Below are 134869 nucleotides of genomic sequence, written 5' to 3' on the forward strand. Positions count from 1 at the left end.
CCTCAAGGCAGTTGCTTGTTGTTGAGACAAGATACAACAAAAGCAATTTTTTTTTGGGAGCTGCAAAGTCTGGCAAGCCTTTGAAATGGAAAAGTAGCAACAACGAGCGGGGGAGAAAGAAACAAAAGCGGAAATTCTCAACTTTTGTCAGATCGTCATCTTTTGATCGGAAAACCAAATGTTTTCAGTCACACAACAAAAAAACAAAACCGAATTAACCTTGCCTTTCCAATTTTTTTGTTGAGGACCAACATGAAAGCCTGAGAGAGATAAGTCAAAAATTGAGCAATTTTCTCAACCTGCACTTTCAATAAATGAGCAATGTTCTAAACCACACTAGGGGGCGCTACTGATTTTTTTTCTTTGTCTGGGGGGGTCGTGTTTTGAACCCCTTAAAATACTGTACGTATACTTGTTGGACAACGTCTGGCAGGATGTAACCAACATTAAAACCTAAAAGCCATGAGTGATTTTTTAATTGATTTATTTGCATTTCCCCCCAAACTAACCAGGTTCCTCTCTCCCTAAACCTTGAATAATAAACCTATTACACAATTTCCAGTGGCGAAATTGCAGTTCTTATCACACACGCGATGCACGTGATCATCCCAGAGAGAGAGAGAGAGAGAGAGAGAGAGAAAGAGAGAGAGAGAGAGAGAGAGAGAGAGAAAGAGAGAGAGAGAAAGAGAGAGAGAGAGAGAGAGAGAGAGAGAGAGAGAGAGAGAGAGAGAGACTGGTTGAGTCAGTCGCCCAACTCAGAGCGCAGCCACCATCCACGCAGGACAGCAGCGTGTTTCTTCCACCCGGGGATTTTATTCTTATTCTTGTCATATTACTGGGTTGGAATTTTTGCTACATCCGTTTCACTTGAGCAATTGTCGCCTCTATTTTTTGTGGGATTTCTCTCCCCCAGCCACCTCCTCCGTGGCCCTCCTTAGCCGCGAGCATCATCATCCTTCCTCGGATAACTTTTCCACCCTGAACCGAACCCCGGGACGGTCTCGATCCCCGTTCACCGGCGGTTGCTCTCTGGGCAAAAAAGAAAAACGAAAAAAGAAAAGAAAAAGAAAGGGGCTCTTTGATGGGGCGCGCGGCGTCGTTTGGAAAATGCTCCGCAGTCGGCGTGTGAGCGCCCCGCGGAAGCAGCCGGGATCGGAGTCGCAGTCGTCGGCGCGCGTCTCCCGGTGCTGCCGCCGCCGCCGCCGCCGCCGCAGCGGCAGCCAGTGAGCAGGCGGCGATGGTTCGTCCCGCGGCGGCCAAGCTCGGGCGGCCGTGTCGCTGGAGCGGCGCCACCGGAGGCTGGCTCCGGATCACGCTGTTCTCCTTCCTCGCCACTTTGCCCGTGGAGCAACTGCGCGCCTTCCCGTCTTCCCTCAGCGACTGCCAGACGCCCACCGGCTGGAACTGTTCGGGTGAGGATCGGTGCACGCGCGTGACCAGTTGGCGTAAGAAATAGAAGGATGAGGATGATGCATGTTTTGCGCCAGGCGTTGGTTGCCTTTTGGTGCTTGTGAAGGCGCGTGGACGTGGACGCGACGTTTTCGGGCAGTATGTCTCATTTGTTATGTGGTGGGTCAAATTGACCCGGACCATGAACCTGTGAGGTGACTTCTGAGATCTTTTGAGGTTTTTCTGGGCGGTTACAGCATGAGCATTGACCCGTGAGCATTCGTGGTGCTGATTACGTGGATATTTTTGTTGCACGAAACAAACAAATGTACTGGGTCACAATGACCCATAAGCATTTTTCGGTGTAAAATAATTAGCTTGTAGTGGGTCACATTGTGCATTTGTGGCGTAGCCTAGGAAACCAACTTTCAAGTATGGAACTAACAAAAACGATAGTGGGTTAAATTGACCCATGAATCTTTTTGCTGTGCAAAAGAAACAAAAACGAACTGGGTCGTATAACCATTTCTGCCGAATAAGAGAAATATTGACGGGTCACATTGACCCATGAACATTTTTGCAGTGCAAAAGAAACTGGGTCATATAGACCCATAAGCATTTCTGCTGCATAAATGAAATGTTCATGGGTCATATTGACCCATGTAAATTTTTACAGTGCAAAAGAAGCTAAATAACTGGGTCATATTGACCCCAAATAATTTCTATGTATACAAGAATTAACGAGCAGTGGGTCACATTGACCCATGAATATTTTTAGTGTAGCTATTACAGTCACAAATCGGCAGCAGACCATAGTAACCTAAGAGCATTTTTTTTTTCCTGTACAAAAGAAACAAATGAACAGCGGATCACACTGACCCATGAGCATCATTAGTGCACCGCCACTCCACTGTGCTTGGACAGGAATATTTTGCAGCTCACAGCCGCTCGTATATTTCCCCCGTTGGCCGCCCGAAGCCTTAAAATAGCCCCCAGGCCAATTACACGCCACGCCACTATTGATATTATAGCTCATAAGTGGCGCGCGTCAATATGACGCGATGACTTGCAGCCTGAATCGGAGCATTTGCTTCTTCCCCCGTTGACTGATTGTTATCCCAGTGCACGTGGGCTGCACATCCAAGTGCAAAAAGCTTGTAATTGGATCTGGAAAGTGAGGACGCTGTGAGATCGAATGGCTGATGTGTCCATTTGGGAAACAAACGGGCAGTTTGTCGTCATCATTTTTCTTGAAGAAACTTTCCTTGTGCTCATCACCACGCCGATTCTCGTTGTTTTTTTTTTTGCGTGTGTGGGCTGATTGTGATGAGCGTTAATGATTTGTCGGTTCTGATAATGGTGCACATCCGGCCCAAATGCACACTCGCCACCCTGCTCACTTCCTTTCACACTCTCGTGTGCATTCAGACAAAAGCTTTTATCCGACACGCCTTGCAGAGGCTTAAGTGCACACGCGGGGAACAAAGCGCGCGCACGCCGGCTCGCTCGCGTGGAATTAGAAGAATTCATTAAAAAAATAATAATCAGATGCTTCCCAGTAATACGAGTTTGAGCAATCCGCCCAAAACAAAAATGGACGACTTCCTGTTGATTGATGCAACTGGTGTCAAGGGCACATTTTTTCAAACTCGCGACCGAGTGAGAGACGTCGACGCCAAAAAATCTTGACAAACGAGCATCTTCTGTACTTGCTTCCGATTGAGGCTCACTTGGGCAAATTGCCTCACTGGACTTTGGCGTCTTGGAAATTGCCCACCCAAGATGGCCACTTCAAAGCAAGATGGCCGACTTCCTGTCAAAAGGGATTGAATCGCCGTTGGAATCATGAATTCTGAACATATTTGATGGTTGACGGCGCTCGTTGCGATAATTGATTCCACTTGGCAGCACAAACAAGCCGCCACAGAGTGTGTTGTAAACATTTCTGTTGGTTGGATAAGTCGGCCTCTTTCGTCTTTCGTTGCTCGGAGCGAGGGCAAAAGGGCAGAGGAGTGCTTTTTGGAGTGCTGGCATTCCGACTCCAATTATTCTGGATTCCGCTCTCCTTTTGGATCCAATTCGGGAGATGTTGTCTGACTCTTGCGAGCAAAATGCTCCAATATGTCCACAAGCTGCTCATTAACCGTGGACCAGTGCACGGCGCTGGTCATTTAGCGCGTGGATTCATTAGAGCCGTCTCACAAAACAGCTGCCTTCTGCTGCTACAATCAATGCTAATGAGTGTGGCGAGCACCGGCAAAAATAGGAAAAGTTGCGGCTTGTTTGAATGACAAATGTGTCATGTATCTCACTAATGTATTTACTTGTTGCTGCCTTAGAAGGAAGGCAATCTCCAAGTGCTTTAATTGACAGCAGAATAACTCTTGCAGCTCCTCTTAAGCATGTTTTGGATCTTCTGCATGGACTCCAGTGAGTCGAGTTGTGCTTCCGTATTGTCAAAGGTTGTGTGTCTCACCTTGGCTGAATTTAACGGCAATGAAGGCCGGGAAGCTTGACAGCTGTGTTCACCCCCACAACGGCGCAACCACTTATGTCGATCTGCGCCATTCTGCGAAAATATGAAAAATTCATGTCATTCGTGCTAAACTTGGACTGGCTACGAAACTAGAGCCCAATAAGTCGGAGGGATATTAAAAGATTATCTGTGATTTAGGCCGGATTGACACTAGCAAATGTTAATTTTTTTTTTCAAATGATACGCAGCTCATCTCAAAAGTAAAACAATTGTTAAACAACAACAACAAAAAATCAGATATAGGGGGAGAATATGCATAATAAGCACATAGATTTCACAATAAAAACAGCAGAATTGATAAAAGACAATATAGGCTAATCAAGTCATCCCGGCTAGTCAGTGACATCACAACTTACTTTATGAAACCAAAGAGACCGTTCTTATCCTAAATGTGCACCAAATACACCAAGTAACGTGTTCCACAATTAACACGTCATTGGCCTGTTGCTGCGTTATGAGGGGAATGATGAAAAAAAAAAAAAAAAGTGCAATGCAGCAGAGAGGTCAAAAAAGGATGATGCCTCGCCTCGGTGCTTGTTGGCCTTTCATGATTAATTTACGTCACTTAATAATTCATCAGCGCAATGCTGAAAAGGAGCTTGCCAAATTGCAGGTAGGTCGGAGAAAGATGCATTTGGCTGACAAGCGCTCTGCTCTCTTTTCGACAAGTAAGTGCTTCTCTTGCCGTCTTAATCGTTGCCATATAAACATCGGCGTTTGAATATTTGATGCTCGTCGGCTTGTTTTCTTGAATTATTCACTTTACGGTAACATCCTCCCATGGCGGAAGGAAGAGCGCGAGTGTCGATTTGCCAGCCTCGTGACGCGGCAACCGGTAGCTCATTGAAAGAAAAAAAAAGGACAACAATGATTTGGCTCGTGTTTAAGTGCTACTTAAAAATGGACACCTGCTATTGCACAAGCACACCAACTTCTCACCAACAATCATCTCATTTGTGTCGCCACTGGAGTTGCTTGTACCCGACAAATGAAAGCATAAAACTTTACAACTTTGCCAACTGGAAAGTCGTTTTTAAGCTGCATGCACAGTTTGCAAAAAGTAAGCAACAAACTCATTTGCAATGAGAGGACCTTTCAATAATTCATGATCACATTAAATATATAATAAATTGTGTACATGTTGAGGCCTCCAAAAAGGTGATTGGTTTGTTGTAAAAATCAAAACACATGTATTCTATTTGAGGGAGAATTTTGAGAAGTGCTCTTTTTGAAAGTTTCTGTTCCGGTCCATGTGAAGCTTGTTGGTGTTCCCGTCAGGTCATCGTTGATTTCACGCTCCACTAGTGGAGCTCATACGTACGTCTTTGTCTTGGCATTCGTCAGTGTCCGCCTGTGCTCTGCTGAAACACGAGCCACGCAAGCTGACTCCTCTTGGCTTGTTTTTCTGCCCGTTACAAATTGCTCTCACCTTTTCGCACGGGGGAAATGATGAACCCGACTCGATGGCAGCGTCCATGCAAAAAGTGTACGTCGAGAGCGTGTGTTTGTCAACATTTATTCCTGCATTTGAAAATGTGCCCCATTTGTTTTGAGAGTTGGAACGACACGCACGTGTAATGACACCAAAACAGCTCAACCAGCAGAACTATTTGGCTAAACCTTCCTGTTGCGTTGTGGGTCAAATTGACCCATTTCATGAATAATAACCCCCCCTCAAAAATAAGGTGTTCTTCTGTATCCAACATGTTCATCTTGGTTTAATCCGCTTATTGTATGTTTCGGACTATAAGGCACACTTAAGATCCTTTAATTTTCTCCAAAATCAACAGTGAGCGTTATAATTGGGAGCACCTTACATATAGAGCTCGATTGAAAGTGGAAGGACAGTTTGACTTATTTGCTGTACCGCTTTGTTTTTCTTAATGTGCAACAATGCGCCTTATAACTGGTGTGTCGTTTTTATGGAAATGTCCAAAAAATAGACCTGCTCGCTGAGATTGCGCCTTATAACCCGGTGTGTCGTCTTTATGGAAATTTCCCAAAAAATAGACCTGCTTGTTGAGATTACGCCTTGTAAACCGGTGTGTCGTTTTTAAGGAAACTTCCAAAAAATAGACCTGCTTGTTGAGATTACGCCTTGTAACCTGGTGTGTTGTTTTTATGGAAATGTCCAAAAAATAGACCTGCTCGCTGAGATTACGCCTTGTAACCCGGTGTGTCGTCTTTATGGAAATTTCCCAAAAAATAGACCTGCTTGTTGAGATTACGCCTTGTAAACCGGTGTGTCGTTTTTAAGGAAACTTCCAAAAAATAGACCTGCTTGTTGAGATTGCGCTTTATAACCCGGTGTGTCGTTTTTAAGGAAATTTCCAAAAAATAGACCTGCTCGCTGAGATTACGCCTTGTAACCCGGTGTGTCGTTTTTATGGAAATTTCTAAAAAAATAGACCCATTCGTTGAGATTGCGCTTTATAATCCAGTGTGCCGTATAGTCCAAAAATATGGTAACCAGAATATAAACTATCCCAATGTATAAAATGTTCAATGTACATATTTGTACAAACAAATTCTCAACATCTCTTTATATGATCCGCAATAATCATTGCTTAAAATGTACATTAATGAAATGATAACAATCGTTTTTGCTCCAGCTGTTGTTAAATGCGCTTTATAAATAAAGTTGTATTGTTATATTTCTTTTCCGTCACGTTGGGAGCGGACTGTTGGCCAAATAAGTCTCGTTCATTGCAGGACATGCATATTCAACAGGTTTTACCCTCATCATGAATGTCGGAGTGATGACTTTTGGCCAAGAGCGAGGCGCTTTTGATCTCTTCTTGCAACTACACAAGTTCACACCAAACAGAATCAATGTTTGCCCTAATTTGGAGTCCAAAAAGAAAGTGCGTATTCAGGAAGCTGTTCCCAAAAATGATACCCGCGAAAATTTAGTCATCATCATTTCCTATTTGCAAGAATTTTCCCACATGCCGGTGAAATCAACACGATTGCCCGAGCACATTTTGTGTTTCTTGACGTGTGCGGTGTGCGTGGCGGTGGAAGCTCCCCTCACTGCGTTGATGAATCACATTTGATTATGAAGTGGATGCGCTTGCCAGGCGATGTATAATCAGGTAAAGAGAAGGCCTGGGCGGCAGCAGGCGGCTGTGCTGTGCGCAACATCAAAAGCCTTTGACAGGTACAATAACTAAACGCTCGAGTGCAGCATTATGGAAGAAGACCAATGCTTGCTTATAGCAAAATACGGCTTCATAGATTTTGTGCAAATACAGATATAGGCCAGGGTTGTGCAATTTTTATTTACATGAGAAAATTCTCACAGCACACCTCCAGACAAAAATGCCTCCCCAAAAAAAGTCCATGTGATCTACTGTTCATAGTGGATGTTACGTTCAGGACCCAGCAGCTATTTATCTTGTAGATTGATCGCTGAACTTATTTAGAAACAAAATAAATAAATAAATATTAATACTCTATGGGTTGGCAGATTTGGAATTTTTTCGTAATTCATTATCCTACTGTGAGAATATGTGTGTCTTGTTTTGGTGGAGCTGACTGCGGCATTTAATACGATGGAGGACATTATTCTGTTGGTTTGATGGCAGCACCAAGGCGGGCATTCTTGGAAGCGCTCTTGAGTGGTTTGGATCCTTTTTGGCTGGCACTTTTTGGGTTATTAGCCTCAGCTGCTCTGAGTGCCACCACTGTCGTATGGTGTTCCACAGGGTTCAATGTTGGGGCCCCTCCTCTTTTCATTGTGTATGTTACCCCCTTCTAAGAAAGCATGGTATTTCCTTTCAGTTTTATGCGCCACTATCTCCAGTGAGTCTTAAAATACTGCTACGCCTCCTGGAGGTCGTAGGAGGGAACACACAACTCCCCCTCTTGTTTCAACCGTCTTTATTTTTATATGTCAAATATTTACTTCACGTGCAGCACTTTATATGTAGCTTTGTTGATTATTTGGATAAAATACACTTCTTCTTGGATAAAGAATAATCATGAATTGGCTACATGGGAGAAAGAAGACATTTCACTCAATTATAAAGGACAAATTGTTTTCATTTTTCAGATATTCAACAGTTTTTATTTCTTCAATTTAAACTAAGCGTTGCAGAAATGTGTTTTCTTGTCTGGAAATATTAATAGGTCAATTGTCAATTTCAGGGGGCCGCCACGTTTTGTGTGCTAAAACAGCACAGTTGGCAAAGCTGGTTTGCTAAAATTGGATCGGTAGGAACAGCAACTGCCAGGCTGTCAGCATCAAAGCGTGCAAACGGCTGTCGCGGTCCTGCGACTCCAGCCGTGTTATATTCTTTTAAATCATGACAGCATCATTAGTGAGTATTACCCAGGTATACGTCTTTACTTTTCAAATGATTATTTTTACAAAGTTGAATCAGTACGTCCACTTTCCGCAAGTACAGACTTCGGCCATCTCTGCTGAAAATTCAATTCTATTTATTTAGTTTTTTGGTATTACCGCCGACAGCTTGGCTGCGGAACACATGAGTTGCATTTCCAAGCATCCGCCGGCCGTTAAGAGTGGACGTGTCTCCTTTTTGGAGATTTCCGCCTTTGGTCCTCGATGAGCTGAGAGCTTTGTCTCATGCCAGACACTCCAAGCACCTCTTAAGTCTGCGCTCTTGACTCAGCGACTGTATATTTGCTCAGAGAGCTCGCACTTTATGGTCATTTACGGCCTTGGCAAATTGCGGCTTGATTTCACCATCGGTCTACCCTGCTGTGCGTTTATGACTGCTTGGTTCTCATGAGCAGGAGGTTTTTTTGTTTTTTTTTCAAGTGGTGTGAGCTGTGAGTATAGTCAAAGGAGGCACAGAGGACTCTTAATATCTATTGTCCAAAGAAATCTATAAAAAGAAAATGGCGGATCACCATATTACTTGCCCATGTGAAGGTTCCTGCGCGTTGGGAACCATCTCAAGCAGAAACAATTCGGAATCTTAGATTGCCCGGTTGTATATCGTCGTAAATATTTGTTTTAAAAAATACGATTTAAATTTCAAACTCAAAAATAAACTAATGTATCATGACAGCATAATGAATAATCTGTAAGATCAATTTTATTCATTTCAATGCCGCAACAATGAGGCGTTCGAAAGCGGTCATGCCATCCCGAAGGCCTGGTCAGCATAAAAAAATAAATCAATAAAAATAAATCCCCCATCGCCACTCTTCGGATAGTCCACTGACATTGTGCTTTAGAGCGCCTCGTTGTGGGCTGTGAGTGCACGAAACATACGGGGAAGAAAGCAGAAGACAAGATCCATTTACTTGGTGGCGTAGCGAGCTCGTTAACCGCATGCTCCAATAAAATGGACAACCGATGATGTAAACGAAGGCGCTAAAGTTTTTACGACATAGTGAGCAAAGCGCAACTCATGTCGGACGTTTTTTTAACGTGCAACGTTGCATGAGGAAAATACACCGGTTCAAACTGCAACTACACTCGTTTCCCACAATAATTTGCTTCCGTGATTGGGGTCACACTAAATTGCTCCTTTTTTTTCTTCTCTTTGAATGTTGTCCGCGTTTCCCAAGTGAATTATGTTGGAAGATTATGAAAATGCATTTCTCGTTTCATTGCTGTGCATTTTTGTAGATTTAGATGCACGCGGAACGCTAAATGATACACACTCGGATTTCTCCGCATCGTTTTTTTTTGTTCATTCGTCCAATTAAACAAAACAAAAGTTGTTTCTAAAATCGAGCCGTCTTGTCACCTAATTGAAACGCGCAGACAACATGCGCCGAGCGATTCCGACGATATCTCCCCAAAAGCACAACACAAACAAAGCCGGTTTCATCTTATTTCTGCAGGGACGACACGGCACCTCAAGAGGATCGCTGCGATCCCTTTAGGTTATCATCAAGCCAATAATCATCAAACAAACTCAGAGAATATAGATAATGGATTTGCTTTTTCAAGTCCAAAAGCAAAAATAATTACAACATGGCTTTTCCTCCGAAGTCTTTTCTGAGTGCATCGTATCTCTCGGAGCCATTATTTGGTGCTTCAACAATGGGGCTGTGTGTGGTGAGCGCGATGCGTTCAGGTAGTCCAATAGCCTCAAGCTCGCTCTGACGAGCGTTGCTCTTTGATTTGATTTGGAGATTTGCCGTGGACGCATGACTCGCATCATACCCAAAATTGAAATGGTTTCACTCGCACCTCGGCAGCCCGAGTCGGTTGCGAAGGCGAATCTGTCGTGCGTCATTGCAAAATGAGACGCCTAACACGTGTTTGTTCCTGCCAGGTTTCGATGACCGCGACACGGACCTGTTCTTGTGCGACACCAACACGTGCAAGTTTGATGCCGAGTGCCTAAGAATTGGGAACATGGTCACTTGCATTTGTGACTTCAAGGTAAGATCCCCAACTGGCCCGCTGCCATTTTCTTTTCCTCACCCTTGTTCGAATTTTTGACAATTTGTTTTTCAAGAAAACTGTGACCGCTGTCACGACAATAAATATTTCATAGATTCAAAAAAAAAAAAAGCAGTTTCAGTTTCCAATCGACGAGTTCCCCTTCATCGCTGGAGCTACCTTAAACTTGAGCCCTAAAGAAAATGATCCATGACTGACCCATTAGAGATAAAAAGTAAAAACAAAGCTCAGGTCTTGAATCTTGGATGCCATACAATCGAGTTGGGCGGTTTTGGTAAACGAGCACTGTGATCGGCTGGTAGCTAACCAATCACATGGACTGGACACAAACAGGAGGTGACAAGAGAGGTCAAACCGTGAAAGCGATTTTTCACTTTGCTCCTCTATGGACATAACGGCCGACATTGACTAGCGCCGCTGATGGCCTGGAGGGGTACTACATCTCACGCACGCGCAGGCGTCTCTGTTGGCTTTTGCGGCGTGTGCTTCCATCATTTTCCGACTTCAAGGCCGACGTCGCATTGGTGTTTGGAGGCCTTAAACATTCTGAGCCAATCATCATGCTCGTCACAACCCATCAGGGATTTATGAGCCTCAAATTTACATTATCAAAGGTCGTGTAACTCTTTTATATCTTTTATATACACGTGCTCCCCTTTTTATGATCTAACAAGGGCCATCTGTCTGCTTTAACAATCAAACATAGCCCGAGAGCACAAAATTGCCGCGTATGAATCGAAGTGGGTGGGATTCAAACAATCCTCCGGATTAAAGAATCGATCTTTCTCAGCGGCGCTACGTCACGACGGCCGGAAATCAGTTGGATCGAAAGCCAACGTCCCGATTGGAGATCATAAAGCGCGGCGACGCTATTTAATGAGGCCCATTTATGGCTTCTGGTGAACCCGCCGCGTCACCGCCGCCGACCGCCGTACTCCGCCACAGTCGTAAACAACCTTGACGCTGATGAGGCCCAAGACGGAAAGGAGCTCGTTAATAACATCAATCCTAGAAACTACGCTATTCTTCAGAATGGCTCGTACTTAACTTGATGATCAGACCCATCATAAAAAAAGAAGAAAAAAAAAAAGCAGCAAGCTCGGCTGCTGACTATTGCTTGTCAAAAGTTTTGAGTTTTGCAATGCTTGTTTTCAGATAAACGAAAAATTTTCATATAAACGAAAATCTGTCAAAGTGACACATTTTCTCATCTTGGTCACATCAGTGCGACGGGGCACGCCGGCATTCCATTGGTCACCTGCTTTTTATCTCACTAAGATCAACATAAGCGAGTGTTGAAGATAAATGACATTAGAGCGCCAATTCGTCTTGAGGAGCCGCTTTGCCGATAACGCTATCAGGTGGTCTCAGGCAATCAGCCCACCAAATGAGAACGTATACGTACACACCGCCGCTTCGTGTCTCTTGCCGTGGAAGACTCAAGCGGATGCTTTTATTCTTTGATTCCAATCATGTGGGAACTTTTTTTTTTTTTTTTTGCTCGCCTCTGTTGAAAATAATCAGCAAGGCTTTTTTTTTTCCTCAAGTCAATAGTTTATTCCGAACCGTCAGATAAGATATTCCATTTCAGCGACTGTAGAGATGAAACAGTACGGACATTTCATACTTGGATAATCGAGTGCGTTCTCGGTCCGACTGAGATATGAAGCATTTTGTCGAGAACAAATCTAAGATCACGTTTTGCGCATTCAAACTTTTGAATGGCGACAACTCAAGTAAAATGAATTTGGCGGCTGTTCCAAGTATACTACGTGACAATCATCTCGTCTCTTTTTGACCACACGAACGTGAAGGTGAACGGCGACGCGTTTCGGAGGCGGGACTTGCAACTGATACCCCAACGAATCCAATCCATTCGTATTCATCAATCATTTTTGAAACAACGCAAGTGCTGTCGGCTGACTTGACCGATCGGCAGCTCAGAGCGGCAAGAAGCCATTCCCTCTTACGGGCAAATTAAAGAGCGTTCGCTTCACCGAGGAAAGACGTTTTTTGGAAGGTGAAAAACGCACAAAGAGAGCAGCCAAATTCCACGTGGGAGGGCCGGAGCAGAGATTGAAAATTCAAGACCTTTTCGTCTTGGACGTCCATCTAGAGTACGAAGCATTCTTTGGAAAATGGAGCAGACTCCAACCAAAAGGAGCCGCTGACAGAGCCGTTAACGCTCTGAGCCACGATTAACCAAGATAAAAACATTAGAAGAAGTGTTTAATATTTTATCCGCGAGCGCTTTCATCCCTAATATCTCCTATTAGTTTGTTTCATATTCTGAATGGGCCCATTTCTTTCACATGAAGCGATTCGGAGCGAGAGACATCTGAGGAAAAAAGGCAGTTTGATGTGGCGCAATCAATGGAGGTCATTCATTGCAAAGATGAATTTGATTCACTTCACACTGACTTTCTCGCCTCCAGCCAAAAACACATTCCAAGAGCCGCCGGCCATCTTGTGGCCTTCAAACGTTCCCAACCTGACAAGGGGGAAATGTTTCCAAGTGGCAACATCAGGCAAACGTGAAGAGTTCAAACATCTCCATTTTGGATGAGTTTGGTCAAACTAGAGTTTTGGTTTTTTTCCTGTTTAAAGATAATTACAGATGAAGCGACCTAAAAGCTAGTTTGATGTCATTTTATCGCAAAGACAACCGCAAGAAGATTTTGTCAAACGTCTCAAATGACACTGAAATCGAGACTATTTAATTTTTGTCCTTAAACGCAAAGTGTACTAAAAGTAGCGTTTGTTGACTAACCCTGAAGTGAAATGAACCCGTCGTCGGAACCTTTCAAAGAGAGCGAACGTTCGCTGCATTGAAATGCGTAAAGTGCTTGTCAATTTCTACAGTCAAATGTGGAAAAAAAAACGTTTTACGTCGTCGTGGTTTGGTTCAGAAAACAAACAAAAAAAAAGTCTGACTCTTTACAGGAATAAATATGGATTTTGTTTGAATAAAAAAATGCTGTTGAAATATGATGTCAGTCAAGATTTTTAAGTACACTTTCACTTTTGGATCACAACGCCTTTTATTCTGAAAAAAAAACAATTGTTTTTCTTTTTAAAGGCCCATTTTTATGTTTTGAAAGTGATCTTATTGATGCATGGATGTCATATTTGGTGTGATGTCCTTGAAAAAGCACACTATTTAGAAAATAAAACATATTCATTTCATTTTTCTCAAGTTTGGCGGGCCGCATTAAAACATTTAACGGGGGCCGCATGTGGCACCCGGGCCATAGTTTGCCCACAGCCACTTTAGGCAAACACAAGAAAATACAAAAGCACATAGAGGCACGCTGGCCAAAGTACACGACAGAGGACTCACTGGAAGCAGCGATACGGGCCGTGGGACCAAGAAAATGTGGCTGCAGCGAGCTTAAATGGTGGTGTTGATGATCCTGATGAGCTGCAGGTGCGCAGGAGCAGGAGCCTGAAGCTGCCGGGGCGTGACCAGGAAGTGAGAGGGAGCCGCCCAAGAACTGTATGGAAACACAACAAGTCCAAAAACTCAACAACACCTCACGCCTCCCCCAATTTGAGAATTTGTGACATAACATTTCTTTTTGCAACAGTCTAAAAATAGTCGCAGGGAAATTGTGTCATTGCCGGTTGGATTGTGCCAATGTCAGATCGCAGCGCTGACTCCCAAAGGGGTCATCCGTTCTAAAAATTTGTGCGGCGCGCTCACGGACCAGAAGAGCGTTCAAATTAAAAGGCTGCACTGGTGGAGAAATGGAACGTTTTATTTGATTGCGTTCTTTAATCATGCGTCGTCTTCTATTGCAAAAATGGAGATAATCCTCGTCACACATCATCAATATCATTTGACGTGACAAATAATTTTTTTCTTCTCACCCCGCATGAACTGTAGATGTTGTGCGGAGCATGTTGTTAGCATGTGAGCCTCTCACATTTGGGAAAGTTTCGAATCCCTCCCACATTCCAAGAAATTGCACGATCGATTAATTGACGAGGCTAAATTGTCCGTACTGATCAGTCGGTGTGACTGACGGACGATCAGTCCAATGTGGACTCACCAAAAGTTCAAAGTTGGCCTCGGGTCACATAAATGAGGACAAGCTCACAAAATGGATGGACGGACAATAAATATTTAATTTTTGCTCAAAATCACTTCAAAGTTCACTTGAAGTTTGGCGCCTCTCACGGCTCGGTGCAGTTTGCGGCAAATCGTTGCACGATCATCTCCTGCTCGTCTCGACCGCCATCAAGAAAGCAACTTTGTCTTGTTTCTGTGCACACGCTTACTAAACTCAAAAGTTCCGTGCCAGCGATGAGGAGTGTTGAACATTATGATGAAGATCTTGTGGACTCTGACTTGACTTGGGACTACGGACCTTTGAGATTTTTACTCAGACCTTCGTGACTCCGATCTTTTGGTCTTTGACTTGACTCGGACTCTTCCCTTCGTGGCTCGACCTTAACTTGGACTTGACTCCAGCCTGCTTGAAGAGACTTTTTGTAAAGCGTGGCCACAGGCCGTTTTGGCTTCAACCGCTCAAGAGTCGCAGGAAGGGCTAAAAACAAAACATTGGGCTATTCTGAACTGAATTCTGATTGTTTGTGTCCGTCACAAAAGCTGCAAACAAAAAAAAACCAAGCGAAATCAAGTAAACGTCCGACGTTTGCTGCACAGAACAATGAACGCTCTTCCTCATGGATCTTTTGGACTGTTCTGGTCCATTTCCCCAAATTTGAATAGCAGACGTCCACGCGGCGCTTTGGCTGGTGGGCGGATTAGCGCATTTTAATTTATGTAAACCCTCTCGACTTTGCAGTCAGGCAAAGTTGAATCGGAGCTTCTTTAAACATGGCTCTCCGCGTCCTCCCTGCCATCCTAATACTCGTTCGGCATCTTAATCTGCACTCGTTCCGCCCGTCTGCCGTTGCCGCAGATATCTTTGATAGCGTTCGTCATGTTTCGGGGCTCGGGAGGTGGCCGGCGCCGCCGTTGATTTTCGGAATGCTTTGTAATGTTCGGGTTGTGATGTCAGGAGCTCCGTGCACTTCAAAGTGCTCGTGTTGGTTCATGTGCTGGTGATGGCCGGCACGTCCTTCATATCTCATCCAACAAAGGCTCAGAGGGAGAAATTAAAAAACAAACAAACAAACAAACAAAAAAAACTTTACTACGTAGAGTGCAGGAAAGCGCGCAATTAAAAAAAAAAAAAAAAAATCCACACAAAGCCGTCGTGTTTATAACACCTGATTTGAAATAAAAAAACAGCTCCTATTAAGCAGTTTCACACGGGCCCGTTTCTGATGCAGACCTCATTCCATATATTTGCATCCATTTATCACCTTTTTATCTAGACTGAGTGTTTGTGTAGCGGGGGGGATTTATGACCTGGGCCAAGGCCCGTAAAAATGTCTCATCATGGAACAACGAGGAGCATGGCAAACATTCACCTCAGACGACATTGTGACACCACAAGAGTTTTAAACAGCGCCGTCTGGCCGTCGCTTGAAGGTGGCAGATCTTTGCACAGCCGAGCTGCCAGATCATGGCCAGAGAAACGGCGTGCGTGTGTGGGTTGGACTATTCAAAACATTGAGATTCCACATGTTGCGACATTCCATGATTGGAAAATTTTGTCGCACCTGAAGTCATCCTTCCCCAATGAAACATTTTTTTTTAATCGCACTCTATTATCTTGCAAGTAATCACAACAGATGCTGACAACGTAACTTTTTTGTTTGCCACATTTTTTTTTTACCTTAATTTATTTAGTCTACAAATGTTGCTCCAGCGTTTGTGTTCCAATATCCAACAATTCTCACGACACGCCACCATCCACACCACGTTAGCATGTCTATGGCGTTTTGCATTGATTGTTAGCATTGTGCTACTTGCTTGTTTCAAATCGGCGTACGCGTGATTCTCGGTTTGACAGTAAACTATGTGGGAGAAGCAACGGACAGCTTGAAGCTTCTTTTTTGATGAATTGCTCACTCGCTGCCAAACTGCCGCCTGTTGTGAGCTGACTTGATTTGCGTCCACCGCCACCATGCAGCGCTTGCATCGGAAAATTCTGCTCACGAGTCCAAGCAGATTAATCGTCCGAAAGGCGTTTGGATCTCAAATAACTCACAAATCAGGTCCCTCTTATCTCAAGGCACCAACTGTAATGTAAATGAAGAACAAAGTTACATCAAACCTTTTTTTTTTTTTTTTTTGCTTTTAACATCCCGTGTGCATTTTTTTTAAGCTTTGGGGAGCTAATCAACGGTTGAATTAGCTTTAGTAAGAATAAGTTTCCACGTGCAATAAAAAGACAATTATCCATAATATGTCCCTTAATCTTCATCTTTGCAACAACAATATTCAAAATCAAGAATTAGGACGACAATCATTTTGAACGCGCCACAAGAAGCTCATCAACGATTGTTTTATTGGATTTAGTTGACTCCTCGGAACATGATTGAACGAAGCAAGTGAACGCATTTGAGAGGCGTTGAGTTGACTCATAAATCATCGTGTTGTGTTTGTCGAGGCGAGATGAGATGAGCGGTCAGCACAGCGAGTTGTTTCTCATCAGTGGAGCCCTTCTGGCAGATCGCTGTCTTCTCACGACTTCCTCCCGCTGTTGATTGTGCAATTAGCACGACTTGGGTCTTTGATTAAACCCTTTCTCTCGTGATTAATTAATTCTATAAATGACTCCGTGAAAATTCCACTTCGGTGCCAAACAAGCAAGTCAGAATTTAGAATGAGCAAACATCAGTTCGACTTGCAAATATCAGCCCAAGTTTCATGATGAGGGGAGCATTAAATGGCCGAAAGCTCATCACATTTCCAGATACGGCTGCCGAATCCTTTGTTTTGAGATGCAAGCGTTGGCCGGCGCCAGTGGACCGCACTCGACTCAACTTCGCTCAAGCAGCAGTTGTGGCAACTTTTCATTGTCACTTGCAGGAAAGGTTTACTGCTAGCAAAGTGTAATTGCACATCCACTCCAGTAGGTGGCAGTGGCGTTCTCATTGCCTATTGTGCGCAGTGAGGATTAACTCGACGGTGTAGACGAAAATGCGATATATAGTTGCGGAGGAGAGTGGGTGGGAATTGTTTTCTTCTTGCTAGGGGGGGGGGCGTAACAGAAAATAATGGAGAAGCACTGGGTTAATGGAAAACTCTAAATTGGCCGAGATGGGATTGTGAGCAGGAGTGTTTGTCTTTGTGTGCCGTGTGATTGGCTGGCAGCCAGTTGAGGGTGTAGCCCCGCCTACTGAACCAAAGTTGGCTGGGATAGGCTCCGGCATGCCCGTGATCCTCGTGAGGGGAACCGGCTCAGTAATGGATGGATGGATGGATGTCGATCATGCGTCAGCCATTTTTGTTTGCAGCAGACGTTCAGGGAGAATCCCGGGGTGTGTACGTATTCGTCGCAGCCCTACTAGGGAACGCGCCCCAATCAGAAGCAGGTGTCCTAGACAGATGGCCGAGGCTAATTCGTAAAGTATTTTCGCCTCGACCCTCTAATGTGGGCGGAGCGTGGCGTCAAATTGGGTTGGCCATGAAAACAGGTGTGCGAGGGCCCCGCTCATCACGGCTTGCCTCACGGCTTTGCGTCTAATTATTCTCCGGTGACGGATGGAGGCGCTGACAAAGACGGAGAAGGTGGAGAAAATTGCAACGAGCGTCTCTCCCGTAAGATACGGCAAGTGTGTCGGCCCCTCCGTGACTCTCGGCTCGCCTGTCAGACAGCATTACAGAAAAGCTCGTCTCCCGTGACTTGGCCGGGGAGATTCCTCGGGGAGCGGCGGCCCAGGTCCTAATCAAGAGAAGACTGCCAAAGCCATCAAACGGCAACGGCACATGCCAGACTGTCTCCCCCGTTACTCCCAACCTGTCTTTTCCTCCGCCTCACTCGAACAAACGGCTCGTCCTCGCCGCTCTCGGCTGCTGTGACTTTGCCTTTGCGTCCGTTGTGATCAGCGTTTGGAGTAAGAGTTTGTCACTTAGCCGGACAACACTTCCAATTGTTCTGTCGAGGGAATAAGGCTTGGCTAAAGCTCGACAACGGGATCCATTGAGGCGCACCGTTGGTCTTTTTTGGTTCTCGGTGAAACAGAGTCAGAAATAATTGGAAGGGAAAGAAGAGAGATGAATATTGTTGCTGACCATCCTATCAGAAAGATTTCCCTTTGTGGGCCATCGTTTGTCTCCCACTGGGAAGGAAGAAGGCCAAACTTCACAAATACCACTAACATATATTTTTTTTTTCAGTAACATTTTCCATTGTAAATTTCTTGCCAAAGCACTTAAAAAAAAAAAGCTTAAAAGAAAAAAGAAATTTCCGCCAAGGCAGTCTCATGTTGCCCGTCATCGCCGTAATATTCATAATCGTGTTGACGGGGAGGCAAAGCGAAAAAATATTTCTCTCCATGTTCAATTGATTTTGCGATGTTTAATGGCTCATTTGTCGGCCAGTACGTCCTTACATTTATCCATGTCCACATTAGGGTCACGAGTGAGCCGCAGCCAATCCCAGATGAAAAAAAAACAGGACAAACCCTGGAATGGTTGCCAGGCAATCACTGGGCAGATGGCGACAAATCGTATTTCAGACTCACATTCACACTTGGCGACGATTCTTCAAAAATGTTCTATTCAGGAGGACTAAAATCAAACCGGAGTTGGGGCAGACTACAGATAGATGACAACAACACGAGTGATGGACTAGAATCGGTCTTTGAGGACCATGATACCAGACAACATTAGAACCAGACTGGTACCACACTCGCAACAGATTTGGACTAGAATATAATCAGACGAGTTGCAGCACCAAACTGGAAATCAATTTGGAAGCACACGCGTACAAGCCGGTAAGCAAAATGGAACCAGGCGAGGACAGAATTAAAATCAGGGTAGGAGCAGAACCAGACGACGACCAGTCAAGTATTCCACGAGGAATTTACTAATCTATAATCATGCTCGGAACAGAACTAGACTAGAATGACAGAAGAACCAGTACAGATCCAGAAGGCAGCAAGACGATAGCCACAATGATACCCGAGTGGGATAGTTGGCTTTGTTCATGTCGCTTGACGTGGAACAAAATTAATTCTTCCCAATGAAGTATTGGAATGTGGGAGGATTTGAACAGCAACATTTAAGAATTTCGAAAGATCCATCGAGCTTCGTCCTCGATGACGGCAAAAACACGAGAAAGACGTTTGGTTAGAATTGATACAACTCATTTCGACAAGCCGTTAACCGCACCCCGCCTTTCGACTTTGAGATTCTATTCCCCAATTGCCTCCATCCTCCGTTTTTTTATAGCTGCCCGTCCAGCGCATTTCGTCTTATGGGAATCCTGCGGCGGTACCGTCTTGTAAGGGACTTCCCAAACTTTTTGGCCACAGGCGGGTTGGTGTACCCCCTCTGGTGCGCCTTCCAGAAAGAGATTTTCCCTGTGAACTTGACGACGGCCTGAACTTTCTCATGTGAAATGTCATCGTTATTCGCTTGGAAATGAAGACGCAGTGTGCAGTCGCAATGTCCTTGCCAGACAGTCCGTTTGAAAAATAAACGGTTTCACAAATCGGCAGAGGAAAGAGTTGAGAAGCTCGTTTAATGGACAGATGGTTTGCTTTAGAAATATATACTTAAGGCCAATTAGAAAAACAAAAAGGGAAGCCAAATAAACATTTATTTGTTTTCAGCGCAAGTCATTAGTCACGCGGCTCCTCGAGCAGTTGCCTCATAACTTCCTCAATCGTTTTTTTTACCAACGAAGTTTGTGTCCTTGAACTTTAATCAGTCTAAATGGGCATTATTTTCAGGTTAATGGAGTACCTCGGAGGCTTTTACAAGACTGAGACAGATGGATGTTCAGTCTTGTAAAAAAAAAAATAAATAAAAATAATTTAAAAAAAAACCCCACCTCTGGCCACAGCTGCGGCCACACTGGAGGTGTGCTGAAATGTGAGCGTTACAATCCTCGTGAATGGAGGATTTATTGCTTGCTTCATGCGTTATACTGCACATAGTTACCTAATACACGGGGGAGTGAGTTAAAATTAATGACGGGAGAAGGGTGGAGATCATCCCAACTCACATGGAATGTCATTTGAGATTTCTTTAAGGTTTCCTGGGCAGAAGAAAAAGTCTGTTTGGACAGAATTGGAGCGAGGGGGGGGGTGGGGTGGCGGCGCACATGGAATACAATTTGTTTTAGAATGGAATGATGTCCGGAGGACTCTGCAATTAATCGAAATTCAATCACGATTATTACACACACACATATATATACTTAACGTTGTTAAAATAGTACGCATTTTATTTTTTTTAATCGTATTTAAATCTTGAAATTTTTACCTTTTTTTCATAAATAAATTTGATTAGTCAAAATATTGTCTCCATTTTAAATTTTTTTTGTTTTTTGTTTGAATACTAGTGATTTCAATGACTAAAATAATCGTGATTAATATTTTTTTTCATAACCGAGCAGCCCTTTTCATTCAGTGTCATTTGAACATTTCCCACGTTCCGTCAAAGGAAAACGCGGTGTCAGATGTCTCGCTCATTCAATTGGACATTTGGACCTGCAGCCTCTTCTGGGAAAGACTCTCTGACGGAAGTTTTGTATTGATAGTTGAAACCTCACAAAGGGTTAAAAGTCAAGTCCAAAAACCTGACGAGTGGGAGGCCCGTCTCGGACACGAGGGCCCATCTCATGTTGCGCCGCAGGTGATCTTTGCCACCAGCGGCAGCCCCGAGACGTCTTGGTGTCAGAGTTGATAAAGCCGCCGCTTTGATAAGTGTGATGAGGCGGAAGTGAAGCTTGTGCCTTGGGGGTGGCAAGGGCATGCAAAAAAAAAAAAAACGGCGTCTTTCAGAGCGAGCGAGCACACCGAGGGGCTCATCAGAAGTAGAACGTGCTGGGGCGGTGCCGCCTTCAATCCGCCGAGGCTAGCCCCACTTTTATGGAGATATTTATTATTGATAGAGGTGGATGATAGCCATGGGAGGAATTGCATAATCTAGAGCCGCCTCTAATGGCTCCAGGAAATGGATCAGGCTGTCAGTCAGGCTGCTGTGTGGATAAGGAACATGTGTGTGTGTGTTTGGCTGAAGCTCGTGAAATGATAGCGTTCTGGCAGCAACAGATGGAGCAAGTCACTCACAGCGCTTGATTTGCCATCCGGCTCGTTATTTGCTGTAAAAATATGAACGTGATGGTGTTTGTGAAGAACGAGAAGGGCATTTTGGGCCGTGGGAGGGGGAAGAAAATTGCGGCGGCGCCGCCGTGCCAAGTGGAGGCTCGAGTGCAATTGCGCTTGGGGTCAAAAGGTCAAAAGAGACATTTGAGAGCTTTTATGCGCCAGATTGTCTTTCAGCACTCCTGAAAGTATTTGTTTAAAAGGTTGTTTCAAAATATTCACGCTTTTTTCATTCCCATTTGACTTTGGACGAGTTGCTGGTGTGCACGTTGGACCGGTCGTCATTGAAACCAGGCGTGTCCAAACTTGATCCATCATTTTAGTCTTCTTCTTTAAAAAATGTAATAAAGTAAAGTACAGCCGTCTGTCCTTTCTTTTTTTGTGGAATATTTCGACAGCCTACGACGCAATCAATTCCTGAGTTTGTTTGTCCGAGTTGAGTTTCTCACCGAACGGAAACGTGAAATGATATCGCTTGTTTGTCCGCTTCATTAAAAGGAAGTCGGTCGGACTCGGCCGCACCCTCTGGTGTGTTGGTTCCATCTGGACGATCCGTTTGGAGGAAGCATCCGAAGGCCGCTCGGGGTTGTTGTGGTGCGCTTCAGGATGAGCGCCTTGCAAAGAGTTTTTCTGCAACGTGGGGAAATACGGAAGTTGTTGCTGAAATTCTTTTCTATATGCCACACATGCTGATGCAGCGATAGCGCTGCGGCGAAGCATTTCAACACCCCCCCCCCCCCCACGTTTTATGTCAGGCTAAAGCCTGGGAAGCTCGAGCGGGAAAGTTCCCAAGAGTGTCCTTCAGCTGAGTAAAATCTCTTTTCAGCAGTTCTGAGCCACTGGCTCTCCATGTGTAGGAGGATGGCGAGCGCGAGCGCGAGCGCGAGCGGCAGCGCAAGCGAGAGCGCGAGCGGGCCCACATGCACAATGAGCCTCCTGTGAAATTGCAATTTCTTCCGTTGGTCCAATTTTCGTTTTGGTATTTTGCATCTTTTGCTTGCGTCAGTTTCAACTCGACTTTGTTCCGATGGGAACGTTGCTAAACGCCATCAGAAAAGGAAATGGCGATGAAATGTTTTCAACTTTTTTTTTGTTACTAGCTTAAACCAGAGCTTTGCAATTATTTTCTGTTCGACCCCCCCAGCTAAAAGAAAACAATCGTGCCCCCCACCCCGCCACAACTAGATATAAAAGCGTTTTCGTTGCAAATCAAACCGACACTGTGGAGCACAGGTGTCAAACTCAAGGCCCGGGGGCCAGATCTTTTCATTCTCTGTATTCTTCGCAGAAATCCCCAATTTTTAATTCATTTTTCGATGAGCTCCGATTTTAGCGTTTTCAAACCGATACATTTGACAAACAAAAAGCAAATTTATACAAAGCTCGTCTCTAAGTCCAAATGTCCAACCAATTGTTTTGCTGCTTTCCTACTTGGACATCTTTTTGGCACCATCGTGTTGCATCTTCAGGATTTTCGGAAAGATCACAAAAAAAAAAAGGTTACTGTACTTTTTTGGGAAACCAATCCTGTTTTGTTATCGTGGCTGAGGATGTCAAGCTCCATCCCATTTCGTGGCAGAACAAAACCCGCTAATCGACTTTGACTGAGGAGGTCTGCTGAAGTTGTCATTATTTTCGTAAAAACACAACAAAACTCTTTCGTTACGATGACATCGACTCTCTGCGTTTTGTTCCGCATCGTGTTTCCGCCGTTTGAAGCCGAAACGCTCGTCGCTACGGCCAAGTGTTCGGAAATGCGCCGCTCGTTGTCGGCGCCTTCTCGGCGAGTCTGAGGATGCTGTCGGTCGCCCCGCAGTCGCCGGGATTTATAATTCTGTATATGCACTAATGAGCTGCGAGTCTCCAGCAGCTTCTTGTTTGAGGCGCATACCCGCAGATTAGGAAAACATCGGAGTCATGTGAACGTCTTGCGGGCGCGAGGCTGTTTATTAGAAGAAGTCGACGCTGTTGTGATCTTCCTAATTTGCTTGATTATTGTGCGCTCGCAGCACAATGTTGTTGCTATGCTTTGCTTGGCAACATTTCTCGTCTGCATTGCTTATCAAAAGCGTTTTGAATTTGGTCCGTATTTGGCTGGCGACCAGTCCAGGGTTTAGGCTGCCGCTTGCGTAAAGTCAGCCGGGATAGACGCCAACTAATTGGCCGCACTCGGAAGGATGAGCGTGATAGAAAAAATAGAGATGGATTGAATTTGATTCAAGTGGCGCAAAAAAATTGACAAAATGCCCGCTAAGAAAAAAAAAAAAAAAAAATCACTTTTTGGGGTCCGGTTTTGATAAACATGTCCAACCAATTTTGCATCAACACATGAGAAAAGTTTTTTTTTTGTATTCGTTCTTATATTAGCTCAAATGCTAACATTGCAACAGTTGCTACACGAACAGCAAAACCGCGTCACCAGTACATCGATTGAAAGTTGATTTATTTTTACAATAAAACAAATAACAATAAAAAGTCCTTGAAATTCTGCTGAGTCGTCCAGCATGAGCGACCAATTGTTGTTTGCGGTGCGGCGGCGAGGCCGCGTCACTGATTTGTGTTTTGGCTTCCTGAGTCTGATATGTTGTCTTGTTTGCTTTTGCAGCTGCGGCGTGAAGCTGGAAGCCGCCACACACGGTCACGCTCCCATGCGTGCGCTCGCCGTCACCACGGGTCGCTCGTCTCTTTTGTCTTCCGCGCTGTGCTTTTCTCTTTTGTAATATTCCAAAATGTGGCGGTGAGATGAGAGAATCGTTCTCGTTTATGGGTGGCTCAAAATGCCAAAAAATAACATAAAAAAAAAAATGAATTCAAAGTGCGAGTATCCTGATGCAAATTTATGAATGGAAGTCACTCAGTAGAACCCCCTGGAAAAATGACATTTTGTTTCATTGCAGTTATTTAATTAATATTTTAATTGCCGCCGCTAATTTTTCATCTCTCAACAGATTTTGAACCACTTTCTCTTTGTCTGACCTGAACGCAATGCAGCCACTTGCAACATTTGACCCAGATTTGTTACACGCCAGTTTTTTTTATTTTGTGCGACGATAGTGATTTGCTCTGCGAGTGAATTCTCTGCTCATGCTTTGGTTGGACTCCCGAATGAAGAGAAACAACGGGTCTTGACGACTGTCTCGTCTCTAAATCATCATCGAGAAGGTAGAACCACAGCAGCCCCTGCAGGAGACTCGATGAAGAAATCAAATGACTTAATTCATGCAAAAAAAAAAAGAAAAAGGATGTGACATGTGCCTCAAGGAGGAGAAAGCAAAAGCAAAGAACGAAGCCTTGCCCGGGACGCTCGCAGCTGTGTTCATGCATCTTCTTCACCTGCCGTGTTCTTCGAGACATAGCCATGTGCTTGGCCTGCTTTTGTCACGGTGAAAGGGGGGATCGATGTGTGTGTGCGTGTGGGGGTGTGTGTGTGCGTGCGTGTGTGTGCTTTTTGCAGCCAGCAGGCACATAAGGCCGTGCCATATGGCCCTGGCCAATAACCCCCACTTCCCTGTCTGGAGAGAATTATGGAAGATCAAATTCTCCTGCCCTCAGTTGATTCCCCCCCTGCCTAATTCTAGCTCCCCCCCCCCCCCCCCCGTCACCTCGACGCACAAGATCGCCCAAAAAGGTGCCGTGTTCCTCGCCGCATGCAAAACGGCCTCCGTCAAAGTTTGGGAAGTTAAAAAGCAATCTGGGCTGATTAGCATTTTCGCCTCTGGAGTCAGTTGTGATCAGTATGCAGAGCAGGAGGAGTAGTAATAACCTTGTTATTGATTACAAATTTGCATCATGATGATCAAGATCAAAATCATCAAGTTTGTCAATGGGCAAGGCAGCTTTTGTTATTTTGCACATTTCAGCTAACTCAATGTGCTTCACAAAACGAGTAAGATTTCTTTTCATGGGGCCCAAAATCCGTGGCAGCGCCCGTAGATGCAACGATTAGTCAATTAATCGACAATTATCAAGTGAATAGATAATTGTGAATCAATGAGATGGCTTTCTTGATTCAAAAGCGTCCCAAAAGTCATACTTGCCAGATAGTCCGCAAAGAAAAGTGATTGCGTTGAATCAAAAGCAAAAAGTTTGAAAAACGATTTTCATTTTTTTTCTGCCGCGTTATGGGCCGAACCAGAAACTGAATCAGAATTCATTTTTGTTTGTTTATTTCAAATGATGTGACATGCGAATACACACAAGAGAAAGAAGCGCGCCGTGTTGGCCGTGAACTCAATTTGTCTCACGGTTATAAATGAGTGTTCAAAAATAACGAGGTTATGCTACAAGAATGTTTCGGTTAAAATCAGGTTATGTAAAGAGCAGCATCGGTGATGTGATTGTCCTACGGTCGCATCAGTCAAAAAGACGTGCCCTACAAATTTGGCGTCGCCGTTCGGCGGATAGATTTCATATTGATCGGAAGTAGTTGAGATTAAAACATAAAAAAACACGGGAGGGCGGGGCTGACATTTGTGATTGAGAATATTCGTCGCCTGTCGTCTCCGTTGGCGGCTGATCGGATCATCTCCTAAGCTCAAGTCAACTCCAAAGTGCTTGCGTGACAAGCAGCCCCGCTCGCCTTCTTGAAACCATTTGGGAGCAACGCGCACGTACGCACGCTTGCCATCAAAAAGCTCCCAATTTTACCATGAAGGCCAACGGCGAAAGAAATCGACGTTCCGTAGCCATCAAGAAAAATGCCGCAATCAAAGACGCCAGCCGGCGCTTCTGACACAGACTATTAGACGGACACCTTTGTTTCTATTTTCGTCTTGCGTGCCGCCGCCCGTATGCAAAACACCCACGAGGAGAACAAAGACGGCGACGGCAACAAAAGGACAGCCTAATGAAGACTGTGATAACAAGGTCATTGGTATTTACGAGGAATGGCAGAGAGCAGGGCAAGGGCACACTTTTGTCTACGGCGAGAGAGCGAATGCGAGATGGGCAGAAGGCGAGCCGAGAGCTGGCCGGAATTTGCATACACGGACAACAACGCGCGGCCGGGCTGTGCCAGCAGCGCGCAACTGAATCCAAAACAAACGCGCAACCCGAAAGGATTAGCCACCGCCGTACACATGGAAATTTTCACATCATGATCAGCACAAGATGGTGAAAAAAAGATAGTTGTCATTTTGAAGAAAGCTGAGCAAGGTCGGGCAGACCCTCCAATTTAATTCACAAGTATCCAACCGTCGCAAGCTGTCTGAACATTCGTACTTTTGGAACGCGATCGGAACACGTCCTGGGCCACCGCCGCGGACGTTTCACAAGAACGCAAGGACTTCAATCGCTTCACTAATCGAAGATAGATGAGCTTGGAGGCAAGAAGGACGGAAGAAAATCTCAAACGGAAAGAAATCTAACGTGTTGACGATCTTATAAAGTCGAAAGATTGTGAGCTCTGTGGGCCACATTCTACGTATCGTATTTTGCGGACCATAAGCTGCTACTTTTTTCCTCGATAGCTAATACAAGGGTGCGGCTTTTCTGTGGATTTTTCTCTCACCAGTAGGGGCGCTCTAGTGTTCAGAAAATACACTAAATAAATCTCGATATTTTTTTTCTCTCAGGTCTGTTCTGTTTTAATGAGCAAAGTAGTTGCCGTGTTAAAAGCGCTGTTGATGTGCATCCACAGGACAAAATCGTTCTGGGCATGCACATTTTTTTCAACATAGAAAACGGCAGCTTAGGGCCTGTTTTTTTTTTTTTTTAGGAGTTGCTGCAGTTTATATATAGGTGTGCTTTTTTTATTTTTTAGCTTTGGACGTCGGATGGCCACACGGCGAACCGGTTTACGAAATAGCTTCTCAATAAGAGGAAACAAAATAACTTGGAATGTGTTTCGACGAGAAAACAGCCTGACGACCTTTTCGGCGAACGTTGGCGACCTTGAACGGTTTCCGACCAAACCAGAATACAACATTGGCTCACCTCGGCTAAAAATCTCAAACGCTCGGCGCTCAGCGGGATCGGAACTTAAGTCTTGGCCCGTTCGAAAAAAAATAAAAGAAAAATATCGCTGCGCTTTTTTCCTCGGGCGTGTTGCGAGCCAAATACCAGCGCTGATCAAGGGATGAGCTGTCGGTGGTGCGGATTTCCATCTTCTTTTTTTTTTTTTTTCTGCAAACGAAAGCAGTCTTAAAAGACTCACGCGGGCTTGTGTTGGGCATCTTTCCCTGGCGTTGCATCACGCCTGGCATGAGCGCCAGTCTCCAGGTTAAGAGCGGCCCGAGCCAGATGGGCGAGCGAGCGAAGGCGGGCGAGGCCGCCGCTAAGCTCTTCCCAGCGTCTTTGTGGGCTTGCCACGTTTTTCCTTCTTTTCTCTCTCTGCTTCTGTGGCCCCATTTCGCGTCGTCTTCTTCATGGTGCTCGCGTTCTGTTTTTGGGCCTCTTGGTGCTTTTTTTTTTTTTTTTTATGCCGCCAAGTTCATTGAGCCAGATTCTCTTTCTCTGGCTTTCTCTCTGGCCTCCTGCAGCACACATTTGATATTCTCTTTTACTTTCATTAGCCTTCATTCTTCTGTCTCCCTTGCCTCCGACTTTGCTCCCCTCAGCCCAATTTCGCCGAGCGCTTTTTTTTCTTTTCGGTTGTACTCGTCTCCCCTTCCTGCATCCAGCGGCTTTGATCAGACGCAAGTGTGCCTCTTGGCTTTCCCTCCTTCCACTCCTCCCACTGCTTTTAGAGTGTTTTGTTGTGTGCACTTGGTCTCGTCTTTTCCTGCCACCGCGCCGCTTGAAAACAGTGGCGGCAATTGATCGTTCGGATGCTCCAGGGGTTCGGAATCGATGCTTATGTTTGCCTTTCCCCGTCGTGTCCCGGTCGCGTGCACGCAAGCGTGTTTATTTGCGGGATGGCTAATCAGCGATATTCAACAACCATTGAATGGGACGTTCAAAGTTGGATTAAAACAAAGAACCATATTAACGTTTTAAGTTGTCACATTAAGTGTCTCAGAGAATAAACGGCTCTGTCGTTGGCATTCTGTAAACTTGGGGGGGTCACAAGCAAGTTCCAAGTTACAACAAAAAAATCACGCAAGTCTTCACTGAATTCTAAGCAAGCTGAGCCAAGTTCGTCCTTGCAGGTCATGAGTCAATCTTGCTTGGTCACAACATTCGACAACATTATATTCGCATATTCAACACTTGACTCGGTCAACGTTAAATTCAAATTCTGAGACTTTCGAAAGCTCCCAAACGGAATAATCAAACCAAGAAAACATTTACAAGCCGAAAGGCCTCGACACACCAATCCGACATCCGACAGTCAGAAAGTCGGAATGTCGTCCGTATGGTGTGGCGTGCAATGTCGTAAAGTCGGAGTCGTTGTTGGGGCGTTTTGGGCCCATTCAACAGTCGGGTTAAATGAGCGCTCTGATTGGCCGTTAGCTAGCGAATCAGGGCACTGGACGCAAACAGGAAGTGACGATTGAAAGGAACCAAATTGTCGGGAAACTCGGTTCTGTTTTCTTTACGAATGATGTTCGGAAAAAAATTCGTAACAAGCGTCTTTTTAACTGTGGGAATCGTCCAGTAAGCCGTCATGTGACGTCACGGCCACAGAGTTTAATTTGCTGCGATATTCTTCAGTGCGTCACATCTAATCATGCCACGGCCCCTGACCGCGAGGTTGCATTTTTCTCATATAGCGCTGATAACCGTTGCAATCCTGGGAAACAGCCGGCCATATTTTTCTGCTGAATTATCACATTTGTTATTCATGCAGCGTTGCCGTGTCAGATCAATATCAAATCAAATTAATATCTCGCCTGTAAGAAATGTCCACCCACATAGAAAATGGAAAAACAAAACAGAGATGCAGAATAGTGCCATCAATCATATGAAAAATTTCAAGTTTCCACGGAGGCAACAGCCGAGTGGGGAAATGAAAAGAGCCGTTTTGGATACGGCGAGTCACTTAACCTGAAACTGCTCCAGTGGAGCAACGTTACCAAAATGCGATACTGATTTAACAGCACGGCACAGCCGGGCTCACAGCTTCGGTCCTGTCCTGTTTGCTACTCGTCGCGTCCCTAAACTGATGTAGACCTACGTGACTCACCAATCCCGCCTCTTCCTATTCAGAACTAGTTGTGTCCTTTCTTCACAAGATTTATCACGGACTGCCTCAATAATCCTGTCCTGTCCTCTTCCATTATGTCCGGTCCTGTACTTGCAGCTCTTTGGACCCCTTCTCACGGATCGAAAACAGTGTGGCAAAAGAAAGCAGAAATTGCTCATGTGAAACGACTCGTGTCCGAATCTTTGTTTGCTTAAAGGAATCCTTTAGCATTAGCGATAGCATCAACCGCTAACAGGGCGAAGGGAGCGCCCATTGATTTTGAAGTTGAGCCTCCCCCCGTGTTGTCGTTTCATCTCGCCAACGAGGATAACGTCACCCACTGGTGCTTTTAAAATGCGCTTAGCCCACCAGATTAGCCAGCTAATTATTACAGTTCTCAACAATTGCCAATTTTGTGCTGCTTTCGTTGCGCAACTCGTGCTCGTCTGGACAAGATTGGATACAAAACAAATCAAGCGATTTGGACAAAAGAACATGTTGCGTTTGGTTTGCTGTTGTTTCCAATTTCTAACATGAGAATAGTGAACAGATTTGAGATATTTTGTCTTTATTTAAAACTTGACTGCATGTCCCTTTTCCTTATACCAGGGGTCTTCAATCCTGTTCCTCGAGGGCCGGTGTCCTGCCAGCTGCAACACACCTGATTCAAATGCACAGGATCGTTATCAAGCTTCTGCAGATCATTTGAATCAGGCGTGTTCAGCAGGGCGAGATGGAAAACGGGCAGGACTACCGGCCTTCGGGGAACAGGATTGAGGACCCCTGCCTTATACTACTTCCGTTTTTTGTTGTTAAATGAAGATGACCTTAATATGACAGACTCTCTCATTTATTTATTTATTTTTTGCTCTCTCCAGTGCAACAACGACTATGCTCCAGTTTGCGGCTCCAACAATCAAAACTACCAGAATGAGTGTTATCTGCGAAGAGACGCCTGCAAGCAGCAGTCGGAAGTCCTCATTCAGTCGGAGGGCGCCTGTCCTGTCGGCAAGTACATTTACAGTTTTTTTGCGTTTTTAAAGCTTTCAGTCTCTCAGGCGGATTGTCTCGTACATCACGTCAACGTATCGCACGTCGTGACGAATTCTAAGCAAATTGAAGTCAGTCAGGTCTCCGTTCAAAATAGAAAAAGAAAATGAAATTGTGCTGACTGGGCAAACAAGAAGAAAGTAACAACATACAGACGACCGATGCGGAAATAATGAGGCCATGAGAACGACATATTGCGTTTTGAGTGCTCTCCAAAATCATGCAAATGAAAATTATCATTCCTCGTGTAGCGATGTCGTCGCTAAAAAAACACAAGCCGGACACAGCGAGAAAATCCCAAGCAGAATCTGTTTCCATTTATTGCAGCAGGGAAGTGCAAAGTGGAAATTAGCCCTCGAGCAGCAAACGCAAACGCGGCTTGTATGAAGCCTCAAGCGAGAACAGCTTACACGTCCATGCCAAGACTCAAGTTGGCGAAACATTCTTAATGCGTCGGTGTTGCCAACTTCAATTTAGGAGTGACACACTTGGTGACGATTCTCACTGGCCTGAAATCATGCTGCTCATAATTACACTTTGAAAAAAATGCAATTCATAGCTTGCCTATGCAGCAACCTGATTGTATTAAAAAAAAAAAAAAGATAGAATAACACAAAACGGTGTTCGTATTTTTTCATCGTCGTCACATCGTAACGATTCCAAGATCGATCGACGCGTCCAGTTAATTGGACACACTTGAAGCCCTCCCGAAGCTGAACTGAAAGTGTCCTGAGACCTTTTTAAAAGAGGACCCGAAAAGGAAAAGCACTGCAAAGCTCGCCTCCAAAATGTAAGCGGTGTGCTTTGCTTGGTAATCAATCAAATTGCTTCAAGAAAAATTCTTCCAAACTTGCATACCAAGTTCACTGAAATCTCAGTTTGGTACTTTTCTGGTTCTGGTAGCCCGGTCCTTGTCTGGCTCTGTTCCGGTACTAGTGTGTTTGTTGTCTGATCTTGCCGCCCTCCCAAAGTCGGCTGCGGTCGACTCCAGAGTACTTTCGACCCTGGTGAGAAAAATGGATAGATGAGGTGACGATGCAAACGGTTCGGCCTTGGGCCGAGGTGCGGACTTCCACATTGGTGGAAAGAGCACGGGTGATTGTTCTTGAAAACTGTGCAACTCATCATGGGCCAGTTTGAAAGCTTTGAAAGCAATCCAACGAGGATCCTCTTAAAAATATGCCAGCACCTTTTCTGTAAATGAGTCAATCGGCTGACGAGGTGACGCGAGCGGATTCTGAGGCGGACGTGAGTCAGTGCCGACGTAAAGTGTGCGGTTGCTGACACAGATAGCTCAGTCACAAGGAAGCAGGTTAACACGGCCTTTGAGGGGGGGTGGGGGGCGTTGTGGGGGGGGGGGGGGGGGGGTCCGCCTTTGAGCTCCTAATGCAGTGTTGAACAATCATCTTTTTATGGGTCAGTGACGGAACAAACAGCCTTTGACTGCCTCGCGTCTCGTGTTCGCCGTAGACGCGCGTGGCATTTAAATGAGGACACCGGCGGAGGAATGACACGGCTCAAAGAAGGTTTTTTTCAAGTCCAATCAGAGCAGTCGATACACGTGGGCGTGAAGATGACATGTATTACACGACGGACGAGTTCCGAATGCGTCGTATCACTCACCGGAAATCAAAGATCAACCTGCGAATCCGTGGGCCGACGTGAGCTTGTACCTTTTGGGATCCAAACATTTACAACCAGTCCAAATTCTTTTAACGGATGAAGTCTCACGCCGTGTGTGCGTGGTTACTCGTTTCACGGGTCATTCTAGTGAAGCTCAAAAGAGCCTCACTCTTCGACTGCTCGAGTTTCCTCTCTGCCGAAAACCACATCTTCCTTTTCTGTTTTTTTGTTTCATATAATTGACAAAGTACGATATCAAATTTCTATGAGCAGCCTCAAAAGGCTCGCTTTGAACGTCGTAGGACTTCCTTTGAATTTAAAATGGTATAGTCGTCATTTGGTATCGCCAAATGTGGCCCGCGGGCCAGAGTTTGCTTTATCCCAACGCATATTCATAGCATCACATTCAGCGTGAGTTGCCTTAAATGGGTCCAGACAAGTCCAGATTCACTCGCTAATTTTTATTTTCGACTCCAAAGTGATGCTTGCGATGCTTCCATCTACGAGGTTTTATTTTTTGGGATCGTCGCAGTTTGATTGCGTTTTACAAAGCTGAATTCACAGATAAGCTCGAGGACACCTTCCTCTCGATGGTTATATTTGTCGGTCACGAGAACAAAAATAAACCAATCCAGACTGCAATCCTGCCTTCATGTTTTTTGTGATTTAAATCTCATGGACAATGTTGCAAAAAAATTGTTCAAATCGTTTTAGTTGTCATAGAGACAGCCTCAAAACTAATCATTTGACGCCTTCTAAATGCTTAATAACAGCACAATTACTCAGCAGATTCCAATATGTCCGCATCCGACACTTCTGCCGTGGATCGCAATCGTCGGTCTGGGTCATTAGAAGATAATATCGCCGGCAAATTTGACTGCAGACGTTTCATTTCCTGTCGGCATCCATCACATGTGTCAATAGCGCACGATTCTCACCATTTCAAGACATTCCCAACGTGGTTGCTCGTCAACATCCACAAGGACACCTTAAAGTTTAATCTGACTGGATTGCCATTTGAAAAGTGGAATGTTGCCATCGCAATCTCCTTACGGATGCGAGTGTTAAACGCAGCTCGCTCATGTGGAAAAGTCTGGAAGGATGTCTTTTCCTCTCCTCAGTCCGTCGCTCGCTTCGGCCGGCTTTAAGCAAATGCGCAATATGTTAAACTCACTCCAACGACGGCACATTACGCCGGCTAACCGTGCGGCTTATCCACTTTCCCGCACCTGTGCTGCCTTCCGTACTTGCTCCGTTTCTTTGCCTCCGCCTCAATTCTCCGTGGCCTTTTTTGGCGTTGCCTTCATCGAAAATCCCATTAGTGGCAGCAGAGCAGAATGGAATGGATGGATGTCGGCTCCACAGAGCCAATACGTGTTTACAGGCTGTACTGGGAAAGGATCATGAAAGCCGCACGGATTGCTGAATCGACAACGAGCGAGGTTGTTAATGTACAGAATGTGTGATTTTTTTTTCTTTTTTGTTTGTGTCCAAGTCGCTTTGGGAGTCCCGAAGTGGCTGTTTCACTGATTGGCAGTTGGAACTGCAAACAGGCACAATTTGAAATCATAGCGCTCGACTGGAAAACCGCATAAAGTCATTGCGGAGGTTCCGTTGTAGAGTTGACGCTCAAACGACGTTTGTCCGTATTTTCCAAAGTACAAGTCGAACCAGCCCAAAAAATGCATAATGAGGTCGAAGAAAAAAGTATAAGTTGGATTTTTTTCGGGCTAATTTATTCGACAAAATACTAGATCGAAAACAGACATTTTAACTTGGAAGCCGAGTTATAACATGAATAAAGGAATAAAGAACAGGCTTAAGAGATGGAAGATATGGTGACATAATGACGGTTATTTGGCGACACGAAAAATAAACTGCGACAGAAAAAGTGTCCAGCGTTCATGTTCATGTTTTTGTTTTTGGGACACGGCGTTATATACATTTGTGCTGTTTTTTTTGTTGTTTCGTTTTCTTCATTGCAGTAAAGGCTTTTCGCTTTTGGCCAGTTCTCATTCCCTCCCAATTTTCTCTCTGCTGCTCGATTACGATTTTCAGCTGCAAATTTTCACTCTTTGATTCTCTTGAGAGGCATTTCTGTTTAATCGTTTGCAGTTTCAGAAATTGTCGGAAGGCGATATCGGTGCAGAAATCCACAGTGCCCTCTTATGGCCGTCTGTGAAGTTACAACCAGCCAACTTATGCCAAGACCAGCCGACCTATGAAAAAAAAGCGCAACTTATAGTCCGGAAAATACGTTAGGCAAATACTAACTCATTTGTTAATTTCCCCCACGAACGATTAGCCAACAAGAGCCTGATTAGCCAACGCGAGCTTGTGTGTACGGAATTGTAAACTTGACAACTTTGTGTTGAAACAATACAACGCAGGCAAGGCCTCGTGTGTCAGGGTTGAGGAAGGTGAGGACCCAAACGCAAGGAAGCAAGGCAGGGGTAACTTAAAGGGCATTTAATTAACAGAAAAGTAAGGCAAACAGGGAACTTGGAAAAACTAGACAACGACAGGAAACTAATGATCGGAACAGGCAACAGGAACAGGCAACAGGGACAAGCGACAGTGAAAATGACAATGAACCAACAAGAAGTGAAAGCAACCAGGGAACTAAATACACACAAATTGACGAGACAACGGGGAGCACCTGGACAAGACATGGAGGGTTGGAAGGACCGGATTGGTTAACACTAGGGCTTGGGTAAACGAGCACAGGTGGACACAATAGACAAGACGAGACAAGACACATGAACAAGGCCAAAACATGAAACCAAATACTAAACCAAAAATAACAAATACAAATCATGACATCGTGTTCCTTTCACAACTCGAAGGTGCCCGCAATGCATTGTAAATGGCGAACGTGCAACGCGGCCTCGTTTTGTACTCAACACAATATCGCTCATATGTATTCAGGTGCTCGTAAAAACCCACTTGAAGAATCATTTCCTTGCGATGCACATTCTGACAAACGCCGTACACGCGACGTAAACATGCATGGAAACGTCCATATTGTAATGCATATATGACATTATTTATTGATTTATTTTTATTGGGATAAATACATTCCACCATCTAACCATCAAATTGAATGCGAGGCTGCCGTGCACAACGGAAGCTGCCAGCCTTTTAATGAGCACCACACTTGCTCATTTGTTTCACAGAAGAATCCAAATTTCCTCGTCAAAACCCCAATGTGACATTTTTGTGAGATCATTTTGTTCTTGGAAAGGTTAGGTGGTATTGCTAATCAGCAGTTTTATTCATCGCAAGTGCATTTGCACGTCCGTTTGAAATGGAATGGTCGCGACATGACAAATATTGCCAATCGTGTTCTTTTTCGATTTGAAATGATGTGCCGACTTTCAGCTTTAAGTTGAAGGCTTTGACATCCAAATGGGTGAACAGTTCGAGATGTACAACAGTGTTGTGCCTCGCACTTTTTATGTTAGCGAAGAGGAACAGAACAATCGTCCGCTCAGCTTTTCTACGGCCAGCTGCGCATGTACGGCTGCCGATGAAACCGATTCCGTTGCATGTCTTGATCATGATGAGGATGACTCCACAAATCTCATGATCTGCTCAAATTCAGCCACGGGCTTCACAAGTCATTGGACGGCGCTTCAAAGTGCAGATGGACAATGACCCGAAGCAAGCAAAGACAGGCAAGGAAATGGAAAGTTACGCAACGGCCAAGTCCATTAGCAGACCCGAATGCGATTGTGCAAGCGTTCCACTTGCTCAAGATAAAAGTGAAGGAAAAACGCCCCAAGCTGCAACAAGCGGGAACTGAAGTCAGCTGCAGAAAAGGTCTGCCAGAAGATCAGCACGGATCAAATCGTTAGCGCGTTCCAAAACTTTAGGCTGGATGCAGCTTGAAAGGATTTGCAAAAAAAGTTTTTTTGTATTTGTCACATTCTTGTTGTTCCCTTTAAAAAGCGCGAGGCGCATCGACACATCAATTGTTGGCGTTTCTGGAGGCAAAAACAATGAGAATCATGATTGCGTTCCAAAACCTATGTGCCTGGCTCTCCGTTTGGGAGGACGAGGGCCTTCCGTGGGTTGTTGCCGATGTCTGGAAACGGTTCATTCTTCCCAAGGCTCAAATGGCTTCGTTGGTCAGCTGCGGTTGTTGTTTTCCTTCCTCAAGCCGTCGACATCCGTTGAGTCGGATTCTTCTTCGGAACGTCGCGCATTGTTGTGTGGGTGGTTTGCGCAACGTCTCCGACTGATTTTTTCCACATTTTGGTTGTTTTCCGGGCAGCTCGCACATCCGCCTCACGGTCGAGAGATTCTCCATTTGAATCTCAGCCCTCCCGCGTGGAGTTTGCGTGGCCTTCTCGGTTTTCTTGGGGTCGTCCTTTCTTTAAACAAATATGACTTTATTGTCATGTCACTCTTGTGCAATCACGTGGAAAATTATTTTTTTTCCACGTCTACAGCCAAGCTTTTGTCGTCCATGAGTGCAAATCTCGTCGCCGTTTGCACGAGGCTGACAAGCGAGCGGACCGTCCCCGGCCTTGCACTTTCCGCCGCGACTCGCATTACACTGGCTGTTGCTCATCCAGTACCTTTTCACAGTTCTACGACGGCGCAGTTCAGCGCTCAAAGTGTTTGAGGGGAGCTTAAGTGAGATTTAGTGGGAAGAAGCCACGCAGACGGAGGAGTTGACCGTCTCAAACGTTGACGGGACACAAGCGGGCGTGACCGCGGGGGAGGCCACAAAAGCTCCACAGTTGGAAGGAAGTCGTTATCAGGAAAGTGCTGAAGACACTCGTGACTTGACCGCATCTCTCTCACCATTCTCCTCTTCGCGCTCATGCTCGGCCAGTTTCTTTTCAAGTTTGGTGTCGGTTCGTCTGTCGCGCAGAGAGACCAATCCTCGACTTCATCCTCCGCTTTGACGAGCCTGACGTCGACTTTCTCAATCTGGACCGATGAGACCGCATGACGCTTTTGTTCATTGTTCCACACTTGGGACTTTATGCTCACAGGAAAATGGATTCCCATTATGTCATTAGTCTCACTGCTCGCTCATTTTTTTATTTTTTCCGGCCGGCGATTCGCAACTAATGATTTGCGGAAAAGTAGCGCGTCGATGATCAAGTCTCACTTGATTGGGCTAGAAAGAATTTAGTGACGGAATTTTAATTTGCCTGTTTTTAATTGCATTATTGTGTGCAAGATTAAAAAAAAAAAACACTAGCAGAGGTACTGAGGGAAGACTCAAAGACTTCAAAGCAAAATGTTATTGATTGTGCTACTTTTCGGAAAATATTTTCCTAACTTGCATCTTTGTGTTGACTTCCAGATGCCGGTTCCGGCTCAGGAGATGACGGTAAGATTGCTCATGCCTTCACTCTCCTTGCTGTTATCCCACACACACTCTTTTTTTTTTTACAAGCGTGTTACTCCGCGCTCACTGCCCACTGAAGCCGACTTGTACTTCTGGCCCCCAGCGGGATGGAAAAAAAAAAAAAGAAACGCTAAATCACATGCATTTCTTTTCTTTTTCTTTTTTTCGCTGTAAAATTTTGACCGTGACAGCTCTAATAACTGGTGAATAACTTCCCGCCCTCTCTCTCTCTCTCTCAAACTTGCACAGCAGACCCCATCGCTTGGGGTCCACAAAATAATTTGCAATCAATGATTATGACATATTTTTACATTTTTGTCTTTTATATTTTGTCGTCATATTTTGTGGGGTAATTGAGGCATTTTGGCAAATTGCGCTCAAACGGCTTTAGAACGACAAGTGTGTCCTTGGATAGAAATTTGTCTCCGTAGGAGTTGGCAAATGTTGGCACACCGTCTGCTGTACGGGTGGAATAAGCGTCGCTATGTTTCCCTCTTCCACGAGTTTGTATTTATTGATTTCACCTTTATGTATTTAAGTGAAGCAATCGGGAACCGATTCTCATTTGCAATGCTGAGCCGGCAGCCAACAGCCGAGTCAAACAAAGCAAAAATAAAAAGCAAACACGGAGACAAAGGCGCACGGCGCAACATCGTTCCGAAATACATTTCGGAGGTGCCGTGATCATGTACAGAATTCCTCAAAACGGTGGCAGAAAATTGATTTCTTTCGGAATGAAGAAAGTTGCGGTACGCTTGGGGAACAGAGAGCGACTGGAGAGTTTGGCCTTAAATGCAAACCATTTTTGAACTTTTTTAAACGTTTGCTAGATTGCCTACATTCAAAAAGTTCTGCACTTGGAATAGACCACAAAAAAAAAAAAAAAAAAACTCCAAAGATGTCATTGAGAAAATGAAGACACATTTGTCCTTGTTTGATGATTAAGCCTGATTAAGTCGTCGTCATTTTAGAAGGCTAACTAATCGTCTGAAAGCCTCGCTTATTACCAACGTGTCATTCAACTAAGCCCTCAATTTTCTGGCTAATGGACACAAAAAAGTCAATAACGGAGCCCATCTGTCGGCGTGTTTGCACATATGCATATATTTGCGCCAGTCCGTCTCTCGCTGCCCCTTCTGTGTGTTGACGATTCCTTCATTATGTCCAGCAGCGCCTCGTCGAGTACATACGAGGCCGAGATTGGAAAGGAGATTATTACCCCCCCCCGCCCCTAAAAAAAATGGAAGATGGTGGATGAAAAGAGTGGAAATGAAACTAGTGCTTGATCAAGCAGGGAAAGCGAGCAAAAGCGTTGACAAGAAAGAGCACGGGGCGGTGTGTCGTGGACAAAAGAAAATGGCCGTAGGAAAATGGCAAAACTAGATAACAGAAGTGAGGAAACAGCCAGCGAGAGATGAGCAAGAGAAACGGGAGACGGCGATAAGGCAGGAGCAGATAAAGCCAAGACAAGACAATGTGGCCTCTGAACACAAAACGGACATTTGTTATTCTGGACTGTGCTCGTTCCAGATGCGTCGTGCCGCCATGCACCACATTTGCTGTGCTGTCAATGACAACAATTCGCACATGCACTTCCTTGGGATGTTAAATTAATAAAAACCTGAAAAGTCGATTCAAAGAATTATATGTTTGAAGATTTAATGTTTGTAGAAAATTTGCACTCTTAAACTGTTATTCCCCATTCCATTTTTTTTTTGGGAGGGGGGGGGCAAAAATCAAGCCCTGGCATGCGTCACGCCTCACCTGGCATATCAGAACCTGAGCGCCCTTTTTTTCATTTTGACCTTCGTTGGGTTTTTTTTCCATTTAGTTTTAACTGGTTTTCACAGCAAGGTTGTTTTTTTTTAGTTTTAGGATTAGTTTTAATGTCAACTACAATTCTCAAACCAATGTTTTACCTTCCTTCTTACGTAAAAACAGAATCCCAAATTGAAGACTCGTGAAGCGAACCCTGAAAGCATAAATTGCAACGCAACAGATACATAAACCAAATATGTGGTACAAATTATATAAATAAATATAAAAATAATGACCAACAAAATCAGACTCGGAATAAATGGTGCTATTCTTTCATTTTTAGTATTAAAATATCAAACGCCTATTTTTTTTTCACCATATTTAATACACTCGATCATGTTGTGAGTGAGTGAATTTAAAAAAATATATATAACGTGAATAAATGATTCATGACATGTACGCTGAAGAAGAGTTCATTGAGTTTGCCTGGGAAATCGACCATGAGCGACTTTTAGCCACGACGGTGATGGGGGGGGGGGGTGCGGTCAGACGGCAAAGACGGAAGCAGATCAGAGCTGCTGTTGTTTAATGCGTCGGGGCGAGAAGGTGGAGAAGGTTAAGGAAAGCGCTCGTAAAAAATTTTTTAAAAAAAAGCGCACTGAAGAAAGCAACATGAAAGGATAAAATCAAACGCATGTTAACGACCAATGATAAATCTGTACACATAAAGCTCTGGTCAGCTGGGTAGCGGCCTTTTTTATTGGCTGGATGCTTTATGTGTGTGTGCGTCCAACGTGCAAGCGCCACACACACCCACACACACCCACGTGTACGCTGCTTTGTGTTTGCTTTGTTTTGTTGTCTTTTTTTTTAATCGGATATGGAGGAACATAAGTCAGCTGTGCAGGGAAGTGCCCTAAAGCCATGTGTCTGGTCACATGACCCCTCCGACGTTTGTCCAAATCCAATTGTGCTGTTGGGGGCTGCTGGCGCGACGACGGAACTCGCATGGGCAGAAAAGGACAAACTAAGACCAGGGCACTTTTGTTCGCGTCTATTTTAAGGAAGCTGTTAAAAGGTCACCGCACTTTGCATCGGACTTTGAAGTTCAGTGGCGTTTCAAAGACTACTTTTATCCAAATGAAGCCATTTTTCCCGGTCAAAACAGCATCCCGTTACTTCTCATGGCCATTTTCTGTCTGGACTTTTATTATTCAGTTAAGAACAGGACGAGAGCTCGCTCATTTCGCTTATTTACGACGTCACTCGTAAATTCTGCGGCATAATCGCTACGTCGACAACAAACATGATTACAATGTCGAAAGTCACATCGAGCGAGTGCAACGTCAGCACAGTGCGCTTGCCCGTTTTTTAGCTTTTGGCTTCTTTAAAGGTTGACGGATAAAAAGATAAACAGTGGCCTTAATTGAAATCCATTCGCATGATTGGGGTAATTCATCTAACGATCAGACCCTCCGACATTATGGATCTGCAAGCACTTCATTTATTTGAATTCATTAACTGCCGCACTTGTCAATCCAAGTGAAATTGATCGAGCTTTGTCGGGGTGCGCGGCGCTGCGGGGAAATGATCCCACTGTATGTTGGCTTCCTGAAAAGCGTTTGCCGACTCACGCGCAAGTTTTTGGACAATTTTTTTATTGTTTTACTTCAAATTCCCAACAGATTTGCAGAAGGTCCACAATGAGCCCAGATTGTGGTGAAAAAAAAAAAGAAATTGAAGTAGAGAAAAAAATTTCACTGGTGGCTGCAGCACTTCATGAGCAATGAAATGCGTGCCACTTCCAATTCTGTGCAACATAATGCAGCTCTGCTTACCCTTTGGCTTTAACATGATGGCAGGCGCATCGCCCGTTTTGGGCATGATCGTTCCTCTGCATTATAATGTTTCAAACACTAGTCTGGCCAAAGTTGTTGTGGGTGTGGTCAATATGTAAATTTGCCTCACATCAAAGCGAGAAGTTGTGCCCGCGCACTTCACACGTGACGAGCGGGCAGCCAACGACTTGGATAAAAGCTATTAAAACGTCACATTTCCCTTTTCACAATTCCAGATGTTGTACCGATAGCGTCGAAGAGTTCACGACGAGACGCCGAATCATTTATTTTCTCCGACTTTGAAGCCAGCGGACCAAGAATAGATTAGGAAAGAAATATGTGGCCGACCTCCAGTTTCTCTGATGATTGTTTCATCCCATGATGCCCAACGCACACACAAACACACTCCCCACGCGGCGGCATATTCCCGCTCCGATGGCTTCTAAAATGACGAGTTGCTGCCCCGGTCGCCCTGCTATCGCCATGGTAACCAAGTTAGAGGTTTATGGAAGTGAGTAATCTAATCTTCCCACTTTGTGGCCTCGCGATAAGGTTCGCCACTGCCAGCCCGCCCACGTGTCGGCGTGGATTCATGTGTGCGTCCTATTTGGTCATCGGATGCCACGCGTCTTCTTACACACACACACACACACACACACGCACGCGCGCGCAACCTATCTTGCCAATATGTTCCAGCCTAATAGGCAGGTGGAAGCCGAAGGGCAGATGGGCTCCGAGCCTCATTTAGAAGCCCGAGCCCGACTGAAGTCGACATTCTGTGGCGATACGGGAAAGTTGAAAGAAGAGCGCCACCGCACTGGTGGGAGCCGTCGGGCTTGTCACGGGAAAAAGATGCATTTCTCGACAGTATTTCCACTTGGGGTTCGTTTGCGCTGAAGAAAATGACCACATTGCAAGATCTCCTTTTCTTGTCAAGTCCGAGGAAAGTTTGGAAGGAAGTTTCCGCTGAAATCGTCGCTCGTTTTATGTTCTCGGAACGAGTGGGAGGACGGTCACGTCGCGGCTTTTTGTATCGTCGCGTTCCAGCTACAGCGGTGAATCGCATCAAGCGGAGCCGGGGACCCGACCAGGAAATAGCGCAAATGTTTTCCGAAGCCACACCCCTTCATCCGAGCGATACATTTTTAGATGAGGAGGAGACAGAAGTTATCGCAAGACGGGCAGCGGCGGCTTCTTGGCGGAGTTAACGTAGGAGCTGGCAGTCATCCATTTTTTTAAATTTTATTTTTGTATTTAGTAAATCCGAATATGAAAATAAAACAGCCAGGGGTAAACAACGACAAAAAAAACCGGAGGCAACTGAATTCAAATTTCTGAAATTGATGATTAAAGTGTGAGGCCGTGAAAGCAACCGAAGCTTCCCTGATGCGATCTTGCAGCCTGATCACATCTGGAATCCGCAGACGAGTCGTCAATTCGGGTTTGTAGCCTCGCGGCTCGTGCTAAACATTTGTGACAACTGCGGTGGCGCTGGCTCGATTCTCAATCAGGATACACACCCGATACACTCCTCTTGTTTGGATCTTTTTCTATGTGCTTCTTTTAAACACTGTGAGAGCCTCTGGAATGTTTCAGCACAGGTAGAAATGCCTTTGGAATGTCACGCAATCATTTAGTTCGGTGGCCCTCGAGAACAGAAGTCGGCCCACCGGCCGGATGGATCGGGTTGAACGCAAACTTTCAACCTGATCCCCCTCGCAGAACATAAGTTTGGCAGATAAGCCTTTATTTTGGGCCGGGGATAATGTTGTAATCTGGACCGAGAGGGACGGCGTGTGAGAGGGAGATACAAGCAAAGTCGCAAAATCCCTTCATCTCCACGCGCTCGCTCGCGCTTCTCCCTTCGCATCTCGGCGGGGACGATTCCAATCATGCCGCTCTGAAATTATTATTAACATTGCCGTGGCCTTGTTGGAGCGGGCGCTCAGCGGTAGTGGTGGGGGGGGTCGGGTGGGTGGTCTCCGAATGAAATGAATTCGGCTTCCTCAGACGCTAGCTGCCGCAAGAAGCAAATCTAAGTGCATCAGAGCTATCAGCGGAGGTGGATGAAGAGCGGGACGGCGAGGCTGATGAGAACGGCGGGGTCACCTTTGGGCCAGACCTCCATCTCGCCGCTTTTTTTTTTTTTTTGTCATCTTGAAAATAATGCAGCAGAAGCGAGGTGGCAACAATTGCTTTGGCCCGCAGAAAGGACGGCGGACGGCGTGAGAGATGGGAGGATATGACCTTTTGCCGTAATGGCGGGATTTGCCCGGGATTTCGAGCGAGACCACGGGAAATGCTCGGCCACTTCAGACTTTACGACGTGTGAATGTGTGTTCGGGGAGTCGGGACGCGGGAGTTCTGGAAACCTGAGAGGGAGTCGCTTATAATCTCAATGAAACAGCTAACTGAAAAAATCCAATAAGTCCAAAATTGGTCAGATTTTTATTTATTCACAAACCGACACTACCGGTCTGTTTTTTTGTTTTTTTTCTCGTTTGGATGAGAACGTTTCTGGTTAGAACAAAGTGACAAAACAATATCTATTTTCCAAACCAGAAACGTTCTCGTCCAAACAGGTTTCTGTTTGGGACGAGAACGATTCCAACGAGCACGTCCGTCTTTCCCAACGTGAGCACGGTTTCTGCGAACTGCAAGACGATTTTCAACCGGCTTCCAGTACCGTGAGACAAAAGCAGCATTTGAGGACTTGCACTCTTTCCTCAAAACAAGGAAAGAGGTCCTGGACCGTTTTCCGATTTTGCTTCACAAGAAAATGCCGATTCACTTTTTTTAATATTCATATTGGTATTTAGATTTTTTTAATGAACGTACATGTGCAAGTTTTCTTTAACCCTTTCGAGACTGCTCGAAAAACACGTAAAAGCAACGCGCCCGTTTTGTTTTCTCTCCACAAGCGCGAGGCTCTTCTCGCTCGGAATCAACTTGAAAACATGCCCGTGTTTTCCTCACTTTAAGTGCAGATGAGCGTTTCTCTTTGGAGACGTTTCTCTTAAGGGACGTTCAACAGCGTTGCGCTCAAACATCTGAAGGCTGTATATTTATATTTTTCAATACTCATCGGAGTGGCTTGAATTTTTAATGTCACCAGAAGATGTGCGCTTGCCAAAGGAGAGCGCGGCGCTCTCACTTACTTCTCTTCGGGATTTGGAGTCGAAAAGCGGTTGAACGAAACGTGTGATTATGTTGACACGCATGTTTTCACGTGACCAAACACGAAAGTCAAGCTAACAAGGAAGCAGCCGTGGCTAACGTTATCTTATCGGCAACGCTCACGTGAGCTTCGTATTGCTAGCGCTGCCATTTGGTTGATGCCACATCACAAGCAACTCCAGACTTTTTGAAGACTGTAAACTCTCCTCCTCCACTAAATAAACGGGAAAACAACATTTAGCTGTCGGGAAAAATCATCCGCCACAAAAAGCCAATTTCTCTCCTTCTGCAGCTTAAAAATTGCAATTGCAGCTCAAAGTGACAAGTGCGGCGCTGCTCAAAAGCGAAGCGTTGACATGTTGATGCCTCCAAATGTTTGAGGAGAGAAAATGGATGGCCAGGTTGAAATGTTTTGCCAATATCGAGTGACTGGCCAACAGTCTTTTGGGGAAATTTTTCTTCATCGCCGTCATTATTTCTCGCTGTTGTGTTTTGTGAGATGATGCTCGGAAGAATAGAGACGATGCAAAGGACGAGGTCGTGTTCCTGCAGTGAAAGCTTTCTCTGCCAAACAAACAATGAGGACGGCTGACTTTTTTTTTTTTTCAGTTTGAGCGCAGGCTTTAAAGAGCGCAAGTTTAGTGTGCTTTACTTTTGACTAACAGCGTCCATCAGCTGCTTCAACTATCACAAGCGCTGCAGGAAATGGCAAATCTTTTTTGGCTCCGTGCTTCATTTCTCGGTTGGAAAATTGCCATTGCTCATTTTTCTCGTCCGCAGCCTTGAGGAACAGAAAGATTTGTTCCAAGAACAGCCTTGTCTAATCAAGTGGCAGAATGCAGTCCGGGCTTTTTATTCGAGATGGAACTCGGGCACGTCCACAACGCAAACCGGCAAAGAAATTTCTTTTGCGTCCGACACGATGTTGACCTACGAGGTCGCACTTCTCAAAAATGTTCAAATCTGCAACGGCCGCTACCGTGAAGGAACTGAGGACTGTGTGTGTGTGTTTGCTTGAACTTCAATAGATGACATATACCTTGAGATAAAAAAAAAAAACAATTTGGGATTTTCTAGCTGTATTCAAAATGGTTCTTCACATTCAATCAAAACATAATTACTGTTTTTTATTTTGAATAACATACGAAATGACAACATGTTATTTTTCTTATTAACTCATTCTTTGCCAGCCAAAGCCAATTGAATATAGTTTTTGACGTGTATATCCGTCAATGGTAGCGAATGAGGCTGCAGTGGATTCATGTCATTTTCGTGCAACTTTGTTAAAAAAAAATTGGGACTAAAGCACGTGGCTGTTTTGCCTGCAGCAAAGTCAACAACGACTTTCAATGTTGTTAAGGACGCAAAATATGAACGTGACTCATGATCACAACAAACGCAGAGGGATCCGTTCGCGTGTATGAAGTGCATGGAGTTAAAAAAAAAACAAAAAAAAAAAAACGTGTTTATCTTCCCCCCTGCAGCTTTGGCCCTCGCACGCTGCTGGCAGGATTTGCCGGCAGCTCCCAGCTCTCGCCCCCCCCCCCCGTTTGAGCCGAAATCCCGCCGCCATTCATCCCGCATGGGGTGGTCCGAGGCGCCTCGGCAGCGCTCAGTGGCGTGTGATTGGCCCCTCGGGCTGGTGGCGAGATCAAGTGTGGCATGGAGAGGCTTAAGCCAGCAAGCGGCTGACACGGTCAACTTGGTGGTGGCGCGCGGCTGCGGGTGTCAGCTCGGATATTTTCCGAGAAGTCACGCGTGGTGGCGGAGCGAGCAGGTGACGGGGGCAACGTTTGCCAAATTGTGTTTGTCGAACAAGTCCAAAGTCGTCTTGGAGGTCGTTCAGGAGACACAAAATCATTTTTGAGATGCGGTGCTCTAACAATGTCATCTAAATGCTATTTACGGACATTTTCTTTGTTTCTGAACATTATTGTCGTGCCTGAGAAACAAATATGCCATGAGGGTTGAATTCATCATCAAAATTGACGATATTGATCATACCGTTTGCGACCTGAAGCAGCTTGGAGAACACGAGGTTTAATTGGCAAACACTTGCGGAGCTGGGCGGGGCTTAACATCCCAAAGATATTTAGAATCCAAAACAATTCAATGGTCATTTTCATATGACCCAAAGAAGATTAAAAAAATTGAAATGAAATGTTTAGTCATCACTGTTGTACCTTTTTGCCACGGATGAAGCTTCCAAAATTGTTGCTTGGGTCGCCACTCCAAGCCGTGCAGGAAACGGATAAATATAGAAGCGAGAATGTTTGTTACGCTGTTCACATTTCAGCAGATGCTTTGCATCGCGATGGGGATTTCTCAGGAAATAGACCAAGACGAGCGAGCGGGTGCCAGCTTAGAGGGAAAAATTAATTGAATTTCAAAATACACTGATGGAAGATAGAAAAAAAAAGCCTCCTATGGAGTTTTTCAACCGGGCATCTTGTTTCACCCTTCAGATGATTTTTATGTCACAACTACCATGATCGCATTTTCACCTTAACACACAAATGGCGCCAATGTCAATTTCCCGAAAAGTCAGCACGGCCATGACTCGGTCTCACTTTGAAGGTTTTCTTCACCACAACACAACATGTTCGCCTTTCCCGGCACTCTGGCTGACTGTAGATAGTTGGCTGAATTGAAGGGCGGCCGCTCAGCCATTCACGCGAAAAAAGAGAAACATAATGCGGAGACTAATCCTCGCAAAGCTGGGGAAAAGGTTTTTAAAGTCGTAATTCTTTGCTTTTAATCCATTCAGCGAGGCTTTGACCCAGCTTGACGACTCTTGTTCATCGCGCTCATGACTTTCTCCACATGGTAGCGGCCGGGCCCGAGCTATGGCGAGACGCGTCAAGAGGGAGGAGCGAGGGACGTCGGGGCACGGCGGACGAGGTCGCCACGCCAACCGAGGAGTCGAGTTGTTTAGCTGACTGCATTACGGCAATCGTATTCATCATCATCACAAATAATTGACGTGTCTCATCTGGGTCGATAGCTGCCAACTGAAAGATGAAGTGGACACATTTTCAGAAGATGTCTTCTTTTTTTTTTTTTGACTCAACTTGTACAGGACAAGAGCCAAAAGCCAGCCTCGGTAAAAGAAAACGGATGGGTCGCTTATATGTGAATGATTACCGAGATGAGACAAACTTGTACGGGGGTCCTGGATTTCCGGCAGAGTTCAGTTTCTATGGCGATGACGTAATCCCAATTTGTACGGAAACCCAGTGGCGGGCCGTGCATTTCACACGGCAACTTAAACCTCGTCATTTCGGATACGTGCCACTCCAAATCAAACACGGAAAAACAACTCGAGAGTTCCCAACGGAGCAACTGGACCTGAAGTCGTCGACATTGGAGCTTTAGTAAAAAAAGCCCCAGGTCATCCATCACGTTTGGACAAACAAATAGGAGAGGCTGAGCGTTTACCGTATTTTGCGGACTATAAGCCGCTACTCGATTTTGAACCGTGCGGCTAATACAACGATGCGGCTTTTTTTGTGGATTTTTCTTTCACCACTAGGGGTGCGCTATTGCTCAGAAAATATGCGAAATACATTTTGTTGCTGCGGCTTATATACGGGTGTGCTGTATGGTCTGGAAAATAAATTCTCCAGAAAAATGAGCTTTGTCCGTCTCCTCTTTCCGTTTTTCTTGATACTGACGAATTTCTTTGTTTATTCGCTTTGAATGCCAGGCCTGCCCACTAAATTGTCCGCATGGGGATATTTTTTGTTTTTTTATGTCTTCTCAAGCTAGTATTTCTTTTTCTATCCAGCACACACCAAGTCACCAATGGTATCATAATTTATGTCAGTCATTATTCTTTAGTACCTCATTCATTTTGCCATTTGCGTCACTGAAACAACTGCCCTTGGCTCAACTTATTTTTTTATTTATTTTTTTTTTGGACGAAGCTGCCTTCTCCTCACTTAGCCCGGCGGCTGACAAATGACTTTGTGAGCAGCGATATGGTCTCCTGCAGGAACAAAAGGAATAGAAATTGAATCCTGGCCCTCCAGCAGCAGTCTCATCCGTCATCTTTTTCAATATTGATATCTATTATAGTTATCGATTTTTTTTTTTCTTCTTTTTCTTCCTCTTCCCCTCCTTCAGTCGTGTCGTGTTCTCTGGCCCCGCGGGATCGGCCGCACGGGGGCACTGACCTGTTGATTGTGTCACTTTGATTGATGGGCCTCATTGTCTAATTGTCAGCGCCGTCTTCTTTGAACGGAGCGCCGCCGCCGCTGAAAGATTACATCTCAGCCGCGTTTCACGAGCCGCGCGCGAGATGCGGCGTGATGCAAATGGAAAGCGACGGTTGCCCATTGATTCTGCATCGTCAAGCAAGGCCGTTATCGGCCTGTGGGCTCGTGTTTATTTCTTCCCAGATCATCTTTCACAGATCGCGTGTCAGTTTACGGGAAGATAACAACCCCAGGTTAACGTTTATCCTGGCTGCTTTATAGACGCAAGTTCGCCTCAGTGGCTTCTCTGTGCTTCGGAGGGACGCTCTTTGTTTAAGATGTTAAAAAAACGAGAAAAAAAAACGCAGATCAAGAATAAATAGTGTCATCATGAATCAGACTTGCCTTTTTATGGGGGCGGCGTGACTCAGTGGTCGAGTGATCGTTTTCCAACCGAGAGGTGACTCACATTTCACGACTACGTCATCCATTTATACGGTAAATTAAAACCGTTCGATTGTATTCAGTGCGAAAAGTGTTGAGACTTTCAAAGATAGTCAAGTCGAGACAACGCAAGGTGTTGTTAAAAGCCGATTATTATTTTTTTTCACACTATCCGTCTCGACTGGCACAGCCAAGACGGGATACGAGGAGAGGCTTGACGTCGAGTCGGTAATTTGCCGGCTGGGGACGGCGTGTCAAATGCACGTTTCAAGTTGAACACAGAGAGTCGGCGAGCGCGCCTCTTTGCGTCCAAAGCGCCCGTCATTGCTGCGTTAATTGCTATAATCGGGCAAAGCTGCAACAGCAAATGAACGTTTTGTCACAATGATCTCCCGCATCAACGTGGCCGTCCGTTCTATGAGAGCCCAACAAGCCCCGCCCCCGCTCCCCCCGTGCACCATTCATCACCGTCCCTCTCCTCTCGGTGGCTCTCCCCAACCAAGGTTGTAGTCATCTCTTTTTTTTTTTTTTTGTCTGTTTCCCAGGGCTCTTTGAGGCTTCATTCATCATTTGTTCCGTAGTGCGCCATTTCGTGGTGCTATGTTTAGGCCATCACGGCTTGTTTTTATGGCTATTTCTGTCGGAAATTTCTTCTGATATTTCAATAACGGATGAAGTGAATCTGGATGGGCACGTGGGCACAAACACGGTCTTACACTGAGGCGTGTTGTGTGTGAGCATTCACGGATTTTAAGGGCCATTCATCCAGAAGCACATTTACAAGGTCTCTCACACACGCACACACCATGAGTTTCTGATGCATAAGATTGTCAGTGTGTCAAGTTATTTTCCCAGCCACTATTATATTTGTTTGCCTGGCTTTTTGTTGAATGCTTCAAATAATTCAGCATGAAGTGAAAACAACATTTCCCAGAATCGGATATTTTGCAGATCCAAATCAGACCTCTTTATTGAAAGTTGACACTTGGAACTTGCTTTGACTGTCGCTCACGTTAAATTGTTGATCTGCGTTGTCCGAGTCAACGTGGTGATGCAGTCTCAGATTTGGATCATTCTGGGCGCCGATTGCGGCTATTCGATTGAATGCAATTTGAAACATTTCCAAATTGCGACAATTGAACTTATTTGTCGAGTGGAATCCAACCGTTGACTGCCACCAACAAATATCATCGTCACGTATGTTTTTCAACAGGTAGGTGTGGAAAAGGCTCTGTCCCAACTTCTCCGTAAAATAACGGTCACGACGACGTCGCACCGCCTTGGATTTGCGATCTGTGCATCTTGTTAGTCGAAGTCTCTTTTGATGATGCGGGAAGTCGGACGAGTCTCGGCACGTCATACTCGAGCGCAATTCGAGTTCCTTGCCTGCTTTGGCCACTCGAAATTGTCGCTTTTGCCCGTTGCGCCACCGCATCAGGCGACGGCGTCACGCGTTGAATGATCCACCAACACGAGTGTCTTTCCACGCTGGCTTCATGCTCGCAGACGACGTTGAAGGGATTAGAGACGCTCTTTAAACAGCGCAGGTTTCCCCCTCACCACCTCTGAGTCTGATTACCATTTGCAGCTCATCGGCGACTTTCCATGTTTAGCCACCTCATCTCCTCTAATCTGGTGTCATGTCACCCTAATCTCGTCTTTTGTCTTCACAAGAAACTTGATCGCAAGTTTTTTTTTCTTTCCCTGCTTGTTGTTTTGAAAGGTGCTGCGAAAGGGTCGGTGAGGCAAGTCGAGGCGTGGATCGATAGGACATGATGTAGCGCTTGTGTGCGCGCGTGTTATTGTGAGCGCGCTATCACGGCTCATCATGTTGGTCATTAGCCAGCGCGTCTCTTGATTCTGGGGATTTAGCAGATGTCGGAACAAGAGGATGAGACTCTATCAGGGATTTGAGGCGTCGGAAACAATGTCACGGGCGGCAATTGTTCGGGTGGTACGTGAGGAATAACGTGAGGACGCGGTTTACGGTAAACCGCGGTACAGCTCGGAAAGGAGAACGTTGTGTTTGGACTACCGATAAGCCCACTTGCCGTTTGGTCAGTAAGAAAAATATGCCGAGCCCACGTGCATCCACGGTTCAACGAGTGAGTGCGCCACAGATGAGCAAGGCCAAGCAAGAAAGAGATCACAGCAATATACAGCGTCTCATTATATATTCCATAAAGGCCTAATGGAACAGGCCCGAGACAAGATTTCATCACAGAACCTCATCTACGCGAACCACTCTTTCATCGTGCTCCTGGCATTGAAAAAAAAAACAAAAAACACGTCAAATAAATGAAAGCTAACTGACTTTGACCTTTGGAATTCCAAGCCAAAGCCAACTTAATCCGATGGCGCGAAATGGGGTCGCTACCGAGAGTTCTTTCTCCTTCATCCCGGCCCGCTGTGTCGCAGGCGATCGCACGAAATAACAAGTTTCAAAAGGGGAAAATGAAAGAGGCGGCACGAGGGAGCGATGCACGACGGTGGCACTGGCGACGTGGGCGTCCGCGTGTCAGGGAGATTAAATACACCACACGGGAAAATGATGCCAAGTTCCGCCCCCTTCGCCGTCTTTTCTGTCGTCCCCCCTTGCGAGTTTAAAAATAGAACGCGTCTGAGGAGGAGTGGGCCCGCAAGGAAGGTGTGCGGGGACTGGCAAGAGCCGTATGCACGAGGAGAATGCAATTTGAGATCATCCAAATTGCCTTTTCTTTCAGCCCCTCCCTCCCCCCGCCACCTCAGCCACTCGCGAATCCTCATATGCACTGGCAAAGTCCCGAGTCGGTGTAAGCCCGACGCCGGTAACCGCACTGTGAGAAAATCAGCGGGATGGAATAAAAGAGGCAGTCCAAAAAGATCAGCGGGATTTACAGAGTGATAGAGGAGCGTCGGGCAGGGAGACTCGAGTACGAAGCCGGCTTGGCGAGAACGCATCAAGCCGATCTCGTTTCTTACGTAAACCGAGCGGATCTTTCATGGGGAGTGTGAGAACAAACATGTTGTGGTTGTTTAGCGCTCATTTCCGGGAATAGAGCGCACCGGGAGATTTGGTGCATTGCAATTGACCGTGACGCTTGTTTGTCTCTGTGTTCATTTTCATTTCATATCTGGGATTGCAAAGCTGATAAAAAGCAAGAAATGCTTATTTAGCTAGGGATCGAAATATTGAACAAATGTACAAGTCCAACGTTTTAGATTTTTGGTTTCATTTTGCAAAAATTTATTTCCCCCCAAATCTGCTTTCTTTTTCATGTCAATTCCAAGTTTTGCCATTGGCGGGACGTGCATTTCGCACGTCTGCCTTTAGTGAAGTCCTACTTAGTCCGACTTGAATAAATCCTCCTCAGAAAATCATCATTTATGACACCACCGCTGGTCAAACACACACTTACGTACCGGACCCCCTCAGCTCACGAGAGCTTCTCTCAAAAGGTCTGTCTCGAAAATGGCCTTGCAAGTATAAGTGCAATCAAATCCACACTTGGCACCCTTTCGACCATTGTGGCTTAAAAAAGCAAGAAGATATTTCAGATTTTCTATTGGTGGCCTGGTAAGATTTGTTGATTCTGTACAACGCTGCCCTCTAGTGGCTTAGTATGTTCCACTGCTACGATGAAATCCGCCTGGCAACACAAGCCAGCTGAATTATGATTGGATAAAAACTCTCAGCTAAAAATACAACACTGGGCTATAATATGACTGTGAATGTGAAGTTTTTGCTCGGCGGAGTATTGCCCATTTGAAATGTTGTAGACAAAAAAAAAAGCAATCGACACTAAGTTGTCTTCACGTTTCTCACTTTCAGGAGGAGAGGGCTCAGCGGAAGCGGGTCAGAAGGAAACATCCACTTGTGACATTTGCCAGTTTGGGGCCGAGTGCGATGTGGACGCAGAAGATGTTTGGTGAGTTGCCCCGCAAAGGAGATGAAACGGATCGATATCGTCACAATTTTTGATATCGCTTTTAACAGCTCCTCGTTAGAGTTGCTCAGTGTGTTATCAGCCAAAATATCGGCAGCTGTCAAAATGAAGGTGCAGTGACATGAAAAACGATTTGCCCCCCCCCCCCCCCCCCCCCGTTGCAGATTAGCAAGCCAATTTTGATCGCTGACAAAGACAACCCAAGTAAATACAAAGTGAGGTTATTAAGGAGCGGGGAAAAAAGTAATTGTTCCATCTGGAGTTGACTGTGATGAACCACCGTTTTCAAAATAATGAGCTCAGAGACACATGAAGTGAAGTGAATTACAAGATTGCAAAAAAGGAGCTCGCTCATTGCCTCCGTCAAAAGAAAATTAAACAAAATTGAGAAACACAAGTTTTGTATTCTGGAAAAAGGTCATAAAGCCATTTTCAATGTCCCGAGGAATTTTTTTGATTTTTTATCCACAAATGGTACGTCTCATGCAGGAGGTTACAAAAGAATCCAGAACCGCATTCTAAGACCTGCAGAACTTGCTGGCCTCAGCAAAATGTCCACCGCTAATCAATCAAATCATTTTTAATGTGCATTGTCAAATGTGAAAAACAGAATGAAGGAAAATGAATGCATGAATTACGTGTGCAAATAATTTTCTGAGGTGTTCTCGGTGTGGATTGACCGGCTTCACATGCTAGCGTAAGAATGTGTTGGCGTGGTGCTAATGCATTTTACATTAGCTGCCTAATTATCACACTTTGCACCAAATGGCAGTTTTTTTTGGGGGGGGGGTTTGCACTTCTTTATGCATGTATCATTTTGATTTTTTTTTTTTTCTGAAATTATCTTTCTTTTAGCACTGCTGTGGTATGACTAATAACTGATCTTTCTGCTCACGATAAATCATGATATTTACTTTTCATAATGAGTCACCTCCGCGCGCGGCTTATTTGAAAGGATTTATGACATGGAAGACCTCCATTTTTTTTTTTCATTTTATAGCTCAGCGCCCATCTCGGCACCCGCCGATATTCTTCCTTGCTATTGTAATTTGAATGTCTTTGAAGAGTAAGCGCCTGGATGAGAAATGTTCATTTTTCAGCACACTCTCGCTACTGAGCATCCGCCGAGGTTTGGTGCACGGCTGACCATTTCATTTAACCTCAATTACGATTGTGGGGCACAGAGAGAAAGCAGCGTTTCGCTCATTCTGGAAATCCAATTACCATCCTTACAGGACTTGCCAATGTCAGGCCAAAATGAATTTGGCTCACACAAAGAAAAGTAGTTCAACGAGGATGCGGCCATACGTTTGGACTTCTTTGTTTTTGAGATGGCTTCCATTTATCAACTCGTCCACATGCATTAGCACAGAAATGAATGCAAAACGTGCATTTGCGACACTCGACGAGCTGGATGTTGGGCTTGAACACGTGCCGCAACCTGACAGCATGGCCACTCATATTTGCGCCAAAAGCGCAAATGAACGTATCGCAATTTTCAACATCTGCAACAGTTTCAAATGGGAAAGACTCCACACATGCGCGAGAAAATCGACATGTCTGCAACACGATAAAAAAAAAAAAAAAAAAACATTTGATTGGTAAAGTACATGACTTTTCTCACAAATAATAATTTTTGCGCTAATTAAGTTTAGTGTTGAGGACAAATGACGACGTTCCGCCCCCTCCTTCCTCCTCTCTAAAATTTGAGAACCTTGGAAATTTTGGACCGTACCAATGCATTGGTAAAAGTAAAAGTCAAACACAGAAGGTGATATCATGATGTTAGCTAATTTTCTGCAGGCTAGGCTAACGTTTAGCCAGCCAAGCGTTCACTCCGATTGGATGACGCCCATGTCACCAGGCCAGGGCCCGCCTCTTAAAGCCGTTTGCACTCATGACCCAGATATTAACAGCAGAACTTGACGGTGGCGACCACCAGTGGCCAAAAGTCCCCGCGCCTCCCGTTATTGTGTTTAATGACACGCTTAAGTATGGAAGGAATAGTTGATGACGGAAAGCAGCCGACAGCTGCTGCTCTGCACAGCTCCGAACAATTTGCGCCGCGGCAATCGGGAGTCTTCTCGTCAATGATGAGTAAGACTCTTATCAAATAGCCTGATGCGATGGGAATCGAAACCACCGTGGTATCTCATAACCGGAATGCTCGGGGATCAAATGCATCGGGAGTGTTTTCGTGTGGACCGAAGAGCCGAAGTCGCCGCTTGCTAATGCAAGGCCAGCACATGCGGCGTTTATTGCAAATTCACGAGGGGCTCGTGTCCAAACAAACAAACAAGCAAACAGCATATGGTGCATTCCGTTTTGGTGCTTAACACAAGTGCAAAAACAACCTCCGCCCATCACGCATCTCATTACAAGACGTAATTGACACCAACACAAATATGTTCTGATCATGTAACACGGCGTACAAGTACCCTTCATTTTCTCCAACGCTGCGGAAAACCATCTGTGAAAATATTTCTGATTAATATTCAGACGGATAATTTCAAGTCGAGATCTTGTCATTTTCATCAGGAGGCAGCCATCCGGCGTGCGAGTGTGCGGGAGGAGAAAAAAAAAAATGATAATCTTGATTAAAATGACAGGTTCTTCCAATCAGACAGCAGCTGATTCCAATCATACCAGCTGCCAGTTAATCAATCAAGTGGGGCGCAATCGTTGGAATGACAAAATGGCCCAACGGAATTACGTGTTTCGATCCAAACGATTCAAAACAATTAACAGTTGTAAAAGCTTTGAGCCACAAAACACACGCGTGATAAAGTACCTGCCGAAGAGAACTCAACTGAGATTTTGCGTGTGTGAGATCATTAGTGGCTCTGAGATTTTAGAAGTTGATGAAAGAAACGCAGAAATCGACCGTGACTGACACAAAATACCAACCGATTATTGGTAGTCAAGGAGGCTGATAACCGATATTTTAAGCCGATATTCATTGGTTGAAAAAAGGGGGTAAATGGTGTCAAAATGTTAAAGAAAAAGAACTCCAAATCTTGATTTAGTTTAAATGCCTTTAAGCACATGTTTATTAAACAACTTTAGTGATTTACAAAATGCTAAAGCTTGAAAGTTATTGAAAAGGCCAACGCCGATTATCAGTCAAATGCCAAATATCGACCCCGATAATCGGTCGATCACTACTCTCTCATGCGCACCTTTCCAGCCTGTGATGCAGTCGATCTCAGTAATCTGCAGCATCTCAGCTTGACAATGGTGCGCCCCCAAAAAAAAGAAAAGGAAAATTGTAGTGAGACAAGTAATCTTCAGAAGGCATACCTGGGATCAATCTTTTGTTCGCGTGATGGTGTGTAATGACTGCAGTGAGCAGCACAGGAGCGAAACAGCCTGCAGGTGACCCATTTTTCCTCCCGCACCTGCAGACATTTGGGATGATTGGATTGCCTTCCCTCAGCAAAAGACGACTGGCACTGCGACCCGATGCCAGATAAGCAGCCGTAAATGGATGGATGGATAGCCCGGGGCCACCTTTCTGACAACTTCTTTGCCCTAGTTCCAGCCCGGCTATATTTAGCGCCATCGCTTTTTCATCCCCGCGAGACACTTGTGAAATGAACCCAAAATCAGGCCCGTTTTTGACAAGACAAAGACGTTGACGAATGCAACATTGACAGGCCGCCAGACGATTCAAAGAAATTAAAGAAGAAAGACGGATTTCATTATTATTAGAACGTCCAAATTAAAAGCCATTGTGAATGTTTGTTTCTTCATTTCCTTGCGATTGGTGACGGGCTGGAATTATATTCTGACCGCGTTGATTTTTTTTAAAAAACTGAAAACAACAGTCGAGGTCAAGTTAAACAAGCAAGTTCCATGTTCAAATTGGAGCAACGGTTCAACGACACCTCACCAACTCTCTCATCACAACAACTTTTCTGGTCTCGTTTAAAGATGCCGGAGTTGCCTCCCACAGTTGTTGCTTGTCGAAATACGATCGCCTCCCCTATAGATCAGCGTTTGAAAGACGCTCCACGAATTCTCAATCAGGTTGAGGTCAGGGAATGATGGCAGCCCCGCTGCGAGTTTGAAGCTCAAACGCCAACGGTATTGTTTGCAGCGTGGGATGGCGCCTTGCGCCGCGTGATCGTTATTTTAACTGCCGAGCCGAAGCTTTTTCTGTCGATAGCAAAGGCAGGAGCCGGTACGTTCATCGAGTCAGATCTTTGGACACCTTCAGGCACTCGAAAGTGGCCCGCCAGCTCATTACTCCGGCACTGGAGATGTTCTCGAGACTCCGGAGACAACGACAGCTTCAAATAGCCGCCCGCTGCCCGTCGTGGCTTCGGAACAGCCGTTCGCTGAAAATGATGCATTTGCCCGAGAGAGAAACGTTGCTTCCGACGTGCAACAGCGTCATCCCAAAGTGATCGTCCGGAAATCTTTTCATCGAACCTGTCTGAGATTTACGTCAGTGATCCACCCACGTCGCGTATACGTAATCATTTGGAAATAAGGTCGGGTATCGATTCAAATTTCCAAAAAGCATCACAGTCGATACACAGGGCCTGATTCAATTCGATTTTCGATTGACTTTGATCGATTTTGGATTGAATCAAGGATTTCACGCAGTAGCCATTTGACTTTGGTAAGGAAGGCATTCTCAGAAGAAAAATTGCCGCAATGAATACGAACCGCTTTCTATAACTCGGCTATATTTACAAATAATTAATTTGACGTGACCTGATTGAAACAATAAATACATCTGCATCACTTCTTGCGCCATTTTGTTTTGAGATGCTACTTTCACGTTGAGAAAAGATCTCGCGTGAAAGTCATGTCAATTTAATTAAAAGTATCGATATATGATTTTCGGTATCGATAAAAAGGAAAGTATCTTTTTTTTTTTTAAACCAAGCCGCAGCGTAATGCGACAATGTTAAGTCGAAAATATGTCAAAGAAGCTTTTTGTAGGCTGATTTTGATGCGTGTTGACAACAAGACTTTGGGTTTGTTCAAGTTTCACCACAAGGATGTTGATGGCGATGAGCTCTCGTTGCTCACCGACGATCCTTCCAGGCGCTGTCAGTAGAGCATTCCGCCCTGGGGACAGGCCGTAAGCAAAATGACCAATTTGGCTCCGGGATCGATCGCGTAGCCTCCAAAAGCCATTTAGGTCCATTTGTGGTGTTAAAGTGTAATTACCCGAGAACGGGCCTCCTTTTGGAGGAGAAGCCGTTTGTGGATGTACAGTGAAGCTCGCTTTGGGAGCGTGGGCTCGTTCACACGTCCCCAAAATAGCACCGGGGGTTGTCAAAGCCGCCCTTTTGTGCTGTCATTGCCAAAAGCATTTGAAGAGAAAAAGCACAAAGGCAACTCAATGTTACGCGAGCAGCGGGGAGCCTTCAGCACTGGACTGACCTCGATAGTTTTTTGGGGGTTTTTTCTGTCTTTTGAATGAGAGAAAAATAATGACTGTGATTGACTGGCAACCGCTCCAGGGGGTACCCCACTTCTCTCGCCAAGAGTCAGCTCCGATCGGGCTTTAGGTCAAGCCTTCATGATAATGAGGACACACAATGAACAAAAATAACTAATTATTATTTGGTAAAGACGAGCTCCGTCTTCATCAGTTACCAGCGTGACTTTGGATTATTTGAAGACCTGAAATTGCACGCCGTCAATCTGTTATTGTGAAACTTTTTTATTTTATTGTATGTAATTCGTCTAGTTTGATGTTTACTTTGAGAATTAAGTGGGAGGAGCAAGAGAAAGCTGCTCATTGCGTAGAGAGTGTCGCGTGTCTAACAAAAGATTGACTCGTTTGCTTCGTTTCACACTTGACGGGTGGCCGGGGTACTCTCGAGAACATTTCTTTGTACACATGCAATTTAAAAGTCAGTAAGTCCCCTTTTAACTAGAAAATTCCACTTTTGCGAAAATACCTCAGCGTATATATCACGTTTCTCCATACTGCAAAAAAAAAAAAAAAAAAAGACTTTGGGGCCGCCCAGCCCGAGCATAAAGTGCCTTTTACGATGTGAAGCCAGCAGACAGTCTCGGGGATTCGGAGGAGGTTTGGGGGGGGGGGGGGGGGGGGGGGGGGGCGTGATTTGATGGGACTGAAATACTCATAGGCAACTAATCAATACAACACATCCTGCTCAGCCCATCTCAGTCACGTCTCACACACACACAAACACACACGGCGCCATGTACACACGTTCACACACGCCATTAACTTTCATGTAGTGCTTTCTTTCTCCCAGGTGTGGGTGTTTGTGAACCCCCCCCCCAAAAACAAAAACCAAAACAACAAAGAGCTTCGCCTCACAAGACCGAGATGTGTGTGTGCCGGTGTTTTGCACACTTTGGGCGTGTGTGTGTGTGTGTGTTTGTAGCATTGGGATGCGTTGACGCAATGCAGTCTAGCGGTCGGAAAGTGAGAGTCGGCATTAAAAATGGATGTAGGCCAGACATCAGCCGCTGACCGACCGCGGCCTCTCGGGAAGAAGACGGGCGGGCGTTCTGAACGCTCTCCTGCAAAGAAAGGTTGCAGGCGTCGTGTTTCACACCCACCCCTCTTTTTCAGCTTTAAACTCGTCGCTCTTTTGAGATTTGAACGATAAACGCGCTGGATTCCCAAATCCTGTCTTGAGGCTAATTTGAGAAGGAATTCAAGTCAATCTCCTTTTTTTTTTTCTGCGTTCATTATATATTCTTGACACCATGGCAACCACTTTATCTCCCGTGGTTCAGATTTGACGACTTGTGCCTCCACGCGAGTACAACATAATTGAGTTTCGCTCCTCATCTTAAGGATGAAATCGTAACCTTTAAGTGCAACTCTTTATCGTAGACCGCACTTACTTTCTTACTTGCTTTCATCTTTGCGCCGAGGATAATAAAAGCCACATATTCGTTTTTTGTTTTTTCGCAATTTAAAACAATATTGAGACGACGTTCCGATAACAGTTTTTCCCCGGGGGCCGCCCTCGGACTCCACGTGATCTTTGGACTCCCGTGATGGAACATTCGCTGGCATCCGTTACGTTTTAGTGCGTGCAAACTGTTTGGTCATTTCGATTGCACATGCGATGCTGTACATGTGCCACAATGTTTGGGTTCATCGGAACAGCAGTCCTACAGATGTGTTACATGTGTAGCGTTTTTTTTAAAGAGAAAATTTTAAACAGCTCAGTTGCAGAGCAGCTCCAGTGGGAAGCTGCCACAAGTACGGAAAGCGACGATGTCACGTCAGACACAACAGGAGCCGACAGGTGGCAGCCTGGCTAGTGCGACTTCCGATCGGCATTCGGTTTTATCCGAATCGGAAACATTACGTCTCCTTGTCGTGTTTCCAAATGCCGTCATTTTAAAACGACAATAAATTCCTTTATACGAGTGGTCCTCAACCTTGTTTTCTGTTAATGCTAACAGCTAGCTGCTAGCCAGTCGTAGCCACTAACGGCAGAGACCCGTGTCATGCAATAACGGTGTCGCCTCCTAAATTGAAAATGATTTCTGAATGGCGTTGTGTTGATGTTGGTGGCAACTTTGTCATGGTAATTAAAAAAGTTGAAACGGCGGTCAAGCGAGCCGATACGCCACAAGGGAAAACTTCAACGTAAGTCAACTAAAGCTTTTGCGTCGGCATTAATGACTCATCATCATGTTTTTTTTTGTTTTTTTTTTTCATCAGAGCAGCCCGGTCCAAAGTGGCCCGGTGGTTGGTGACCACTGCTTTGTATTGTCGTCAGGTGTCTCGGTCTTATTGAGGTTCTTCGCGCATTCCGTCAGAAGCTTGCGCAACTTTGTGTGAAATCTAACAAAGCCGCAACAATCTCGTTTTCTTTCTTTTCACTGATCCATCATCATTAAGGCGATCTGCCATACTTTGCGGCACGTCATTTCAGTCAACATCAACATGAGCTGTATCATCAAGTCGATTGGGAAGGTGCCTGCCTGAGGCTATTTGTCTGCGCGCGTGTGTGTGTGTGTGCAAGACAGCCCAATGCTGGTGCTTCAGCGAGAGCCGGGAGAAAATGAAAAGGCTGTGAGAATAATGACAGATTTATAATTACAGTGTCTAGCATCTGCCTGAGGGAGGTTATCTGCAAAGTTAGTCCTAATAAAAGCTGACACACCGCGGCGTGCCACACTGCATGCATTTGTGTATACGCAAAGGTACACAGGAAACGGGTGTTTATTGGGCCGACTTCAGAATTGAGGTGTTGATTAGAACCTTTATGCTACGTTGTCAAAATGACACATCCGGCCGATTTATTTCATTTTTTTTGTTCTCGTCGAGGTCGCAGGTGAGCCAGAGCCAATCGCAGCTGACTTTCGCAAGAGGGCACATCTTATGGACTTGTCATCAGTCGTTTATTGGGCAAAAAAAAAAGCATGCAAGCTGCACACAGGAAACAAAGATTACGCAATCTCTTCCTGCTTGAGCCGATTGTGCCGCTTCATGAGTGGAAACAAACAAATTGGGGGCAGAATTAGCCTTCATTTTTATTAGCTTATAAAAGCAAATCTGTTTCATTTTAAGTGGCCACATTTCTCTTTGAAATTCATGCGTTGATTTAAAAAAAGGAAAAAAGAATCATGTTAATAGACTCAGTAGTTGGTCAGGTGTTGTCATGGAGAAGAAGCAAACGCGGGAAAGTAAAAATGCAAGACCGAACAAAATAATTGAGTCACAAAAACACGAGTAGTGTCGTTGCAAAAACAGAACACACACAAATCCAAACTAACGAGACAACGATACACACTTGGCAGCTTGGAGGCAGCTGACACGAGGGGGCGGGACGACAAGCACAGGTGGACGCGATAAGCTAACGACACACACAAAGAAAGCCAAGCGAAATATCAAACCAAAAGCACCCAAGTAAGATCATTTCGAGGAAGACTTTTTCTTTTATCTTGTACTCGTCCGTCCAATGTTGTCGCTCCAAATGAAAACGCTCACGACGGCATGACGTTTGCATGAAATATTCTTTCAAATGGTTGGTAGACTTGTGAACAATGTTCTTTGGGATTCGTTTCAACTTGTGAAGCGCCACCTCGGGTCGAATTGACCCGGCAAGGCAATTATTATTCCATGAGACGAGCCGGACCTGCAAAAAGGCCCAAGGTGACGTTTGACATCATGGCTTTTGTCACCCGTGGAACACGTTGACGTAATTGTCTCCAATTGTGCGAGGCAGGAAAGCTTCACGTGTTGCCTCACAAAAAAGGTTTCATGGCGAGAAGTGGAACGCACACGCGCCGCTCGCCAGAGGCTCAAAAGAGGCCATTTGAGTTCTTTAGTCAAATATGGAGAAAAGCAAACATTTAGTTAGCCGCATAAACTGCATTTTAATTCATGCCATTGCCTATAAGGGAGAAAAGAATTCATGATGAATTTAATCAGGCCGCCTTATGGGAATTTGGTGCAACATGGAATATTAAAACATGATGATTAAAACATTGGGAGATTTTATTTTTTTCAAGCCGCCAAAATGCTAATTATTACCAAAATGACATTTTTCCTTTCATGTTACGGGTCAGAAACTCTCAATAATTGAAACAAAGTCATTTGTTTTGCTTGTTTTGATAAGAGTGATCGATCAATCAGTAAATAAAAAAACTCAAACTAGGCCTCACACCTTTTTTTAACCTCACTGGTTGACAATTCAATGTAAAAAAATAAAAATAAAATAAAATACTGCACAAGTAAAATTTCAGTGTAGATTTTCTTAGTTTTACATCCGGACTTGAGTCAGCACTTTGTAATTATACCGGTCTCTTTTTTTGGGGGGGGGGGGGGTACACGAGTCCAACGTGGTCCCCACTTGAAACGCGGGCGACCGCTGTGGCGTGTGCATTATCCGCTTTCAGCTTCATCAAGATAGTGTCAGTTGTGGAGGGACATAAAGAGACGGTAAACAAACTCTTTGGCATAATGGCATGCTAATGCTCGGATATTATCAGCAACCAAGTTTGTGCTTTCCAGCAAAATGTGCGCTTTTCTTATCTCTTTCTTTCCTTTGTGAGGTCTTTTATCGGACCGGCCTGCCGTGCAGCCTGTCTTTTCTTTTTACAAACTTTAGACTATTTCGCTAATGTGTCACATTGAACGCGTCAAAACACAATTTGAAAAGGATTACAATATCCCGACCATGTATTAGCTTGCCTTTTTTTTTTAGTGCCTTTAACTGCCGGGTAAAATGAATGTCATTTCTGTGTAACTTGCGTTGCAGGTGCGTGTGTAACATTGACTGCTCCCACATCAGCTTCAATCCAGTCTGTGCCTCTGACGGCCGTTCCTATGACAACCCCTGCCAGGTGAAGGAGGCATCCTGTCAGAAGCAGGAACGCATCGAGGTCAAGCACCTGGGCCACTGCCAAGGTCAGACTCAAGACTCCGTCAACATTCCCAAAAATGATTTGCGTGGGCTTCATTTGTGAATAACTGGACACGCTGCTTTTTGGGCTTTTTAATTCAACAAAACATTTCACGTGAAATCCAAATCACGAGCCATTTCCTCACATCTCGAAAGCTACTCTTTAAGAGGAAAAAAAAAAAAGAAATATCAGACCAAAGCATTCCAAAAAATCAGTTTTGAACAAAAGACGCCTACTCAATAAGGTGACATCGTTTTCCGACATTTGGCAAACAGTCGAAGCGACCGTGAGAGTTGATTGACGTGAGCTCAAGTTATTGGCCACTCAAGCAAGCCGAGGTAACCACGATAGGAAAAAAGAAACAGCCACAGCTTGGTTTTGGCCAAAGGTGCTCCTACCCAGCTGGAAGGTAAACGAGCCCCCCGAGTAGAAGCACCTGTGGCGCTTAAGATTGGTTGCTAAATAGTTTGCAAAAACAACAGACCAAATGACGACTGACCATTAATATCGATTCGTGAAAAAAAAATGTAAACTGCTCACATTTGGACATACGAGTTTTTCGCCCGAAGTGAACCCCCTGACCTTCGCGAGATCCCCATTTAAAAGGAATACAATTTTTGTCATCACTATTAAATCGTTATTCAACCACACAGCTGATTCTGTAAAGCGCTAACAAAATGCCTGCAAACAGAAAGAAGCTAGTTTGAAAGAAAAAAAAAAAAGTCGAGATGCTTCTTTTATAAGGTGACTTTTCTGACCAGTTTCGCGTGTGAATGTTTTTCAACAAAGCCACTTTAATTCCGGCCAACAAACAAACATGAGGGGAATCTTTTTTCTTTTTTTTTTTAGGTCAAATGCGCTGTCCATGTACAAGTATTAAGTCGCTGCTCACAAGTGAACACGTAGCTCAGGGGTCCTCAATCCTGTTCCTGCAGGTTTTCCATCTCCCCCTGCTGCAACACAGCTGATTCAAATAATCTGATAATCTGTAGAAGCTAGATAACAATCGCTCAGGTGTGTTGCACCAGGGAGAGGTGGAAAACGGGCAGGACACCGGCCCTCGAGGAACAGGATTGAAGACCCCTGACGTAGCCGAACCTCACCTGGCTTGGCATGTTGACTGCAATTCCCCCTTTCTTCTTAAATTTCTGTCAGTGTTGACAAAATGTCATTTCTGATCATCAGCAGGAAGTTAAGATTCCTTGAACTTCTCAAGTAGAACCCGGCTGGTTGCCAGAATACGTCCAATCAAAAACAAGGACCATCTGTTGTGAGAGCCATACAATGCGTGCGCGCCCTTCAAAATACATCATTATTTATTTTTATGCTCAAAAGCCTATTATTACAAAAGGCAAATAAGGGAAATAAGAACAGCACACCCCAGAGTCTCCCGCGAGCTCGACTGGCAACTTGAAAAACATGCCGGCATCACGGAAATGAGGCGATGCCGTCAAGACGCAGCTGCTGTGCGGTAAAACTCGAGCAAATCTTCAACCGAAAGCAGCAGGACGAAGCCTAAACCGCGAAAGGACGAGGAGATTGCAAAATAACATCCACAGGAATACTTTTGGAATGTTTGGGGAAGCTGAAAATCGCAAGGTGAAGCGAAACGACGACCTCGCTGTGCAAAATTGTTCAGTGTGCTGTAGTTGGATATCAGAAAAAGAAAGTATGACCTTACAAAATTATAATGATAAAGTAAATTATTATTCATGTCAGAAAAAAATGATGATTTCAATATTTACAAATGCTTAGCAAATACATATTCATGTGTACTTATGAAGAAGCGCTCCCCAAAAATCTCTTCCACGATGACGGTTGACTTCCAAATTGTTTTCCACTTCTAACGTAACGTGAATTTATTTGCTCGCGACTCAAACTCTGTCCCACTCTGGTGAAGTGAAGTCCAAAAAAAAAGAAATAGAAGCCGAAGAACAGTGACGTTTGTTGCCTGCCTCCATCCACTCGACGACACGTTTGCGCTAATCGCATTACGGAAACCGTCGGCAAAGATAATCTGCCACCCCCAACATTACTGAGCGTTAATTGCCTTTTAGTCGAATGGCTTCCACTCTTTGTTTGTTAATGTTCCCAGCACCGAGATATTCGATTAATCAGCGTGTTTAAAACCCATAAAGTGACTTTTTCTTTTTTTTTTTACAGCTAATCCACGTGAACTGAAAATAAAGATGTGATTTTTTTTTATTTATTTTTTCTGCAAACGATTTGAATTTGTCTGCATTCGGGGTTACTTTGGCCGTCGTTATGCAACGGGTGAAACATGCGGAAGGTGAACGTGGTCATGTGTGCAGAAAGCAAATCAGCCAGCGGAACAACTGGGCCAAAAGGTGCTCAAATCAAAACGTTGCAAGCGGACGTGCCGCCTCTGCGGGGGCATCTGGGGACAATTGATTGGGGATTCCAGACCATAATTGGCGACAACGCAATCAGTCCTAACTTGCTTTGGGACCTGAATTGCCCCCGTGCATAACACGCTTTGGGTCACAATAACGAGATGGATGACGGTGCGCTCCATGCCGTTTGTTTCAATCAGGGGAGGCACCGAGAGAAACAAACGGCAAAGCCTCACTCGGTCCAGCCCGAAATTCGTAATTTGGGCGGGCCGCCGTGTGAATCGACCTCAATTTGTAGTTAAAGCTCCGAGTGGCGATGATTCACGGCGAGCCCTCAAAACCATCATCCAACTTTGACTGCTCTGCTTTAACTTCTTAATCCATTTTTAACGTTGACCTCATGATGTCCTTATTTGAATAAACTATCAGTGTTTAGAAAGTTGCATTCCTACATGGTCTGAAACTAAACTGAGTCCTCCCAGAATCAGCCAATTAGAATCTGATTGTGACGCATCAACACGTAAATGTGGTATCACTGCATGAATAATAAAAAAAAACGAGCACCTATAACGACTGTCAATGGGTTTTCACTTGTGGATGCAGCACTTCCTAACAGTTACACTTTTTGTCTTTTAGCGTGTAGATACGGGCCAACAACAATCTTAAACACGTGACACCAACGCGCAATTTGCCTCTGATATGACGACCGGAAATAAATGAGCCCAAACGAGCACCTTACTTGCTTGCTTTCTTCACACCCTGGCTGCAAAAGTGCAAGAAAATATTTTGGCAGAGTGACGGTGGGAATATAAAGCCCTGGCCTTTGAAAAGAAAATCACCGCAATATACTGATAATGAGTGGAAAGGGGCTGTTTTCGCTTTTGTGAAGTGCAATTTTCCAAGCAGCACCAATAAAGGGAGTACAAATAACAATTGGCGCTTATCTTCTGTAACCTCAGATGCATGTCTCTCTTTTCCAGCCTTTGTACAGTATAGTAGGAAGAAAAACAAAAAACAAATTTTTGGACTGGAATGCAGTGTCCACATTTCTATGCATTAAGTGGCAGGTGCGCTTGCTCCCTGCGCCCTTTTGTTGAGGTGAAATCGCATTGAATTCGCAAACTTGCCACTGTGGCATTTGTTCAAACGTGTTGCTCCTAATGGCTGGGGGGAAAGGTTTTGGCCCGGGATCAATGGCTCTCTCTGGCCTTTTTCCAGATGGGAACAAAGGCGGAGACGGACATTTTGCACCCACCGACATCACCGGTAAGTGTGCGTGTTTGTTGGCTGCTTGCCGGTTACACACATGGAGATTAATTCAAATTTTAGAAAGCAAATAGAAAAAATAAAAATCATCCAGCGTGCTGGAGCCAATCCCAGCCGTATTCAGGCAGTAGGCGGGGCTAACACCCTCAACTGGTCGCCAGCCAATTGCCGGGCACACAAAGACAAACGACCACTCGCGTTCACAATCACACCCAGGGACAATTTAGAGCGTCCGATCAACCTGCCATGCATGTCTTTGGAATGTAGGAGAAAACCGGAGTACCCGAAGGAAACCCACGCTGGCACGGGGGAGAACATGCAAACTCCACATTTGCGATTGGCTGGAAACCAGTTCAGCGTGTTTACCGTATTCTTCGGACTGTAAAACACACTTAACATCCATTAATTTTCTCAAAAATCAAAAGTGAGCCTTATAATTGGGTGCACCTTACGTATGGAGGTCGAATGAAAGTCGGACTTATTTGCTGTCCTGCTTCGTTTCCTTTAACATGCAGTAATGCGCCTTATAACACAGTACGCCCCATATATGGAAATTTCCCCAAAAAAGGCCTGTTCGTCGAGACTGCGTCTTATTGTCCGAAAAATACGGTATACATGCATGACAAGCATAACGACAGCCATGATTTATGACACGCATCACGCGTTACAGGTGTACTACATGTATTAAACATGCACCACATGCATTATGGATTTGTAAGTTACGCATGCATCATGGACGGACGAATGCTCGGATGTTCTGGATGCATTTTTGTGCTTCAAGCCCCGTTATCCATTTTCTCTCGCCAGGAAACGGGCAGGCAGATGGCCTGTACACCCCGTGTCCTGATCTCTACAAGAACTATTGCGTACATGGAGAATGTCAGTTCCCCAGTATACCTGCCCAGCCCTCATGCAGGTACACACAAACACACACACCCCCACAAACAAACACACGCACACGAACAAAGACAAACAGCTGTTGTGCATTACATTCACGCATATGTCGAAGGTCTGTGTAGAAAAGAAGGGCAGCCTATTTGTCCTTCACAGCAGCATTGCGCGGTGAATAGCACAGGCGGCATTTATTCACTCTCAATTTTAGGATCGGAAGCATATGGGAATTGCTAGATAAGAGATTTTATTAATCCCGGAGAGAAAAGAAAAACAAAACACATGCAATAATACAATGAAAGCAGTTTCCTGAATATGTATTAAGACGGTGCATTATGAAATACATTCCATATTTACTCAGTATTTGAGTATACTGTGTATAAATAAATAAATGGATGGATAAATAGACATACATAATCCCGTAGACCCAAAAACACGTCTTTGTGGGGGAAGACCCAAAAGCAGAGAGGCCAAAACGGAGAACAGGGAAAAAAAAGTGGCGGTGGTGCCGGCGAGGGATGTCATTGCGAGAACGTACTTGTCTTGCCGTATAAGAATGAAGTGAAATTACACATCCACGACAGTAGGTGGCAGTGGCACTCTCACTTGTTTTTATTTTTATCTCAAGCAACTTGATGACCGACTTCTAATCTTTTTTATTTCAGATGATAAAATGTTCAATATATTCTTTGTTGTAAGTTGATCTATATTGTTTTTAATATTAAGAAGGATATTGTGTTATGCCAAAGTGTACTTTCAAACAATTCACAGACAAATGCTATTATTCATAGTCATGGCAGGGGGCTGGGGTGGCCGTGAAATGTTTTCTTGTTCCCGGGAGCATAACGGAAAATAATTGAGAAGTTCTGAGTTCAAGTAATGAGAACTTGTTGTATTGCATCAACATGTTTGAATACTGATAATAAGTAAATGAATTGCAACTGGTCCAACGTATCAAAACGATGCATATTATTTTGTCCGCATTGCAGAATGCAGTAGCATACTTGAAGTGAGATTAGGCGTCATTTCATCATCATTAGAACAGAATTTTAATCAGACTTGAATTGATAACGTTATGTTTTCACAAGCTACGATGACGAATATTGCGATATCTTGTCGTCTCATCGTTAATAATAACGAGCGATTATTGACGGTTGCGTTATTGTCGCTGCTGAGAATCAACGTTCAACGGTCTTGGGTTCGTCGCCAAGTCAGTTTTCATGGCGTCATTTATTTGCCTGTCCGGGTTCTGTTGGAACGGCTCTGACCATCTCACAAGTTGCCCACGGGGAAAAAAAAAAGCTGTAAAGACTTTTTGGGATCTGTTGTGGTTTTACTATGTGTTTGACCCGCTTCCCGAGCTCTCACGTCATTCAAAAGTCGTTCCGTGTATGCGCCTGTTTGGCAGCACGTAATTCACATCAGCAAAGAAACATTAAGCAGTGTCCTGATTTAGAATCGTAAGACGACTTAGATCCGACTCTCTGAATGTATTCAAGTGGAGCACTCGGAATCCTCGGATGCCTTTTCTTTTCTTTCTCGGGGACATCCATTTGTGGCGCGTGCATTCACAATGCGCTCGCCAGCGCATAATGTGAGTGTCGGCGGACACAGTTTAACTTGGATGATTCAGCTTGCTTGGCTATTTTTGCAGTTGGCTTTTGTTTTCTCTTGCAAGCAAGTTTGACTTACCTGGGAGGCTTTGTTTCTTGCCCGAGGACACGCTAATGTGATGCCACGGCATTCCTAGATTCACTTTTTTCTTGGGCTGTAAACAACTGCAAAGACGGGAGAAAAAAAGGAGGAAATATACGCTGAGACATAGTATGGATTTATTTTTTTCCCAATTTCAAACTCTTCCTCGTCTAAATGTCTGTTCATCAAATGAGGGAGAGTACAGCTCCCCGCAAACACTGCTCGACCAATAGGGGGTTTAGCTTTAGTTTTAGCTTTCGGAAGCATGACGACTGTGGGTGGCGCAAGAGTTGCGAACGGGACGAGCGGCTTCAAAATTGTGAATGTTGAACAAGCATTGTTCAGCCCATGTTTTGACATACAAGTATCAATTTGAGGTACGGGTATTGCATGGGGGCAGTGAAGTCAACTCACCTCCCAACAAGCAGCAGGTTGGCATCGTGAACAAATCCCCCCCCAAAAGGTTGTTTCTTGCCACTCCCAACTCAAGTTTTCTGCCAAACTAAATAATTTTGGGGGGAACAGATTAAAGGCATTTCCATTCATTTCAATGGTGAAAGACGGTTTGACATATGAATGGTCGAAATTACGAGTGTGGTCTTGGAATGAGAGCATCCAAGACAAATCGCTGCAGCTTTGCTTACCTTTTGGCTTCTTCGTGAGTAATCCAGAAAGTGTTGTCTGGCTGTGGCTTGAAAGTGACGGATCTTCACCCAGGCTAGCTGCCAAGTCATGGGTGGAGGAACTCTGTGTAGGGAGCGGCAATGTTTAAATATGACAAGTTGTGAAAATTCACCCATTCTGAATTACTCAGGCACCTTTTCAGAAATAGAATTAGAATCTGTATTGGGCAGATAACCGGAGGGATTGAGATATTGCCCCCCCCTCCTATAATGGTATGCCTCAGTTGCAGGTAGGAGGCGCGATTACGTTAAGTCCAAGTAAGGAAATACGGGCACGCTTGAATGCACGCTGCTGTCTCCCGTCTCTTCTTCCACAAACAATGATCTTTAAATAAACCTGTGCCGTTAGCATCTCGCTTTGTGTTTCAATAAAATGACCTGCATTCAAATGTCATTTCTGTAGTGCAGTTTGTAATGTTTGGGCCTCACTACTCGTGATTAACCACAAAATGTGTGCCAACACACCCATTTTTGGCAACAGCAGTGACACAGTCACTAATGAGCCAGCGTGTGCGTCGCACATTATTCTCTCCGCTACACAAAATACACTTGAATGCAGACGGCAGAGACTTCCAGTCTGCATAAAAGCACAATGAGAAACCAAGACGGAAGCGCACCAACAAGCACGCAGAGGGAATGTGTAATTGTACGGCTAAGACTTCCATCATTTACAGCCTGATAGTGGAGCAGCCAGAGGGTCTGGGTATCTTTCTCAACTACTCGCTCTCTCTCTCTCTCCTGCTTGTCTAGAGTGACTTTTTTCTTTTTTTTTTTTTTCTTTTTTTGCTGCTGTTGCCAGAGCTGGGTGGTCAAAGATCTTTGCTGCCCCCTACTGGTTGCAGGAAGCACATGTTATATCTTAATGTGTCGACCCCCCCAAAAAAACGGCAAGGTTGAAATGTTCGCCTCACTCTGTGAGATGGAGGGTGAACTGCGACTGTGTGCATTCTGTACCAAACAAGCGTTTGCCCTTGTTTGCGGGTAACAATCTCCCCCGAGACAGCAAGAAGGCAGCTCAGTGGAAGACGAGATTGCGAGGCAGACAGGCGGAACGATAATAGGTGGACCATTGAGCTCCTCTCGGAGGATAGAGATCATCCAGATTCGGCTGTGTCTGTTTGTCTGCACGTGTCTGTCTGTCGTGGCCACTGAGAAACGGCAATATCGCAGGACTGCAGCGAAAGCTGCGACGCAAGGTGGTCGCCAAGCTGCAGACAGAACACATCCCAGGACAGACATCATCGTGTTTCTTGTTGGGTTCGCATCATTTGATGTATTCGTCATGTCAGCAAAAGCGGCTACAAAAAGGAGCTGCCTCAAGACTCAATTTTTTTCATCGTCTAGACAGGGCAGTCTTCGGTTTATGGCGAGCATCCATTTCTACGACACTGACATTCGCAAAATGTGTCCACACGTCGGCACAATTACAGAAAATAATTGTTGAAGAAACATTTCCAGGTCGTAAATATTCAAATGAAAAAACAATAACAGAGCCAATGAATTCATGTATTCATTTGTTTCACAATAAAAATAATGCATTTGTGGCATAATAAAACAAGAAAAAAAAATAAGGAGCAAATTAAGTCACTTTTCTTTTTCAACTCCAAAATTCTTAACGTCGGCGGTATTACGCAATCGAATGATCGGTGACTGTAACGATGAATCGTGCTTGCGTCAGAATCATTCACATCTGCATCCCAAAGCATCAATCAGTGCATCCAATTATTTTGCCACCTCCAAAATGATGTCAGAAGGCCGCCACATAAGCAGCATGACCGTGAACCGTTGCGACCTTCAGCCTAGGTTTTGAGCTCGAGTTCTCTTGTCGCTCTCGCTTATAACAAGACAAGCTCACACGGTTGGGCGGCTCCGTTATGCGCGTTTATCCCGTGTCTTGCATTGATTATATTCCTCATAATAAATACGGATGACTAGAGGGACCAAACCCAGAGAAAAATATTCAGATTATTTGAGCTTCTTTATACAATGCGCTTGCACGATCGTCCTTGCCGCGATTTGCCAATGATTGCCTGCCCCGCTTTCCCCAGGCACTCCATCAAACACAAACAAGGCCGGCTCCAAGATATTCGGAAAAAAAAAAACGGAATGGAAGTCTTTTGTTGCCACACCAGAAAAAAAATGAAAATCACGTTATAACATAATGGGCCCTCTTTTCATGCAAAGTTCAATGAGAGTTTTCGCATTTTTGTATTCAGGCACAGGTAGAAATAGGCGTTTGCGCCGATGTGGGAGCGAACAGAGCCGATCAAGTGGCTCCCCTTGTTCCGTTTAGGTTAGTTGCGCAAAATATGTTTATAAGAAACTGCAAGATCTCCACTTGCGGATGGTGTCAAGTTGGCCGCTACCGGCCTTCCATCCCCAATCGTGTGTCTGTACGTGAAAGCTAGCACTACAAAGTGATGCTGAACTTGATATTTTTTCTCTGTAATAGGCTTCTGCACTAAATACAAGTGTGTCTTGCCTTGCAGTTGCCACTCAGGTTTCAGCGGACCCCAGTGCGACACCAAAGAGTACAACGTGCTCTACGTGGTCCCGGGCTCGGGCAAACTGCATTACGTTCTCATCGCCTCCGTCATCGGAGCCCTGCAGGTGGTCATCATCTGTGTGGTGGTGCTCTGCATTACAAGGTGAGTCACGCGCTCACACGAGACGCACTGAGCCTTACTAATAAGCCGAGGCAGGGGACCGGAGTCGCACATGGGGACTTTGACCTGAACGCTCACCTTGTTTGTGTCGTTTTCTCTGCGTATGGAAACACAGACGCGGCACACCCGCGTGCGAGTCGGCTCTAGCCATCTATCTGTGAGACGGACAATTTATTGCAGCTCATAACAAGTGCGGCAAATAAGATGAGCACTTGTAAAGTGTCAGCAGGACAGGGTGAAAGCAGTAAAGTGGGAAAATATATCAGCCAAAACAATAACACCGAAAAGAGTCAGAATATCATCATAACGAGCCGTGGTGCCCGGTGACTTTCAATGCACTCCAAAGTAGAGGCATTCGTCCTTTTTAAAGTGCCCTTAACTTGTTTGGGCCAATGAAGTCATACTCCGCTTAACCGTCGCAGCAGTAGGCCTGTCGTCTTCGCTTTGCTACTCGTAGCATCCCTTCTTTAGACTTCCTGGTGCACTACCCCGCCCGCCGTGTCCTGTGCTTTCTGCTGCTCACCTTGGCCCTTCCTCACACTGTCTTGCTCGTCCACAAATGACAATCTTACAATGGCAGACTACACAGAACTGGAGAATATGGACGCAAATTCATAGGATGGTTTTGACTCTTGCGCAATAGCGGTATATATCGCGATATAAGCTTCCGTTGAAAAATGATACTGGAAGTGTTGCTAATTGAATTGTACAGTCCCGAGGTCCTCAATCCTGTTCCTGGAGGCCCGGCCTCCTCCCTGCTGCAACACACCTGAATCAAATGATCAGATAATCAGCAAAGTCTGCAGAAGCGAGATAACGAGCGTGGTCATTTGAAAGATGTGTGTTGCAGCAGGCAGGACACCGGCCCTCGGGGAACAGGATTGAGGACCCCTGATATAGTTCTTAAGCAAGGCCAAATTGATAAAGATGGAAAAAAACTAAGAAAAAAACAAAGATACAATTTAAGACTGTTTTTTCTTTTTGTTTTTGGCGGCGACGATGACATCACCAACGGGCGTTATTACGATTGGTTGGTGAAATCCAAATATATACCACAGGTCAAATTTCGACTGTCCATTGTTCCCTTTTTTTCTCCTCTCTGTTCTCTCTTCTGTGTCCAGTCCACTCTCAAACCGTGTTCTGACTGACAAAAAAAAAACGGGATGCGAATCTAATTTAATGAAACATCGTTTGGCTGAATGCTTATGGCAGTTGAGTAGAAATTGTGGCCGCACACACACACACGCACACGCACGCACGCCCGCACACGCACACACACACACACACACCTGTTCCGCTGACAGCGATGATTCATATTCATGTTGACGGACACGGACGGGCGGGCTACGGCACCCAAAAGGACGGCAAATGAAATCTGGATCCATAATTTGATCCCGACGGCTAATTTTCAGCCGTGTAAGCCCATCATCGTGTTTTTTTTTTCATTCACATTTCATTTGATCAGAGCCACCTGGGGGAGGCATGACATTCTGACACAAAGTCATTAACTACATTTGGCGCAAGTGTGTCGAAGCCTTCGAGATTAGTCGGATTTAGATTTCAAGTGACACATATTTTATATGACTGGGTGTGCCCAAATTGCTCATAATTATTAATAATCATCAAATCGGGGCAATGATAAATGAGATGATATATTCATATACAATAATATATAAAAAAAAAAAATATTAAATGTTCCTCAGTGTTAGGTTGGCCTGGATTGATCTACTCTTTCTTTTGCTAAAGTTCGCTTCGTGCATTGTTACAGAACAACATTTTTTCTATGAGTTTTGATTGATCAGGAAAGATGTTCCAAAACGCCTGGCAATTTGGGGAACTCTGCTTTGAAAATGGCTGAGAGTTTAGGAGTTCATCATCAAAAAGAAAAAATCAATTCTGTCATTTTGACGACTCTGTTCTCGCCAAAATGTTGCAGGGATTTCAAATGTGTTTTTCATGAGCTGATTGCGATTTGAAATTTTTTTTTCTCTGTCCATCCCCACGCAGAAAGTGCCCTCGCTCCAACAGGATCAACCGGCAGAAGCAAAACAATGTCCACTTCAGCTCGGAGAACACCATGCGCGCCTCCACTCGACTTATCTGAGCCCGTTGGACGGAATGGCCGTCGGCGTTATGGAAGGCGTGTCTTGTTAAATGTCCCCCCCACCCCAACCCTTCCCCTACACTTTGTAGAGCAAAAAAAAAAATGTAGGAACTGCTTCCCCTTATGTGGCTGGCCCCTCTGTCTCTCTCTCGACCGGTATGAACTTCCTCGAATGCCCGTGAAGGACGAGGAGCTCCGAGCAAAGACAGAGCTGGCGCACCAGTTGACTGGGAGACACTCACTCTCACACACACACACACACAGACAGACACACACACGGAGAATGTGGCGGACGGTGTCACTTTAAAGGTCTTGCCAGGAAGCACCAGAAGAACTTGGGTGGAAATGGCATAGTGGGGGTGGGGTGGGGGGGAGTTCTGACAATACTGAATGTGCGTATGTATGTGTGAGTGTAAATTAGATGTGTGAGTTTTTGGTAGATGCGGGTTAGCCGGTGTCTGTCATTTGTAGGCGAGGGGGGGGCAAAGCAAATTGGGGTTAGTGCAAAGCAGGGTAGGGGGGTTTTAATTGAGGTTTTTCTTTAATCCCGTTACTGGGGGGCGGGGGGGGGGATTCGGGGGGGGTGCTACACGTGATGCCTTGCACCTTGTGTTCTAGGAGACCCTTAACGGCGGTCCCGATGTTATTCTAGCGCTTTCTTCTTTGGTTGTGACAATGACTTCAGCTACTGTATCTTGGGTTCAGTTTCCATCAGTTCTTACTACGTTGTCTTGATGGGGTCATTTTTTTTCCTGTAAATGTAAATAAATAATTTATATCACAAAATGTGGCACTGCGGCGATTTACTTTCATGTTGTCGCAACATACACAAAATTGTGCAAATAGTTTCTCTTGCAATGAAGTGACTTCTTGAGACGGAGCGGAAAAGCTTCCATTTGCGACGCGCCTGCCACAAGACGGCAGACAGCGCAAGAAACTGTGAAACACCTTGATTGTGAAAGCGTTGACATTTGGTGTGCTACACCATGAGGTGCGATCGAGCATTTGGTACCTGGAACTCGACTTAATCCTGCTCTTAATTCTAAAAAATGCAATATAACAGCAAGCAAATATGCCACATACTCTTCATCGTCTGGAGAATATTCCCCTCAAAATAAATCAGAATTTGCTCATTTCTTAGCTGATGTTTATGTTTACTTTTTGGTAAACATCAAAGCGCGTGCTATAAATACAGATCATTCTTCAAAAAGAGCAAAACCATCTCACTTATTACAGTTCAGTTTACTCCCAATTCTCTTGTTCTCATTGTAAGACGAAACTGTTTGCAGCGCATTGTGCCGTCGACAGTGTTTCCTTTTTCTTTCTTTTCTTTTTTGCCATCCTGGAATATGCAGGTAGTTTGTCCCTACTATCTGAGCACTTCCATTCGCACGCAGTTGAATGGTGAATCTTTCTTTGCCCCCGTTAGGAACCCTGTTAGGACTTACGTTAGGACTGTTAGGACTCTGTTAAGATTTGGTTAGGATTTTGTAGATGTCTGACATATATGTTGAACTTGCAAATTCTACTGGGCACTCTGGTTGTCGTGGCCGAGCGGTTAAGGCGATGGATTAGAAATCCATTGGGGTCTCCCCGCGCAGGTTCGAATCCTGCCGACAACGGGATTGTACCTTTTTTTTTTTTTTTAAACTTTTGTGCTGTCAAAGGAACACAAGAGGACAAACCAGTGACAGTATGTTTAGATGAGCATGGTTACTGATGTTGGGGTCTCATATTTCTTCCAGAAATATTGATTATCAATCAGTCACACGAACCTATTTTGAACTCATTTTTTTCTCCGCTCTGGAAGTGTTGTTGACATGATCCTATTGCCAGCCGAGCATGTATTTAACCGTGTGAGGTTTTGAACATCACAAGATCAGACTGTGGCTTGAAATCATTCCGAGTGATAAATCACTGAGTAGGTGATTCATATTGGCAAAAATCTATCTTTTTTTTTTTTTAGTTAGTTAGTTTGGACACTAAGAGCAAATAGAGATCAAAACAAGCACATTGCAAATATGAAATATTTAAGAAATATGTAAACGCTTTAGTGAATTTCTTTTTAAAAAACATCATATATTGAAGTACAATAAACGTTGATAAATATCAAGAATATTCACCCACCTCCATGAAAAATAGATACTGTTACAGCAATTTACTGAGTAGTAGAAGAAGGAGTGTGTTCTTCTTTCGCAATGAATGTAACCGTATTGCCTCCGGTGGCCAAGGTGGCACACTGCAAGGCACAGCACAAGAAAATAAATTCTGTTTAATCAGCTGACCAGTTTGGTTGAAAGGCAAACCGCCGGCGAGTGTCATGTGAGGCGGTCAAAGGACTGCATGATCACAGATGACAGAACGACACGCCTGGAGTCACTTTCAAGCAGAATGGGGCGACATGCAGGTCTCGAGACATCAGTGGAGATCGTGAAAAACGAGCAATTCAATCAACTAACCAGGGGGCGCTGTTGTGCGAGTTTCCATCCAGACTCCTACGACACGTAAGCCCATCATTCGTTCATTGACGTTCTTTGCAATATGTGTGTTTGGTCTTCATGGCTTTCCCACATTTGAGCGTAAATGCAGATGACCCGAGGCGAGGGAGGAGCAGGAAGGAAATGTTTGGGAATGTCTGAGTATCGACTCATCTGACCTGCAGGAATGCCGCAGCCTCTCAATTCACGTGGAACATTCAAGAAGAGTTCCTCATTGAAAAATCTTTTTGGAAAGTTAGTTTTGCTCTGAAACTTTTTGTTTGTTTGTTTTTTTTGGTACTCTACACTTTGAATGAAAACTATGGCAAAGAACGATCAGCCAGAAGAGGACACATATTGATTTTGCAATCAACAAATTGTAAGCCATCCTGTAAGCGGGAAAAGATTGTCCCGCTTAGTTTGAGAATTGATGCTTTGGCACTTGCAGCGAGCGTATCGTCGCAACGCAGCAAATAACACGGCAATAAACAAGATGGCAACGCTTCCCTCATTGCAAAGTGCTCTATTAGCTTTTATGATTGATACGAGCCAACACGCGCACACACCAGCTTGGCGAGGCCACCGTTTAAGTGAACATTTGTCCCGACGCACGCTGTGTTGTGAAAAGGGGTCATTTGGAGATCGGTCGCCATCCGCCGGTCCATCTTCCCCCCCGCAGGAGCTTTTGATTTAGCGATGAAAAGCTGCCGATGTCTCCTCCCTCGAGACGGCGGGGACTCGACATCTAGCTCGAGCCGGTTAAACAAATCAAACAATTCCGAGCATTCGGAGCGGAAAAAGAAGACATCAACAACGCGTGATCGCACACAAAAGAACTTGGTCTGCTTTTCCACAGCAAAGACACTAGATGTACGCAGAACAGAGATCTGTTTTGAAATGAAGAAAAATAAAAAAAATTTAGAAAAGAAAAATCTAGTCAGAGTGGTTTGTTACTTCCCGCCACTAAACGATATGAACTCATGGGAAAATACTCCTGTAGTGATGCCATGGTCAAAAATGTCTGAATGAAAGGAAAATGACTCGCCCACGATCCAATGCAAACCACATCAAGCATCAAACATGTTCACATTCAGTCAAACGCTACAAATGGACAAGACGGCACTTCAGCAACTCGGGGCTATTTGACGACCAAGAAATTCTAAATTCAATGTCATGATCTGAACCCAATAGAGCATGTTTTTTTTTAGTTCGCTGTTGGGGAAGGTACCAGGACCAGACGGCCTAGCAAAAGAATGACACCTCAAGGGCAGTTGGGTGTGGTCGTGTTTAGCAGGTATGCTGAATAGCTTAGAAATTCTGGGTTCAAATCTCAGATCCGGTGTTGATCAAAGACCACATGAATAGCCTGTTCTAAAAAAAATGCTTCCCATCTTATAGGAATGTTGTACAAGTGGTCATTTGTAAACAAACACTTGCAAATGAATCAGTACTCAAGAAGTAGTCCTCGGTTCCACAACGACTGGTGATCCCCGTGTTCGTTTCATTACGGTGTTCTGATTTCATTTGAATTGAATTTAAAGGCAATTTATTCCAGTTATTATCTGCAATATCAGAACAAGGCCTTGCACTTTCATCTCTCTGCCTCTAGAGGGCGCACAATATTCACTGGCCTTTCCAAGGCATGGCCCGTCAGTGTCAGTACACTGTCGGAAGAACATTTGTCAAGTAACCTTTACGTAAATGGGAGAATATTCTTTTAGAAAAAGACACCCTTCCACCAGGAAAACATTGCAAACGTTTGGAAAAGCAGAACACAATACATGGAACCAAACAAGAAACTCCTACTCAGGAGAGAGTGTGAAGGACATGGAGGAAAGGAGAGGGGACAGCGGGAAGAATGACAGGATGGGAGCATCATAGCCACACTCGGTCCCTAGTGAGCAATGTTGGACTCGGGTTGATCCGAACGGCAGAGGAATTCAACATGAGGGTCAGGCAAAGAGCAGGCTGCGCAAGAGGCATAACTCTCGGGGAACGTGTGACAGATACGTTCCAAAAATAATCAAGAATCGTGTTTTTAAAACTGTACGTATGCATAACTCGAGAGCTAGGCAAAGTAAAGCGCCACCGTTTTCAAGAAACCGTCTGACGACTCTGTTTAAAGCGGCAATCAATTTTGGCCTGTTGTTCTGCCTCTCTCTTCCCTAGTCCTGTCTTGCCTGGATGATCGAATCTGAAGCGCTTCCCGCGGAGGATTCCGCACCCGCTTGAGGAAGAACTGCTATCCCAGCTTACAATTACATTCACAATGTCGCAAAATTATTATGCAAGTGCCTGAATGGAGGTCAGGCAAGAAAACCACATCCAACGGTAAGCAATGATGACCTGACTTGATCGAAGCACTGATTTGCGTTTGCTTCAGATCGGTGGCACATACTTGACTGCTCACTGGAGTTGTTGACAGTGAGTGGGGTTAAGGGATAACTGTGTCAGCCCAAATTCCGCTGCGTGATCCCAATACCGAGTATCTGAAATGACTGACTGAAGTGCTGCCCCCATGAGTGAAAATTTTCCTTAAGGGGGCTTGCTTTTTTTGCCACACTGAGCTCTGCTTCTGCAAGTTGAAGCCGCAAGCCTTGCTCAACCCACAGACACAAAAGCCGTCCTTGGTTTCGGATCCACAGTAGCGTAGGCCACAGGTATGTTATTTAGATATTACATAAATTAATACGAAATAATGTGCGTCTCCCTCAAACTCCTTCTCTTGTTTTACTTCAGGTCTTTCTTTACGCCATCTCAACGGCCGTCGTCCTGCATCAGTACTTCATTACACACGCTGTGAAACATGCTGACAAAAAGGCCAGGATAGCTCGTCTGGGCACTGATGAGCTCATTGTTGGGACAGGGATTTCCACATTTCCATGTCAGAGTTCCCCGTGTGACACGCAGCTCTCAAACGAGAAGGAGAGCGGAAAAGGGGGGGGGGGGGTCACAGGACACACACTTTGGAAAGTGGACAGATCCACAAAGGCAGTGAAGTGCAGAAAATAAACCAGCTTTTTTATCCAGCACGTTGACGGCAGTGAAACAAAGTCTTCATTGTGGCTTGCTTCCCTCACAAACAGAGCGAACAAAGCGATGCACAAAATGCTGTGCAATCAAAACACACCCAGCGCGGGGAGCACAAGCCGCACTTTGGCCAGTCAAGACTTTACCGCCGTTCCCCGCCCACAAACGATGACGATGAAATCGAGAAGGGCCACATTTTGTGATGGTGTGAAGGTAAAATAACGCAGGTGAGCCCAAGTGCATAAAAGCACAAAAAGGGAATGAAGTGAAGGGATTTTAAAATGAGAACATTTATTAAGACAATGCAAACAAATGAAAAGGAAAGCAGGAAAGTGAGAAAAATCGAAACGAGGAGACCCATCAGCAAGGAGCCCTGGAAAATGCCCGCTTCAAACCAAAACGGCAGACTTACGGCGACTTTTGACACATGGATTTTTTTTTTGTGGGTCTTGTCATGATAAACATGCCGACCAGAGCTCAAGTTATAAAGTCATAATTGCTTCAAGGGTTGAATTTTTCCAAACTCCAGGAAATCAAATTCGAAACGCGACCAATCGTCAATTTCCAAATTTTCCAGCATGGGGAAAGCCTCCAAAATGATTTATTTGGAGACGGATTTGACGCGGAGTAAAGAAGACAAAAAGGAAACAAAGCGCATTGGCACCACAAAGTCAGGCTCTAATTAGCACATAGTTTGCAAATGTTGATGAGCACAAACTAAACTGGAGTGGTTGGTCTTACATGAACAACACGACAAGCAAGCACATAAGGGCGACTCGCCTCTGTCAGGAGGGCAAGGCCTGCAGGTTACTATAGCAACCGAGCCCCTCCCTTTGGCTGGCGGGGGAGGTGTTTTGAAAGTTCACAGCATGTTTGTGCTTGTGTGCCGAGGGAGAGGGAGAGACCGAGACCGAGCGGGGCGTGGATGCCGAGCTAAGTCACTCACAAAGTTCACTCCTCCTCACTACAGGAGCTTGTCACGTCGCTCCAAGGACCTCACCACCTGTGCAACCATGGAAGAAGAGGCCCCCCGCGCAGACGCATCGCACGCCGAGACCAGCAGCGTGACGGGCAGCACCCACACCGTGCCCGAGCCCGAACCCGGGCCCGAGAACGTCGAGATCCTCATCCCGAGCTTCAGCCCGTCGCCCGCCCAGCCCTCCCCCACCCAGACCGGCACCCTGGCCCGACTGGGTCTGAAGAGTCCCACCAGCCCCTCGGCCGCCGCCCCGGGGAGCCCGGTGGACCGGGGCCAGGTGAGCGCCATCACCGTGGTGGCCCTGCTGGACAAGCTGGTCAACATGATGGAGGCGGTGCAGGACAACCAGCAGCGCATGGAGCAGAAGCAGGCCGACCTGGAAGGCGCCGTGCGGCTGGTGCAGGGCGACGTAAGCCGCCTGTCCAAAACGCACGTGGGCACCTCCAACAGCGTGTGCAAGCTGCTGGAGCGCTCGCGCAAGGTCAGCGGCCACCTGAAGGAGGTGCGCGAGCGTTTGGACAAGCAGGCGGTGCAGGTGAAGAAGCTGGAGGCCAACCACAGCCACCTGCTCAAGAGGAACCACTTCAAAGTCCTCATCTTCCAGGTGAGCGTCAAGAGACATTCAGCGGACGAGATTTGCATCATTATTAGCTGGGAAAGTCTCCCAGCCTGTAGCGTAATCTCATTAATCGTACCTTTGACGAGAAACTAAGTTGATGTAAATGGGAGGAGCTTCGATGAGAAAGCGCTGCCTATCATAAAAGTAGTGCTTTGCCACCATCTTGCCGTATCTGTAGGGCGTCAATTACTCAAAGATTCTTATTTGCAACCGGTCTGTCAAATCAACTTTTCCCACTCAAATTGAAACATTAATCTCCCCCACCCCCAAATTAATTTGTTACATTTTAAATGAAGACATAAAGTACACAAAATGAAGAAAAGCATAACAAAATGAAAAATATTTTAGTATCATAAAGTGTAATTACTGGACTAATTAATGCCACTAGCATTTTTTGGATGAGTAAAGGTTGATTTTTTGTAAAAAAATTAAGTCTATTTTTTGTGACAGTTCAGTGCAATTTGAGGTACAAGATTTCGAAATCACAGGACTGAAAGAATTCTCTCTCATAATACGAAACTCACACGCCAACTGTCGTTTATCCCGCGGTTGTGCCTCTTTGCATTGAAATTTGAATGTTTTTCCGATTGCCTTCCAGTCTAACTTGGTTCTGGCGCAAAACAAATTGCAGGCGAGCGCCATTTAACGTGCTTCCGAGCTGTTCAAAACTTGTCGAGCAGGAAACTGTGGAACTGAACTGACTAATGAATGTGACGATCGTCTCAAACACGCTAAAGACTAAAACAATATTTACAGTGTTTGCTTGTTGTATGCAGCGCAGGCTCGCTCGCCGGGAGGGATCTCGACCTAGCCAGTGCTAGAATTATGATCAAGTTATGTTTGTGATGATTAAAATTAAAATTGAAACGGTTTGGGATCTGATCCATCAATAAATCACAAAAAAACCCTACAAATTAATTATTAAAATTGCTCTTAATTGCAGCCGCATATGGCATAAATATACCACAAAACCTTATCTTTGAACATTCCCTTAAAAATTTAGAAGTTTCAATGCAGATGATTTAGTTTTTGAAAATTTGTTTGCGTAAGACTCTCCGTAACGCCTCCGAACAACCCAGGCAAAACTGAAGTCCCCCACAACATGCAAAGATTTTAGTTCCTTATTCAAGATGTATTACTTTGACATACTTCCTTTACACCAATTCCTATTTTCCAATTTATTTTGACGCCATTGTGTGTCTTCTTGAGTTGTCATCAAAAGACCACGAAAAATGAATATATGGAATCGTGAATTTTGACCCCCTGTACACTCTCTTGCTGGTTAGCGTGAACATTAGTGCTATGAAAAGGTACGCAGCTCTCAGCGGAGGGTAAGAAAAAGGGTGTGTCTGGGAATGGTGCGTCGCGGGATAATAGAGGAAGGCTCTCGGGCTCCCACCGGATCTGCTTTCAGCCTGCAGCGATTCAGATGGACAGACAGTCGGCTTTCAGACGGCTTTGCCGTTCGGGGTAACTCGAGACAGCTGCTCAACGAGACTTGTCCCAAAAATGGGCAACGGAAAGGACGAAAATGAGGAGCATTTTTTTGAGTGTTCAAGCAAGATGTCGATATCAAGAAAAAGTTGGTATTTGTGGTTGTCTGCTGCATGTGTCACTCACAAAAATCCACGAACAGATGATGTGTATTGGTTTAGCGACTGATTAAGTGATTAACTTGTGGGCGTTTCCCCGTTGATGATTAAGTGCGCAAGCGCCATTCATCTGCAGTTTGGACGCAGAGTGGTGAGCATCGCCCGCTCTCGTCAAGTCACCAATAACGCCATGAAAGTCAGCAGATTTCATTGCTCCTCACTTTTTTTTTTTTTTTAATTTTAGTCGTATGACGCGTCGGAAAATGCACTTGCCTCGGTTGTCATGGTAACATGCCCGGCATATAAATGAGACTGAACGATTCCAACCACAGCGTGACAAGCCGATGTTAAATGTTGGGTTGTGTTTAACCTCCGTGTACGTAACGTAATAATGCCAGAGAAGACCCCTGGGAACTTTTTACAATTCAAAATGGCGCCTTCTTTTCACATTTCAGGCAGATGAACTTGCACTCCACCAAACATATCGTGTGCACTTAAAAATACCGGAATGAGTTCCCATGAATAAACGTGCGTGGTTTGAGCAAGTGCACACAAGTGCATGCCCGGGAAGGGAAACGGAGTGTGTGTGTTGATGTTGTTGACACAGCCGGAGCCACTGAGAGCTCTTAACCATCTTGGTTATCTGGTTTCCCAGGTACCACGGCTCTGTTGTTGAGGTGCAGCAGGTGCCAGGAGCGCACCACTCCAGTTTGCTTTGTTTGCTGGCGGCCAAGGATCAATTTTTATTGAACTGAGAAGGGAGCGACTGTTGCTTTTTGAGTGACTCATGTTGGTTGGCGTTCAATTTTTGGTTACTGGATAGCAGGAGCGGGCAAATGTTTGTGCTTAAGGAATTAATTGAGCTTGAAAACGGACAGACGGCTAAAGGGCGATCCGACTGTTGCTGACGTCAAATTAAAATGTTCAAATGTGCATGCAGAACTAGTGCATTGTTAATATTTTTTGAATCATTTTAATTTGTTATAATGACATCATGGTTATTAGTAGTTAAATGTGCATGTAAATGACTTTATTAAATAAAATCAGTTTATCAAATAAATTAAATCAAACTAATTATTTTATGACATAAATGGACAGAAATACGAAAAGAAAAAGTTTGCTCAACTATTAAATGATTTATTTTATCATTTGAATGACTCCTAATTTTGTATAAATATAAATGATAATTTACCAATTACTCATTCAAATGAATGTATCTTTTTTACATGTAATTTTTTTTCACACCATTATTACTGAACAATTAACTAATTATTGAATGAGGTCAATGAATAAAAAAGAATACACACAAACATATGAAAGAATAAATTCACGTTTAGGAAAGCTCTTTGTCTTAGCAATTATTTTGGTTTGATCGTACATTTCTTAACTCATTCATTGCCATTGACGGGTATATACGTCAATTTATTTTACAGATGCTGGCAGTGAATGAGTTAAAAGGGTGGGTTGATGAGCTTTGTAGGCCAGGTGTGTGCGTGTGTGAGCGTGCAACTGTGCGTGTTACCCAATCGCTTTTATTCTTGGGTCAGGCGTATGCAGTTACAGCGCATGAAATGAGACTTGGCAAGCCTGCGGGTGAAGATTTAAGCGAGAAGATTGCCGTTTGTTCATCTCCAGTGGGCTGCTCAGCTTTTACTACGGCCGTTGTGAGTCGTCAAATTGTTTGGTCGTGTCACATGACCTGAAGCCACACTTGAATTTGATAACGCTCGTTGGCGTAGATGAGGGGTTTCAAACGTGCGGCCCATGGGCCAAAACCGGGCCGACATTGGGTTCAATTGGGATTAGATTTATTGCTTTTTTTTTTCCAATGAAATGAAATGTTGCTAATTTTGACCACTGCACGCCACATTTGAAATTGACATATGATGCGCTAAAAGAAGCAAAGTTCCAGGAGAAAAGTAAGCCTTCTTTTACCGTAATTGCGCTCCATAGGTACATTAGTAAACATATAAAGAAAATTTATCATTTAATTTTTCAAAATACAATGACAATTGTTATGAGCGTAAAAAAGTAATTATTTCTCAGAAAATGAATATTGTAATGTAATAGCAGTGGGATGTGAAAACTTTCATGGGCCGTTCTGACAAGTTCACGTGTCCTGAAGCTACATGCAAACCCAAGTGACACGCTACCGCTACTTTGAAATCCCTGCATCACATTTATGCCCGAGGGCCTCCCCCGCCCCCCTTCTCCCACCGCCTCTGCCGCTTCGCAAAATGGATCGAGAACACTTGTCACCCTGTACGTGCCCGCTGAAGTGGAAAGACAGAGGGCCCCAGTGTACTACGTAGAAAGCATCACCGGTGCGCTGTTGACTGCACTCGGTCAAAAAAAAAATGTAAAAAAAAAAATGACAATGCCCTCTGCTGCTTTACTGCATTCTCTTACATAATGAGGACTAATGAGGGCCGTAATTACTGCCGCTCTTCCTTTTTTCTTTACTTTTTTGTTTGTAAGTGCTGGAGGCTACACACAACAAGTGGGTTTGTTCAAATGCCACGAAGTTTTTGAACTTTTTCCACAGTTAATTTCACTCATAACCTGTACACATGAAATAGGTTTGAGATGAGAAGGGACACAGACATCACGGAAACGGGTGAAAAGTGGTGAGACCAAACCATGTTAGTAATGATAAAAGAAAATCAACCTTGCTGGGCCTTTCTATTTTGCTTTTTTCTTTTGCGAGAACTCTTGAAATTATAATTCCTTTATAACCTGTGTACTGAAAAGTGGAACCACGCAAACTCATCTACCGAGTGGTGAGGTTTTGCACATGACTGATCCCAACATCGTTGACGGTACCGCACCCGTTTTTTTGAAACGCTCCACCTTAGGCTGCTTTGACAAGATCAGACACGAAAAGGTGAACGAGGCGCAGATGAGTCACTGATTAAATTGCAGTGAAAGGACTTTCTTGTATTTGACACCGATTAACATCTTAACGGAGACTCACATGACAAATGTTTTGGAAATGAATTAGTTTTGGGGGCAGGGGCTGTTCTTTGAGGGATAAACAAGTCATGACAAGGTTCGTGTAGGTCAGGGGTCCTCAATCCTGTTCCTCGGGGGCCTGTGTCCTGCAGGTTTTCCAACTCATACCTGATGCAGCTGATTCAAATGATCAGATAATCAGCAAGGTTTGCAAAAACTTGATAACGATCGTTCAGGTGTGTTGCACCAGGCAAATGGAAAACGGGCAGGACAGGATTGAAGACCCCTGGTGTGGGTGAACCTACCTCACTGTGGGCCTTCGTTACCTTGATGACCCAGGCTAGGATGTCGCCACACCGGAGAGTCTGCAGAGAAACACAAACATTTCCACTCATGGAATTAATGATTCAACAACAAACCGCCAAATGAGTCGCTAATCTGAAGTGAACACTGATTTTTATTTTGTTTTCTATTCGTCTGTCAAAACGGGGCGTTTAAGAAGCGACTCTTCTGAATTTCTTCGCTAGTGCTTATTTATATATGTTTCTCTGAAATTTTTTTTGTCTCTTCCGCTCCATTGCACTATTAGGTACAAAGACAACAAAGCGATTCTTATTCTAGCCAACCACATTCCTCGACAGTACAAGCAATTAGAAAAGTCAGTTTTTCATAATCTTTTTAAGAATCTTTTGTTTCGGTTTGAGTCACATTGGCGTTCTGGACTAATAATCGGGCTGCCATCATTCTATTACGCACTAATTAATAGAAAAGCTGCGTGATAATGCTATTCCCTTTAAAACATTGAGTGCATTGGCAAACATGTGACCACTGGCTCAGTCACAAAATGACTCAAATTACACTTTGAGCAATCCAATTAAAGGATTTTTTTTAAAACAAAGATTTGAATATGACAAGATGGACAGCTCACTCACAATTGCATGTTTACATTCCATCAGTCATTGACAGTTGACCAAACAGAGGTGCAAACAGGTGTGTTCACCAACCTCACCCACAAAAGTCCAACATCCATCCACGCAAAAGCCGCAAGTGTGCCACAGCTGAAATCTTTACGACAGTCGCAGCCAACGCTATTCCAAGCAAATAATGAGTCAGATACTGACTGTTGGTAGATTGGAACATTTCCCGGGTCAATTTGACCCAAGGCTGTTTTAATTATCCAAATATACGAGAAAAAAAATAAACATTGTTTATGTCACTACTTGTGCATTTTGGTGGTTGGGGTCTTGGAAATCAGAATAAACATTCTTTATATTTTATGTACCTAGTTTGAACTTATTTTTTGTATTTTATTTCTCGGGTCAATTTGACCCGCAACACAACCGGAGACAATTCAGATACACGTGAACAGCCAATTATTTCCTGAGTATACATTACGTGAATAATAAGCATAATTTAAAAACAATACAGTAGCTATACAAGTAGAACAAGATAGAGGTTGAACTTGAAAAGGTAGCATTCCAAAAATGTCCCACGTTCATGAGACAAAGTTACATAAAGATAAGAAGGTCTTTGCACTTCAAACACGCCAGCAAGTATTCATCATCCGTTCTCTGGAACTGCTAAGGAGACATACTGTGCATATTTTGCATGTTGAGCCAGTAAAGACGATAATGACACAACGGTTGAACGTGACAATTACGCGGGTGACATTATGGCACTTTGGTGTTTTCATGAACTCGGAGTGATGTCGCAAGTATGACCACAGACTACTTGCTTCCAGTTACATCAAAATGTCTTCCTCATTTTGAAGTTTAGAGGATGAGATTTCTCTGATTTGTGAAGCCATGCTACGAGCTAAAGAAATGATTATTATTCTTTTGACGAATGAACGAATTGCTTTTCTGTGGCCCTGCAATTTTGGTCTCCCCCTAAATCATTCAGTAGTACGTCCTGCAAAACAGAGAAAATTGATTTGTTTTTACACCAACAGACATCTCTCTAGTTTTAATGTTGGTTACACCACAGCGGAAAACTCGACCAGTTAAAAATTAAGGAGGAATACCAGGTATCGATATCAGGACCATACTGGCCTTATTTCAAATTATCGGGTCGTCGCGAGGCTGCCGATATCAGCCACCGATACTTAAGGGAGCCCTCTTGTGGCGAACTGAATTTGGGAGATTTATTTCCCCATTTCGGATCGATCTGCCCTGGGAATTTTTTTTTGCAATTTAGCGGTCCTGTCCATGAACACACTTTTAGCCGCTCAGTAGCGCCCCTCGCATGTTGAGAAAAAAATGAACGACCACACTTGTTTCTCAAATTTAAACAAACGCGGGTGGATGCATCAATCATAACAGGATACTCGGAAACGTCTGATGGAGTCTCTAAGCTCAAAATTGAACAAAAAGTTGTCCATTGTGCTTTGAAAGCACAAATCAAAGCCCCCTTTGACTTTGAATGAAGGGAATTGGCCCCAATTTGAAGCTCACGTGTGAAGCTATCAGGAGTTTTTTTTAATCTTATTTTTTTAACTGCTGATGAACATTCTTTGCTTTAGTCTTTGCGTGAAATCTCTCATCCAAATGCTCCTAACAGCGCTGTGACATCCATGCAAGGAAAAAAGGAAACAAAAAGGATTTTCCTTCTCATTTCCACTTTGGGCAAGAACAGCCCACCCAAATAAAACATGTCAGATAACATGATGACTTCCCGGGTTTATCTATAGACGCTCTTACGCAACAGCCACTTCATGCAGTAAACATGGTGACAATTTCTGTTGGCCTTATCAAAAAATGTGCTCCCTACAAACAATGGGAACGATTACATTCAGTGATTTGTACGGTACTGCCGCTATCAGTTCAGGCGCATTGAGAGATGAAAACTAAAAGTGATTGGCAAAAACAATAACAGGAAATGTCAAGGAATGTTTTAGTTTTTTTGTAATCCATCGTGCAAAATATTTGCATTTATTGGACTGGTGACTTCATGAATGTTGGACAGGACATACGGTATCATTCCATTTCCTTTGTCTCTCTGACCGTTTCCTTCCACTGACGCGCCGCAAGCATGTCAGGATGACCTTGGAAAGGGACTTCCTGCATGTGAACAGGATACACCAACGTGACATACAGCATTTGCTTATAGCCTTATAAGCAAATGCTGTATGTCACGTTGGTGTATCCTGATTTTCTCACTGATCAGACGGATCTCTCGGCACATAAAAACAGTTCCGAGGTGTCCTAATAATGTACAAGATTTTTATTTCTAAAATTCTGAGGTAGGGAGTTCCAATAAACACCTCTGCCAATCAGCCACGGCCAACTATTTCAGATTTTGTTGATGACTTGACCGTCAACCATGCGAGCCGCTACAACGCTACCCCATGCCTTCCACTTTGGACCACAAGTTCTGCCCTAATACGTTTGTTTGCCTGTCCCTGCGGCGCTTGTGGACTTCTGCTCCAAGGCAACAAAGTTTGAGTTTTTTATCCTGTTCACTGTCAATTGTGGATTGAGACAACCATGAAGTGTGGTCATCCAGGACCCGCATTCTGTGGATTTCGGACTTTGGCCCAATTTCCAACAGTGAAGTTGACTGTTCCGTGTCCGAGGTATGAAGTGACTTAATCGTTGATATTAAAGCTGTAATGGAGGTTTGATGCGCTGCATTTGGGTCCTAGACCGCCTCACGTCATTTCCCGAAGTCCCCCTTTCAAGTACATCTCGTGTGGGAGCGCCTCTTTCATGCCACTCTCACTTATTCTATCTCCTAAACTGAGTTGGTTCTTAACCTGAAAATCTGGCTTCCTAATGTTTTTTTGTAGTGGAAACGGTGACATCAACAGGTGTGTCCTTATTTTGTTTTCTTTTGTGGTTGTATTGTGTAATACTCTGGCATGACTTCCTTATGCCCAACTGTCCATTTGATCATGTTTTTATTCGATTCTACCACTGGCATTTAGGGTCATTCCGTCAAAAAGTAGCAAGTGCTCCTCTGAGTTTGTTCAGTTTGATTCAACTCTGTCCTGTCCTGTCCTGTCCCACCCTGATCAGTTCCATTTGAATGGTACAAGATATGAAGACTCTTACATAAGCGTTCGCTCACTTGGCTTCACTTGCCATTCATTCAACGACACTTCTGCATCACAAATCGCCATCAAAAATCTTGCCACACTTTACGTAACGAGCGCGGCGGCGGCACAACAAACGTGTTGTCACATGAAATTATTTTTGATGGAAGTGTTTCTAAAAATGTCCGATGATCAACATGTCTGCTCATTAAATCCCAAAGATAAAAGAGGCATGCATGGCCATGTCACGTCACATCTCATTTGAGTCGCTGATGAGTATCTGTTTTTTGAAGCTCAATTCAAATGTTGGGCTTCCAAGTGCCAGACGACCAACCGGTGCCCAACGATACAGAATAAGCAAAAAAGAGCAAGGTAAAGCAAACCGTAACAACATTAAAATAATAAGTAACTAACCAATTTATTTATATACCTAAAGGTACATTTTTATTTTTTAAATAATGTATTATAAAACTTTGTATCAAATATTATGTTGTTAACGGAATTGATGGATTCATAAAAGAATGAAAAATATCCCATTAGTCCTTCGAAACCTGCGATTTAAGTTATACATCAGTAAAACATTTTTTCCATACTACTCATTGTCCACCTGTAATAGGACAAAACATTCTTGGACCATTTATCATCAAGGAATCAAGGAATTGTTCAGAAAACAGTCTCTTACGGTCATCATGACAAGTCAAGTCATTCCTCCTTCTGTATTTGTCCATCTTGGCCGCAGAATCGTGCATTATGGTGAATATGCGTCGTCTTATGGCGTAAGGTATTACTTGGAAGAGATTCTAAATCAGTGATCACACAATTTCAAAGATGTAAATTAAAGGAAACAGGAAAAGCAATATAATGAATGAGACACGACCACTGTCAGGGGTTTTTCTTTGTTGTCTTTCGACACTGCTGATTTTGGAGTAGCTGTCGAATAACAATTGTGTATGAACCAAGAGACTTCCAGATCATCTGGTCCACCCGGTCTTTGAGAGGGGGTTAATAATGCCCCGTGAAAGGCGCATTGCACGCTTTCTTAAGAACCTTTGGCATCCTGTCACCTTTAAGCACTCCGAGAATGTTTTGCAAGCTGCCCTGCATTCTTCATTCGTACAAACGGCAACAACAATTTCTTTAGGTTTGTTTGATGACCGTGATGTTACTTGTCCCACCTTGAGGTAAATGAGTTTTTGCGTGCATTGATGGACAGACTGACACGGATCGAAGGAGATAAATCTTTGGGTAGTAACGTTCTTCAATTGGCACACCTTAGGTTCATGATTCCACAGTGATCGAGATCTCGGTTCACAACTGCATCAACTGAACCGAGACATTCACAGACATCCATTTGTAATAGCCTGTCTCACATAAGAGAGCGACGGTATAGCCATATACCACGGGGTCAATGTCAAATTTGGCTTTTTGATACAGGTTAGAGTTAGCTCCAAACAGTCAACTTCATACTTTAGTGCGCAGATTTGTGCATGTCTGATGCTAACACTGTTAGCGTCTTTAAATCTGTGCATTCACAACAACTCACTGCAACTCTCATGACCTTTTTTGAGGATGAGAATGAATATGATCAAATGTCATTAGTGACCCCGGATGACTCAGGGCGTATTAAAGCCCACGGCACCGAGAAGACCGTCCATCAGAATCTATTCATGCAAACACAAAGATTTGGAGTGACCGGACGCTCTGGCGGTCATTCGAGACTCATAGAAGCATAGTTTCATATGTAACAGTTGTTCTATGACATCCTCTCCAGACCTCCAGGGGAAATATGCGGTTCGCGCAATTTTCAGACAACCATCAGGACTCTTTTCACCCAGTAATTTTATTTTTCAACAAAAGTTCTTGAGTGTTTTGTAATCGTCTTTTGTTTTGTCTTCACAGGAAGACAATGAGATACCCGCCAGTGTGTTGGTCAAAGATTCACTCAAGACTCCACAACCAAGCCAGTATGATGCAGAATCCACTCAGCACAACATGTCCATTGCCAGCTCCGTTGATGGTCTCCAGACCATCAGCCTTTCTTCGGATGAAGATCTGTCAGTTGACAGAGCGGACGGAGAAGTGCTGGAGTGCGGAGCTGCGGGGGGGAGCTCCCATTTGTTTGAGCGAAGGTCTGACAAGTTCAAGCGCTCCAGTCTGAAGAAGGTCGACAGCCTCAAGAAGGCTTTCTCGCGCCAGAGCATCGAGAAGAAGATGGCACAGATCACCACCAAGATTGTGCCGCCGGAAAAGCGCGAAAAGATCATAAAGACCCTCAGTCCCACCCACCCCAAGAGCCCTTCTGCTAAAAGCTCCACATTCAAGGTATCTCCCATGACGTTCAACGTCAAGAAAGTCCGAGATGGCGAGGGTCCTTCGCAAGACCAGGCCTCTGGGGAACAGGCCCACGTGGAGATCGCAACGCTGGAATGCTCAGCCGGGGATATCGCATTGGACGAGGAAGTTGCACAGAAGAGTCAACAAATGCTGAGCCAGTCCACCGAGGACGGCGTGAAGGCGGAGCTGGCAATCAACGGAGACACGCCGATCATCCAGTGCGAAATAAATGGCAAGCGTTCTGCTGGTCTCGCCGTCCCGGAGCGTGACGACGACGTTGGTGAGGATAAAGATGAGGAGGAAGATGAAGAAGCAGAGGAGGCTCATAATAATGAAGAGAAGCAGTCCTTGACGGCAGCTACGGAAACTGTTGCCGTACAGCAAATGTCTTAAGCACTGCTCTTTGTTTTCCGACATTCACGCAGTTGGAGTAAAACGTTTCTCCGAGTGATCAGTAGTACACTTGGTCCAAATATACTTCTTTGGACCAATGGTCCTACTTTCCTTTTTAGACAGGGCTTGGTCGCCATTTTGTAGCCTTTTGGGAAGTTTGCAGAAAGAGCGAAAAAGGGAGGTTATGTTCAAAGGAATTTGTGAATTTGTGAATAGCAAACTGCGATAGGAGGGGATTTAACGTAAAAGAAGAAGAAATAGAAGAAGTTAGGATAACTGTCGGGTAATTTCTGTACATCATGGTTGCAAAATGATTCTTGTCGTTTGTTAGTAACATGAACGTGGCTCATTAGTTGTGTCGTCCAACAGCTCAAGTTTCAGGTTGCTTCCTAATTTTCAATCGATTCACAACACAATCACGGAGTACGCAATTGGCTACACACGCGGATTTACTATCGGAAATATTGAACGGTTTTAATATTTATGATGGCCGGGCCCGATCAAAGAAGGTTCAGAATAATCTTAGAGACATCTTATAATTGAACCTTGACTGACGGTGATCAGATTCTAGCTCGAAATCTGCCCGGTATATCGCGAAGGTCACGTTCAAATGTCGTGCAAAGAGATGCTTCTTGAAAACTGTGCCATCAACCGGCGCTCCCAAGTTGGACGGCCGCACATCTCCTAGGCACTGGTCCAGGTATCTCCCTCTCGCTGGGCTCGTCTGTCACTCTACTGAAAAACAGCCTTTGTTCTGGCTTCGTTTTTTTTTCTCAATCTGAAAACGAGTAAATCTTTGGCAACAAAACTATTGAGGTAGCATGTTGCCAGGTTATGCAACCGCAAGAATGGGGATCCAGGGCTCGCTTTTCCAGGCTGGTTATGCAGTTTTCTAGGGAATATGCGGCCAATTTTAACAGTACTGGTCTCAGGATCTAACGATCCAAGTATGTTTGCGGTACTGTTGCAGGATTTAATATCGGTAGCCAGTTTGCAACACTGGTGAATGTCGTAATTACACACTAACGCTTCAACACGGGAATTAGAATACTGACAAAACAAAGTTCTGCATAAGAATCTTGAGTGATGGTTTGCGACCGGGTGGAATGAAAATGTTTTTACCTTATCTGTTAGCTGACTGCCTCTCCTGCGGTGACATGCAACAGCAAACTCCTGCAGCGTCTGCAACGTGCACAAGCTGGTATGAGTAATTGCACTCCTGAAGGAACGGATTCCTGTGATTTTTCTAGATAAGACCCATAGTCAAACATGCCTCTTTTCTTCTGCAAGCTCCCATGCCAGTTTCAAAATGAACCAAGGGGGAATATTCTGGAAATTTGACTTGGTGTACATGAAATGATTGTTAAATTACACAAGAAAAGTGAATATTTTGTTAGTGACCAACTGTATTTCTGAAAACGTGTCTTTTTACATAACATGTGGATAAGCTGTTGACATGCAGGTGGTGGGTATTCGTGTTTGGCAAAGTGTCTGCTGCTTGACAAAGTCTATTTGCAGAAAGTGCTGCTTCTACAAGAGAAAATAGAATCAAACCATTATGGCTGCTGGCTTTTTGGGGTTTGTGGGCCATGTTTAAATGAGCCAGTGGTGGCTTTGCGCAATTTATGTGCAGTCTGGATAGGGAGAGGTAAACGGTTTTGGACTTTCATTGTACAGTTCTTTTGCCACCAATTGAGGCACCCCGCACCGATTCACATTCACCTACTGATGGCGCAGCAACTGGGGATTTCATTATCTTACTTAAAGACACTTCCACATGGGCCAGGGATCGCACCCACAACCTCTGAGTTGGGACAACTGGACACTGAGTCAAGGTGAGCTTTCTGCTCTGGAGGGAGCCTCTAAAAGTCACATCATTTGTTACTGGTCTGAAAAACATTCTTAGGGCGTTTGCAAAGTGGCTTAGTTTGGCAACAGTGAGCAACGCTCACATTGCCGCAATGCCTTAGCGCCTCTCAAAGTTGTCACGGTAATAAATGCATGAAACAGAAACATCCACCCAAAACAAAGCAATTTCGAGCAGAAAGCATTTTTAACCAGAGTCTGACGAGCGGATGTTAAATGTGCTGTAATTCTTTATCATTTACATATTTTGAGCGGAAAATGTCAGAACTTTTACTAAGACACCTGCAAACTCTTTTTAGTTGTGGAGGTTGGGGGGAGCGCAATATCTCCTTAAATTGTATTTCTGTTTGCTCATCGGATATTGAATGGGTTAGACTTGCAGCAATACATGGTATTCAACTTTTTTTTCCTATTGAATATAATTATAGTTATACGCATTTTCTTCTTAAATGATTCAACTAAGATGTAACACTTTTCTCTGTACAATTGGTGAAAGTAAAATTCTCTGCTTCTCATCCTTGAATTAACTTTACTGTCATTGCTTGAATTTAAATAATAAAAACAGTATAAATTCTTTCTGAATGTTGCCCTACTTTTGATCTGGAAACAAGACTTCTTAATCTTTGTTCTTGACTTACTCAGTTAGAAATTAAAAAAATATATATACGTAAGGTAGTGGTGTTTTTCTACCTTCACTGGACAGTAGTTCAGCGAGTGGGAAACCACATCAACCAAAGACGTTTCCCTCACACCAGTCGTGAACTCACTAACATCTTGTTAATGTTTAGCATTGTTTGCATCAATAAAGGAATAAAACACACGGCTTTCATTTGTCATCTTCGCACATTTTTTCAGGTGCATAAATAACTTCTTTTGCCAAGGCCATAACATGGGTGTCAAACTCAGTCGTGGAGGGCCACTTTCCTGCATGTTTTCCGTCTCTGCCGGCTGCAACACACCTGATTCAAATGAGCAGGATACTTCTCAAGCTTTCCTGACCTGATGAGCTGATCATTTGAATCAGGTGGGTTGCAGCCGGGAGGGATTGAAAACATGCAGGGAAGCGGCCCTCCAGGACTGCATCTTGACACTCCTGCCATATCATGTCGAATTCGTCATGGAAAAGAGAGCTTTCCTTCGTCAGTAACATTTGCTTGAATTTTCAATGTGATTTAGTAACTCAAGCCTTGGATATAAACCACAAGAACACGGTTAAAACGTTTTGCGAGTTAATATGACACGTTGTAGTTGAAGCGAGTTATTTGAATAGCGGTGTGTGTCTCCCTCTTGCGTCGACGGGACGACAGCGCCTCCCGAACATGCTGCACGATTTGCCCAAACGATATACTTCTTCCATGGAATACTATATATTTATTTACATTAAATTCATCAAATAATTCACTTGTACACGACGTATATAAACAGATAAAAAAACATTTTCCCACCTCGTGTCTGTCTGTCACGGTGGCCGAGAGGTTTAAGGCGTTGGACTCGAAATCCAATGGGGTTTCCCCGCACAGGTTCGAATCCTGTTCGTGACGTCATGTGCCATTTTTAGGCGCGTCGCATGTACCACTTTGATATTTTAAACACAAGTTAAGTGTTAAAGTGATAAAGTAGATAATATTTGGTGTTATACAAGCCAAGGAGAAACTTAGCGACGTTTGCTTTGTGTCGACACCGTGTACTGTGCTGTGGTTGGTTGAAGCGTTCGGGTCCTTGGGTAAGAACCACCTACATCATTTTTTTTTTTTACAAAGACAACTGCGTGCTATGAATTTGCAGTGTACTAATTTCACTATTAAACATCTTGTAACACTGTAACCGGAGTAACATTGGGTCTTTCGACTGGACACGAGGAGAAAAAAAAATATTTCGACACTCCCACCCCCTCTGAATAAGGACAATGGAAAATTCCAAAGTGTATAAATACCCGGCAGCGTTGTGTGACGTACGACGTCCCGAAGCATAGTGGAAGCATGCTTGTCTGTGGCTCCCCAAAACTTGCTTAGCTCTTCTGCTGCGTATTTTCTACACGTTTATCTAGACATTAAAACTTAGCGAGGCCATATATTCCGAACTACTGTCAACTTTAGCCGGCTGCTCATTGATAGAGACACATACCGCTTCGACACACTTATTTTAACAACGCGGTTGCTTGCACTCAGAAGAGGCAACACAAAGGAAATGCGGTTGGTTAGTGTCGTGTGAATTATAGTTTTGTTTCATTATTTTTTTAAATAGCGTGGCTTCAAAATTAATTTAACAACTACGAGCCTCATAGGCAACATTTTTTTTGACTCAGGACTTGGGATTTTTCAACCCGGTAGTTTCATGTTCAATGTAGTACGGCGGTGCTAAACAGTAACCAACTCTTAATCGAGCCGAGCATTTTTCTTAAAAAATTTACATTTATGACTAAACCAGCTCTCGTTGACGCCAACCACGAAAAGAAATCCGACTCGGAAAATGAAAGAAAGTAGCTAACAACAAAGCTACTAGTATTCAAAGCCAGCTACCAGCGTCTAGTTGACGTTAGCAGCCGAGCGATCGCCGCTATAATTTGAAGGTAGATTTATTTTCATTTCGCTCTTGTGACCAGCGTTTGTGTTTGAACTCCAAATAGGTATTTGTGTACACAAACGAGCGCTGAGTGCTTGGCATTTCCCAAGCTAATATGCTAGCGGAGCTAATGCTAACGTAGCCGGGCAAGTCTTGTGTGGTGCTTGCTTGCTCGCTCGCTCGCTCGCTTCCATCGACCCGGACAATGGCAGCGCCATCGACCGAGGCGGTCTTCTTGATTAAAGACGTCAAGCCCGGCTCGAAAAACCTCAATATTGTATTCATCGTTTTGGAAATAGGTAAGTGTTATAAAGTATTAGCCCGCACGGTGGCTCTTGAATGTCCTTTTGCTCGCATCGCTTGTGCGCTTAAAGGGGCAGGCGTCTTGTCAAGTGACGGAAGATCCTCATTTTACGACGTTTATTTCCCACGGTAACGTAGCGTAGTGACGTAACTCGAAATTGTTCGGCTAAAAAGCACACGTAAGAAGAAAAATCACGATAGCAGTAAATATTTGGATGAAAAGCAGTATATTTGTATACAAATTAGTTGTAGGCTTTAAGTATAACTAACCTACACTACAGCAGTAGAAAGTTAAAATTACAGTAAATATTTGTGTGAATAACAATGTCGTACAGTCAAATGAAAACAGTGCAGCGCATTCTTTTGCTTGGTGGTGAGCAATTCTTATGCCATCTTGCACTAGAAAAAATCAATATTACATTCAACTGGTCTGAAGGGAAAAAAAGCAACACCAGTATACCATAAATATAAAACAAACAAAAAACACGTTGGAAATGTATTCATTTGCTGCTCTACATATATTTTTATTTGGGACATTGTGCACCTTTCATAATCTAATTACAGTAAACAAACATTTGAACAACACATGTCCATGAACTTGAGAAAAGTATGGCGGTAACTTGGTGACCATGTGTTCTTACGCCACTGTCCAAACTAGTGAAGTACACAATGTTTGCGACATACAAATGTGAAAATTACAATTAATAGTAATGGCAAATACGCCCATAAACAAATGGGAACCCAGAAAATGCCTCGACTGTGTTCTCATTCCACTGTGCCGTTCGTAACCTTGAAACATGGTATGACGCAACCACCGTAAAGGCAAGAACCCCGCCCACTAAAAACTCCTTGTAATGATTTTGTTGAACTAGGACGAGTGACCAAGACCAAAGATGGTCACGAAGTGCGATCGTGCAAGGTGGCGGACAAAAGCGGCAGCATCGCCATCTCCGTTTGGGACGAGCTGGGCAGTCTCATTCAGCCTGGTGACATCATCAAACTCACCAGAGGGTAAGCAAGGAACCATTTGATCACAAAATGCTGCAAATTGGAATGTAAATGCATGTCTTCTGTGTGTTTAGCTATGCATCCATATGGAAAGGCTGCCTGACACTTTACACTGGAAGAGGTGGTGATCTGCAGAAGATCGGAGAGTGAGTAACAACAGTCATCTCCTGAGCAACGTTTGGGAGCCACACGGCAAAGAACAACTTGTCTATTTTGCGTGGTAAAAGTAGTCAATATGAGACGATACTGAAGTTGTCACACTTTTAAATTGTTTCTTTCCAAAGACTTGCTTGCATTTGTTTTTAGTGCAGCCCAATGAGTCCTTTTTGGAATGTTGACATTTTAACACAAATGTCAGACGACATCAACATTTTGGATGATGAATGCTATTTGAGGCTTAACACACACTTTGTGTGTAAATGAATTTTCTTGTCCTGAACTATACAAATGAAGTTAAAAGCGATCGACTGTCTGCCCCGTTTTGGGACCCCTTTGAATGGCGCTGTGTGAAACCGATCTTTTACTGCTTTTTTTGGCTGCTGAATGTGACCTTTAAGGCGCGATTCCTTGTCCCTTCCAGATTTTGCATGGTCTATTCGGAAGTGCCCAATTTCAGTGAGGCAAATCCGGAGCTGCTTGCTCAAACAAACCAGCAAAACAAGTCGGTGAGTGAACACAGTAAACTTCAAATTGAATTTGCCTTGGAGGGATTCTAAGTGCGACAATCACAAATAGTACTGCAACAAAATAGATCAAAACAAGATGCCAGTCCACAAGAGTAATTTATTGTCCTCCTTTAAACTGTCCAGTTTAGTCGTTGAGTTCTTAAAGAAGCAAACTTGTGGTCATGCTGCAGATGATTTGAAACGAGCTATTTGCCTTGGTCACTTTAATCAAATTAATTTAGTTGATTTTTGTAGAATCTTAACATTTTGTTTGTCTCACTGCAATGTTTTTAATGTTTAATGTGTAGTACTTTGAATTGTCATGTCGATAAAACGTGCTGTATAAATAAACTTGCTTTGTCTTTGGCCAACAGGGAAAACCTGACCAGAATCAAAGGGGAAACTCTCCTCCCAATCAGAATTCAGGTACACCAGCTGCACCGGGTGAGTAGGACTGTACAAAAAAATCCTTTTATGACTTCTACATTGTTGGTGGCTGCACAGCAGCTTCAATGTGCTAAAGTTTTTTTTTTTTTTTTTCTTACTAACTTCGAACTAATATGACAATCCCTTTCTCATGACACAGGTAATGGCTCCATGCCGCCATTTTCCAACAACAACAACAACAACGGCAGCGGCAGTGGCGGCCCTGCAGCAGGCGGCGCCCGCGACTCTGCGTTCGGGCGGCCAAATGGCCGGTCGCCCGGGAACGGCGCAGCTCAGTCTTCTGCGGCCGGACCCCCGTCTGCTGGGGCCAAGTCGTCAGTTAGCATTAGCAATGGCAGGGACCCGCGACGTGCCAAAAGATGAACTGGGGGGGTCCCTCGACATCGTCCCGACCTCTTTTTAACCTCACTTGGGTTCAACTAAATGTTGACTGCTGTCACAGTCACATGTAGAGTAGCTGAATCGGTCTTTAATACAGTTGAGATTGTGTCCTTAAATCGCTTGCCAGTCTGCGGTTCGGCTTTTGGATCGCCTCCACTCCGGTCTTCTCGAGCAACCCGCGAAATGTTCGCATACGCCTCCTGTCCCTTGTAAAAATCTGGCGCATTTTACACCCTACTTGAACACTCAGTGCACTTTCTTCTCCCATTTTGTCATTGTCATAAAATCAAAACAGACTTTTGTTTAAATAGCGTGTCACATTGATCACAACCGAACGGCATCTGAATTGACTGCAAAAGGGGTCACAAGGAGCAGATGAATTCTGTTGAGGAGTTTTTTTTTACCTTTGTAGTTCCAAATTACCGATTTCCGCCAGTCACGATTGAACCATCATACAAGTGGGACCACTTCAAGTTTGGCAGAGAGTTCACCAAATAAATTTTACAACAGTTATAAAACATGTTGGTCTTGTTTTTTTTTCCTTTTTTAAAATTCTTATTTTAATGACACCAAATTCTGACAGGATATTTACTTCCCGTTGCAGTCTCACACGTCAATAAGTGTGCTCTGTGAATTACAAAATATATTACCTCAATGTTGCTTAATGTTTGTTGCACCAAGCATCTCATATTTAAAAAAATTATATTCTCATGTACTGAACATTTAAAATGACGTCTTCCATGCATCTTTTACAAACTGAACCCAATGGGGTAAAAAAAAAAAAAAAAGTTAATAGACGAATGTCGTCCAATTGCAACAAAAAGGTGCTGTCGTCATGTCTGCAGCACATGAGAAGCAAGAAAGGAAATCTGACGTCCAGCACGTGTCATGTCACACACAAGTGTCGGTCATGAGTTGCAAGAGAAACTTCCTCAAGCACGGCGGTCAGCCCGGAATCATGTGCTTGAAAAAGCATTGCAATTTCATTGCGTGATGACACTGCACGGCTGCACATGGCGCTCGCACCTTTTCGATGCAATGATTGTGTAAAAAAAAAAAAATCTCTTGAGCTGCATATGGGATTTTTTTTATGAAACTCGAGCTCCTTAAAAACAAAACCGGCCGGTGAAATGGGAACACGACTGCAGCGCCTCCTGCGTGCTTCGAACAAACGGTTGTCCACTTTCTGAAATGTGTTGCAGTACCACTTGTGGCCTGTTGGTGGTCAGCTTCACCAGAATCAACGAGGAGTTGACTTTCAGTTTTTCTTTCCTCTTGTTTCAGAGCACGTTATATGAAACGTGTGAACCTATTAAAATGCTCCTTAGAGGTTACACATCAACACATCGACTGATGACAACTGGCTCGAGCTTAGACCTTCCCCAAGACGCACCATTTATTTTTTTCAACTGAGTGTATCCTGCTGAAAATGTGTGTTGTAACATGTACTGGTCCTGAAATCCAACCCTATAAAAAAAGCACACATTCAGTAGCAAACCATTGAAATAAATATCAGAACCTAACACCCGTTTCGCTCAACTTTGCAATATTGGAAGGCCGTGTCAGTTACAAAAGGACGCACACAAATGTCTTAAGGCCGCACGCCCGGTGTTCCGCCAAAATGTAGTAGCCGTACAAAACTTCTAACCCGAGGCTAATTTGACAAAGTATTCCTGTGCACTTCACTTTCAGATTGTTTTGTTTACACACACACACACACCGGCGCGCACACCCCCACGCACGCACACTCCCACACACACACACACACACACACACACACGTCAAACTTTTTAAAAAAAGCGTGGCGCGTGGCAACAAAATAGCCCAAAAGTTGGTGTAGGGGCCCCTAAGTTTAACTTTGTCCACATCTGTATTTTCTGAATATTTGTCCAATCAGTATTTTTATGACTCATCAAATGTTTTGTAAACTCACAATTTCTCTTTTACGTCCACAATGTGATGGTGTACATCTTATGACAAAACATATGGCCCGCGTCTCAAAGGGGGAAGTGTTTTTTTTTTTTTTTTTTGGGTGGAAGAGAAGCCCAAGAAGTGAAATCCCAAAACTACATTGACCGAAGCACAACGAAGACGGGCTGAGGACCAGACACAAACATGAGTAAGTAACAATTTCTTCAAATTTGATACCGGTGACACTAACTTATTGTTACTTGAACTACGAAATGACAAATAATAATAAGAATAATAATAACAACAATAATGTGTTGAATAAAGTTTCAATTTCAAGTCTTCCGCCTTTGGCCGATGATGAGCTCCTCAATGAAGCGATTTCCAAATGCTCAGCTTACTTCATTTTGCGTTTGTTTTGCTTCAGGATCAGTGCAGGGGTGCATCTAGTTTCGTGGACGACGGGGCAGAGGCCACCCCAAAAATCATGAAAATCCAAAACTTTTTGCCTTATCACCTTTAACAAAAAAATGTTCCGTATTGAACTACATTTTTCCCAAAATAACTACAACATAACAACAATGAATAATTGCCCGAGTCAAAGAATTTCAAAGCAGCCCTTCCTTGCATGCGTCCATTTTTCTGCACGTGAAAGTTTGGACCAGAAGGCAAGTCAACTGCGACAGGCTCCGACTTGAAAAGAGTTGGCTATTGAGTTAGTTTTTCTCCATTTCTCCTTCAGATCTAAGCTCGTTGTCCTACACCATCGACTTCGGCTCGGCGTACGATGAACTCAACTTCACTTACAACTACACGGACTTCATCGTAAACCCCGAGACGCAACCCTGCAGCCCGTTCGCCATCCCGGCCGCCGCCGCCATTTTTGTCAGCGTCTTTTACATCGCCATTTTCCTTCTGGCCATTCCCGGGAACCTGGTGGTGGGCCTCGTGATCGGTCTGAGCAAGCAGGCGCTCCCACCTTCGGACCTCTATCTCCTGCACCTGGCCGCGGCCGACCTGCTGCTGGCGATCACGCTCCCGTTCTGGGCCACCTCCGTCTCCAAGGGTTGGGTGTTTGGAGACGGACTGTGCAAAATCATCACCATCGTCCAAGAGCTCAGCTTCTACTCCAGCATCCTCTTCCTGACGTGCATCAGCATGGACCGATACACGGTCATCGTTCGAGCCATGGAGGCCCGCAGGTCCAACCGGCGGCGGGTGAGCTGGGGAATCTGCGCCGCCGTCTGGACCGTCGGAGCCTTCCTGTCCTTGCCGGGACTCCTGTACTCGTCCTTTTCGTCCTCTGGTCACTTAGTGTGCGCCGAGTACTACGACCCGAGCAGCGCCGACGAGTGGCGCCTGGCCACCAGAGTCCTCCGCCACTCTCTCGGTTTCGTCGTCCCGCTGGCCGTCATGCTGCCCTGCTACGGCGTCACCATCCAGCGCCTCTTTCGCATCCGAGGCGGCTTCCAGAGGCAGCGGGCCATGCGGGTCATCGTGTTTGTGGTGGCGGCCTTCCTGCTGTGCTGGACGCCGTACCACTTCGCCGTGATGACGGACACCTTCTTCCGCGCCAAGATCGTGCAGTACGACTGCCCCGCCCGGATGGCGGTGGATCGGGCCATGCTGGCCACGCACAGCCTGGGCCTGCTGCACAGCTGCGTCAACCCGGTTCTCTACGCCTTTGTGGGAGAGAAGTTCAGGAAGAGGTTGCAGCAGCTCATGAGGAAAGTGGGCGTCCTGGAGAGAACGTCGGTGTCGAGGACCAGCAGGTCTTCGCTCTCGTCCGAGGTCACGTCAACGTTCATGTGACGCTTGCCGGCGGTTTGGAAATTTTGTAAATACTCTGGTATTTTAATTTCTGTCTTCTACTTTTTTAGCATCAGTCTTTGGGTTTAAATGACACATTTTGAGGAAAATTTGAAATGCTTGCATACAAATTGTTGGTTGACGTGAAATGTGTTTTTCCGCAAATGTGTCTGTGAGCGAACCGCCCGTTAATTGACATGAAACCAACTTTCTCCACCGACGACTTTGCAGCTCGTCCGGCAGCAGTCGGGTCATTTTCAAGCTTCAACACAGAGGCACGATTGCGTCAAAGGTTTTACCTCGCCTCTGACAACCGGCACATACTCGAACTGTCAACTAAGTTGTCAAAGAGTTTTTGGCAATGTGACACTTTTTGAGAAATGTGTAACTTGCTGGTTTTGTGATGAAGTGCTGAAAAAAAATGAAAATACCAAATCTTTATTGGGTGCTCATTTCATGCTGGGGTGAGAGGAGAGCTGGTCCAATTATCCACTGACATTCTTTTGCAGTCTGGACGCGGAAAAAGTCTCAGATAACACCACCAAAAAAGTTGCTTGATTTGTTGCAAGTCACTTTTGGCTTGAAAAGTCATGAGAAAGGCAAAATCTGTGTTTGCACGAAACACCTCATGATCGATTTCAAATTTCTATTTTTTTTTTCCTTTGGTGTATTTTGAAAGACAAATGTCAGCAGCTTTTTAATAAGACGCCTGGGAATTATTCTGAATCCTTGTGCATTGTTTTTATTCATCCCAGTTCAACGACGGTTTTCATTTTGCATATGTTCGTCATCCAACGAGATCCCAAAAGTTGATTTTGAAATGATTTTCCTCGTCTAGCGTCGCCTAAGAAGTTCATTAAAGGCTCTGTAATTGTGAAACAAAGACATATTTCAACAACACCTTTTGAAGAAAAAAACAAGGGATGATGCAAAGGAAGAAAAAGTACGAGGTGTCAATGTACATCCTCCTTCTGTTGGGAGAGAAATGTGAGAAAAAATGTTTCTCAAGTTTTGCCACATGCATGTCAACATGATGACAAAACAGGATGTTTTGTGACATCTCAAGACAAATTGAGCTTTTCCTTTTTCTACTTGGTCTCATTGTGTTTTAAGTTTGCACTTTGAATGCAGTGATCCTTGATTGTTTGATTAACATCCAAGCCAATTAAACAGGTTGGTTCTTTTAGCTCAAACAGTTTTTTTATTTTTAGGTTTATATTCACCTGACATTTCTTTCTCTGAAAACTGCCGTCGAAACATAAAAGAACCAACGAGTTTAATTATAAAGAAGAGACGGAATGAGCTTGATTCCGTCCTCCAAGGGAACACCCCCCAAGTTCAACCGCATGCACGAGTGAGGCCTGATGTATTTATTTATTATTATTTTTGATTTGGAAAGTTTTTATTAGGCTTCATTAAAAAGGAGAAAGAAAACAAACTCTTGAAATTAAATTCCTCATAAATGCCTTTTGTGTGTGTGTGTGTGTGTTTGCTCCAATTCAGCGTATGAAATGATTCTAAGGCTGACTGAATTGTTTCCATGACAACCGGGGAATGGAAATAATCTTGGAACCACATGATATACTTGAGAGGCGAAACATGAACACTTCACACACGTATATGAAGACTTTGACCGTGTAAATAACAAGTTTGATCATCTTCCGATTGCTGATGAATTCAAAAGAACATTCTTTTTATTCTAATTACTAACTCATTTACTGACATTGACGTCTAAAGACGTCAAAGACCCATTTTTTTTTTCTGGTAGAGAATGAGTCAATTCCAAATTGTAACTACAACAAATCAATTGAATTTCCATTCATTACAGTGGAGAAAGATTTTAAAATGGTGTTATTTGTACTTTTCCCTCGTTTGTTTTCAAAGTTGTGCTGTGCTCAGAATTAGCAATGTAATAACCTCTTTATAACACAACATGACCACCGTAAATGCGCTAGCTGTGCTGTACGCATCACCCCTCCACTCTGCCAAGTTTGGGTTGTTGCACCACCTCACATGTTCTACTGACCCTAGGCTGGCTAAATATGACAAAGGGGGCGGGACCCTTCGCCGGTGGCAGCTGCCATTGTAAGGCTTGCTGGGCCCATGACTGTCATTTCCCCGTACAAACTGGCGGCAGTGGCGGTAGGCTGGGGGGTGGTCGGTGGGGGATCATGCACGGGGTGGATTAGCTCATGGGAAAAGGAAGGCGGGGGACACCGTCCAACCCACTGGACAGTGGCTTGATACTCAACAGCGGAAACCAAGTCAGACTGGCAGGCTAGTGAAGGAAAACTTTGAGAGGATTCACACTCGCCGGGAACGGTGAGCGAGAGCTCAAGAGCAAGGGAAGAAGAAAAAAGCCCCAGTCGTCACTTGCAAGGGACACAAGTCCAAGGAGCCGTTAATGCAACATGATCCAAGGGGTCTCACGCTAAATATACCCCTGCGGCACCTTGCGCCTTCTCCTGATTCACCAGGTAACCTTTTTTTTTGGGGGGGAGGTTTATTACTTCAGCAACAAGGACATTTGAGAGACTCAAAAATGTGGATGTCAGGTGTCTCCAAAATCTACAAGTGAATTATTGTCACAGCCACAAGTGAGAATGAAAAAATCAGAAGGGGATACGTCCCCAAAGAAGGGGGCAAACGAAGCTCCCCCGAGTCCCGTCGTCCCACCCAAACGCTCCAAAATGAGCCCGGAGCGAGCGCTCGCCGCTCATCCGAGCCCGACTCCGCCGGTTTTCACGCGCAAAATGCGGAACGCCGCAGTCGGGACGGGTTGCGACATCCGGCTGAAGGTGACTGTTTGTGGAGACCCCCAGCCTTGTCTGTACTGGTACCACAACGATGAGCTCCTCAACATGGAAAACCAGGAATACGGAGGCCTCTGGATTCGGGATTGCAAGCCCAGTGATGCAGGCCTCTACACCTGCATCGCCAATAACCACCTGGGAGAGGCCCGCAGCAGTGCCGTACTAGCTGTCTTGGATCTCGGTGAAGGTGAGCCAAACTTGTCGCATGAGTGCCACGTTGGTGGCAATTATTCACTAAATGGTAAAGTTTCAGACCAAAATGGCCGACTTGACGCCGATCAGCTCATCAGCTGGTGAACCATCCTGATCATTTGAATCAGGTGTGTCTAAGCAGGGCGACATCGAAAACCTTCAGGATACCTGAAGGACAGCAGTTGCCCACCTTTGGGTTAAACTGATGTCCAGGAAAGTTTTTGTAACTTTTTGGGGGGTACTTTTAGTATTTTTTGGGGTGGTTGTGCTTGGGACCTCTTGAAACATTTTCATTAGAAAGCTTCTGTTTCCTTTTGATAAGCCACAGTTTTTGGTTCCATGCCAGACATCCGACCAACTGATTCAAGTTAGAAACCACGGAGAATTGAAAAGCACTCTTGCCGAAATGTCCAATGGCATGAGGGCACCATCTCATTTTCAAAGGCACGCATTCTTGCGGATACTCCTGGCATCCATTATTCATACAGACGATGTGTTTTCTTAGAGTCCACTCCACGTAAAGAAAAAAAAAAGGCAGCTACTATAACGTACGGCATTAGGATCACTTGTAACAAGAATATCTTTCCGTCCAGATCATGTGAACTGATGGTTCTCAAACTTAGGTTCTCAAGCCAAAGACAGAGAGTGGGGCGGTTGTCCACACATTGTGACGGATCATAGAAATCTGAAATCTCTTACATTTCTAGTTCCTTTTTATGTTGAGATTTCAGATGACAAAATATGTGCTGCTCGGAAGCACAAGGTTTCTAACGTGTGACTAAATATCCCTCATGCTTCCGTACAGGGATGCGTCGTCACCTTGTGCACCACTTCAGGAAAAAAGTCTACACTTTGTTTTTTTTTTCTGGATGAAATAAAGAATACTAGAACGGAAGTCACCATTGCGTCATCACGATTACTGTCATTATAACGGTGAATGGTGCTTTAAAAAAAAAACAGCATGTTTGAAGTTTGCCATCTTAGAGGTAAAAAAAATGTTTGTGGGGCTGATATTTTTCTTGATATGTGTTGATGTTCGGCCTTTGACATAATGTTGTCGGGACACTTTACGGTCGTTGGTGAGCGTTGTGGCCCGTCGACGGGCAGTTAACGGAATCAAAACATACGTACGCATATAACGTTTGACCGTCACAGCTCGCTGGGTGTGGAAGAAGAATTGACACCCAGTGGTTGGATTCGGGTTAGTTGAATTCCTTTGAAATGTTCAAATTAAGAATTCCCACGACATTTTGTTGGTAACACATAGTATGTCGTAATATTCACCTGCCATTAGGATCACGAAAGGGTCCTGCGGTAACATTTTGCCTCGTAAGACCCAAAACGTTTGAAAAGTCCTGACATACGTCATCACTCGGTCTTTTTTCAATGCCCGATCTAAGTTGATTGAAATGTTCCGCAGCAACAATCCTGGCCAACGCATTTCTCATCGAGCCTCTCAACAGGAAAAGCCCGTCTCATTTGAAAAGTGAATCACTTTTAGCGAGTCATGCTGAGCGCTGCAGAACAACAGCAAAGTGCTGGAGCGGATACGCGCCACGCACTTTTGACTCGGCCAAGTCGTTTGTCAAAGCAGCAGCTCTGACACGCCACAAAACCGAATTTAGTGCTACACTTCCCAAGATATTTTGCTGATCCGGAGTGTGCTTGGCAGTGACATCAAACTCGACCCAAAAGGCCAATGTTTAGGATAAAATGATTTTTTCTGTTATGCGGGGAAGAAACAGACACAGACTTTTAAAATCCAAACAGAGTTTACCTCGAGATTTTAGTTCAGGTAAGCTATTTTAAACTAAAAAAGAATAGCTTTTCCGTAGTTGGAGGTGCAGTTTATAAATCCAAAGATTCGGGAACAGAGATTTTGAGCCTGAGATTCTTGGTCTTGGTTTTTTTGTACAATAAATTGGAAATAAAACATACGGCTCAGTATCGGTTGCCGAGGAGCCAAACATTGCACCATCCGTTTTCTTTATGCTTTGCGGCCGAGTGAAAAAAAAAAGATTGTGGTGAAGTCATCAACAAGCCCCCACCCTTGAAATAAAGTCGACCAATTCGTCTCAAAAGTTTTAACCTTCAGCTTGATTGACTAGCCGTCTGATGTGCCACTGACGTGGTCTACAGCTGTCCCATCACTCAAGCATGCTGCCTAAACATTTCCCTCTCTCGCTCTCGCACTTCCAAAATGTCTCTCCTGGCTGCCCCCGCGTCCACCGACTTTGGAGTTATTTATAAAGTGGAATTTGCCAGGCCTTAGATTTTTGGGATGTTCGCTGGCCGGCGTCTCTCCTGTTACACGGGAAGACATCAGCGCTAATTTTAACTCTGCCCAGTCCAACTTCTTCTCACTTCTGCTGCTCAGTTTATTCAGTACAGCTTTTAATTCTTAAATCTTGCTGGAATTTATTCCCCACCTGATGAGATATTTTTGGCAATGTACACCCAATCGAATCGGCAAGGCTTTGTCTAGACTTACGAGATTGTAATGTCGTTTGTGCCGGCTATTTTTACATACGTGAGTGGAATTTGAAGAGTCAGAAGCATGTCGACGACTGGGCCACTTTGCAATCGGAAATATAGATCGTATGGAGAGCCGCTGAAAAATAAACCCAGTTTGTTGTGTCCAACATTTAAAATGCGTGCAGTCTTATGTCGGGTCGTTCTTGAACGAGTTATCCAAATGAGCGAATCTTTTGAGTGGATATGAGTGAATGGATCACTTCCTCATTTGAGCTCTGCCAAATTAACGTCGTCAATCGTCGCCAATGACCAATCGACAGATGGAGGCGGGATTTACTGTAGATGGTGTCACGCTATTGCTGTTCAATTAAGAATCAGTGAGGTAACTTCCCATTAGCGAACAATTCAGTGAGTGAACGTCCAGACATTTGCCGTTCACGAATGATTCGGTGAGTGAACGTCCAGACATTTGCCGTTCACGAATGATTCGGTGAGCGGTTCTTTTGAACGGTTCAATTGAACAAATCTTTTTGATGAACTGATTCTAATGATTCTGTTCACTTAACATAACTATCATGCAGTCCAGGAACATGTTCAGGACGAGGGGTTTTCGTCAGATTGGTGTGGAGGCAAAAGCAGAGGCCAATGCAGAGAATCAAGGAGAGCGAAGGCAGTGGGACAGAAGTAGACTTGACACAAATATTTATGATGAAAAAAGGTAAAACTATGAGTAGTGGGAGAAGATCCGACACCGATGGAAAAAAGCAGGGAACGAAGCACGCCTGCACGAGAGGTTGTTGAGAGCTGATTGGTTGACACGAGGAATAGGTGGATCAGACCAGGTGGAAATCAAACCCTAATCTGCAGACAAGATATGAACTTTTACACATTCACACCTATGGACAATTTCGAGTTTTGGGAACGTGTGAGGAAATTAGTAACTGAAGAAATTCGGCACAAAGCTGCCCCGACGAAGATCCGAACGAGGATCTTATTGTCTTGAGAGAGCCCTTGTTTCTATTGTGACACTTACTGTCATTCCACTTTGATCTTTTTATAGCGCTGATGCTTGGCAATGGTGAAAATGTTACTCTGGGCTGTTATGGCTCCTCTCCAGTGCGTTTGGACGCCAGCCTCAACATGGCGTATTCCTCTTGGGTCAAAAGTCTGACTCAACAGGTGGAGCTCCTTTTACACAGTGGAAATCACCCTGCGCTAGATTGATTAACCGTGCCATTAAATGGGAATGCAGAATGGAAGTGGCGGCCAAATGGCGCTTTTTTGAAGAGCCACACAGTCAATCCTACATGGAAACATTTTTACTTCAAGCATTTGTTATTTTGAAGTTTTCTGGCGAAAAGCGAGGCGATTGAAGGCCGGTTTGATATGAAAGCGGAACGATTCGATTCACTCCGACCCAGTGGGATGATGATTCGATTCAATCAATGACTTGATTCGATGCACTTGCATCTTTCCGATTTAGATTTTCTGGATCAGGCCAGTGCTTATTACACCCCATATATATATTATATATATATATATATAATATATATATTATATATATGTGTGTGTGTGTATCTCTATCACTATAGTCCAAGCAACCGAGTTATCAGTGCTCCATCTTATCAGTGTTCCGTCAAAGCAGAGATGCGAAGAGCAGTGTGTATTTATTTATTTTATTTTTTTGCCAAATGATTTGCCGCCTCTCTCCCTCTCTGATAACGCATCCTCACTGCCTCACACAAACTGAGAAAAAAGATGCAGATGCATGGCCAGGAAGGGAGAAATGTTGCGACACGTCAAGCAATGCTGTAAGGACGTATCAGTGATCTCAGGAGGGCTGCCTCACTCCCACGGTTCTCCTGCCCGCCTGTGGATGTGCGCTGCCTGTCGGGTGGAAGGCAGCGGGGGAGGATGCTCACACCGTCGCTGGCCACTGTGTGGACGAGCGGCGACAGCGGCGGATGATATGCATCCAAGCAACCAACCTTTGCGCTCACCAACGGAGGCTTTGGACGAAAGAATGCTTTGCACAAACGGATTCTCCCCGAAGAAGGAATGCCGAGAGTCTGAGGTGGAATTTCTTTCATAACCAATCACGTGCCTTCTGTCCAATGCTGAGCATTTTTGTATTTAAGTGATTTCAGATTTTATGACGGTTTTATTTTTTTTCTCTCTAAAGTAGGAAAATACCTGTTGAGCATTTTGTGCTTGTGGTGCTGGCTCGGAATCCCCTCAGAAGGTTGGGGGAACTCCTTGTAGCGCTGGACAGAAAAGAGCAGTGGAGGCGACAGCAGCTCAGAGTTTCCATGTAAACCAAAGTAGTGATCAGGCAAGTGATTTGGAATTTTGTTTCATTTGGTAGCTTTTGTTTTCTTCACAGTACTTCTGTCCGGCTATTATTGTGACCGTTCGTTGTCATATTTTCTTGGTGGAATGTCCAGCAGCGCAGTGATGAGGGCTTAGTTCTGGCTCAGGTTGCGGGTTCGAATCTCCTCCCAGGCCTTCCTGTGGAGCGTTTGCATGTTCTCCTCATGCTGGTGTGTGTTTGTGCCGGGTACCAAAACAAAAACTCAAACCTGCTGTACCACTGTAGCTGGTTATGGGACTGGTTATCTTTTTCAGTTTTGAAGCCTTTTCTGCAGCTCAATTTGGATCATACAAAGTTGCTCTGACTGCACGCGTTGATATTTGGACCTTTATTTTGGACAGTAGCAACTTAAAGCACACTTTCTGAATTGAACTGAGATGAAGGTTTCTGTTCTATGACACGCGACCGTACATCGTGTTTATGTAATAGATGCATTCGTCGATGTAACGCAAGTTACATGACTAAGCTGAGTTGTTCGCAGTCCGCCGACGTGATGTGTTCTCCCGTTGCACTCTGGAATTGGGCACAATTTCTGTTGGTGTGCATTGCAACGACCCAAATGTATTTGAAGCACTCATGTGTCATTTTCTTTGCCGTCTGCCTTTGCAAATGGTCACACCGTGCACAGAATAGTCGGTTGCCACACAATCCATACCACAATGCTGGACTACTACTTTTTTTCCATGCAGATAAAAAAAATGCTCATAATACCTCACAGTTAGAACTTATTGTATACAATCCACTCCAAAAGTATTGGGACATTGTGACCACTTCTTTCATTTTTGTCGTAAATTGCAGAAAGTTTGTCTTGACAACAAATTCTGAGAGAGAAAACATTTCAGCTTTCATTTCCTGCAACTGAAGTTACATTAAAATCTGAATCGTAACAGCTTTTCTTTAAACAAATCAAATTTTTCTATTATTGTGACTGCAAAGTGTGTGTCATTGCCTAGCTGTGTCTTATAATTCCTTAATGTGTAAAAGCATCAATAGCGCTGAATGTCTCCGCTCACTTTCAGATGTGGCTTAGGGTATGAATGGGAACCAAATTGAAAACCAGAGCGCCATAAAGATGGTGGTGACATCAGTGACAATCTGCAGAGTGCAGGAGGGAAGCTATCACCATCTCCCGGTTGCAGAAATTTAACAAAACACACAAAAGAGTTGTTTGGGAAGGTTATAGACCAGCCAGGTCCATTTCCAGACTTAAACCCTGTGGAGCATGCATTTTACATGCCAAAGAGGAGACAGAGAAGTTACATTTCTTCCACTACTTTTGCGACATGATGTGGTCTTTAATTGTACTTTAAAAAATGCTTCTGAGCAAATAAATTGTGTACCAGAAGCAGATATTAATCCCCGGATAATAAAAGACGAAATGTTGATGTGTTGTCTTAATTTGGGTTAGGTTTATTAAAAAAAAAACGTTTGCTAGTTTAAAGAGGATTTCCCTCAAATCAAAGTAAAAACAAAGAAGTTATTCTGAATGATTTATTCTGAAGCATTCAATTTTTACGTGTGATTTGTTTTCACCGTTGGTGAAAACGAAATACCTCAGTTTATATAATCCCACCTACTGTGAAGCGAGACCCCACAAGAGCTGCCAATGACTCAGCGGTTCTTTCTATTTTAAGGTCCACCAGTGACTGAATTCCCTCTCAGCATGAACAAATCAGAACAAAATGTGATTTGAACAGAATTATTTAAAACCAATTAACAAAACTTGTTTTTTTTGTTCAAAGAGATATTAGAGCCTGACTGAAGACTGATTTGTTTGCATTGTTGCAACATTTTCAGCCCCATTCTCTTTTCATATTTATATCTTTTAGAATCGGACAGCAGTGAAGACGAAGCAGGAGACCAATTCGAGACCAATGAAAATAATGTGGATAGTGAGGACCATGCAGTGCACACAGGTATCCATCCACCTTGTCTGTTTTTTGTCTATCTTGAAAAACACAGAATTGCAAGACACTCAGATGTGAGGGTCATCAAATCAAATCAACCAATCTTTTTCCATTTTTTCAAATGTAGTGATGGAAAACTATGCAGATGATGAAACCAGAACACGCGAAGATTTCACAGAAGCAAGGCAAGAGTCTTTGTTTTTCCCATTGTCCTGGAAGTTAACTTTACAGAGATCTTTAAACTTTTGAACTGCTGTCCAAAATCTGCCGATGATGATTCAACTCCTGTATTTTAGGAGCCAGTCAAATGGTTCTCCTAGAGGTTCTCCACCAGATGTTCTCCCACCCCCATCCCCAAGACTCATCAAACGTCCCTCCAACTCTCCAATGCCAAGTCGCTCTGGTTCGACAACACCTCTCAGCTTGCGGAAGAAAGTTGCTGTACCAACAGAATACCAAGACACAGTGCCTGCAGAGTTTGAAGAAAAGGTTAAAATGCCAAAATCCCAAAATAACACCCAGGATTCACGACCTCAAACTCCACTGAGCGAGTATTCCCGGAAAGAGTTGACACCTAGACCATCCCCGAAGCTTACAAGGGCAAGTTCAAAGGTTTTTGAGAAGGTCCGTGACTTGGAAGAGAGAAGGCGAAGCCTGGATTTTCCCGAAGGTTCCATATCAGGGAGATCCTGGGCAGGATTCAATCGGGCGGGTTCCGTCGACTCGGATGACGGAGGTAGCCGGTTGGGTATTTCTAGAGAAAGTTCCAGGGAAGATCTGAGAGAGGCGCTCAAAGAAGATGCGGCCGAACGGAGATCAATGTTTAAGCAGAGGGCTGCGTCGCTCGAGGAGAAACCTCGCTATTCTCAAAAGGTACAGGACATTGAGAACAAGTTCACGGAGGAGCTGCAGCGTATCAAGAAGCTTGTCGGTAAGCCCCATTTGAAGAAATCCTTTTCAACAGAACAGCTGACTTTGAAGGCGAGACAGCGCCAGCCTTTCAGGAAAATTGAACCTATTCCCCCACAGGTCCTTCAAAGACTGCAAGAAAGGGAACGATCTCAGAGGGCAAAAGAGCAAAAAGGACTTAGTCCGGAGCAACAAACGCCAGAGCAGTGGCATTCCCAAAGCACAAGTGGCGGTATCACAAATGCAAAAGCCTCCACAGAGTCAATGCAGTTATCTGACTTGCCAGGCGTACGATCACTTCGAGACTTAAATCGAATCAGCCCAGTTACTGAAATAATTCAGAGGTCATCATCACCAGCGTTATTCCAGCAACAAAAGGAAGACTCACCAAGTTTAACTAATTCAGAAACGAGCGCACAGAAACTTGAAAAGAGGCCCCCAAGTCCGCTTCTACAAAGAGTTTCAAGGAGACAAGAATCTCCGCTTAGCCCTCAACTTCCAACGCCAACACAACGTAATGAGATACCGGGAAGAACGACGCCGACAGAAGTAGTCTTGAGAAAAGTCGAAAACAGGGATGAAAGTACACTAGATCAAAGTGTTACCAGTCATCCAACACCCGCTCGGAAGATACAAGCCGATCCACAGAAGGAAAAAACGGCGGTGGATCTCCCGAAGCAAGCCCCAAATATAATCATCCCTACAATTGTTGTGGAAGGTGAACATGTTCCCATGGAGACAAATCAACTTCAACAGCCCAAAAGTCAACAGCAAAAGGCCAAAGTCAAGCATCGTCGCCCACGACCAATGTCTCCTGAAATAGGTTTGATATGTCTTACTCATTTTGCAGTTTGCATGTTGCCGTTGAAGTTGCTCTTCAACTTTAGTCTACCTTCGGTGCTTCTGCAGATTCTTCAGATGATTCCTACGTGTCTGCCGAAGAGGATCCGATGGAAGCGCCCGTGTTTGAGTTTTCTCTTCAAGATACGCTTGCCAAATGTGGCTCGGATGTGCTACTCAAATGTAACATTTCCGGCAATCCTATTCCTGAAGGTACCACATGCTGCTGTGGACATTACAATCTCCCTTGAATGAGACAGATGTAATTTTTACACAATTTAAAATGGTTCAGAGTTCACAGACATTTTTTTATTCTTCTTTAAAAAAAGTGATAAGTGATAACAAATAGAGGTACATTTTGAGATGTTATTGGAGAATCCTGGAGACTGAGACTCCCGATAGAGTAGCAAATGTTCACCCCTCCTTGTCCAGACTGCAAAGGTATGTCCTTTTTGTGCAACATGAAGTCATCTAAGATGTATAATAATTGTGTTGAAGTCACCTGGACAAAAGACAACGCGGAAGTCAGCAGCCTTTCGAATTACGTCGTCAAAGTGGAAGGCGAACGACACAGTCTATTCATCAAATCGGCCCAAGTGTGCGACGGTGGAAACTACAGCGTCACAGCTGTGAACCAGGAGGGCAAAGTGACCAGCAATGCAACGCTCACCATTAACGCAGGTGTGTCCCGTTTAAATATTGAGCATCGTTAGCTTTAGTGATCTCAGGAGGACCATCAACGCTCACTTAATCAGACAGGATTTTTGGATAACGACTGTGCATTCAAAAATGTTCCGGCTTCTCTTCACTAACGAGAGGACGGTGATGTGCAAATACATTTCATCTGCCGTCTTTTCCTGCTCCCGTTCTCTGACTCCCGTCAGCCAGTTGTATGTGCAATATATTCCAGCTCAACAACCACACTTATAGTTACCATAGCAACAAAGAGCAAAGCTGAACCTATAAATTGCTCACTGGGGCTTTGTTGCTTCTCTCTGGGAAAATCTGTCATTGTTTGGATTTGACATTTAACAATGGAGTTCATGTCAAGGGCTTCTGAAAATAATGAGAACGTGTTCTATATGAGACAACAAGAAAGCACACGAAAGATTTGACCTCTCATCAGATTTCATGAATGTGCAATTTGGTAGAAGCCATTCAGGAGCCGAAGGGTGTCCTGGGGGTTCCGATGGACATCGGCAGCCCCATCACGTCGGACGAGGAGTACCTCAGTCCCCTGGAGGAAGCCATGGACTTCAGTTCACAACAACCTAGGAGGACACTTGACACCAAATTCAAGAAACCGCCCGCATTTCTGGTGAGCGCTCAACAGGTTTACATTTTTTTGTTGAGTGTTGATCTCATGCGACTAATTTGTTTCAAATGCGGTACGGGAATTTGCTCAATATGTCTGTTGCCATTCAGAGTGATTTCATAGCTCCATTTCTTAAAACGTAAACAGAACTCAACTGCATTCTGAGTTGTTTCTGTCCTTGTTAAACAGGTGACGATGTCTGATCAAACCATTGTGGAAGGACAAGAAGTCACCATGTTTGTACGAATAAGCGGTCAACCAAAACCTTTGCTGTATTGGTAGGTGTCGTCAATCATGCCCGTCACAGAGCTTGAGTTGTTACAGAAATTGACTTATGTCACGCTTGATCATTTGATTTTATTCCTGCAGGCTGAGAGACAGAGTTACGGTCAAAAGTGGCCCGCGTCATATTGTGCGGGAGACAGACAATGGCACTTTTGAAATGACCATCAAGTCGGCCCTGACGTCAGACTCTGGGATTTACACCTGCAAGATCATCAATGAGTTTGGAACCAAACAGTGTGAAGGGAAGCTGGACGTCAAAGGTAGAAAAATACACCAATACCACTCACCGCTCCTGTCCTCTTCTGTTCTGTCCTATTTGCTACTCCTCACATTCCATCCTTACTAAGTTGTAGAACTGTCTTTCCAGTTTGGTACTCCCACCAAATCCACCTGTAGCACCATCCGGCACACTCCTTCTGTCCTGTCCTGCGGCAGTCCGATTTGCATTTCCAAACCGTGTGTAGCACTTTTTTCACACTAGTAAAATTGCCTGGCTCACTACTCCTGTCCTGTCCCTATTGCTACTCGGCGCATCCCTTCCCCACAACGTGTATGACTACCTTTCCAGATTGTCGCTGCAGAACTGCATTCACCTCACACCGGTAGTACTGCTTGGCTCACGTTTTTCGTCTTATTTGGAAAAATTCCTCACAGGGTGTGGCACTGCCTCCCCAATCCAGAAGATGGCGTTTTATGCTGCGGTCACTTTCTTCTAATGTGTCTGTTTGTTCATTTGATTTGATTTCTGCCCAGTACCACCAGTCGAGCCGAGCTTGGCTGTCATCCGCCCGGTGAAAGACATCACAGCCAACGCGGGCGAAACGGTGCTGTTCGAGTGTCACGTCATCGGGCCGCAAGACACAGATGTGGACTGGCTGACGAATGGAAAACTCATCCAGCCTGCCTTGCTCAACTGTAAAATGCACTTTGACGGAAGGAAGTGTCGCCTGCTGCTTGATTCAGTGCACGAGGATGATTGCGGGACGTACACTTGCAAGCTCAGCACGGCTAAAGGTAAGTGTATTGAAGGAAACATTTTAAGTATTTTTTTTTTACAAATTGAAACTGTTCCCTGGTCTTAATAACATGTCTGTGGTATACGTTTGTCAAAATATCATCAAAAGTTGAGTCATACGCTATTTCTTATATTGTCTCAACTAATATGTCTCCTTTGACAGTAACAGGAATGATGACACGTTTATTATCAGATGACATGAGTTATATTTGCTCTGTTTTATGATATATTTCAGAGGAAATAACTTCTTGTGGGAAACTAAGAGTGATTCCCTCAATTGAGCCTCTCTTTACTCGCAAACTGGACGTTCTGGAAGTCATCGAGGGCCGCAACGCTCGATTCGACTGCAAAGTCAGCGGGACCCCGCCCCCAAAAGTCGTCTGGACTCACTTTGGTAAGGTTGCCAAAAAAATGCCTTCCAACGTCCCATCGGTCTCACTGCGATTTCATATTTAAGAAGTCGGCTCGAAAGTTGACTTGTTTTCCAAACAAGGCATTTCACCGGATGTTCAAAAAATCTCACAGCTCAATAATGTCACAAAAAGTACTGTAAATATCCAGAAATAATCATCTTTTCTTAGTTTGCTCACAAATCGACTTTGTCAGACTTAAATTGTGGGTAGTGTAATTGAACACCAAGCTATTAAATGGTAACAGGTGAACATGCAAATTAATTGTACCTTTTGCCATCTAGTTGAAACACAATTCATGTTTTTGCCTCTCATTATACGTCACTAGCATAGCTAGAAGGCCAAAAATATATTATTGGGAGTAAATTAACCATTTTCAAACCATGAAGTGCAATCAGATAATTTCCCGTAACACTCCACTGATGCGGTACAGTTTTTGGGCAATCAGTGGTACAACAGAATGCTGTTTCTCAGCAGATCACCCGCTCACCGAGAGTGAGGATGTTCGCATTCTTCGGGAGAACGGTCGTCACTCCCTCATCATCTCTCACGTAACCAATGACGATGAAGGTTTCTATACCGCGACGGCCACTAACAGTCACGGCGAGGCCGAATGTTCTGCTGAGCTGTACATTCAAGAGCCACGGCCGGCCATCTCTTCACAGATGTAGGATCAGAATCAAAACATTTCTTGGATGTTGTGGCATGAGCTTTATTTTGGGATTTGGATATGACAGTCATTGTTCACACAGGGCTAAATTGGAGAAGATGCCATCCATACCTGAGGAGCCCGAGGTCCCTGAGAATGAAGTGGAGCGTTTCACAATGCCCGACTTCATCAAGCCTCTTTATGATCTGGATGTCATTGAGGGAAAGGAGGCTGCTCTGAAATGTAAAGTGGCCGGATTGCCGTATCCCACCATTGCCTGGTTCCACAACGGCAAAAGAATCGAAAGCACCGAGGACAGAAAGATGACGCAATGTAAGTGCTTACCCCCAAAATAACTCAAAGACGCATTGCGAGGATTCAACCCACCGTCAGAAACCTTTCACTGCTTTTCAGTTCGCGATGTCCACAGTCTGGTCATCCGCTCAGTGTGTCACGCGCACGGTGGCGTCTACAAGAGCGTCATCTCCAACAAAATAGGCAAGGCCACTTGCTACGCTCATCTCTATGTCACAGGTAATGCTCCTTTTTAAGCATTTTTACCAATATGTCTTAGATCAGTGGTTCTGTAAACCTTTCAGTTAAGGGACCCCTCACAGGGGGAAATCTTCTTCCAAGGACCCCCTCAAAAGATCCTGGCAGTAATTCAACATAGCTTGATTGTTTTGGGGAAAAAAAGCCATCTCTAGCTAATCGGACCTCAGTTTGAGAACCACTAACAAAGATGAATATTGACATGGCTTAACGGGGAGATGCGTAATATTTATTTCCACTTTTTAATCCTTTTCAGATATCCTCCCTGATCCCCCTGATGGGACCCCGGTGATTGAAAAGATCACTGGTAAAGTGATCACCCTGAGCTGGAGGAAGCCAAGGAGACTGGACCCTTCCATTGGTACCACAAAACATTTGGTCACACAGGAAGGACTCTCGCATATATTTGAGTTGTTCTTTGCACGTAGAGTCGGACTCCTTGATGTACGCCATCCAGCAACAAGCCCTCGGCTCCATCCAGTGGACAATTATCGCATCCGGCCTGAAGGAGACCACTTTCACTATCAGCACACTGTCCAAAGGCGTGCGCTATTCTTTCAGGGTTTTGGCCATCACGTCCAAAGCCTTTAGCAAACCTTCACCCGCCACAGACCCCGTCCAACTGCTGGACCGAGGTATAGCTATTTTCACTTGAGAGCATCTGGTCTTGCTGCTTTGACTCAGTACCATGGTCTTTGGGTTCAAGGTCCATATCTTCAAGAAGCTCCAGTGATTATTGATAAACCGGAAATTGTATATGTGATGGAAAACCAGTCAGTGACCATTACCATCACCATCAACCATGTCAATGCTGCCGCCATCTGGAAAAGGTATAGTCACTTGTTGTTTTTCCCAAGAGAATACGGAAAAACACATTTTTAATGCGGTACAACACAGATTGTGGACTTTAATATCGACAGGAGGGGAGTGGTCTTGGACAACAAGCGGGGCGTGTACGAGATGGCAATGCCAGATGATGATCAGCACACACTGACGCTAACCAAAGTGAAGCATGCCGACATTGGCGAGTTGATGTTTGTGGCATCCAACAAGCATGGGAGTGACAGCTGCACATTCAGCGTGGAAATGGCAGGTAGGCTGCACCGTGGTCATCTATGTTCTTATTGTGGGCATCTCGATGGTCTTGAATATACTTCACATCAAGCAAATGGAGATGGGCCCAAAAACCGCAGCTTGGACTGACAGTAGCTCACATCTGTTTGGACCGGAACTTTGGGTTTGATTCAGTAGTTCATCAGTACCCTACCCCTCTTCCAAAGTCATCTAGGAGAGCCTCCAGCTCCCCCAAGACCCTCATGTTGATAAGAGCCCTCAATTTTTTAAACTTCCTGTAGGTCTGAAACATACCCAGTGCCTTTGGAGTATTTTGCTCATGTCACTCTGTCCACAGCTCCCCCAACATTTGAGACTATAATGGAGGATATTGACATTTGCTCTGGGGAGTCCCCTCGCTTTGCTGTGGTTGTGGAGGGTCAGCCGATTCCTGACATCCTCTGGTTCAAGGTGCGTAGCTTTCAGTCTCAAGTTACGTATGAGGAGCAGCAAGCCTAAAACAGAACTGATTAAAGTCATGCCGTTTGTTTCAGGGTGATGTTTTGCTCTCAGAGGGCTGCCATTTCACGTTTGTGTACGACGACAATGAATGTTCCCTGGTGGTCCTCAATGCTTGCTCTGAGGATTCAGGAGTGTACACCTGCACTGCCCGGAACTTGGCAGGCTCTGTGTCCTGTAAAGCCGAACTCACCGTTCATGAAGGTGACCTATTTGCGTTCACATACAATGAGTCAATCCTTTTTTCAATGACTCACTCATTGAGCTACTAATCAAATGTAGCTTTAAGCAAAGAGGAGCCGATGGAGGACGAGGTGACCATTTTGAGGAAAATGCGACGACTGACTGACCATTATGACATTCACAAGGAAATCAGAAGGTAATGCATATACGAGAGTCAAGTCATAAGTAGGTTTTATATCTTGAGGCCTTTTCACACTGCACTTAGCAAGGCACAGCGCGCTGTCAATAAACCCTTTCATTGTGTAAGTGCCAATGAGGATGCGAGGCGACACTTTGTGGTACGACGTGCAAGGTGGCTGATTGACGCGATATTTGGACATTTTTCAAATCAGGCATCCGATAGGACAATCCGACAGTGGCTGGTGGAGTACTTTCACAGTCCAGTGGGAAATTTCAGTTTTACTCCCTGATAGGCTGCTACGCTAGCACTTTAAAATATGGTCCATCTTCGGGCTGGGAAACGTCATTCTTTCAACAAGTCTCAAGTCATTGTGGCCAAAATCAAACAAGTCACGTGAAGTCGCCCTTTAGGTTGTGGTCTAATCGATTCTTTCAAGTGTTTTATCCCCAAAATGCCAAGTCCTAACATGAGTACCTTAAGTCTTTCTCGACTCAAGTCCTGAGACTCTAGTCCTCCACCTCTGCTGTGACGTGGAATGTTGAATCATTGTTGTTCCCCGCAGAGGCGCATTTTCCTACGTGAAGCGCGTGACCCAGAAAGTAGACAAAATGGAGTACGCCGCCAAGTTCATCTCCACACGAGCCAAGAAGAAAAACTCAGCTCTGCGAGAGGTGAGCCACCTCTCCAAGATGGACCACGAGCGAGTCGTCTTCTTGCACGATGTCTTTGAGAAAAAGAACGTAGTCATCATCATCACTGAACTGTATCCACATTTTGCTTGGTTTGAAGTATTTCAAAGGATGAGGGGTTGCTGCCGGATGAATCGCTGCTCTGAACTTTTTGACTTTGTGCCTGCTCACATCGCTATTGCCAAATGCATTTCAAATCCTAGATTATTTACTTGAATCCACATGTAAAGATGCCACGAGGAGATCCTTGACAGATTTGCACGGAAATCTACTCTCATGGAGTCTGATGTAAGCTTTGCATCATGTTTTATGAGCATACAGCAAGTTATTTTGACTAACATTTGACAAATTACAGTCGTCCTTCTCATTGTACCCTAGGTACGCTCGTGTATTAGACAATTGCTCGATGGAGTGGATTATCTTCATCATCTTAACATCATGCACCTGGATATCAAGGTAGAGACCATCTTATATCATTTTTTTTTTGATTATTCATTGGAATTGGAAGTGATTTGCTGGAGCTGATTTTTAATCACAGACAGCGCAGTAAATAGTGGTTTGCACGTCCAAAAATATGATTTTCTGTGCCGCAATTGAAAGATGTAAAAGTTTCCGCATTTAACAGATTTATTTATTTATTTTAGCCTGACAACATCCTCATGGCAGATGCACACAGTGATCAGCTCCGAATCTGTGACTTGGGCAATGCGCTGGAGATCACCCCGGATGAGGCCCAGTACTGCAAATACGGCACACCAGAATTTGTCGCGCCGGAAATTGTCAACCAGACCCCTGTGTCAAAGGCAACTGACATCTGGTATCTGCTTTTGCAAAATCATTCATTTTTTCATTTTTCTGTAAGCACATCAGACTTATCCTTGTCTTCCCTTTCCTTAGGTCAGTTGGCGTTATTGCATATCTGTGGTGAGTTATGTGAGTTATAAGAGTTGACGAATGATTCTCTTCCGAAATCTAAATGTGATTTTTGTCATCAGTCTGACAGGCGTTTCTCCATTTGCTGGCGAAAATGACCGCAGCTCGGTGCTGAACATCAGGAACTACAATGTGGCCTTTGAGGAAAACATGTTTGCCAATCTTTCTCGAGAAGCGAAAGGTTTCATCATTAAACTGCTTGTAGCAGACAGACTGTGAGTAACCTCTCTTTCAAATCCTCATGGTCTTTGCAAAAAAAAAACAAAAAAAAAAAACATTAAATTCTATATGTTAAAATATTTTTTTCTTTTAGGAGACCTGATACTCAAGAATGTCTTCGACATCCCTGGTTCAAGGTACACCACGCCCAAATGTCTTTAAGACCTATTCATTGTGTATAACCTTATTCAGCTCTAGTTCCCTTTGAAATGGCCTTCAGAGAATCAATGTTTTTCTTTCAGACTCTCAGTAAGGGCTCAGTCATAAATACAGAGGCACTGAAGAAATTCGTAAATCGCAGGAAATGGCAGGTAATGAAAAATTTTGTGACATTTTCTAGTGTAGCATCTATTAAGACCATATAACACCTTTTTATTTGTTTGGTCTTTTTTTTTTAGCGTTCAATAATCAGCTACAAATCTAAAATGGTCATGCGGTCCATTCCTGAGTTGCTGAATGATTCCTCAAGTCACATCTCCATCGCAGTTCCCAGACACCTCAAGGACGCTTCACCTTTGCCTTCCTCATCCTCTGATTCAGATGAAGACATTGATGAACTTCCTTTCATTCCAATGCCTCTCAACATGGAATTCTCTGGATCTCGGATGTCACTGAATGACATCCAGTCCAATGAGAAAGACTCGGGGAAACTGAATGGAACGTGTAAACTGTCATCGTCCCAAGAGTCAGCAGAACACGATGCCGTTGAACTGAACAAAGAAAAGCTTGAATTGACGGCTAAAAGTCGGCAACAAGAAAGAATGATAAGAGATGATGATCTGGGTGCCCTAGATGAAGATTTACCTACCGAGCTGCCTGAGAAAGCTCTGAAAAGAAAGCCTCTACAAAGGGGGTCCAGCGTGGAGTCAGACAAACCTGAGCGCATGAGACCAAAAGGAGAACTGAGACGTGGAGGTTCAGCTGACAGTGCTTTGCTACTTCGGATCACGCCAGAGGAAGGACTTTCAGAAGGTAACCAGGAGGGTGGAAGAAAAGTTCTCAAGAAAGCCGCCTCAATGGAACTACCAAAGCGGAGCACCAGTCCAGGAACTGCCAAGATGAGCCAAGAAGATTACGCTCTAAAGCTAGAGCTGATGAGACAACGACTGCTTCGTGGCGGATCTGTGGACAAAAAGATGAGTGGACTGCGAGGTCCTCTCTTAGAAACATTAGGAATGGGTGACGACAAAGGCGCAATCTCCTCTGATTGCTATTCCCGCACCACCCGCCTTGGACCCCCTTCACTGACGAGAGCGGCATCCAGTGACTCACCCAGCGACGACATTTCCAAACCCAAGGTATTGAGCAAAAGTGCTTCCTTCAGCCAAGGAGATTCAGAACCAATAGCCCTCCACAGAAGGTCAGGAGCTCCCCTTGAAATTCCATTGGCACAGGTGGAAGAGCGACGACTCAAGGAAGCGATATCCATGTCAGCTCTTACCGAGCAAACCAAGCTAGACTCTCGCCCAGAGACTCCTCGAGACCCTTCACCCATACCAACGGCACCAGAGTATGTCCCACAGGACGGTCCCATTAAAACTGAAAGCAAGGAATCATTAAGCGAGAAAGAGACAACAGCTGATGAAATTCTGAGTGGAAAGAAAGAAGCAATGGTTTCAGAGAGAAATTTTGAGGAGAGGTCAAGCACAAACGGCTTTTCTGAGAAGGGCTTGAGCATCTCAGAGGAAGTAATGAATGAATCAAATGTTGTGGACCACATTGTTCCTTCACCATCTGTCGCAGCCCAGAGCTCTGAATTTGAGGAAAATGCAGAAGAGGTAGAGACAAAGGAACAAAAAGAAAAAGAACAGATAGTGAGAGAAGATGTGGAAAGAACAAAAGCCATGTGTGAAGAAAATGCATGTGAGGAAATGTTACAAGAGAAAGAAATAACACATGGTAAATCATCAGAGACGGGTCCAAACTCAGTTACCACAAAACAAACACAAGAATACTCTGACCCCACAAGACAAGTTCCACCTTATTCAACACCCTCCCCCCCTGTACAAGTTCTTCTTCCTGATGGAAGAACTTCAGCATATGCCAGTATTATGCAGACAATCATGGTCCCTTCCCTTCAACCTCTCAATAGTCAACCGCTTTGCTCATCTACCTCTGTTGATGCGCTCAATATCATGTCCGCTCCTGCATCAACTGACAAATTTGTAACTGCGTCATCACCTCTCAAACCACACATTGTGTCAACTACCGAGCATCCTGCCGTGTACTCTCGAGTGGCCTCACCTGAAACCATCGCAAAAGAGCCTAGTCCGCCAAAGATGACCACAAATTCCTCTCCTCCATTAGTAGGAGTAGACCTAGAAGACATTTCCTCTGAGGAGGTTTTTGAGGCCCGCTTCAAAAAACGAGACTCTTCCCTGACAAGAACCTTGAAATTTTTGTCTCGATCAAAGAATGAGGACAAATCACCTGCAGCGTTTTCAGATTCAACAGAGTCAGGTGAGGTGATATACAGACCCGGTCCAATGGGTGCCCCACTTGAATTGGCACAAAGGAAGCTCGAGGAGAAGTCCAAATCCGTCCAGGATCTTCGTGAAGCTCAAAAAGACCAAGGCTTTATGAGGAGACTTTCCCTGCGCTTGAAAAGAACTCCTTCAACGGAACGCAAAGAGGAAGTGACCAAAGAAGAAGATTCAGTGCCTTCTAGACGAAGGTTGTCTTGGACACTCGGAAGAAGAGGATCTCAAGATAAGAAAGAAGTGGAGATGACGCGCATGGATGGGGTAGCTGATAGCTCCGTTCCAAAAGAGGAAAAGGAGCCTAAAAAGCCCAATGAATCCCCAGTCTTGACAATGCGCAGGAAGATCGAATCAACAGTGGCCGGCATCTCAACCAGAATTCGCAGCTATTCTGAAGAAAGAAAAGTAATGGAAGAAAAGGAGCCCAAGAAGACGCCAATTCTATCCATGCTTCGGCGTGCAACATCAGAAAACCGTGGCATTAAAGTTCCCAATCTTCATCAGAACCAGCTGGCATCTCAGGCCACTAATGGGGCCTCATCTGAGTCACTGGACTCAATGTCCAGCTTAAAGTCAGACGCTTCAAAAGGTATGATGCAATGTCATCTTCATTTAAAAAAAGAAAGGGGCTCTCTGGTTACGACAGTCCTGACGGACGACGTTTCATCACCGTTCTGCTGTTGTAACTGAGAACCTTCTCTATAAAATCTTGTTCTAAGGCAGTAATACAAACTTTATGGTTCCTGGATAGTTGTCGAAGGGGAGCGAAGATCTCGTTGGGATCGATGGGGTCTGACCCGAGGGAGACGATCCAAGGCCGTATCACAACCAGATATTCCCACGGCCATCTCCAGAGAAATGAGTTACCAACCATTGCGCCAGTACTCCAGACTGGTGTCCGGTATGTCCAGAATGGCATTATGTTTGACTTTTATTACACATACATGCTTATCCATTCGGATTGTTGTTGGATTATGTTTCCATGTGTCACAGATTTTCCTCCAGTGTTCCACATTAAGCTTAGAGATCACGTCCTGCTTGAAGGGGATCCAGTGACACTCAGTTGCTTGCCTGCGGGAAGCCCTCAGCCACATATCACCTGGATGAAAGGTGTGACCCAACTGTGAATCCTCTCTTAAGGGATGAATCAAGGATAATAATAGACACAAAAAAATCACGAATCTGCAATTGACCGTTTCTGTATGCATGACTTTCGCTTCAGATAAGAAACCCTTGGACATTGACGCAAGGATGAACATGATCGCTTGCCCTGATGGCAGGCAGCTTCTGATGATTATGCAGACCACCAAAAAGGATGCGGGGGTTTACGAATGTGTTGCGACAAGCCCCCTGGCTTCTACTTCCAGTTCTTGCACAATTTCCCTTGCCCGTAAGTTTGTCTGAGTGTGTCTCTGCTGATGCAAGTTGTTAGGACTACAAAAAGAATAGTTGAAAATTTAGTGCAAAGTTTGGTTCCGGTTTGGAGTGGGGATGGATTCACACTGTTTTTTTTTTGAAAAGGTCTGCCCAATCGACCCGGAACACCCGAGATCCCTCAGAAGTACAACAACACCGCTTTGGTGCTGTGGAGACCTTCAGACACAACCGCCCCCTGCACATATTCTCTGGAGAGGAAAACTGAAGGTTTGTTTTAACTTATCTTTAAAAGGACAATAAATGGATGAGATACATTGAGTAGCTTCTGCAAAATAACACAGAATCACGTCTTTTAAATCAGCTGCATGTGTCCATGCGTACAGTAAATCCGAACATGCGAAACATTAAAACAAACAAAGTCATTGTTCAATCATTATCACACAATTGAAGTTGCTATGGAAACACACCATAAAAATGTGGGGATTACATAAATAGATGTGAGGAAGCAGACATTGACACATCCAAGATGCAACACGGTGATATGTGATTATCAAAAGTTGTATTACCAACAGCCTAAAAAATTGTGTTCAATTATATATATTAAAATGATTTGCATAAAACCCCTAAAAGTGTTAGTGCTCCGAATTCGGCATGCAATAATAAATATTTCAGTCCTCAGTCGCATCATGTACAAATCAATGCACACAATCACTCGCAACAATAAAAACAAAGGCAGAGCATCATATTAAAGGTATGTTTCGGTCTTTTGTCCCACAGGAGAGAGCAATTGGTTGATGGTGGCCACAGGGGTGGCAGACTGCTACTACAATGCCGTTGATTTACCAGCAGGGGGCTCCTTCAGATTTCGGGTGGCTTGTGTCAACAAGGCCGGCCAAGGCCCATACAGCAACCTCTCAGACGTTGTCCGACTGGCTGTTGCAGGTATGTTTCAAACAGAGTCAGTTTGAGAAGAATTTAAGTTTGCATAGAGTTGCTTCACATGGTTTTAGGTGATTTAAGATGCTTAATCCATTATATTTCTAGATGCTCTGTTGTGCTATAAATGAAGTATAATCGGTGCTAAATGTTTTCTCTTTTTTCTTCTTCAGAATTGCAGTTGTCTCCTTTGATTAAAATTATGAAATTGCGGGAAAATTTACAATAAATGTACAATAAATAAGTAATACCATATTTGCACACAATAACCCGAACAATAATTCAAACCACCCAGTTGACATGAATGTAATGAAAACTGTACTCCCCTAGTTTTTCATTTATGTCACAAATACAACCATGTTACGGTTTTTATTACTCTGATGACCAATTATTGTAGCTAGGGTGTTTTTAAACAGTCCCTTTTTGGATTTGACTTTTTTTTTTTTTTACTTGGGAAAAAAAAAATTCTCTTTCTCTCTCTCTCTCTCTCTCTCTCTTTCTCTGACTCTTCTTAGAACCAATTGAGTCTAGTGCACCAGTGGTGGTGAAGACCGGCCAAGCCCCAGGTCCTGCAGCCCCTGTGTTGATGATGTCATCAATGAAAATCCCACCTATGAAACTGGCTCCAAGTAAAGCCCCGACTCAGACACCTGCCCCGAAACAGACGCCCACGCCGACGCAGGTACCCACCCCAAAACATACGCCCATGCCGACGCAGATGCCCGCCCCAAAACAGGCGCCCGTCCTAATACAGACCCCCGTCCCGATGCAGATGCCCACCCTACCAGCCCCTCCAACTTGTGCTGCACCATCAGCAAAGTCCCCATCCCCGAAAACCGTCTATGTGACGCAACAAGTTGAAATGAAGCAGACACCAACCGTGAGTAGTGCCCCTTCTGAACTGGCACCGGCCCAGACCAACCCGACGGTGCAAACTACAGCAGGCAAAGCAAAGTCCGCGCTCAGCATCAGTGTGGGCAAACTACAAGCCAAGCCAACAGTTCCTCCAGTCGTCCCACCCAAACCCCAGACCCCTGTAAAGGTGATCATCAACACCAAGGCTCCCTCTCCTGTAGCTCCACCCGCCCCTGTCATTGGTAAACCTATCTCCTCAGTGCCGATGTATGCACCGACTGCCAGTCCTCGTGTTGCTCCACCATCTCAATCCATCGCCACACCAACAATCACCACGTCCTCCGTCTCTTCTGTGAAAGTCTCCCAACCGGTGGTGGTGTTGCAGAGCTTGACGCCAGCGCTACAGGGAGGGGACAGTCGTAGTACCCTGTCGGGGCGAGCTACCCCATCGGGGCGGGTTACCCCGTCAGGACGGATCACGCCGTCGGGACGGGCAACACCCTCTGGAAGAAGGACACCACTCGGCAAGGTTGCAGAGGGATATTTGCGCCAGGGAGTTCCTCAGAAACCGTATACATTCATGGATGAGAAAGCCAGGTACAAACAAATTTGAACCATCTATTTTCTGCAATGTTTTTGCTCTTCAGGGACACGGGGGAGCTGGATCTCTGCTGACTTTGGGTGTGAGACAGGGTAAACCCTGAACTGTTCACCAATCAATCATTCTCTGGCTACCTATAGAAAGCAACTGACACACTCATTTACACTTTTTCATTTAAGATAGCGTCATGTTTTGGGGATATGGGAGGCGGAGATTTGAACCATGAACCTCAGGGCTTTGGCGCAGAAATCCTAACCACAAGATCACCATGGTTCCTACAAACAAGTTAAGACTTAAGTGGTTGGCACTTTGGGATCATTTTGATTTTTCAAATCTCAGCTGTGAGCCACCTGTGTGCAGTTTGCATGTTCTCGCAGTGCTTGTCCAGGTATTTGGGCTTCCTCTCACTTGGCTCATGTAAACTGTTGCACACTCTTGAGAAAGTATTCATCTCAAAGTATTTAGTTCTGTGACGTAGAAGTAGAACAATAATCCTTGCAAATTTAAACAAAATTGGTGGAAAAATATCGCTTATTGCACTGTGATCATTCTTCCTGACACAGGGGGCGCTCTGGAGTCATCCGAGAGTGCCGTGAAAACGCCACGGGAAACCTGTTCATGGCCAAGATTGTCCCGTACGAAGCCGACACCAAGCAGGCGGTCCTGCAGGAGTACGACATCCTCAAGTCGCTGCATCACGACCGGATCATGGCGCTCCACGAGGCTTACGTTACTCCACGTTACCTGGTGCTTATTTCAGAGTACTGCAGCGGCAAAGAGATGCTCCGAAGCCTCGTAGACAGGTGACAACTTTGAGACTGTGTTCAACTCGGCAACAGACAATTAATCATTAAAGCCTTACAATTATTCTTCAGATGTCTTCCAACCAAATGTATTTTATTGGCGGATTGGCCATGAAAATGCGTCAGGGAGCATTGCTGGTAGCTTCTATCACGGCTGTATTTTTAGAACTGTCATATGTGTGTCCCCTTCAGGTTCCGTTATTCCGAGGATGACGTGGTGAGCTACATTGTGCAGATCCTCCAGGGGTTGGAATACCTCCACACCAGAAGAATTCTCCACCTAGATATCAAGCCCGAGAACGTCATGGTCACGCATATGAACGTCATCAAGATCATCGATTTTGGCAGTGCTCACAACTTTAACCCGCTTTTCCTCAAGCAATTTAGCCCACCTGTTGGAACACTGGAGTGCATGTGTAAGACCACGTCCGGCAGAGTATTCATCAGATTGAACCTAAACCGCAGATTCAAACATCGTAAAATGTCAGTCACATCCACCTTCATAGATCGGACGTTCCACAGACTCTCAATGGTGTTTAGGTCAGGGATGATGATGATGGCAATGATTTTTTCTCTCCCTTTATACCCATCTAATTATTACTTGCTGTCAGGATACCGCATTTCGCGGAATAGATAAATGAATAATGGTTAGGATGTTGCAGTAAATAATCATGTTCAGATCAATTAAGTGAATTTTGATAATAATTGGACTGGACACTATGTGCCACATAACTCTGGTTGGGAGTCCCTGAAAAGGGGAAAAAAAGTCACAATAGCGAAGGGAATCCCGAATTTACACTACCTGTAGTTGTCATCGTAAGCAAGTATGGTAAACTATCAAGTCTTATTGCAACTATATTTTCATGAAATGTAATTTTTACGCTAATTATGAAATCCCATTTTTTTTTCTCACCGTCACTGCAGCGCCAGAGATGTTGAAAGCGGATGTGGTGGGCCCCCCTGCTGACATCTGGAGCGTGGGTGTGATCACTTTCATTATGCAAGTATTGCATTCACACCGCTTGCAGCCAACGCACACTTTGAATCTTATCGCCAGTGTTTTTGCTCGAACATTTGCTTGGCTTAAATGTGCGAAATGAGATCCTTCAGTGGCGCTTGTTTGGTTAGACTTACGAGAGAAACAAATGATTAAACATTTCTGACTTTGACATCAGTGATTGAAACAACGTAACGTACTGTATCCAAGAGAAATGCAAATGTGTATTTACCTAACATTCTAAATACTTAATGTGGATCTTTGATTAGATATTTGTTCAAATCAATAGGATCCTTTGACATTGAGAAATCGAAACATCTGTTGGCATTCGTAACGGGTAGAATCCTCTCGATTGTACAGGTTGAGCGGCAGGTCGCCTTTCATGGAAAATGATCCCCAGCAGACTGAGATGAAGATCCACGCTGCAAAGTTTGATCTGTCCAAACTCTACCAAAATGTGTCTCAAAGTGCCTCGCTGTTCCTCAAAAAGATCCTCTGTAGCTACCCCTGGTGAGTTGAATCAGAGACAACTGATTCCATTTCAAACAGCAGTCCTCAACCACAGCCAATCAGCAAATGAAGCCTTCAAAACTGCTTTTGCACAGGAAGGCCAAGCACATTGTAGTTTCCATGATTTCTTTCCATACCCGTCTTGACATGAAACCAGACCGTTGCGCAAATAAGGTTGGGGAAGGCTGCTTTAAAGGCTAGCGTGAACATGGTCCAATTTTGCACCGTTTGGCTTCCTCAACAGGGCCCGCCCTTCGATCAAGGACTGCTTCAATAATTCTTGGCTTCAAGACGCCTACCTGATGCGTCTTCGGCGACAGACTCTTACCTTTACCACCACCCGTCTCAAGGAATACTTGACCGAGCAGCAGCACAGACGAGAGGCGGTGGCAACTCAACATAAAGTTCTCCTTCGATCCTACCAGAGCTCTCCGCAAACTCCGACCAGTCCCGTCGCACCGGCTCCGCCCACTTCCCAAGTCCCCCATTAAAAGTAAGCTTCTGAACAGGTGATGCTGACGCTAAAGAAGAACGTGAGGAAATTGCCACAATGTTGAACGTTGAGCTGCTTGCTGAAGTCGAACCTTTAGGTCTGAGTTGCTGAACTTTGTTGGCAAAAGAACATAAAATGCCAAGCAACACGTCATCTGGATCCTTTTTTTGTTTTGTTCGCTACCTTCATATCGGACAGGACGTTACCTCAATGTTTGTAACTTTGAATGCATTTTTGGTTCAATGCAAATTCTTACACCTGAACTGATGACAATGCAAATTGCATGCTGTAAACATTGCTTTATTTCAACGGGAAGTAATGTGTTACGCAGAGAAATCTTTATTAAAAGTCTTGCGTTTGTGCTGCTTCAAACGACGATTTGAAATATTGGCACAGTTTTAAAGACTTTGGTTTTGCTTTTTGAAATTTGCACTGAGCACACAGGACGCATTTGTGGACGTGCCGCAAAGGGCTACTTTGATTACTACTTTGACTCAACAGAAAGGCAAGAAATGAGGATTTGAAACTCAGGAGATGTATTTGTTTTAAAAATGTCATTCGAAAAAAAATGCAATTTGCTCTGGGTGACATTCTGCTCAGTTGCAACACCATATTTGCTTATTCTTCCTGATTGTAGACCAGATTAAGTTCTCACCGACAAATGTTCAGCAAAAGGAGTCAAGACAAGCCATCACTTTATTTCCAGACTAAGTGATTGAAGATTTCATATCGCTAGTTCCAATTTTGAACTCAATGATAAAAATGATCAAGAAGGGTGAATAAGTGATAAGCACGTGTCTCAGAGTTTAACAATGAATAATTTTGTAAGCTGGTCGTCATCCGTTTATTAATACTACAAACTGAAAATGCATTTTCCTGCTAAATCTTGCCCCCTTTTTTGCCGATCTTTGTCATTTCTCGAGTTTTTCAGCAAGAGAACGTCATTTGTCATTTACACTCGTTCAACCTTTGCAATGCAATGATTGAACCTTATACTTTCAAATCAGACTGCAGGGTTTTCTGAAATATGACAATATCCATTTTGTCTGAACTGCTATTCGGTATTTTGTGAAAAGTACGTTGTGGTGCCTCATGATGGATGTTTGACTCACAAGAGAATTGTTTGGGACTCGGACTACGATGAATGTGACTTCTCTCTGCGTGTGATTCACATTTGTTTATTTATTGAGTGACTGTTTGTTTCATGCTTCTGCTTTTTATTTTTTGCTGACTTGTTTTGGCCATGGTGAAGGGCATGATAGACGGCTATGCAATAAAGAAATTGTGACGAATACATCACCAAGTCTAAAAAAGTGAGTGTGAAAAGCAAAACGCACATTGGAGGCACATCCGGTCAACATGGATTGTACTTTCCCTGGCAGAGGCAGCACTTCATCATCACCAGTCATCTTTATTACAATTTTTATAATTAGTGTGTGACTCCATACATGAAGGCATAAAAGGCACATGACCAAACATAAATTTTCAAAGACCAAAGTCAGATCTTTGCCTTGCTCTTCCCCCCAAGACACGGGAGGAGCAACGTGGATAATCGTGACGTTGCAAATGGGCAAAATTCAGTCACAGAAACGGTTTCAGAAACAGGGTGCTAACCAAATATCGACCTGGTTGTTTAATTTCAAACATGAACATTTTTTTCAAGCAATTTTCCCTGAACTTTTGCCTAATGTATAAACTTTAAATGAACAGAGTCAGTACGGTCACTCCCCAGAAAAACCCAGTTTGCTTTCATTGTTTTGTTCATTGATCCATGCTTTGATAGAATCCGTCATTTTTTTGTTTGCACGTTCTCTGAGCAATAACATGAGAGTACCGATAACGATCATTCTGGCCATGAGAAGTGCAATATGAAACTTTCCGCCCACCCCAACAACCAAGTGGTTCCAGTCAGCTGCGCCCACCACAAGGCGGCACTATGACACATTTAAAAATTGCAGC

At 44.4% G+C, this 134869-nt stretch overlaps 5 protein-coding genes and 2 non-coding genes across 7 annotated transcripts; all 7 read left to right on the forward strand.

The window, feature by feature from the left end:
- Positions 1-739: 739 nt before the first annotated feature.
- Positions 740-75486, forward strand: tmeff2a (transmembrane protein with EGF-like and two follistatin-like domains 2a). Its single transcript, XM_088314831.1, has 10 exons — positions 740-1412; positions 10186-10295; positions 30459-30588; positions 37577-37603; positions 52846-52942; positions 63187-63335; positions 66904-66951; positions 67759-67867; positions 72710-72868; positions 74894-75486. Exons 1-10 carry the CDS (start codon positions 1238-1240, stop codon positions 74988-74990), a joined length of 1101 nt encoding a protein of 366 aa, XP_088170957.1. The 5' UTR covers positions 740-1237; the 3' UTR covers positions 74991-75486.
- A 1044-nt stretch (positions 75487-76530) lies between these two features.
- Positions 76531-76612, forward strand: trnas-aga (transfer RNA serine (anticodon AGA)). The gene has a single exon. It is a non-coding gene; the product is annotated as a tRNA-Ser (tRNA).
- Positions 76613-81393: 4781 nt separating this feature from the next.
- On the forward strand, positions 81394-96085 carry LOC148323901 (caveolae-associated protein 2-like). Its single transcript, XM_088314830.1, has 2 exons — positions 81394-82080; positions 92572-96085. The coding sequence occupies exons 1-2, from the start codon at positions 81511-81513 to the stop codon at positions 93397-93399; spliced, it is 1398 nt and encodes a 465-aa protein (XP_088170956.1). The 5' UTR covers positions 81394-81510; the 3' UTR covers positions 93400-96085.
- Positions 96086-96723: 638 nt separating this feature from the next.
- trnas-cga (transfer RNA serine (anticodon CGA)) lies at positions 96724-96806 on the forward strand. Its single transcript has one exon. It is a non-coding gene; the product is annotated as a tRNA-Ser (tRNA).
- Positions 96807-97228: 422 nt separating this feature from the next.
- nabp1a (nucleic acid binding protein 1a) lies at positions 97229-101151 on the forward strand. Its single transcript, XM_088315849.1, has 6 exons — positions 97229-98126; positions 99003-99141; positions 99213-99284; positions 99719-99803; positions 100178-100247; positions 100390-101151. Exons 1-6 carry the CDS (start codon positions 98033-98035, stop codon positions 100611-100613), a joined length of 684 nt encoding a protein of 227 aa, XP_088171975.1. The 5' UTR covers positions 97229-98032; the 3' UTR covers positions 100614-101151.
- Positions 101152-102700: 1549 nt separating this feature from the next.
- On the forward strand, positions 102701-104373 carry LOC148323904 (C-X-C chemokine receptor type 2-like). Its single transcript, XM_088315108.1, has 2 exons — positions 102701-102750; positions 103282-104373. The coding sequence occupies exons 1-2, from the start codon at positions 102747-102749 to the stop codon at positions 104349-104351; spliced, it is 1074 nt and encodes a 357-aa protein (XP_088171234.1). The 5' UTR covers positions 102701-102746; the 3' UTR covers positions 104352-104373.
- Positions 104374-106951: 2578 nt separating this feature from the next.
- Positions 106952-134209, forward strand: spegb (striated muscle enriched protein kinase b). Its single transcript, XM_088315403.1, has 41 exons — positions 106952-107348; positions 114029-114115; positions 114234-114291; positions 114403-115838; positions 115925-116068; positions 116354-116536; positions 117007-117173; positions 117360-117448; positions 117540-117715; positions 118209-118469; positions 118706-118864; positions 119355-119547; positions 119633-119862; positions 119944-120063; positions 120338-120442; positions 120510-120716; positions 120788-120911; positions 121002-121174; positions 121493-121605; positions 121689-121857; positions 121936-122032; positions 122580-122780; positions 122937-122994; positions 123085-123162; positions 123351-123523; positions 123604-123630; positions 123702-123854; positions 123953-123995; positions 124101-124169; positions 124257-126927; positions 127090-127239; positions 127332-127448; positions 127561-127728; positions 127860-127982; positions 128493-128657; positions 129167-130103; positions 130671-130910; positions 131103-131326; positions 131835-131910; positions 132268-132417; positions 132662-134209. Exons 1-41 carry the CDS (start codon positions 106952-106954, stop codon positions 132906-132908), a joined length of 10758 nt encoding a protein of 3585 aa, XP_088171529.1. The 3' UTR covers positions 132909-134209.
- Positions 134210-134869: the final 660 nt, after the last annotated feature.

This window comes from Idiotropiscis lumnitzeri, chromosome 14 (assembly GCF_059441095.1).
Source record: "Idiotropiscis lumnitzeri isolate Australia: NSW breed Sydney's pygmy pipehorse chromosome 14, RoL_Ilum_1.0, whole genome shotgun sequence".
NCBI classification, from domain to species: domain Eukaryota; kingdom Metazoa; phylum Chordata; class Actinopteri; order Syngnathiformes; family Syngnathidae; genus Idiotropiscis; species Idiotropiscis lumnitzeri.

Coding starts and splice junctions, on each gene's coding strand:
- nabp1a (XM_088315849.1), top strand. CDS start 98,033: ATGGCAGCGCCATCGACCGAGGCGGTCTTCTTGATTAAAGACGTCAAG. Junction 99,142..99,212: donor ATCATCAAACTCACCAGAGG/GTAAGCAAGGAA, acceptor CTGTGTGTTTAG/CTATGCATCCATATGGAAAG. Junction 100,248..100,389: donor AGGTACACCAGCTGCACCGG/GTGAGTAGGACT, acceptor CTCATGACACAG/GTAATGGCTCCATGCCGCCA.
- LOC148323901 (XM_088314830.1), top strand. CDS start 81,511: ATGGAAGAAGAGGCCCCCCGCGCAGACGCATCGCACGCCGAGACCAGC. Junction 82,081..92,571: donor TCAAAGTCCTCATCTTCCAG/GTGAGCGTCAAG, acceptor TTGTCTTCACAG/GAAGACAATGAGATACCCGC.
- spegb (XM_088315403.1), top strand. CDS start 106,952: ATGAAAAAATCAGAAGGGGATACGTCCCCAAAGAAGGGGGCAAACGAA. Junction 107,349..114,028: donor TGTCTTGGATCTCGGTGAAG/GTGAGCCAAACT, acceptor TATATCTTTTAG/AATCGGACAGCAGTGAAGAC. Junction 123,631..123,701: donor GGCGTTATTGCATATCTGTG/GTGAGTTATGTG, acceptor TTTTGTCATCAG/TCTGACAGGCGTTTCTCCAT.
- tmeff2a (XM_088314831.1), top strand. CDS start 1,238: ATGGTTCGTCCCGCGGCGGCCAAGCTCGGGCGGCCGTGTCGCTGGAGC. Junction 1,413..10,185: donor CACCGGCTGGAACTGTTCGG/GTGAGGATCGGT, acceptor TGTTCCTGCCAG/GTTTCGATGACCGCGACACG. Junction 72,869..74,893: donor GTGGTGCTCTGCATTACAAG/GTGAGTCACGCG, acceptor ATCCCCACGCAG/AAAGTGCCCTCGCTCCAACA.